The following is a 138,036-nucleotide window of genomic DNA, read 5'->3' on the forward strand; positions in this document are numbered from 1 at the left end:
GTTTAAATTAGTTTCATATGTTCATAGTAATAGAGAGCTTATATATTTTTTACAGTAAGTAACGTCTTTATTCAATTGCATTTTTTCTGCTGTTTTGTCATTTTATAAAATCATATTATAAATACATAAAAACTACAGCATGTCATACAAAAAACAAAATCAATCAAAACTGGGAACTGTTCGTCAATTTGTATTCGATTTAGTAAGAATGTTTAAACTACAGTTTTTGTTCTCTTTTATGTCTTGCATATAGGACTAAATTGTATGCTTATTCATTGGGCCATTAAATATTCGTTATTATTGTTGAAATATTCATTTGTTCTTCTTATTCTTGTTGTTGTTCTTGTTATCTTGTTTGATTAACGATTTTTGAAACGACAGTTTGTGAACTTATGAACTAGAGACAAATACAAAGGTTATCACTTGAGTATGTCTAACAAGCTACTCGGTTTCTTAATGTTTCTTCCTCTACATTCTATATGCTTTCTATATATGTAAATGTGTGAGTGTATATAGGTATGCTACGCTTTCTTTTTTATTATGGTCTATAACTAGAGTCGGTTGAGTAAATTCAACGATTTGGCAAACAGTTTTCAACTGCCTGAACATAGAGAGACGCCGTCATATGGTCAGCAGTTCAAGCTGGCAGAACGTGGGGTGCTTTGCCTAGAAACTTGAAAACTTAGCACAGGTTTTTTTTTGTTTAGTTAGTAGCTGAATACCCCTACTAAATATTCGATATACGTGAAAACTACAAACTATTGTTTAAAACTATAAGTTTGCTAAGCCACAAATAACTTTCAACATAATCGTAAACTTACATTTAATTCTATATAATATATATGTATATTTAATGTATTTTAGTTTAGTATCAAAAATGCATGGCACCCATGGGGAACAGAGTTCGTTGAGCAAATGTTCAGAGTTCCGAAAAAGACTCGAACACAACACACTACACATATATTATATATAATATATATATATATATATATATCTTTAGCTTAGACTACGTAACTAGTACAGACTATGTGACTATGTCTATGCCTTATATGCCTAGACTTTGATTACAATTTTAGCATGTTTCATATTTTCGATTCGTTTCTTTTCGTTTCGTTTCGCTTCGTTTCCCATTTCGTTCGCACTCTCTATTTCATTTTTTTTAAACATTTTTCAAATAAAAGGCAACTCATGAACATGTTTTGTTTAGTTGTTGTTTTCAACAGCTATACCCGACCTAAATCCACAGCGGCCCAATGGTGTCCACTATGATGTCCAGCACATCCTGGCGTCCCATCTCCTTGAGCGTCAGCAGCAGCGACATTATGCTGTTCGCATGCGAAATGCAACTGGAACTGTTACCGTTAGAAATGCCGCCGCCGCCAATTCCGACTTCTCCCCCGCTGCCGCGCCCACTGTTGGCGCGACACTCCCACAGATTGAGTATCTGTTCGGTGGGCGAGGGCTTGGTGGCAAAGTATGCAATATACCGATCCGTGCTCAATTTCTTGGCCAGCAGCCGCCAGTCACGCTCGTCCGCACGCGGCGGATCCAAGGCGGCGCATATCAAGCGCTTCGTGGCATGTGGCAGCTGGACAAAGTCCAGCACACAGCTCTCGTTCACATAGTTGCCCTGGCGATCTATCGAGATGGTCGTGTTCGTTGTCGAGGCCAGCTCCTCGGCCGAACCCAGGCCCAGGCCCTGTCCCTGGCCGGGCATGCTGAACGTATAAAAGTCGAGCTGCTCGCCCTGGCCAAAGTCGACGCACAGCGTCTGCTGCTCCTGGCGCCGCACACTAAACTCACAGTGCAATATGGAATTGTTGCTTAATATGTGCTGGTAGGGTATGGCATGTTCGTAGGGCGCATCTGCCGCATCGCCAGCTCCCACGTCGGCATCTCGGCAGCGCACGCGTATATTCAGATTGAGGCTGTTCAGCACGAAGCCAAAGACCTGACTCTCGCCCAGATAGCTGCCGCCTAGCTTGCACTCGACATTGGCGCATATGTCCCGGCTGTTGGGGAAATCCTTGACCACATAGATGCGCAGGCTGCAGTTGGCGCTGCTGCTGGGCGGCGTGTGCTGGCTGAAGGCGAGCAGCTTCATCTTGATCGCCGGCTGCTGGATGCGCGGCTCGGCCACGACGGCAAAGTGGCCCAGCTGCTCGGTCATAATGTAAACGGCCGTCGGCTCCAGCTGCACAAACATTGGCGTATTTATCGTCTCCTCGCCCACAGACACCGCTCGCCGCCAGCCGACATTCAGATCGTCCTGCTCGCTGTCCGCATGGTAGATGTGCACATGCCATTGCTCCGGCGCCAGCAGGCAATGCGGTATCCGGAGTATCACGGGCTTAATGAAGCCATAATTTCGGGGCGCACAGTGCAACACGCTGCTGCACAGTATGGAGCTGTCCGTGGCGCAGGCAATTCGACTGCACTCGTCGCTCAGCAGCATCAGGGAGACGTGCTTCTTCAGATGCTTGCCAATGGCCAGCTCCGGCACAAAGAGCAACAGCTCGCCGCCATACAGACGCAGCTGGCCGCCGTTGCTGCCCAGCAGCTCGTAGCTGCTGCTCTTCGAGGCGTTCAGTATGGAGAGCTTGGCATTCATGTCGAACGTGGAATTGGCTACGGAAAATTGAGAGGGAGAGAGAGTTTTGAGCGAGAGCTGGCATTAGGCTAGGCCTGAGGGTTACTTACAGGTGTCCGCTGTGGAGGAGTCGCCCGTTTCGGATAGATAATCTGCGCTCAGGTCATCTATGGGATTCGTGTAGCTGAAGGGAAGAGAAAGGGCAGAGCGAAGAGTTAGTTGAAGGATTCTGACGATGGATGAGCTATTCGATTTATGTGCTCAGTATCAAAGGATCTTCAATATTTAGGGTCTATTCCTAAAATTTCACTTAAGTGACAAGACGTTGCTTTCCATCTTTTGCGAATTTGACCAAAGACTTGTTCATCTGCTCCGAAGCCTCTTTGCATACTTAAAGGCACATAAATGTATCCAGCTGTGCATAGCAGCTATCGAACCCAATCCAAACTGTAGCGATGGTAATCCGCTTTGTGGGATTAAAGTACAAGTTTTGCAACTTACTTGGCCGCCAAGTTGGGCACATCGTAGTGATGCTCCGTGACGCCGCCGCCGCAGCCGACGCCCAGGCCGACGATGTGCTCGCCGGGCAAATAACGATGTCCGGGATTGACATAATCGTATCCCAAATTGGCTGCCTCGATGTGCATGCGCATCTCCTTCTTATCGACAACGCCGGGCATATAATCCGCATCCATAACTGCAACAACAAAAAACAGCGGCGAGGGCAACAGGAAGCGTGTCAGCACAGATTCAATTGCCGCAGTCGCAAAATGCGAAATCGACTTACCTGAGCGAGCCATGTTGTAGTGCGGATTGTGGCGAATGCCGCGGCGGGCGCAGCAGATGAGCGCGGTGCCAAAGGCAAAGCAAACGGCTGTGATGAAGGCCAGGCCCAAGTACAGTGTCCAATCGAAGTCTGTAAGGGCAGAGAGGGCAGAGAAGATGGGCGGATTGAATAAAACTGCTGATTTTTGGTTTTTAATATGTGCCTTGGCGTGAAAAGCACCACCCCAAATCCAGATTTCGCCTGCATCTGCCAATCTCAATCTTTGTCTTTTGTATTAAAAAGAATGCTCGCCCCCCCTCCCACCACAAACACACATACGCAAAAGTTGAGTCAACCAAAAACAGAAACCAAACGCGGTCGCATCCAAAAAATGTTGCCATCAATCCAAAGCAGCCATGCGTAGCCGTATCTGCCGCTTGGTCGGTCGGTCGGTCGGTCGGTCCCTCGGTCGCCCCCTCGGTCGACCGCTCGCTCACTCGGTCTGTCGGTCTGTCTGTCGCTCGGTTATTCCTTCTCTCTGTTATGGCCTGTATATGTCTGTATTTAATGTTTTATGTTTGTATGCTCAGACCCCCTTGGTCCATGGAAGCCACAGTTACTCAATGCCCCCCCCCAACAATCCGGCGTCTATTTCGCATTATTGTGCGCTACCCCCTGCTGCCGCCACCCGCACCCGCACCCGCACCGTCACCCATTCCCTTGCCCCAAGCGCCATTGTTGCTCGGCTTGTTTCCGTTGCTGTGATTGTTGTCGTCATTGTTGGTGGCGCTGGCGGTGACTGGTTGGCGCTGTGCCGGGCGCAAAGGAATCGCTGCAGCGCAAGGAATTACTCCACTGTATATGTATATATATTATGATTATTACACACTCACACACACACACACACTCAGAACGCATTATACAATGTATGAAATGAGCAATTATATTCGCTGTAAATCAGCGACAGAGCCGCTTGCAGCATCGGAAGCATCCTTCGCTTTGAATGGATCTACCCCCCCTGAAACCAAACTTTAGACTTTTTCTTGCGCTTTCGCTTTTCCATTTATTTTTTTTTTCTGCATTTTGCATGCTGATTTTTTGTAGACTCCTGCCTGAGACATCAAAAGCGTATTTGTCATGCTAAGAGATTAGAGAGGGTATAGTACTTCCCCACCCTACCCCCCGGATTGCCAGTTGCCACAATGGCCACATAATAAAGCCTCAGGACTTTGGCTACAACTGTTGCAGCAGCCCCAGGGATATTAGCCCGGGGTCCAACTGGCGCTCTGAGCCACAGCAAATGTAATAAAATGGAAAATAAGCCAAAGGCTCAAGTCAAAACCAACAAAGTGTCACTCTTCATTCGCAGAAACTTTTCAACAGCAATCAAATAACATGCAGAAAAAACGAGCAGAAATTGTCTAGTCGAAGTTGTTCGACTAGGAGAATATCCTGTGTCTCAAAATCCATTCTTAAAAAACTTCTATACTGAGAGCTTAAAGATGGAAATGTGTTCCAATTCCTAAGATCTCCCATGTTTGAACAGTAGGTGATGCTTTCTGCTGCCTGTTACACACATTTGCCCAAGTGTCCATTAAGCCCTTGTTTGTTCACATTCGATGAGCCCAGGGTATTAACGAAAAGAAACCCGTAAATGTACCAAAAATGATGTGTTGAATGGTTGCGGAACTTGCCTCTGCTGATCCTTTCAATTACACACTGTGACAGTCGCATAATTGATCCCAATGGACCCTGGCTAACCCCCCCAAAACGAACTATATTTGAGTTGGGTTCAATCGCAAATCGCACACGCACTTCTCGCCGCCCTGATTGTAAATCGTAGACCAAACAGCAGCAACAATGACATGTCGAAAGCTTCAAAGTGGTTGGGTATATTGGTTTGGGGATAAGCAGTTTGGCCAGTTGAATGATACTCTGTGCTGTCGTCGTCTTTGTCGCTTTGCCTAATTATCTGGCAAAGCGCATAAACATGGGGCGCAGATTCTTAGCTCAGGCGCCCAACGTGGGGTAGCTGCAAATTGGACTGCGATTGATTTGCGACCCTTTTTGGAAAATACTCAACGCAGTGGGGATTGAGTGGCCTTTCTAGTGGCTGGGTGGTTGATTTATTTTACCATTTTTATATTATAGAGCCGTGGTTGGGGGCGGACATGCACAAACAAAATGCACTTGGTTAATTTCCCATTGTGACAATCAGCGTTGAGTGCTCGGCTTTTGTGTGGTGGCCCGTTCGGGCTATGCTTTTGGTTTCTGGCTGTTGTGTCTGTTGTGCCCACTGTGATTGTTATTGTTGTCTAACTGTCTACTTTGTTGCCGACTGACTGGCAGACCGACCGACCCACTGGCTGTCTGTTGTTGTCATAAACACACTTACCATCCTTGCCAATCTGGCATTGCTCTCCACGGCATTCGGCCGTTTGTATGTCTTTTCCGGCGCACAATGATTTGCCATATCCTGAGCCATCAGCGTCGCCGTCGCCATCGCTGCTTGAGCTGAGTGCTGCGGCGCCCACTCCGCCAGTCAGCTGCAGCAGCTCGCCAGCCTCATCTGCCACATCGGCGGCAACTGTGGCGTGCGTCAGGCATTTTCTGCGACGCACTTGTATGCATTCCGCGGAGCAGACGCTCCACTCGCTCCACGATGACCACCGAGCAACTAAAAGGGAAAGAGAAAGAGAGAAGGAGAGAGTACAGAGTGAGGCAAGCTGTTTAGAAATCAAAAGTCATATTAACATGATTTAGCACACATTCCCGACAGCGTCAGGCCCCGCAGTCATTTATCAAAAGGCGCGCAACGTGGGAAATTGTAGGATATTCTGCGCTGTGAGTGGGCCTCGCATTACATTTTATGGCATTGCTTTAACTAATAGATGCGTCGCAATTATGGCACCTTTTACCAACCAAATGCAGCGCCCCAGAATTTATGGCACGCATCCAACCCTGGGGAGCTCTTCAGACCAAAAAAATGTTCCCAGCATATTTAAGAGCAGCAGCAAACCTCCCTCTTCCAATGTCTCGAGTAAAAGTGATTGTCATTTTAATGCTTTTCTATTTTCGCATTTTGCTTCGTTTATTTCAATTTTTTCTTTGTTTGTCGTTGGGGGCCGCCGCCAAGTCCGAAAACTAAACAAAAAGCGCAAAATGTGCATATCGTGGGTCTTGGCTGTTCGCTTGGCCTGGCTAGATGTATGCCTATGCTAAACTCATATATATATCGGCATTTGCCACTTCCTGTGCCCAAAAACCACCCCCGTCGAAAGGCGAGCTGGCAAGTTGTCCTCCTTCCCGTCAGCAGTTAAATTATGTGTGTGTATGTGTGTGAGTGAGTGACATGCCCCACTCCAGCTAACGCATCCTGCTGCTCTCCCCTGCTGCTCTATCCTGCTGCTCTGCCCTGCTGTTTGCTTCAAGGGTCGTCGCCAGACTGTTGCATGAATCAGACAGCGAAAATCGTGGTAAGTGATTTTTAAGTTGCCGTCAACAATGACGTCACTTTTGCCTTAGAGATGGGGGAGACACCCAATAGACAACCCGAACTAAGTCAGTTAGTCCGGCAACAGCTACAGCTTCACAGCTTTGCGATTGAATGAATGAGGCTGAGTGTTTTGAATGAATCGCTCCATGGTTCGTTGGAGCTGGATACGGCGTATCCGGGCCGTGCTATGGATGCTGCCTTTGGCACAGTTTAACACAATTGTTTATTGAATTGTAAAGCGTAACCGCCCGAATGCTCGAGCTCCCAAAAAAAAAAAAAACTGCAACCCTCTAGACCAATTCCAACTAACAATTTCGAGCTTGGCTCGTTAAGCATTCAACTTTAACACAATGTCATATTGAACTCTAGCCCCCGACTCCCCCACCCCCCTTTTGAAACCCAGCTCCAATGGGCAGCCCTTTTCTGTTGTTGTTGTTGTTGAATGAGATGCACATTGTCAGGCTTTCGTTTGGAACTTACTGCGCTTACTCGACGAAATGTCAAATCCATCAGCGCTCACGATTTGAGTGTCCTCTGTTGTTGTTGTTGTTGTCGTTGTCGTTGTCAGCATCAGCGTAATCACGGGCGTTGGCAGGCGGCGTGGGCGTGGCAACGGTAAGCAGCATCAGCAGCAGATGAAGCGCCATAAGGTTGACACGATTCCATGGGGATGAAAAAGTCATAAGTTGACGATGAAACGAAAAAGGAAAAAAAAAAGCGAAACCGAAGCGAAATTTAAAATTAATTTTATGACACACTTTTCATAGAAAAAGCGGCCCAACCACCCTACCAGCACCCACCCCCTCCGAGATGCCCACTTGAAAGTGTATTGCTATTGCTGCTTCAGCAGCTCCTCCCCCCTGCTCCGGCTCCATTTGCCCCGCTTGTCTGTCAACAATTGCTCATTGCTGTGCCCGCTGTGCGCCTGCCAGAATTGCTTTCTTTGTGTATGTGCGTGTGTGTGTGTGTGCGGGTGTGCGTGTGTGCGTGCACTACAATACAATGTGCAATACAATAAATTTACATGAATAAAAGTGAAGAGTCTCAAACACATGCCGCCCGTGCGTCTGTCACAAAAAGAGCGCGCCCCCAGCTCGGCCGGGTCCTGCAGTCCAATGCCAAAACCGAAATCACGTTGTGCAACAACCCCCTGTCCCCCGCCCCCACCCTCGGCGCTGCCAGCCTGCCTTCACTCTCCCCACCCAACCCCTTCAATGCCTTTGTCACCATTTAGTCAGCGACTGATGACTGGTATGCCGCCAGCAGACGCCCCCGGGTCCAACGGTGCCAACGGTTTCAACGGCGGGGTCGCCCCCTCCTGTGCACGTCCAATCTATCCCATCTATATGTGCGTATATATACAGATATATATCTGGCCATGCTTGTGGAGATATCTGTCGTCGTTTCAAAAGGCAGCTACTCCACAATAGCAGACGCAGCCGAATGCGTGTTTAAAATGAAATACTCGGCGCTCACTCAAAAATTTATTGGACTCGGGTCCAGAAATGGGTAGCACGAATATCTCGTACGGTTTGTCAACAAATTAACTGCGGGTTTTCGACATAATTATATTCTCGAAAATCCCTACTTTAGATTGCAAGAGATTTGTCTTTGATAAAATGAACGAAGGGTTCTACTTTGATACTTTCCTTTATGGAATATCTCGCACGGGTGTGAAATTAACCCTAAAATAATGCTTTTATATTTCTATGAAATAGTATCAAAGTATAATTAACTTTTTCTTTGAGCTTGGCTTAACAATAATTTAAAATTAATTGATCGAAAGAAGAACTCCTTTCCGAAATTCCTTTAACTGTTGTAGAAATTAATCTAGCTTATAATATAAAAGTCCCTTTATCTATTTTAATATCTATTTGATGAAAGCAAGAAATCCAACTAATCTCAAATATTTACTTCTTCCACAGCTTGAATTAGGTAAGTGTATAACTAACTTCGGTTTTGGCAATTTATTCTCATTTTCCTGCATTTTGTTGTTTCTTTTTTTGGAACGCCCTCTTGAACTTTTGCGGCGCAGTGCTTTGTGCTTGACTCCCTGCTAGCTCGTTGCCTGGGTGTGAAAAATGTGCGTCGTACGTCGACGTTCTTTATTTGTGTGCTGCCGGAGCGGTGGGAGGGGAATTGGGCTCACAGGGACGCAGGTGGCTGCCAACGCCCACAGGCGGTGCTGAGCTGCCATTTAAATTGACAATTTTCGTTGTTGGCCCTTCAATTACGGTTACACTTTAAAATTTACCCGGCCCAAAAACGGGCAACGCCCACAAATTTGTGGGTAACCAGAGGAAACGCTTTTGGCATACCTGGACATGCGGCACAGTCCGCTGACTTTTGTACCTGGGGGCCGGCACACTGGGCGCCCCCATTCAAGGGCATCGGGTTGGTGCAGGTGCGCGTTCGCTTGCGGCCCTGACTCGGTTTACCGCTGCATTTGCACTCGCGCCACGGGCTCCAGGCGCTCCAGCCGCCGTTAACTGTGGTTAGAATTGGGAGAGAGAGAGGGGAATTGTGAGTTTAGAAAATATGTCGTACAATCCGTAAATATGTGTGTGTGTGTACTGACCATAGACAATGAGCACAGCCGAATCGGAGACACGTTTGCCGGCCAAATTCTCGGCGCTGCAGCTGTAGTTGGCCATATGCTGCAGCGCCACCTGGCGGAAGGTGAGCGTACTGCCGCTAACCGTGATACCCGTGTCGCTGTCGCCCGTTATAAGCGCATTGTTCTTGTGCCAGCTGAGCTTCGGCTCCGGAAAGCCGCCGGGCGGCTCGCAATGCAGTTCCGCACGGCTGCCCAGCTCCAGGCGCAACGAGGTGGGCGACTGGCCAAAGGACTTGCGAATGTCTGCAATGGGGTGAAATGCGGTTAAAGTAGGGTATACACGAGTAGGGTGCATGACGCAGCTGCTGTCGGCGCGCATTTTTATACCCTTGCAGAGGGTATTATATAATTTGGTCTCGCAATATTTAACGCAGCGAAGGAGACATCTCCGACCCCATAAAGTTTATATATTCCTGATCAGTGCCTCACTTCTAAAGCTATCCTTCGGTATTCATAATTTTCACCATGCTCTCTATATTTATGCAAAATCCTCTTAAGATCGGACCACTGTATCATATAGCTGCCATAGGAACGATCCTCTTTGTTTAACAACATGTCTTAACCATGCTCGGCATTTAATATTTTCCCTGAGCTTCTTAAATACGAGCAAGTGTATTAAATCTTCGGCGTGCCGAAAAAAGCCCTTTTTTTATTGTTAAAACTAGTGATGCACGCGTGCCAGTTTTCAAACACGAGCACGTCGTGTTTAAGCGTGTCGCAAATACTCCATAAAATGTAATATTCCATTTAAGTTCAGTTAAATTGTGCACCCTATTTTCCTTCATGGGCTAAATATTGTTCGAACATAAATACTTAGACACGAGCACGATTGCAAACCCGACGAACGCTCAGCTCTGAGAGCCACCCTCTGAATACTCACATGCAATATGGACCGTGGCCGCTTGACTCTTGACCACGCCGCGCGACGACCACGCCTGGCACTCGCACTTGAAGGGGCCCTTGCCGAAATATTCATCGACAAGATCGCGATGTATGGTGGCGGTGACCTCCTCCATGTGGACGCCCGTGTGCGGATCCACGTGCTTGTCGTGCGTCGACGGCGGCGGCTGCGAACTGCCGCTGCATTTGAAGTGCAGCTGCAGGGCATGCGATGCCTTGCACTTGAGCACCGCCGGCCGATTCTTGACCACAAAAACGCTCTCCGGCTCGCTGAGGAATATGGGCAGCGTATTGCTGGCCTCCGCCGGGCTCAGTTTGCCGCCATTGAACTCCTCCAGCAAAGTGCCGGCGCCCACAACGGAAGCTGTGCCGCCGCCAGCCGCAGCTGCCGGCGCTCGGCCATCCTCGCTGCTGTTGAGTCCAGACTCCAGGTTGAGGCGTTGATGCGGCGCTGTCTGCTCGGTGACCAGCGGCTCGACGAGGTCCACATCCTCCACGGAGGCGGACATGCTGCCGTAATCGCTGCCCAAAGGCAAATCCCGACAGCCGGCCAATTTTAGCCACATTAGCTGCAGGCTGACTAAAACTATAATCACATTTCCGGCTTTGTGCAACGACGACGACGTCATGCTTCTATCTGTCTTGCGCTTGTCTCGGCTTCTCGTTAATAATTCGTTGTCAGTTTTTATCACTGCTGTCGTTGTTGTTGTCGTTGTTGTCGTTGTTGTTGTCGTGTCCTGCGTTTCCTGTACAGCAACAACTGCACCTGCTGCTGCTGTCGCTTCTTCTCCGGCTGCTGCTGCTGCTGCTGCTGTTGAGGTATGCTGGCATTAGCTGCTTTCGGTTTGGGTTTGGGTTGATGTCGCCACGGCCCGATCTGTAATGTCAGATAAGAAATACATTTAAATGGCTTTTGGTTCACGTACTTCAGTTGCATTCCATCCTCATATGTCAGACCCGAACGACTCCTAAACCACAACAATTTGCCCACTTGGCAAGCACCGAATGCCGCAGCAGTTTGTCAGAGCCACTGAAAAGTGTCCATGAATGAACTAAAGTGTTCATATCTTAAGCGAAACACACACACACACACACACACACACACACACACACAAGCACACGCATTAATAATCATTATGCCCAACGTTGAATTTTGTTACAGTCAATGCGACTGGCTAATCACCTACAGGAAATTATTGCAACAGGAAATTGTGTTTAAAAGAAACCACAATTGAATTAGGATACATATGGCATTGATATCTGTAAAGCATTAAAACGTGTATATCCATGTGGAAATAGATTTGGGAATTTCGAGATACATTGACCCAAGCATAGACAAAAATAAAAACAGAACAAGCTGGAACAAAGCGTGTCAACTGTAGAACAATTTCCGGTTTCGAAACTTAGGAATATTGTGTATGAATTAACTTAAGCGAAATTTTTAGATAAAATACCAAAAGATTGCATTTATGCATGACCAGGACTGGAGGCACATTCATTATGATTCGAACAAATTTAAGCCTAAACTGAGAAGCAAACTTTTTGATCGGATTTATTCAACTATGCCCATCGTCTAAGGCAACACCCAGACGTACCCGGCTTCTCATCTACACGCTAAACATATTTCGCTGTAATACCACGCTAAGATAATATAAGAAAGATTTGACGTATACCTGGAAACAACACACATTCTCTATAGAATGAACAAATTGAAACTTAACTGAAAAGCTTTTTGATTGGATTTATTCAAATAAGCCCAGCTAAGCATTTTTAATACTGTCACACTTCTTCAACTTCCTCTAACAACCTGTTTGCAATACTCAGAACTCAGGCAAGAAATCATTAAAGAAAAATCGTATGCACTTGAATAACAAAATTGAAATAATATTAAACGACATAAATGTGAATATCATGCAACATGATGATAAATATTAATATCATGTTACATAATAGACCTACCCCCTCCCCCCCGCCCTCCGCTCCTCTCACTCCTTTGTGTACATCCTGCAACAAACCACATTTCCGATTACCCATTGATGAAGTCAATTTTCGTCATCATCAATCAGCCGTTGGGCTATGCCAAGCGTTTGAGGTGTAGGGTATAACTATTGTCTGATTAGTTATGCAAGTCATGTGTCAAGTTCTACGAATCGCTAGTACCAAATCGAAATATTAATAACAGCTATGTATACATATACTTATGGCCAAGACCACGATAGATAGCCAGGCCGAGGCCGAGGCGAAGGCGGAGGCAGAGGCAGAGGCAGGCACTCGGTAGTCATTCAGGACGTGCTGTGTGGGAACCCACAGGCTTTTGTCTTCTGTGTGTTTGTGTGTCTTTTGTCGTCTTTTAAATGTTATTAGTTGTGTGTTGAGTCCGTTGGCTCAGGCATTAAAATGCGGCCCTCAGCTCTAGACCCACGCCCCCCTCCACGCTCAGACCTCTTTGAGTTGGAGTTTATGTGTTTGCCTTTGTAATTATGTATTAATCATGCATAAGTTTAAACTGCAGCCTACTGCACGCTCTTAACTACTGCTGGCTGCTCAACCAGCCCCCCCTCCTCCCTCTACTCACTTTAATGTCGACAAAGGCAGGCGACATACTGAAAAGTCGATATGTAAATTGTTGCGGAAACGCCGCTTGATGTAAAATTGTGATTATGATTGGGCCAAAAGGCAGTCGTGGGCCACGCGTAGCTATAAAATGTCGGATAATAAGGGAATTAAATGGAGAAATAATACATATTGGATAGGCGTCTTTTACCGCTTCCTCTCCCTTTTTATCTGCCTCTTTCTCGCCTGGTCATCATCTTCATCGTCACGAGCGTCATTTCTTTTGGTTTAAGCGCCTTTTATGCGTAATTCAATTGGATTTACAGGGTGCTTGTGGACACTTGAGTGTCTGTCAATATATGCGCCTGTACATGTGTGTGTGCGTGTATGTGAGCTGACCAGATTATAATAATAGTATTCCCTCTGGCATAACACACACACACACACACACATTTGTGTTGTTTGTGTGCATTCAATTATAGCCGAATATTGAAGTTGGTTTTGTTTTCGATTTGTCTAGACTCTTGTTTGACGAGGCCTTCAAGCCAGGCCATGTAATGTAATATATATTATATATGTATATATCTGATATTTGCTGGGCTGCTTAAATAAATTAGATTTATGCCAGCTCGTTTAAGCGTTATGTAAACAAATCCCTCTCGCATATTAACACTTATCTTTTATGATTGATTAAAATTCGTGCAAATTTGGCATGGCAAAAAATGATTATTGTTGCGAATTTATGAGCATAATAATTATCGAGGCATCGCTGGCCATTAAAATTGTCGCCAGACTGTAAAGATTAATCAAAATGTGCCACATGAAATCGTTAAATTCCAGATTCACAATTTTGCCCCGCCCCCGAATTGCCGCCTTATCGGGCAGACTTTGGCGCCTTGCTGCAGGCTTGCACATTTTGATACCCTGTAATTGAATGGGATTACTTGAGACATGGCTGAGAAGTTGCAAGAGCAGGTTTAAATATATTTATATATATATATCAGATGCAACGAAACTGTATATATATATATATATTCCATAAATGAAGTTGATGGCAAAAGACTATTCGGCAAACAATATGCAAAAGAGTCCAATTCCTAGGGTAACTGCCAGTCGAGCGCAATGCATGGCCCCTTACACATTCCTCATTGTTTAAATAGATTTTTAATGAACTGAAGTAGGCCAAATGGATTGTGTAAAGCGCTTATCAGCCGCATTTCATTCTCTTTGTGTGCACTTTATAATCGAATGGATTTTATTTATTGGAACCGCAAAAGACATAAAAAAAAGCAACGAAGTTTGCATTGATTTCGGCAAAGCGGAGCAGGCAGTCGTAGCGTCGAAACTGACAGACAGACTCTGACAGACAGGGTCTTCCGATTTATGGCCAGATTGAAAAGATTCTGCGTGTGCATATAATCAACTTATATTGTGTGTGTGTGTGTGTGTGTGTGTGTGTGTGTGCTGAGCAAGGGATGCTCGCATAGAAGAAACAGCAGCAGCAGCTTCTTCCGCCTGAACTTTTCATGATTACACTCAACTTTTTTTTGGCGGAGGAGTAAGTCGCAAGAGGCAACTGCTTTCTAGCCCGGACGGGCGACAGGAGACAGCCGTCATGCATGAATGAATGAATGAATGACTGACTGAATGAATGAAAGATTGCGTGGGATAATCGGCGTCGCATTCAATTTAATTTCACAACTATTGCGGGCTGCCGTCGAAGCCCTTCCTGCGAAATGAAAAGAAAAGAACTTTCAAAAGTTGTGCGCTCCCCCCCTTTAAGACAGAGGGGGCGTGTTGGGTGAGGGAAGGGAGGCACGCAGACAATGCGCGTAGTACAAGGCAGAAAACAAGTGAGCATTCTATAAAATAATTGATGACTGACTGACTCAGTCGTTGGCAGCAATAATTTTTATGCCTCTGCAGTACTCCAGATACACACAAGAGCACACACACGCACACACGCACACACGCACGCACGCACACACACTCGGGCGCACTAAAATCAAATGCCACTCGAAATTCAGCGGCAGTTGCTGTGCGACGCGCCTGAAGATGAAGCTAAAAGCTGAAGTGTATCTGGCAGATGCCGCTGCTTCAATTGCGTGTGACTTTTGCTGAGTGTTTGTGTGTGTGTGTGAGCGTAAGTGTATCGGTGTGTGTGTGTGTGTGTGTGTGTGCTGGAGTGTGTGTAGTTATGTTGTACAATCAGTAAACATCTGTAGCACAAATGAAATCTTCAGAACTCAAGGGACCGTGCTGCTGCTGCTGTGGCAATCGTTGCCGCATGTGGATTTCACATGTTGCGCATTTTGCCCACACACAACACACACACACACGCACAACACTCCGCTGAGCCTGCTCTCTAGATAAAGCGCAGCTATTGTGAGCTCGTTCTGCGCTTGCCTTTTAATTTCCTTTTGCTTTTTTGGGCCAGTCTTGTAATCAAACAATTAAAGATGATTTTAATTAATCTATTTATAAGCGGCACAACTCGCGCCCCTCACTCCCCGCTCTCCCTCTCTGTTGTCGCAACGCCTTCATAACTGCTCAAAAATTTATGCGACTTGACAGCGAGGGAAGGCGAGGAAGGCGAGAGGGTGGGTTTTGTCAGAGACATGACGACAACAACAAACGGCAGAAAACATCTTTAAATTAATTAAGCGTAATTGTTGTTGAATTCGAAACAAAAGTTTCACAGCCCGCGTATCTGCTGCTGGCGCATAGATACATATGTATCTACAAGATACAATACAATAGATTAGATATAGGCCCACGCCCGGACCATGTGCATGCAATAAGCAAATTATTTATTATGCCGCATCAGTTAAATAAGTGGCACAAACCGAGCAGCTGAGCAACTGATGACTCTTATCATTTGTATCTCATTAGAAAAGTTTCAATCTAGCTCAAAGTTTCCGCTGATGCTGACCAGCAGCCATTTATTCGAGAAGGGGGCAGTGCTTGCTGTAGGGTGGTGGGGGGGAGGGGGGGGATGGTATGTAGTGTGAGAGAGAAACTTATTTGGCACACACTTGGACCCTAAGCTAATTTACGATGCCCAACGCCAAACAAATCGATTGGCAAACCAACTGATGTTGCCTACACTCAATGCCAAGACCTTAACTGTGCCTTACACTAGCCTACAAATGAAATAAACAAATGCCAAAGGCAAGCCTGACTCGAGTTTAAGAAATAGCATTCAAAGAGAAAATGTGAATATGCTCCATAAACAGGAGAATGGATCGACTTTTATCGGGCTCAAAATTGCCAGGCTCTAAGTCTTCTTATTCCTGCCCACATATTTCTACCAAAAGAGATGTAGAGACCAATTTGAATAGAGTTTGACTGATATAAGTTGATTTGAACATAGCATTCACAGAGAAAGAGGGACTAAATAGACAATAATAGGTTTCATAGAAGCGAAGCTAAAAAATGGCATAGCTCTAAGTCTTATTGTTCCTGCCAATATATTTCATTGAGTCTCCCTTGCTTTCTCCTCCATTCTAGAGTTCCTTTACTTACCACTTATTTCCGCATTAGGTGCGCAGATGTAGGTGCTTTATCTTTGGTTACCTTTAACTTTTACTTCGCGTCTATCTAAAAACAACTTTCTACCCTTAATGCGCTTAACTCATGGATAGATAATGCATTAGGTAGCTCACAAATTTATCAGCGTTGCATGCTAATGCCCTCTTTCAGATAGTTTTACCAGATACATTTTCTATAGCCCACAATTTACGATGCGTATTCTTTCAGCTCATTCGGCGAGGGGCCAACAGCTACCTACTTGCGAGAGACAAAGGCCAGTTACGAGCGCATCTATTTCTATGTAGATCTTATGTATTGTGCGTATCGATGATCGACATCTAATCCAATGCTAAGTCGCAGCCGATGAACCCGACTGTCCCCTCTGCCTTTCTTGTAGGTAGCCAGTTTTTAGGAGCTCTTCTGTCTTGGGCTTTAATTCCTCGCTGCCTCGCTGCCTGCATTGTAACATGCGTTGTTCTTGGTTCTTTGGGTCTGGAATGACAATTAATCACCGCAGGAGTCAAAGATGTTCGACGGTTCATGTTCGCTCCTCCCGTTCACGTTCACGTTCCCATTCCCGTTCCCGTTTACATTCCCTCGATTGCCTATCCCATGGAGGTTGTTCCCATGCCAATGGACGCTGGCTTGTCCTTAAACCAAACCCTTGTTTGTCGAGCTAGAAACACCGAGGAGGACACAGTAGAACAACAGCTGTAAGCTGTAGGTTGCTCAAATTTGTACACAGAAATACAACCCCTAAAATTATGACTCTATATTACGTGCCTGTGTGTGTGAGTGTGTGAGTGTGCGAGTGTGTGTGTGAGCGTGTGACTTGGAAAGGGTAACAGCTCGCGTAAATTATTAAAAAAAGAACCAAGCCAAGTATCAAATACCAAAGTGTGAGTCGCGTTCAAATCATATTCATTGCATTTGTCAAAGCCTGAGAAATATTTTGAATGTCGCTGCTGGTTTTGTCACTCCGTCAGCCAGTCTGTCAGTCAGCCAGTTTGTCAGTCTGTCATTCTGTCATTCTGTCAGTCCAGTTCTGAAAGGGGATCATTATATGCCAATTGGCGATTGTTTGTTGCCCACTCGTTAGCTCGACTCGTTACACACGAGGGCGGCCGCATGAGTACCCGCTTATTCGGCTAAACAACCCAGGACATATACATTATCCAATTGCAATTACTCGAAATAAGTGCAACAATGGCTTAGGGAGTTCCTACTAATTGATTGATTTGTTTGGCACTTAACACAAATAGTTAGCTCATTTGTGACAATCCTAATGCAATTGATGTATGCATAGATTATGCAATTCATAAACGAAACTCCTTTTGTTTATGTTTAAAGATTTTGTAAATTAATAAAGACATATTTCAAATTGAAATTAGGCTGCAAGTTGTTATGAAACAGTTCTTCTTGAGCCTTAAGTTTTCTATATATATAATTAGGCAATTTTATAATTTTCCTAATCACTTTAATTACTTTCATCTCGAATTACTATTTATAATAAAAATGTTCCAAAGACAAATGTCAAGTCAACAGAAAATTTGTATCCCAGCGCTCAGTTTTTATGATCTCAATTTTATGGCCACCTTATTTGGCCCCAGTCGAAGGTGATTCATTGAGAACTTCTTTGATATCTTGGTGTCCAAATGTGGCAGCTTTTTGTGCTGGCTGTCATATTCGATATATCAGATATTTTCCAGGAGTTAACTCTATGAACAGCCCTCGTTCTTAGAGGGGTTGGTAATTGCAATACGCATTCGAATTTAAATTTGAGAGTTGAATTTGAATAACGGTTACATGCCCAAATTATAACTGTAATTGCGCGAACGTCGCCTGCGCTTGCGGCATGTAGTATGAGTTGTTGTTGTTGCTGTTGCATCTTTTATCAATGCATTAAGTGCCGCCGCGCACTCATTATGAGGGCCTCCCCCCACACCACGCCGCGCCGGCCCTCGCGCCGAGAAGAACAACAAAAATATATAACAACAACAACAAAATAAACATGCAGCAGCGAAATCATAAAATAAAACAAAAAATAAATAAAATCCAGAAGGAACAGACATCTGCGTATAGTCGCACACTGAATACCCTTACATATATATAATTTTCAAAATTAAACCCTCTAGGGTAGCTCAAGCAAACATATTAAAACATATATATCTTGATAATCCTTATAATCGATTGATCGTGCACTGTTTTATATAGCTATTTATACAAAATGTGGTACGATCCACGCAGTGCGGTGGATTTTCCGAAAAGTGTGAAACATGTTGCCAATAAAATGCGACATAGATATATTTCAATAAAAATTGTCTACTGCGCCATCTGCCAGCTTCTGTTTTGGCTGCATTACAAATGCGGATCTTTGCCATGTTACATGAGTTTAGTTTCCAGATCAACTTCAAACAGACCGACATAACTATATGCTCTACTGTTTTCGCTCAATCCAACATAGTCATGCTTAGGAGTTCGAAGATCAGCTCATTTCATGCTCTACAAAATTCGAGAAAAAATTCAAATACCCTTGGCAAGTGTACATAAAAAAAAAAAAAAAAAAACAAATATAAAAAACAAAAAATAAATAAAAATGGAAAATACACGCTGGCGTTCAAAAGGGCACGCTTTTCATAATAAACATTAGCGCGGCGACAGAGCGTCAGCCTGTCAGTCTGTCAGTCTGTCAGTCGGACGAACGGACGGAGCGATCTGTGCGACGCTGCCTCCTACTCCGCCTACTCTTGGTCTGTTGTAGTTCGCCCTCCCTGCCGTCGCCCCTTGTCCCTCGCTCCTCGCTGGTTCTCATGGTTCGCTGGCGTCCGTTCAGCACTTTTGTTTGTTTGTTTGTGAATTGGTCGTCTTTAGTTACACTTGAATACGTTTTGTGTGTCCGACTCTGTGTGCTAGTTCGTGTGTGGGTTATGGCAGTTGCCCGGCAGTCGCATTCGCACTGCACTTCACCTACTTCGCTTGCACTTTGGCGTGCGCTTAAAAATAGAATTGCATACTTAGCGGCGCAGGAAGCGGCCGCTGTCAACGGCTTTGAACCTCCAACCCCCCCTCCCACAACTCTCTACACTTAGAGAAAATTAGGTTCTTCAAGTTTAAAAGCATAGAATTCATTTGTTCCTTAGATTTTGAAAGCATTTCAAATAGTCTTTAATTAAATATGAATTTTTGTTTTTCAAAATTGATTTGTTCTTAAAATTTGAATAACATTTCGTGATTGAAAATTTGTTAAACAGAAATATTTAAAAAAAGGACTTCAATTGAGTATAAAATAAATTTGATTAGCATAGGAATAGGAATAGGATAGGATGACTCTTGCTCTTTTTAAGCTCTTAAAATCTTAAATCAATTTGATATTTGTGCAATGCTTTTCGCCGAGTGCACAGCTCGGTTGCCTTTTGTCTTGGCCACAAAACTTGCTGTCCCAAGTCCAGGCTGTGGGGCGTCTTATTATAGCTAAGCATGTCGGCTACTTACGCGTTGTTTTTGTCTTTGTTGTTGCTGTTGTTGTTGTTGTTGTTGTTGTTGTTGTTGTTGCTATTTGTTGTCTGCTGCAGTGCGGCAGCGTTGGGCGTGGATGTCAGCAGTGGCTGCTTATGAGTAAACATGTATCCAGTTACAATGTTGTATGCAAGTGTCCTGCGTATCCTTTTTGAAAGGCCTGCCCGAATTGTCCCACTCTCTCACCGTGCAAGTGTGTGTGTTTGCTTGGGACATCTGTAACCTTATCGCCTATACACTTTAGTCTCAGTTTTATACACTCGTATATTCGTTTTTTTTTTTTTGTTTGCGCTGCGTATCCTGCTTCAGTATTTCATATAGTTGCCGCCAGCTGCCTATGTGTGTGTCGGCTTATACACATACACATTTATCTATATACATATTATGCATTCAATTGAACACTTCACATAGTTGTTGCCCGTGGTGCCGCGCACACACACACACACGCTAACAACGCGCGCACGCACACCGTTTCAAATATCCTGCTGGTGCTCTCACAATATCAACATGATAACGGCAACAACAACAACAGCTCAGCATTGCGGCATTGTTATTGTTATTGTTATTGCTGTCGTTGCTGTCGGCAGCGCGCACACACACACACACACACAGAGACGCACGCACAGTTACGGCGCGTATTTGGTTCCCGCATAAAACTGTTCGATCTCTTCACGTTTTCGATCTCACGTTCTTTTCCATTCGGTATTTGGCGCGTCGCTGCGTCCGTTTGCTTTGACGTTACGAATCGGAATGAAGTTGCGCTGCTCACTTGTGGCACACCGACAACAGCAGCAGCAGCAGCCACCACAACGTAACGCGCGCACTCTCTCTCTCTTTCTTTCTCTCGCACTCTCGTGCGCTCTTTACGTAGCGCTCTCAGCGCTCAGACGTGCAGTTGGCGCAGGCAGCGGCAGCGCCAGCAGCAACAGCAGCAGCATCCCCAGTAACAGCAGCACGTTCTGTTAATGTTGTTGTTGTTGTTGTTGCTGTTATTCTTGTTGGAGCTGGCATATGTGCAGGAAGTGGAAGTGGGGAAGAGCACACGCAGCGCTGTTGCCGTTGCTCTCCCATCGCACTCTTTGGCATTGCTATTTTGTATCTTTCTCGCCTGTTTTCCTGTTTCTCCCTATGTTTCTAATTTTACACACGAAATTCCAGAGATGCTTTCATATTTTCGTTTGATGATTTATTGACTGCAGCGGCAATTAAAGGCCTTTTATTTCACTTTTTATCAACTGCATTTCATTGACATTGACGACGAGGGCGCTGCTGCTTGTGTGTTTTATTTATATTTTTGTTGTGCGCGCACCCACAAACACACACACACACACCTACGCCTACAACAGGAGACTTTTTGTCTGCCTTTTCACTTTTTGGCTTTAACAAATTTTGTTAGCGGCTTTCAAGTTGTCATTTACTTTGCGAACTTTTGTTAATATTCTTTAAATTGTTTAATAACGTTTTTTTTGTATGTTAAACACGTTTTTTTTTGCTGTTGTTCAAGGAGCGCATTCCAATGCCATCCGTCAGCAGCAGTGACTCCAATCAGAACCTGCTCCTGAAGCTTGCAGCATCCAACTGATACGACACAGAGCCTGCACAGCGTCATCTAGCGGCTGGGCTGTGCAAATACGCTGTCATAGCTGATAGCTTTTTGTGTTGTGTGTTGCAATATTTCGATATGTTTTGTGGCGGTAGTCGATATCGTCGTTAAGTGAGTAAATTTATTATGGACACCTTGCGTTAAATGTCGCCTGTCGTTAAGTGCATTAATTTAGTAGAGACTTCTACTGACTGTAGTTCGGACAACAACCGCATACAGTGCTTCTCAAATGTTCCGCGCACTCTCAAACTGTGCTGTTCATTTTTTAACATTTGGAATAATTTTTCGAACTAATTTATGAAAACGAAATGGCTGAAAAATTAAAATTAATTATTACAAATATTTCTTTTCCGCTGAAGCCCTTTTATATGGGAGACAATAGTTTTTCCAACTCTTTTCCGACTTTCCGCATTGGCGAAATAAGTTTTCTTTAATTTCTTTATAAAGAACTGATTTCAAATTTGAACTGTTTTTTTCTGATAAATCCTTTGGAAATGAATTTTCCACGAATTGGCGTGGAATTACCGAAAAGCGTGAAACATGTCTCCAAACGAATGTTTCCAAGAATTTTCCAAATAAAATACTCGGCCGCTTCTTTCTCTCCAATTTCAGTAAAAAGTGATAAAATTTAACATCGAAGACACAAAAAACATATTCCGTATATTTGATTTAAATTACATAAAAACTTAAGCCACACATTAACTAATTCTTATACATGTCGCAGAGGACCTTCTCCATGGGCGTGTTCCCGATGGTGCGCTGAAAGAAGATCGACTCGATCTTGTGCGAGTTGATCATCCGGAGCAGCGGCAGCATCAACAGCAGCCGACCGAAGCGTGCGATTTGCGCCGTGAACTGCGTCTTCGTGTGCTGCGAGAGCATCACCTGGGCGAATAAAGGGGAATGCCATTAATGCGAAACATAAAGGGGGAAATCGATTTGCGGATCTCACATGCGCCTGATCCTGCAGGTTCTCGATTTGCGCCGGATCCTTGAGGCCGCGCGTTTCGGGTCGGAAGAGCACAATCGCCTTGAGGCAAGCAAATTCAGCCGGATCGACCAGCACAGCCTTGTACTTGCAGAAGATCTCGTGCAGTGTACGCACATCGGCGGCCAGCTGTGGGAATTGCTTTGCCAATTACAGATGCTTCACTGTAGCCCAACGGACCGCCCAACACTTACCTCCTCCTTGCTGACACAGTTGTCGCCGTTGCTGGCATTGTTCTCCAGATTGTTGCAGTGCTCCGCGACAGAGAAGAGCGCACAGCCCGTGGGATCCAAGGGTATGCACCATTGTATGGCATTCAGCAGAAACAGCTCCGACCAAGACTCCTCCAGCAATATGACCTGATCCCGGAACGATAGCCGGGCAAAGCTGGGCAAGTTCTTGGCCCACTTGACGGCCATGAACAGCAGCCGGGCGCTCGTCTCATACACCGTCTCGTGCTGATGCGCATACAGATTGGGCGACATGAACTGTGGCATTATGAAACTGGAGTCCGATCTGCTGCCCGTATTCGCATGCGGCTCCTCGTCGTTGGTCACATCAATCGAATCATCTGCAAGGTAGGTCAGTGCAATTCCTTTGGAAGGATATTTCACGCCCGCTTACCATCGTTATCATTCTCCGGCGTCGGGCTGGCAGAGCTGATGGAGGATACGCTGCCGCCGGCATTGTTCTTGTCATTGGGTGCATCCGGCGCCGGGGAGCTGGGATCTATGCTGTGATTGCTGCTCGAATTGGTCGAATGGGAGACATTTCCGCTGCTGGCCAGGCCATAGCCGCCCGCCTTCTCCTTGGGCGAATGATGCAGTCCCGCGGCAGCGGCGGCAGCATTGAACATGGGAAACCCGCTCGCATGGTTCATATGATTCGTGGCCAGCTGCATGGACGAGCTGAGATGATTGTGGTGCAGCAGACGTCCCGTCGGCAAGCTGCCCAGCGCTGTGCAGTAAATAAAAATCTCATCAGTTTGTTTAACACTCAACAACACACAAGCCACAAGTTAACTTACAGGGCGGCGGCAGCAGCCCGGAGCCGTAGCAGGGCGGTGACAATAGCACGGGAGGTCTGCAAATTGGAGATGCTGAGTCTGAGCTATGCAAATGACAGGCAGAGATGGACAGAGGCAAGGGCGTAAGAGGACTTACCCGAAAACACCAACGGCTACGGCCGCTTCGCGCAGCGCTCGCCCGTGCTCCATCTCCCGCAGCGTCTCCGGCCGTATAGTGGCCGTGTTGCGTGGCTGTCGCTCATTTTGCACAGCTGTAATTGGAAAACAAAATGCGGAAGCGCACATATAAGTAAATCGCCGCACTTCTCTCAAAACAAATGGCACCGCCCCAAACCGTAATGAGGAAATGTCACAGTGACAAAATTGCTTGACGCCTCGTTTGAATTTTGCCAGCCAGCCGGTGTGGCAACACTGTTTGCGCGTGCCGACCTCTCTCTGTGCTTCTCACTCGTTGCACCGAGCCTCCGCCCCCCCCCCCCCCCCCTTCTCACGCTTAAGCCTGCGGGCGTTCATGGTAAATTGGTTTTGTGGTCACGTGCCGTTCACGCCCACAAATTGTTTTCCCATTTGTTTATGCAATTTTACCGCGACAACTCAATGGGATCGTGTAGCCCACCCAATCCCATTTTCTGATAACTGTTGCCATTTTGCATATGCCTAGCATAATTTATGCTTCAATTAGTGTCGGGAACGGGGCGTAACCATAATGAAGTGCGGCCATTGATTGAACCGTGTTATTAACAAGCGGCTGCGATTGATACGTGCCGTGAGAAAGAGGCCCAAACAACTGGTAGATAAGTTGAAGCACAGCTTTAATTTAGGTGAAATAAGAAAAGGTCTTATCGATAGTTCGTCATGCGTTCGATAAATATCGATTTTCAGCCAAGGTTTCTATATCTCGCAGTTTATTCGAGTTAAGGCCATCAAATTCATTTTAGCCAGACAATTGCCACAACTGATTGCATTATATTTTATTTTGCTGACGCTTTCACAACTTTCCGCCAGGTTTGCCCACATCAAGGTGTCCATCTTCAAGGTTGAGCAGTAGGTTGACAATAGAATAATCAAGAGAAACCCTGACAGCTAGTTAGTTACTCTCCGCTGCGCCCATCAGAGCCCGAATGCAAGTACGCTAGATATTTATAAATATGCCCAAGTCGGATGCGACCAAAAGATGAAATTGTTTATTCAACTGCTGCGAAGCTGCTTAAACAATCTGTCAAAGACAACAGCAGCAGGTAACAAATCAATTGACTGAACAATATGTAAATAAAGTGCAACCCGCAACCCCGCAATCCCCGAACCGCGTCACCCACTTTTGGGAGTTGAACGAGCAACCCCCAAAACGCGGCCTTTCCAAATATTGTGGCTGTTCATTCGCTGCTGTCGGAGTGCGTGGGAAAGGGTTAACGGGAAGATAAACTCTATTAGTACAAATAGACAGAGATATTTGCATTAGGCGCTCTGCACGTGTCGCCAGGTTTTTGAGGTCATGTTAAAGAGCAATTAAATGTGCTTCAGTTCATTAGAGCGCTGGCCAGATTATGCATATCGCTCAGTTGGACTTAATACTAGTGTGTTTATAGGGTATATCCATAAACAGCTGATGCACTGATTGATTGACTGATTGATTGATCCACAGCACAAAATGTTAGCGCTGGGCAGCTGAAATTATTTACTGTAGTCGCTTCTTTCCATTTCTCATCCAAGCAGCTAGTGTGTTTATGGGGTATATCTAAAAACAGCTATTTATTTGCACTGATTGATTGACTGACTGATTGATGTACAGCGCAAAAGTGCTAGGCAACTCTTCACAGTAGTCGCTTCTTTCCATTTCTCATCCAAGCAGCTAGTGTGTTTATGGGGTATATCTATAAACAGTTATTTATTTGCACTGATTGATTGACTGACTGATTGATGCACAGCACAAAATGTAAGCGCTAGGCAGCTGAAATTATTCACATTTATCTTTTATTGTGAAGGAAGACGGGACATTCGGACATTCGACCTGCTAATGTGGAAAATTAGTAGAAACTGAAAATAAATAATTATTTGGACTGATTGATTGAATGCTTGATTGTTGTGTTTCCACCTCATAGTGGGGTAAATTGGTGAAAAACTATTAAATGAAACTTTGGTTATGCTTCAGCCAAACAGAACAACTAGTTGTTTGTATTGATTGATTGACTGATTGTTTGACTGATTAATTGACTGATTGATTGACTGAAGATCTACCCAAATTCTTAGCTGAAATCATTCAGAGCTGGTCTCTTTACTTTCAAACTCAATAAGTAATTATTTATTTAATCTGATTCATGTAATTCCACCTGTTAGTGTGGAAAATAAGTGAAAAGCTGTGGCATGAAACCGAAATTTAGACAACCTTTGTATACTCTTTGAAATCAAGATTGATACTCGTTTTTTTGGAAACACATAACAGTAGCATGTTAGAGTTGGCTTAGTCTTTAACACTTTCTTTAGAATAAATTAAAAAAAAAAAATAACCAAACTTATTATTAAAACTTAACACAGAATGAATAATGAACTAAACGAATTCGATGCCGTGATGGAGCAGATCGGTAAATAATTTTGCATGCTTCAATTTGATTAGATGCGAAAATTGATGTCAGATGGAAATTTGATCAGGTTTTGGGAAGGTTCATTGTTACGTGATGCTCACGTTGGGCCTGCTCCAAATGTTAACGATACACGAGACCATGGGCATGGGCATCATTGCGCCGTCTGCCGTGTGCGATTTACGCATGAGTATTGTTCAGGTGTCAACAATAACGGCAGCGGCATTTTTGGGCATTATCTGCTCGTCCTATTTCTGGGGCTATATCACGGACAAGATGGGTCGTCGCTGGATTCTATTGCACACCATTTCGATTAGTAATATCTGTTCGATAATATCCATGTTTATGGTCAGCTTTACGAGCTTCTTTGTGATGCGTTTTCTGACGGGCATCTTGTGAGTAGAATTTGTTGCATACCCAATTTTTTTTTTTTTTTTTGATTTGATTTGATTTGATTTTCCCCGCTTGTTTCACATGCAGTGTGGCCGGGCCAAGCTTTGTGGCTGTCACGTATCTGAGCGAGTTTTGCAATAAACAAATTCTGGCCCGCACTGTCACCCACATGTACATGTTCACGGGCTTTGCGATGTTCTATTGCCCGTCGTGGGCTACACTGTTTCTGTCCTCCAATTTCATGGACTTTGAAATCGGTTTTGTTGGCAGGCTGACCCTTCGACCCTGGCGTGTGCTCGGCTGTATGTTTATGCTGCCCGGCGTGATCGCCTTCTTTTTACTTCTACGCATGCCGGAGAGTCCAAAGTTTCTGTTTATGGTCGGGGAAACAAAACAGGGCATGGCGGTTATGGATTGGATCAGCACCAAGAACACGGGCCGTCCGCTCAGTCCCGAGCAGGTTGAGCTGATGCTCAAATTCCAGGAATCCACGGGGGTCATGCGGCAAAAACGCTCCAATAACTTTCTGCAGCAAATGATGAACGATGCCATGCCACTGTTTCGCAAGCCCTATGTCGGCTTTTATGTGGGCAGCTGTTCCGTAATGTTTAGCCTGGGCCTGGTGTAAATTTTCTATGAATTTTCTTTCACATTTTTATGCCATTTAATGCATGACTTTTGCAGTGCGAACGGCTTCGGCATTTGGTTCACGGCAATGCGAAATCGTTCCAATATGCGTCTCGACAACAAGTCTGACATGACACTTTGTAAGATACTTTTCAGCACCGCGGCCAAGATCGAGGATAGCGAGCCGGATCTGGTTGTTGTAAGTAAATGGATTCGCTCCGATCTCTCTCTCTCTCTCTCTCTATAGTAAATAGTTTATCTGTAGGCATGCAACGATGGCTTTATGGGCTTTAACGATTCTCTCATATTGGGCCTTACCTATATTATTCTGTACAATGTTTGCTGGCTGATGCTTTTCTTTTTGCCGCGCAAGGCGTTGTTTATTGCCGCCCTGGTCATCTCGTCCTCGTGCGGCTTTGCCCTGATCTTTGTCACCGGCCGTTGGCTGCAGCTGTTTGCCTTCGTTCTATTTATCGCCCTGCCGGGCGTCGTTATCAGCCTGTTGGGCGGCGCACTTCTACAGTTTGTGCCCACGCATATGCGAGCCAAGGCCCTTTGCATTAGCCTAATGTGGTGTCGCTGGGGCGCAGTTGTCGGCACAACTATCGTTGGCATCTACATTGAGAAGAGCTGCGAGATGACCATTCTGGTGGTTGCCATCTTTCCGATGCGTAGGCTACTCTCATTAATATTCGTATTAAGCCCTAATCGTTCTTCGTTTCAGTTTCGGCTAGCATCGAGGGCTTCTTGCCTCTCTAGATGGACTATGGCCGTAGCTTCTAAATTATGGTTTTTATTAAAATTGCTTGGATTTCAACTAAATAAAGGCAGGGCAAGCCCAACGACTCGCTGCCTTCAAGCGATGCAGTCTGAAGTCTGAAGAGCAGCTGCATCAGCTTTTAGCCAATGTTATAGACGGTAAACGGCACACTTTGTTGTTTAAAAAAGTTAGTTGAATTAAATCAGCGAAACACACAGAACGCAGCTCGTTTTATTTTTTAATATTTGTTGTTATAAAAAACCCTAGTAAGGGTTTTTGCAATTCCACCTATTAGGGTGGAAAATTTGTGAGAAATTGTCGTTTGGAACTTGAATAGTTACCATCCATAAATAAATATTCATTTGCACTGAACTCTAAGCTGAAATCATTCACAGTAGTCGTCTATTGTGATGCAAGTGAGGGTTTTTGCAAATCCACCTACTAGTGTGAGCAATTCGTAGGAAATTATCGTATGGAACTTGCGATTGTTTTTCAACCAAGTGCAAAGTGTGTTTATAAAGTAAATCCATAAAAATCATTCATTTGCACTGATTGATTGATTGATGATTGATCTGCTCTGTTAGCTAAAATCATTTACATTTGAAAATTCCACCTGCTTAAGTGGAAAAATGGTGAAAAAGTGTTGTATAAAACTTTGATTGTTTCTCAGCCCTGCATCGAGTATTTTATTGTGTATATAAAATAATTTACATGCACCGATTGATTGAATGCCTGATTGATGGGATTCCACCTTTTTGGGTGGAAGATTGGTGAAAAGCTGCTCATGAAACTTTGATTGTCTCTAAGCCAAACCCATTTTCTATAGTTCTTTATAGGGAAATATATATAATATATTTATACATACCATCCTTGTTCATTCCCATTTGAAGGCACTTCTTGAGCCTGCAGGCCTGGCATTGATTCCGATGGGCCTTGTCGACAATGCAACGTCCGGTGCCCGCCTGGCAGCTGCAATCAAAAGAACATTTTTATCAAGTTAAATTTAACCCCCCGCGATAATTAAGTTAAGCGCCTGCCGACCAGATTTGTCGTGTCAAAAATTGCAACATTTGTCAACATTTGCGAAGCGTACTCGAGCATCTACAGGCTATACGAAAAGTATCTCAACAGCTGAGCGTATCTATTGGGCCTTTGTTCTGGCACTTGTGGCCTTTTAATCAAATCATGTTGTCTGTCTGCGTCTGACTGAATCATTGCCCACCCCTTCGCCTCTCTCGTACAATCTGCCCCCTCTCCCTCTGCTAAGCCGCTGCCACTTCAGCTTAGTCAGCCTGGTCGTCATCGTTCTGCATCTCTGTCGCACTCGCACAGCGCACAGTGTGCTGCATCCTTGTCGCACTCTAAGCCTGTGCCAAAACTCAAAGCACAAAATGGCAAAGGTTCTTGGCTGTGAGTTGGCTGCGTCTTCTGGCTGCCCCCTCCCTCCGTTCGCTCCAACCCAAACGAACTCCACACGCTCCTCGACAAATATTCCTCGCTTTTTATGTGTTTTGTGGCGCCGCAGCTGAAGTTTGACTAACTAACAAAGCACTTAGCTAAATGTATCTTTCAGATACACACAGTCCACACCACTTTGTGTGTGTGTGTGCACCCACTATTTGTGTATCTAATATGCAAATGCTTCGCTTTCGAAAACAAATCACGTAGATTGAAAGCGGAGCTGTGGGCTGCTTCGAGTCGTTTATTTCTCTATTGCAGACAATAAAAAAATATAAATAAATCTATTATCAGCTTGTTTTTTTATCGGCTTGGGAGAATAAAGTCCAAAATTTATGCACAATCTTTATCCGATATCCAAGTGGAGACTAGCCCCAATTTTGAAGATGAATGTTTTAATTACAATTTTTAAATAAAAAAAAAAATAATAATAAAAATGTTAACAAAATCAATATTAATATTATATTTAATGCTGCAATTTTTGTTTCTAAGTCAAGCAAAATTAAATTATTAAATAAAATAAAAGTTCCAAATAGACGCGGCCAACATTTGGGTCAAGGCTTATTCCCAAAATTGCACTCAATATTTTCATTTTTATGATGCAAATAATGTATTTGTTATATTTTGAATTTTCAGCTAGGGAAAGGTACTTTTTTGGATTCCAAATTCCAAAATTAAAGAGTTTAGCTAACAATATTCCTTATTTTGATTTCTACTTCCTGCGTTTTAGCTTCTGTTGCGTTAAGGCTAACTAACTAAAACTAAAGGTAGAATCAAGTCGAATATAATACATAACATGCGCTCTGGGAACGAGCTCAGCCTGTGGAGGAATCCAGTGCAATAGAAATATAAAGTATTTAATTATTTATGCGCACAAGTGTAAACTTTTACGCCCCGCCAAAGCGTTACGTGACAAGCGCAACAGACTTGGATTTTTAATAATTTTCAATGCAGGATTACAACTGGAAAAGTTTGGAACTGATTTCAATTGATTAGTTTACAAATTGTTGCTTATGCATTATTCACAATTTACCCAACTAATCACGACATTTGGCCAGAATTATAAAAGTCCTAAAAGGCGGCAATTGGGCAGGTTTTGTTTTATTTTCCAATTGAGAGCGGCTCCTGCAGCATGGCTTTGCGTGGAATCTTTCCGAGCATGTACACGCTGCCGGACACGGCGCCAGCTAAGTCAAGGAATGCGACGCGCTATTTGCTGCGCTGTATTTTTCTAATGGGCATCAGAACGCCGCCCAAAGGAAATCGCTTTCTTGTATACATTCTGTGGTCTTTTGTGCTCAACCTGTGCTCCACTTTCTACCAGCCTTTCGGCTTCATGGTGGGCTACATCTCTCACATAGCGGAGCTATCGCCGGGCGAGCTGCTCACCTCGCTGCAGGTGGCCGTCAATGCCTTGAGCTGTTCCATCAAAGTGGTTATTGTCTGGATGCTGTCCTAGCGCTTCGATCAGGCCAATCTCACGCTGGACGAGATGGACAAGCGAGTGCTGCAGCCCAGCGAACGCAGCAAGGTGCATCGCGCGGTGTCCATCAGCAATCGCATCCTCCTCAGCTACATGACCGTCTACATGTTCTGTGTGACGTGTCTTTTCTTGAGCGGCTTGGTCATGGGTGTGCCCATGTTCCAGAACTATTATCCCGGCCTGAACTGGCGTGCCGGACGTCTTCAGTTCTGGATTCAATCATTTCTGGAGTATTTATCCTTGTTGGGCGCTTCCTTTCAGAATGTCTGCGTAGACTGCTATCCCATTAACTACGTGCTAATATTGCGTGCCCATCTGGCCAACTTTGCGGAGAGGCTGCGGAAACTGGGCCAGGATGCGGACGAGACACCGGAGCAGCGCTACGAGAAGCTCGTCGAGTGCATTCAGGACCACAAGGTTATGCTACGGTGGGACTCAAACTTGGATTAACTGAAGATATTTCTTGTACATCGATTCGTTTTGCAGCTGCTGCGATACTTTGCGCCCTGTGATCTCTGGCACAATCTTTGTGCAGCTTCTGGTTGTGGGTCTTGTGTTGGGTCTTACCCTTATCAACATCGTGTTGTTTGCCAACTTCGGGTCCCGCATTGCGGCTCTCACATTTTTGACAGCCGTGCTGCTGGAGACAACGCCCTTCTGCATACTCTGTAACTATTTGGCGGACGACTGCCTAAAGCTGGCGGATGCTCTGTTCGAGTCCAATTGGATCTATCAGGATCAGCGTTACAAGAAAGCCTTGCTTCAGTTCTTGCAGAGGCTGCAAAAACCAATCGTTTTCATGGCCGGCAATATTTTCACCATTTCCGTGGCCACCAATCTGAATGTGAGTCTTAGCGAGGGAACCGCCAGAAAATGTGAAGATCTTTAGAAGGAATACTTCATATCTTTATTTTCCTGAGGCTACCTATGAAATCCCCTTGATATTTGTCTGATCCGAAGCTTTTAACTATTTTATTATTAAAATCTTGCAGGCTACCAAATTTTCCTTCTCCGTTTTTACGCTGGTAAAACAAATGAATATAGCTGAGAAATTGGCCAGGCCAAAGGAAGTCGAATAAAAGTATAAACAAAAATTATTGTCAGAGTTTTTAATCCAAGCAACTTGTATTTAAATGTTTAAGAACCTTATACAAAATAAGGGCGTTCGCTTATTATTACTCAAAAAAAATCGAAATCTTACAATAAACCAAAACTAGTTAGCTGCGGATTCTTCACGTGTTTTTGGCATACTGAGGTAGGATTGGTTAATGTGTCTTGAAAGTCAAAAAGTTTTTTCTTAAAGCAAGGAAGAATATTCTCTTCACTAAAAGAAATTCATTCTTGAAAACCTATTAAATTTATATTTCAATCGCAATGAGAGGGCATAGAAAGCATTTCCAAATATGTGTGAATACCCAAGCTCAAGACTGCTCACACTATTCGATATTTAATTAAACTATCGATACATTATTTCGATTTGTATCGATATATCAATTACATTTAACAGGGTTACATATGCACACTTTGTTGATAGCTTTTGTAAGCTCTCAGATTGATTTTATCGACATCGATTTTTATCGATGTAAAGAAAATGTGGCAAGTTATCGATTATTTAAAATATTATCGACCTTTAGGTAAACTAATTGGAGCAACATTTAAATAAAAGTCTCCAGTTCTTAGAGTCTCAGAAATCTTCGCATTCATATATACGACGAGCCTATATGGACTCGTCCATTTAAGCGGATCAAGAATAGTTAAGGAAATAATATTTTTGGTACAATCAATTACATGTATATCTGGGAACGAGCACAGCCTGCAGCGGGGCACAGATTATTTATTATGTATGGGAACAAAGTGTAAACTTTTACGCCCCGTCGAAGCGTTACGTGTCGAGCGCCAACAACAAACTTGACTTGGAGTAATTTTCATTGACAGGGTTATGACTGGGCAAGCGCAGTGGCATGTCCTTTTTCCTTGAATTGTTTTCAATTGAAAAGTTTTCAAATTGTTGCTCATCCATTATTCAGAATTTATAAAACTAATCAACTATATAAGCCTTAAATGGCGGCAATTGGGCAGGCTGTGTTTTATTATCCAATTGATATCAACTCCTGCTCCAAGCATGGCATTGCGTGAAATCTTTCCGAGCATGTACACGCTGCCGGATACGGCGCCAGCTCAATCAAGGAATGCGACACGCTATTTGCTGCGCTGTATTTTCCTAATGGGCATCAGAACGCCGCCTAAGGGATACCTTTTTTTCGTCTACATTCTGTGGTCCTTGGCGCTTAATCTGTGTTCCACTTTCTATCAGCCCATCGGCTTCATGACGGGCTACATCTCGCATCTCTCCGAGCTATCGCCGAGTGAGTTTCTCACCTCGTTGCAGGTGGCCTTCAATGTCTGTTCCTGTTCTATTAAGGTGATGATTATCTGGGCGCTGGTCAAACGCTTCGATCAGGCCAACCTCATACTGGATGAAATGGACAGGCGCCTGCTGCAGCCCAGCGAACGCCGAAAAGTGCATCGCGCGGTGTCCATCAGTAATCGCATCTTCTTCTGCTACATATCCGTCTATTTCATTACTGTGACGAGTACTTTTCTCAGCTCCGTAATCGTGGGCGTGCCCATGTTCCAGAACTATTATCCCGGGCTGGACTGGCGTGCCGGCCAGTTTGAGTTCTGGCTGCAATCCAGCTTGGAATATTTTACCCTGTTGGGCGCCTGCCTTCAAAATGGCTGCATGGATTGCTATCCCATTAACTACGTGCTAATATTGCGTGCCCATCTAGCCAACTTTGCGGAGAGGCTGCGGAAACTGGGCCAGGATGCGGACGAGACACCGGAGCAGCGCTACGAAAAGCTCGTCGAGTGCATTCAGGACCACAAGGTTATGCTACGGTGGGACTCAACTTGGATTAACTGAAGATATTTCTTGTACATCGATTCGTTTTACAGCTGCTGCGATACTTTGCGCCCTGTGATCTCTGGCACCATTTTTGTGCAGCTTCTGGTTGTGGGTCTCGTGTTGGGCTTCACTCTGATTAATATTGTCCTGTTTGCCAATTGGGGCTCTCGCATTGCCGCTCTTACATATATGACAGCAGTGCTGCTGCAGACAACGCCCTTCTGCATACTCTGTAACTATTTGGCGGATGATTGCTCAAAACTGGCGGATGCTCTGTTTGAGTCCAATTGGATCTATCAGGATCAGCGTTACAAGAAAGCCTTGCTTCAGTTCTTGCAGAGGTTGCAGAAGCCAATCGTTTTCATGGCCGGCAACTTTTTCACCATCTCCGTGGCAACCAATCTGAATGTGAGTTTAAATGAAATCTGTCAGATCTCATTTATCTTTTAAGCAAAGAGTTCTCTATATTTTGGCTGCACTTCTGATCCACTTAACTGTATACGAAATAATTTATGCATTTTATAAATTAAAATGAATTCATAATTCATATCCTGCAGGCTACCAAATTCTCATTCTCTGTCTTTACGCTGATTAAACAAATGAATATAGCGGAGAAGTTGGCCAGGCCAAGAGGAGTCGAATATAACTGATTAAAGGAATATATTGTTTTTTAATGTCAATTAAATGAATTGAAAAATAATTAATAATTAAAAGTAATTCGGTGAACTTAGAGCTTTCCTCGTGAAAATCGGATGGGATTTGACGGAGTTACAGGGGTGGGAAATTTTGACCTATGTCTACATAAGTATATGGGATATTTGAGGGTACGATTTTTACATGAACTTTGACCAAAATTGAGGTTGCCCCATTTTGATACAAAATTAATCTAAGGGTCAAACCGTGAAGAAAAAGCCAATCCTCGTGGAAATCGGATGGGATTTGACCGAGTTATGGGGTGGGAAATTTTGACCTATGTCTACATAAGTATATGAGATATTTGAGGGTACGATTTTTACATGAACTTTGACCAAAATTGAGGTTGCCCCATTTTGATACAAATTTAATCTATGGGTCAAACCGTGAAGAAAAAGCCAAACCTCATGAAAATCGGATGGGATTTGATCGAGTTACAGGGGTGGGAAATTTTGACCTATGTCTACATAAGTATATGAGATATTTGAAAGTACGATTTTTACATGAACTTTGACCAAAATTGAGGTTGCCCCATCTTGATACAAAATTAATCTAAGGGTCAAACCGTGAAGAAAAAGCCAATCCTCGTGGAAATCGGATGGGATTTGACCGAGTTACAGGGGTGGGAAATTTGTACCTATGTCTACATAAGTATATGAGATATTTGAGGGTACGGTTTTACATGAATTTGGACTAAAATTGAGGTTGCCCCATTTTGATACAAATTAAATCTATGGGTCAAACCGTGAAGAAAAATCCAAACCTCGTGAAAATCGGATAGGATTTGACCGAGTTACAGGGGTGGGAAATTTTGGCCTATGTCTACATAAGTATATGAGATATTTGAGGGTACCCTTATAACATGAATTTGGACTAAAATTGAGGTTGCCCCATTTTGATACAAATTTAATCTATGGGTCAAACCGTGAAGAAAAATCCAAACCTCGTGAAAATCGGATGGGATTTGACCGAGTTACAGGGGTGGGAAATTTTGGCCTATGTCTACATAAGTATATGAGATATTTGAGGGTACCCTTATAACATGAATTTGGACTAAAATTGAGGTTGCCCCATTTTGATACAAATTTAATCTATGGGTCAAACCGTGAAGAAAAAGCCAAACCTCGTCAAAATCGGATGGGATTTGACCGAGTAACAGGGGTGGGAAATTTTGACCTATGTCTACATAAGTATATGAGATATTTGAGAGTATGATTTTTACATGAACTTGGACCAAAATTGAGGTTGCCCCATTTTGATACAAAATTTATCTAAGGGTCAAACCGTGAAGAAAAAGCCAATCCGCGTGAAAATTGGATGGGATTTGACCGAGTTATGGGGTGGGAAATTTTTACCTATGTTTATATAGGGTACTAGCGATAATATCGCGGTCTTGTCCGTGGCATATGTAAACTAAATTCTCTCAAAGATCTTTAAACATGATGTTCAACAAAAAAGTTTCATCTAAACGTTTTTCACGTTTTTTCCAGACATGCAAACGGAATATTCCACGTCTTAACGTGCTCCTTCATCCCATAAGGTAAGTACTGTTAAAATGACAGCTTTTTCAGCAGTAGTTGATCATCAATCAGCCAGTCTATCAGTCAATCAATCTGTCGGTCATTCATTCAGTCGGGTCAAATAGAGATTAACTTTATCATTCTCAGTTTGTCCTTCTGATGAGGCACCGAAGTGCAACTCTTTTTCCTATAAAGAATGTTCACTTAACCAATTTCTATTGATTTCCCACACACAGTCGACTCGTACATCCAAAAGTTTTGATTGAAGGCAATTGATTATAATTGAAATTGTCTTAATGCGGCCACCAGAGAGAGAGTGAGACCGAAATATACACATACATATAAAATTCAGATTCTTGTCGGGCGGCACATTGACTTCGCTGACTATCGAGAAAACATGTCACGTAGCAGAAAAATATACTTGTTCGCCAGTCCTGGCCCGGATCCGGGTCCGAGTCCGGGTCCTGCTACGTCTGCTGCTTCAACCCTCCGCTGTGCCCCCCGCAAATTGTTGCTCTATTTGGCTGAGAGCTTCTGTTGTTTCCTTCTTTATTTTTTTTTTTTTTTTGTACTCTGCTGTGATTTGGCCTGGGCTTAGCTGCTGTCGGTGGTTGGGAAGGTTTTTCGTAAGGGTCTCTTTTTGGTCGGATGAAGGGGGAGGTGGGATGTGCTGGTGCGGGTGCTTGTGCTGGTGCGGCGGTCACATTTGGCCAAGTGTTTTGCGCTTAAGCCCTCCATATCAATCTCAGGGGACCGCAAGGATATAGAGATTTCGACATTTGTGATTTACCGAGCACCGGCTAAAGGAATATACATAACACAAATTCATAATTTTATGTTGACTCGCAAGGAATTTGTCGCCAAAGTTATTTATCTGCCGCATGGGCCAAACTATGCCCCGATTAAACGATAATTGAAAGCGAAACAGAAACAAGTATCATAAAAGAAAAACGATTATGAACGGAAATGTGCCATAAAATAAGTAGCAAAGTATAGCTGAGCTATAGTCAAAACGGGCTTCACTACGTAGAGGCAGTTACGCCCCCCCCCCCCCCCCCCCCCCCTGCGAAAAACGTCGAACCTAAAATTAAATCTGCACTTTAAATTCAATTACATTTTGTGGCGGTTTTTTTTTTTTGATAGAAAAAAAATGTGTGCACATGATGCTCGCCGGGATTTGCTGGCAAAGTCAACGCATTCAAAAGTTGACGCTCAAATCCCAAAGATTTGAATAATTGTAATAAATTTCGAAACATTTCGTAATCCGCCAGACACCGAATGCGGCACACAACCCACCACCCAGCCACTTGCTAAATGGCAAGCGACATTTAATGCAGAAGCTCGAGCTCGAGATTTGCCCAGTCCAGTCACATTTTTTTGTTTTGCTTTTCCACCTACCGATAGATGAGCTTGCGCCGAACGCTGCGCTTGAAGAAGCCGGAACAGCCATTGCAGGCCAGTATGCCGTAGTGTTTGCCGGAGCTGGTGTCGCCGCACACCACACAGATGAGGCCCAGATTCTGGCCCTTGAGTCGCGGCAGTCCTGATTGATCCCCCGATGATTGACCGCCGGCGCCGGCAGCGGCGGCGGCGACGGCCGCCTGATGATTGGAGGCGACAGCTGCTGCCGCCGCGGCAGCAGCCGCAGCCGCGCTGTGATTCCAGCTTAGGAGGCGACTCGGCGTATTGGCCGCCGGAGGCGCCACCGATTGCTGTTCATGTTGCGGCGGCGGCGGCGTATAACAGTGCAGCTCTGCGAAAAGAAAAGAAAAAAAAAAAGGATTTGCCATAAAAAATCACTTATGTAGTTCATTTAAATTAAATTGTAATTTGTCAAGAGCCGGAGCAGTGGTGGGAGGGAACGGATCTTATCCCGGCGCGACGACATTGACGCCCTGTAATCCGCAAAATATATTTACACATACAATTAGGGTGCCATTAGGCCAAACGGGCAAATGACTCGAACGATTCGCCTTGCCTCAGGGCAAGTGGGAACAATTGTTTTGCCATCACACCCTAATTTGATTGTGTAGTTGCCTGATTCCGATTCCTTGATGCACTTAACCCTCAGCGACCAGTCAGTCGTCTCCCCGGTCACATTTGTTACACTCGCCACTTGCCCGTGCGCTGGAGCGTTTCTCGATTCAGTTTGGGCTTGGCTTTTGTGCCAACTGCTTCCGACTGCGGTCTAATGCCAGCCGGATTAGCGTCATATGCTTGCATTTTCCGGCACTCATTGTTAATTTTTATGAGCTCGTTGAGATTCACTTTAGCGTATCCTTGTTGCCAGCCACAGCTACGGCTGCGGAAAGTGTTAAAGGTCCGGCTCGCCCACCCCCCGCCCCCCCAAGCTTGTGTTATGAATTTTTGAAATTTTTGGCAGCCTGACTCGCATCTAATTCAATTTATTTGATTATCTCAAATTGAATTGGGTTTTGTGCCTTCGTGCGTTCCCGTTGTGGAGTCAATTTGCGGGTTGATTTTTCCACAACTTTTCTCTTTGAAATGCCAGAATTTGATTCAATATAGTTTTCCCGAAAAAGTTCCATTTTTATTTTGACATACTTAATATCTCATGCATTCGATTATGTGCTCGTGCTTAAACCAATTGCGATTTAATTACCAAGTTGAGGGTCGCTTTGAAAAAAGGGACTAATTAATTTGCGCTTGCTTTTGACCATTTTTTTTTTTTGTAGAACATTAAGAAAGGCAAAGGCAAAGAAAAGTGTAAAACAAAAAAAAATTAATTATGTGCATTTACACAAACAATTAGTTGACGTGCGTTTCGGAATTTTGATGTGTTTTTTTCAACTAAATTCCAAAAATTTACATGCTCGCATTTTATGTACACAAATGCTTCAAGAAAGCTTTTTGCTTGTTAAATTTTCCGATATGCAAAATTTAAGTTATTTTCTTTAAGCATAAGGCTGATTTGAGTAATTCCTCAATATCTCTTATGCACACACAAATTTATTTTATATACATGATCCTTGGTTCTCTTGCAACAAAAAACTTGGCATCATTTTTTTATTAACTTTAGCTGTATCCATAAAGTTGACTGAGATTTGAAGCCGGATTTTGACAACTTATCTAAAATGGATTCGAGAGCCTTTAATTAACTTATTGTACACTACTTTACACAGTTGAGGGGCTCTTGAAATTGTTTAAAATTTGATGCATTTTTTCGAAACTGATCTAAGCTCAAGCACGGAAAAGCACACAACATTTCATCAAATAAAGTTCAGGCAGTCCAAAATGATGTACCTTGCGATCCTGAACGCGTGTCCGATAAATTTTCATCCTTATTCATAGCTAGAGCTGAATACGAATTATAAACAATAACTGAAGAAGCACTTTTGATTATTATTTAAACTTTAAACTTTGAAACTTTTGAACTTTTTGTTAGCACTTGAATTTCGCTGATGTTTTGTTTGATGATATTACAAAATGTTTGCTGGCTTGGCCAGGCATATTACACGCATTATATTTAATTATAATTATATGTATATATTTAATTGCAAAAATCAAGCGACGGCAACGCGCACAGTCCGCAATGAGAATATGTGAGTGCGAATTTAGGACGAACTAAACGGGTCACAGGCTCGTGCTGGTCCGACGGCAGCGACAGCGACAACGGCGATGATGATGTTAACGTCTCGATGTACGATTTCAGATTTATCATAAAACCATGACAGAAGCTAAACACTGATGTGTCCACTGTAGCCTGCCAGCCAACCAGCCAGTCAGCCAACCCCGAAATAGGAAAAAAGAAAAGAAAAAAAAATATATAGCATGAAATGCTGTAGATATAATCCGCGCTCGGTGAGTGGGCAGAGGTCGGCCATGTGTGTGCGTGTGACTGTATGTGTGTGTGTGTGTGGCAGAACAAAAAGCACACCACCACACCAATGCCACCCAGCAGCAGCAATAAGAGCAGAGAGCATCGAGCAGCAGCAGCGCGAAGCAAGCAGCGAGCAGCGAAAGGCAGGATAACCGCATCCACAGCCGCCCACTCTGCTTGGCATGCGGGTGGATGGAAAGCGGCAGGGGGGGAGGGGTTGGTTGCTGGCAAAAAGACTTTTAGTGGCAACTCTGGTGGCGCATTTGCTTGTTGGCTTGCTTTGATTCGTTCCTTCTTGATGCTGCGGCGACGCCGGACGTCGGCGTAGGTAAGCCAAGCCGCAATCTCAATCTCCAATAAACACCCGGGCTGCGCTCTCTGCGCTCTTGCTCTGACACACACACACACACACACACGCACAAGCAGGCAACCCTGGCCGCCATCATGACTGGCAGAGAAGAAGAAGCAGCAGCAGCAGCAGCAAATATACGCGCAATGGCAGCCTTGGAGCAGCAGCCCCCTCCCTCTCGCCCCCCCCCCCCCCCTCCCCCGCAACCTTGGCGTACCGCAGCTGACGCAGCTGCGCGGGGTGCTCTTCTTCTTCTACGCTCACATATAATCGTCTTGGGTTTTGACATTTTGTTTTTGTTTTGTAATACCTTCTGTGATGTTAGTGCTTGCTGCCCCGCACCCCCCCCCCCCCCCCCCTCCCACTCTACGCAGCTGCTGTTGCTCCTCGCCAGTTAACTGTAATTGAATTGAACGCTGGCAACTCGGCTGCGGCCTGTTTACGTTACGTTTCTTGTTCTCCTTTCTAAGTATCCCAGATTTATGGGCAAAACAATAATGGATCGTATCTGCGTTTAGGATTTTCATAAAATTCAAATCGAATCTTGTTGGATTACGTCAGCAGGATATAAAAGCTAGAGCATGGGGAAATTTTTCTGATCCTTCTAAAGTTGATCTCCGGCAGACTAATGACATGATATGCTCAAGTGCAAACAGGATAGCTATATTTTGCATTTCATAACTCAAGCATAGATATGGATATATTTTATCAGAGAATACCTCGCCAGAAGAGCTACTCAAAACGAGAAAGGCAGGAAACCTAAATCACGAATTTCATGGCGTAAACCTCGTTTTTGATATATTTAAACAAAATATAAGCTCGCTAGATAAATTGTATTAAAGGAGGGTCCTGCTTGGAAGGCCCTACATCGTAAATTTCATGGCGTAAACATTATCTTAGATATATATTTTTAAAAAAAAATACCTCGCTAGCTGAGCTACTTAAAACATCTCGCTAGATAAACTTTATTGAAGGAGAGTCCTGGTTCGCTTGCATATGGATGTTGCGTTAGCTGCGAATGCTGTTGACAGTTTGCATCCATATTCTATACGTATTATATTAGAATAACAACAATACGATATCTGTGTTTTGTTTTCCTAATTGCATGACAGCATTATTTCTGGCTCGTTGACTCTACTTTGAATGGGCAAAGCAACAGCGTGTGTATTCAATGCTCAGAAGCTGGCTGCTGCTTTAGAGAGAGACGCTGGCAAATCCAATAATCGATAAAAGTTCATCCGGCCACATCCTCTTAGCGTGTCCTTTTTTTCTTTTTTTCTTTTTTTGCTGCCAGCCTTGGCGCTTTTGTTGTTGAGGCTTTTGCTGCGCTTAATACGCCAACATTAACTTTGTAACAAATGAGATGTCGGAACACAACAGTCACCTACCCAGCTCCTACACCCTCAGCCCAGACCCACGCGAGCACTAAGCTGCGCGCTCTCTCTCTCTCGCTCTCGCTCTCTCACTCTCTTGGGCGTGGGAGGTGAAGTTTGTGCCCAGGACAAAAGTGAAACGAACGCAAAAGTCAAAGCGCTTTGCTCTGCGCTGGCCACGCCCATGCTGCTGTAGGAGGAGCGAGCGAGAGCTCGGTATCCTGTAATATCCGTGCATCAAAAATGCCCGCCAGCAGCAACAACAACAGGCTAGCCAAAGAGCGAGATAGCCAGATGGCCAGATAGGCCGGCAGTGCGAGCGAGACAAACATTGTCGAGAGGGTTGGTTCTTGACATTTGAACGGGCGACATCTCTTCTCCGCCCGGGCTACGGATACACAAGCACTTTCTATGCGTGTGAATAAGAGCTGCCTTTTATTTTCCTATTTGTTTTTTTCCTCCATTCTATTATCAAGTGCAGTGCACTTTATTTAATCAATCAAAATTCGCCAGCCGAGTCTATTTTGCAGTAAGGTTGGGTCTTAATATTGGGAATAGTTTTATAGATTTATTTTCTCTGTCAAACTGGACATGAACAAAAAAAAAAAACAGTACAATTTTATTGTTTATTTATTTATTTAGAAGACCTAGAAACAAACAAGCTTATTATAAGTTCTTTTGCAAGAAACTTCACATATTTAAGTACTCTAAAAGGTTTTTAACTCTAAACTAAATATTTTTCAAGTTATTTTTTAAATGATAAAAAAAACCAAACTTAAGTTTCTTGTCTTTTTTGTTCAGTTTTAGCTTAAGAAAAATCTTAAAAAGAGTCGCCTAACAAGTTGTTTGTCTCTTCAACTTTCCCAGTTTTTATTTGTAGATATTTTCGATAATATTAGTTGTATTTCAGACTCACAAATAAGAAGAAGACTCTTTAGACTTGTGTTCTTCATGATTTGATCAGATTTCACTGCTATGCAAAATCTGAGAAAAGTTCTTAAAAAGATTAGTTTCTTATTGTAGCTCTATTTTTAGATGCCATGTAGTTTCAAAGGTTTTGAGGACATTCTCCCTTGTCTCAAGTTTGATTTCAATATGTTCTCGAAAATAAGAATTAAAACAAAATGTGTTATAATCATAACTATGTGCACTTATCTCTTTCAAAGTATTATGAAACATAATCCAAAATGCAATCAAATAGATTTAATATAAATTACAAATTCCTCAGGCTAGTTCGACTGTATAAATTTAAAAACTTGTGTATTTCAATAGTTCTAAACAATATGCAAACGAGAACGATTTTCGCTAGAACATCCGCTTTTGGGGTATACAAGGTGCAAATGTGTAGCTGCAGATTGTATGCTTGAGTTATTGGATGCCAAAAACAGCGCATCTTTAATTTGTAAACAAATACAAATTGGAGTCAATGACACGTGCCGTTTTCAAGTAAATTCATGTATCTACATCGAGCGACGCACCAAAACCAGTTTATCGAAACGAAAGAACAATTGAAAACGCCTCGTTAAGCAATTAATATTCGCTGCTTGGTTCCCATTGTTTATCTTTTATAAGAAATTGTGTCTATGGATTTGGCATATTTACATTCATAAACAATTGAAAGTAGTCCGAGCACTCGCACCGAAGTCAAGCTGTTTGCAATCTGATTGACAGGTCAGTTGGCGGGGTGGAAAATGCACAGAACACGGCGTATAATCCTTACGGCAAACAGATGAGTACGAAAAACCAAACCGAACACGAATCAATTTTATAGAGATAATTGTAGTTATTCCCGCAACCGCTGCAAGTAAAAGTCAAGGAAAAACTCTTAAAGTTGAAACAGAATTCAGGAAGGCACAGTTACTATAACTTATATTTTGTTGAAGACTATGTTTTATGTGTATAGCAATTGGTTTTGTTCTCATTATCGGAGTGGATTTTCATATGTTTTGTTTAATTATCGTTTTGCTGTATATGCGCTTTAATTTGAATATTTTATTTACATTTTATTTTATTTACGACTTTCTCGTTTTCAAGTCAAATAACAGTTGCAATAAACAAGCATTCAACTTAATTGCTTACGTGGCTCATCATTATAATTTACAAGAAAATTTTACTTAAAACTATGTTTTGCAGTTTTTTATACTGATTTTGTATTATTTTGTTGTTGTTTTTTTTTTTTAATTTCTTTCTTGACTGTGCTTTAGTTTATTTTTATTTATTTATTATGCTCATGTTGCTTTGTTTTATTTTATGTTTATTTTTACTAGTGAGAATATTGATTGATTAGTTTTGTATACATGTATGTGTGTATATATATATCATCATAATATATATATATATATATCGACTTTTCTCTATATATATATATATAAATATTTTGTGGTTTTCAAATTTAGTTAATTTCTGTTCTGTTCGATTTTGTCGGGTGCTTTTCACTATGCGTCTTGCTGTTTTCTCTTGTTTTGTTTTTGTATAAATAAAAAATATAATAATTTTGTTTCGCTTCGAATAATACATGCCATACATTGAAATACGTTGGATTCTGATTATGATTCTCATAATTTATGATTAGACGTTAACCACGTTAGGCCCTCGTAGAGGCCATCGCCGCTTGTGGCACATGATGGCTGGACATACCAATTGCGATCTCTTATTCTAGTTAAACCTAGTTTTTCCTGGATTTCATGCGGTTTCATTGCTGCAACAAGAATAAACAACTATCGTTAACAATTCATTTGAATATTCTCAAAGCGTATTTACCATCGGCTAGATCCTGTTTATTAGCAAATATCAGTATAATGGCGTCCCGCATCTCTCTATCATTAATTATCCTATGCAGTTCAGTGCGCGCCTCATCTATTCTATCTCGATCAGCACAGTCCACAACGAATATCAGACCCTGTGTGCCTGTACCAAGTCAAATTTGGAGAGGATACATGTTAATATGAATGTTTTGCGGGCTCCATGCTGAATGCTTGCCTGTATAGTAATGCCGCCAAAGCGGTCGAATTTTGTCCTGCCCGCCAACATCCCAGACATTGAACTTGACATTCTTGTACGTCACAGTTTCCACGTTAAAACCCACCGTGGGTATCGTTGTAACCGATTGACCCAGTTTCAGTTTATAGAGGATCGCTGCGAAAACGTTTCAATATACATAAAAATTATATAAATAACGATTTAGATAAGCATTGACCACTCACTTGTTTTGCCAGCAGCGTCCAAGCCGAGCATAAGAATTCGCATTTCTTTGTTGCCGAAAATTTTTGATAATAGCTTTCCCATGATGATGTGTCATCCATTAAACGCTGGCCAAACTGAAACCAAACAAAATGCATATTAATATATGTATATATATGCATCCATCTAGATATATATTAAGCTTTACAGAAGTTGCTGGCAAATTTTATGATAATGTCATTGTAATGCTATAACTGCCACAGACTCAGGGCAAGTTATCGTATCAATTTTGTGTGTTGTGTGTGATATAAGCATGCCGCTACAAGGCGCGCACACACACGCATACACACGTACAGCATACGCACACATACAGCATAATGCGTCAACGGAAGTTAAGAGCATTATTTTGCATAATAATTCAACTTACATTGTGGTGTGTGCACAACAACAACAACAACAACAATAATAAAAAGCGACTACAACAATGTTAAGTTCAGAGAGAATTTATCGCTGCCACACACAAACACACATACACACACAGGCACGCACACATGCATACTTGTACAAACAACTCAAGTACAATTGGGCATACGCATACAGCACATAAACGAATGATCATAAATTAAACAAAAATTATCTCAATGGGCCAGCCAATTGAGCGCAGTACGCTGGCCATGCAAAGTCAGCTGCATAGCCGGCCTGGCACGTCCCGTGCTCCTGATGATCCTGGGCAGTCCAAAACGCTGTTGCCTTGTGCCTTGGCTGGGGCTGAGCGTGTGTTTGCTCGCCGAACACGTCACATACACGCCCGATTCTCGCACACACACACACTCAGAGACACGCATACACACCCAAAATTCTAGACGACGACAACCAAGTGTTGGTGAAGATTACGCTGCTCTACGTTCGACGCGCGCCTTGGCTGGGCTTTACCATTAAGCGTTAACACGTCGCGTTCGAATTGTGCATACAATGCATTTGCTTAAAAAACAAAAAACTACTAAATGTTAATAAACTATAACAACAACAAATTTTGCACTAATCTTCTCATATTTGTATGCGCTGAATGTTTTTCTTGTTTTTACAGTGTTGCCACAACCACACACACACACACACAGAGACATCACTCTTGGTGTGTACACACTGGCACTTATCGGTGTGGCAACACAGTATTTAGTGTTGGCAAATGTTGCTTAGCAGCACTGCTGCCCATAGATGGCGTAACAACAAAGAGCATTTGTCGCTTGCTCAAATGGTAACCAATTTAATTAATAATAACAAAAACGCAAACAAATAATGGAATTAAGTTAGTCACAAAGTGCACACACAATAAAACATCATGGCTGGCATATATCCCAGAGAGGCGGTGCGCGTTAAGGTCAAGGTATGTTTTTGGAACAGACACAAGCAAACACAACAATTTTCACCCAGCCCTCCCCCTCTGCACTTTCTCTTCCCCCCGCTCACACGCACACGCACACTCGCATAGAAATGCGAGGCGGCCCGACCGCCAGAATGGCGCAAATTCTCTGTGGATCCACAAATAACCACAATGGAGGTGCTCTACTCGCTGCTAGCCAAGGCTTTTGACATTAAATCCGATTTTTCAATCAAATACAAAGCCTTCGATCCAGCTGGCAATGAAATCTATTTGGCCGTGCTCTCCGACTGGGATCTGGACGCTGCATTCCTACGTATACACAATATATCTATACAGACCGCCTCGGAACCGTGCCTAATGCTACAGATCGACGTCAAACCCTTCACCTTGGTGCGTGAATGCGAAACGGATTCCACAGTCACCAGCAGATCGGGAAGCATCAGCAGCACGGCCACATTTTCGGCCAGTGTATCGCCGCTGCAGTCGCTGGGCGTCTCCCAGAAATATGTGCAGCACATGCAGACAAAATTGCCGGGTCTGATCATGAATCAAATGGAGAAAACGTTCTCCATTGTGCAGAAGGCCTTCAATTTGTCCGACGAACACATGGCCAATCTGCCGCCGCGTCCGCCCATGTGCGATGGCGAATTTCGTCTGTTCCTGGATGCGTTGGGGCAAATCCAGCGACGCGATGAGCTGCGCAAGGTCATATTTCTGGGCGGCATTGAGCCCAGTTTGCGTCGCGTCGTCTGGAAGCATCTGCTGAATGTGTATCCCAGCGGACTGCATGGCCTGGCCCTGGATGGGCATCAGCGCATGGAGTTTATGCGCCGCAAATCCGAGCAATACTATAAGCTGCGCGACACCTGGAAGGCGGCTGTGCAGCGCGGCTGTGCTGCCGGCGAGCTGGCCTATGTCACCAGCATGGTGAAGAAGGATGTGCTGCGCACGGATCGACTGCATCCGTTTTATGCGGGCAGCGATGACAACCAGAACATTGCCTCGCTCTTCAACATACTGACCACATACGCTCTGAATCACCCGGTGGTCAGCTATTGCCAGGGCATGTCGGATATTGCCTCACCGCTGCTCGTCACCATGAACGACGAGGCGCAGGCCTACATATGCTTCTGTGCGATTATGGCACGTGTGCGCGGCAATTTCATGCTCGACGGCATTGCCATGACTCAGAAATTCGCCCATCTCACGGAGGCTCTGAGCTTCTATGATCCAGAATTTTGGGAATATCTCAAGTCGCAGCAGGCGGACGATCTGCTCTTCTGCTATCGTTGGCTGCTGCTCGAGCTGAAGCGCGAGTTTCCCTTTGAGGATGCGCTGCGCATGCTGGAGGTTCAGTGGAGTTCACTGTGCTATGACAATAATAGCTCCAAGGAGCTGTCTCTCTACGAAAAGGTGCGTTTTTACACTCCGCTTGATAATAGCTCGAAAGGTAGATATTTCCTTTAACTTGAAAATGAGATGTAGCTTTGAGAATTATATGTTCACGGGCAAGGCCGGGTAATTTCTGCTTGTTAGTTATATTTCTTAGGAATCAAGCCACGATTAGCTCTGTAAAGCATGTATTTCTATATTTCTTAAAGGCTAGAAACTAGATTTTCCTGCTTAACATGTAAAGCATAGAAGTGTATAAATATGTTCACGGACAAAGCCGGGTAATTTCTGCTTTCTGCTTAGTCAGATTTCCCAACAATGAAGGCATGATTAGTTTTGGACTCGATTTGCAACTTCTACGTAATTTATATTTAAACATAATATACACGCGTTTAATATTCGTAATATATATTCGAATATTCGTAGTAATCGAACGTTTTCCGATCAAATGTGAATAACATAAAAAATATTTACGCATACCTGACAAAAAGTTGCAATTCGCATCCTCTCAAAGAACTTTTGTGCTGAGGATAAAACGCGCTGCGGATTGTTTTTAAAATCGAAAATCTTTAAAATTTAAATTTGTTGTAGGTGTTGAAAATTTCCTAATATTTCTATTGTGAAAGTTATGTCATGACCAGCTAGCTCTGTTTGTCAATAGGATCGATCCATTCTTCTCGCAATTGTAATCAGAATCATTCTTTAATATCAGGAATTTGTGCCCATAACGGAGGCATCGGCGCCAAACAGTGCCAGCACATTTTCCACATCGTACAGCGCCACGCCGACGAGTCCTTCTTATCTGCTGACCAAGCCGCGCGAGAATCCCTACACCAAGGTGTGCGCGCTGCGCAGGCAGAGTTCGTCGGCGTCGCTTAGCTCGCTGAGCTCGTCGCTGGGCGCCGCCAGCAATCATGCGCTGGATAACTCGAAGCGTTTGAATCAGAGTCTGGACGAAAATATATCGCGACATGCGGCGCGTCGTCAGCGCAGGGCATCGGCCAAGGCGCACCAAAGTCTGGACGAGTCCAAGATGTTGGCGCTCATTGAGGGCGGCATTGCGGAGCATAATGCCAAATCGGTGCTGGAGCTGTCCGCCAGCGAGGATACCGATGACGATGTCTTCGATCGAAAGGAACAGATATCAGGCTCGCCGCCACAATTTCATGAAACGAATCCGTTCAAGGAGGATGCACAGCAGCAGCCAAGCAACAACAACAACAATAATAACAATTATAATAATGTGGCCACGCCCACGCCCGCCAGGGCATTTTTGTCTTCAACATCGTCTTCCAATCTGGGCGAGGAGAAGGAGCGAGAACAGGTGCAGGGCCTGGCCAAGCTGCCGGCGAAGAACATTCTCAATGTAAGCAATAGCATTGCCAAGCAATTGGCCTCCAATGCCAGCTCGGTCAGCGAGAGCGTCAAACGCGTCGGCAGCAGCAGCGGCGGTCATTTCAAGGATCTCAAGGAGAAAATTGCGGCCAGCAGTCGCATGGCCAGCATCTCGTTCGATGGCGGCGACGATGCCGAGCGCAAGACGCCGCCCAAGCTGGTCAAGAACTTTAATGAATTTCTCAACTTTGCAGCAATCAACAAGAATCGCATCTCGGATCGCCTGGCCAATCAGCTGCAGATCAGCGAGAAGCCGCAAAAGGAGCAGCAGCAGCAGCTGACGCCGCCACAAGTCAGCAAGCCGTTGGTGCAGCTGACCAAGGGCGGACCGCTGGGCAGCTCGCTGGATGAGTCCGACTCTTCATCCATACCAGAGACTAGCTGGAGTGCCTCGACAGCGGCCACAGCCATACAGCAGGCGCAGGAACTGAGCAGCTATAGTCTGCAAATGGATCTCAATGCAGTGTCGCCGGTGCAGTCGCAGCCGCAGCAGCATCAGCAGCAGCCCGAGGAGACAACGCCCGATCAGGATCCCGATCAGGAGTACTATCCCATGACAAACGCCATCACGCGCGAGCTACGCCTAGAGTCGGAGAATCTGGATCGACAGGTATTTGGACTGCCGTTTACGGAAAAGCAAACGCCCGCTGACATTGAATACGAAAAACTGGACAAGGATACGCTAGACCTGGTAGAGGATCTAAAGGAGAATGAGATCATCACCTGCCCCGATGTCAGCGAACTACATATGCGTCGACGGCAACGTCTGGCGGCCGCCAAGAGCAACAGCGTTCAGCCGACGGAGACGCACGCGCTGAATCCCTTTATAGATGAGAGCCAGTTGCTGGACGGAGGAGTTGGAGGTGGAGCTGGAGTTGGCGGTGCCATGCGCAACAGCAGCAGCCTGCCGGAGGTGATCATGCCAATTTCAACGGAACCGAATCGCGTGGAGGCGCCGACGCTGGTGGAGATTGCAACGAATGCGGATGATGAGAGCGCCTACACACGCTCGCCACAGCGCTCCAGTTGCAGTCCGATAAACGGGATCAATAGCACAGCTGCTGCACTGCCGCCACCCGCTGAATTTGGGGGCGGCAATGCGTTCCTTATGTTTCTCTGCCTGACCCTGTTGCTGCAGCATCGCAACACAATCATCAAGTCGGCCATGGACTACAACGAGATCGCCATGCACTTTGACAAGATGGTGCGCAAGCATGATGTTACCCGGGTGCTGAATCAGGCCCGGCGCATGTACTTCGAGTATCTGCAGGCGCAGCGCAAGCAGCCAACAGCATTGGTCACCGGAGCAAAGGCAGAAACACAGAAAAACACAGAAACCACAAATTTAGACTAAGTCGGACGGAATGAGAACTGAGCGGGAGCACAGCTTGAGATTGTTGGACATATAACGACTGAGACTTCCTTTGGGATTGGTCAGCCCCAAATATATAGATATATATATATATATATATATATATATATATATTTATAGCCTAAGAAAGCCTAAGAATCAATCTTGTTAAGCGTCTAACTGTTTAAAATTAGTTAAAGCTGAGATTTTCATTGAGAAAGTTGCTCAAAATGCGCACCAAGAATTGACATTTCGTCAGAAACCAAAGCATTCTCTTTAGTTCATTTATTTATTAGCTGCCAAATCGAACAGGCCAAAAATTTTAGTTTGTTGATAAAACTTGTTTAAGTTACATTCCACACTTAAACTATATGCGCTTACAATTTTAAACTAAACTACGTACTTAATACTTGTGACTAAGCAAAACTTTTGAAAGACCCTTTAATTTGTTGATTGTAGAAACATAATATTTTCTATATTTACAGAAGCTAAGAATTTGTTTTTTTTTTTTTCGTTTTGACTCCCTCCTAATGTCCTTTGTAAAGTTAACGAGAAATGAAACTTTTAAAAATCGCTAAATAAATGCATTCCAAAACCAAAAGCAACATATTTCAGGCACGATCCAAGCCTTATAAAGTTGTTCTTGTGTATTCCTCTATAAGATTCATATTCGATCTAAGATGTCTTGAAAAGGAAAATGTTTTTTATGCATAAATTAATTTTTAAAAATTTTTGCAGATAATTGAAAGTCGAAGCCTTATTATCTCGTTTATCGTTTATATCTTAGGATATTATAAATTGTGAAAATTTATTGAAACATTGAGGCAATTAATTCGTACAAAAATATTATAAAACGCAATTCAAGTTGAACGTTAAACAGAGCACAAAACCAGAAAAAAAAAGAAAACAAATTAGAATGGGAATTCAATTTAGAAATTATATTTTCGCTTGAGACGCTCGCGTATGAGCAGGCCCTTGATGAGCTTCTTCCAGTTGCCGTAGACGCGCGCTTCGTATTTATCCTGCTCCTTGCGCGCCTGCTCCTGCTGATCCTCCTCCCAGGCGGCGGTGACCAGCTCGGCAAAGTCCTCGCAAACGACAAAGCCATCGTACATGGGATGACAGGCGCCCTGATGGAAATCGAAACCAATCACCGCATTGGCGCAATCGATGTTCAGCTTTTTGCAGACGCGCATCAGGCCAGGCACTGTTGGGACAGGGCATTAGATGAGATATGATTTAGGCTGTGAGTGGCCAACTTACGTCTGAGATGGACTGTTTTCTTGGGCAGCATGCAGGCCTTGAAGAGCTCCACATTGCCGTACGCGTTGCGCGGCACCAGCCCGTTCTCGGCGGTGGGCGGCTCGTACTCCTGCGTTTGCCAATAGCCAAAGATCTCCAGCGGCTGATCCTTGATGACAGTGCGCGTGAGCTGTTAGAAGTAATACATGTACACGCATTTTTCAGTCGGAATAGTTTCACTTGCGCAAAGATTTGCTTACCTTATCCCACTTAGGCCGTGCCTTGACAATCTTGTAGGGCTGCTCGCCCAGCTTTACGACACGCGCGCTCTTCAGCCAAATATCGCGGGAGTGCAGCACATGGACACAGTCGCGCGAGTAGACAGGCTCGCCACGTATAAAGCCCAAGGTGGGCGCATCTGCCGGATAGATGCCCTGGAATTTGAGCAGATGACGCTCCAGCGCGTACAGCGGATGATCCTTGAACTCGGATATGGACTTGGGCAGCGGCTTGTCGGAGTGTATGCGACGCAGCTGCTCATCCTCGCGTATGTCGCGCTTGGTCCGCCTGCCCAAATAGGGCGCCAGTGTCTCATCCAACCAAGCCTTCTCCACGCGCGACTTTCGCACCGTGGTCGTCCAGCTGGGACAGTACCGGGCCGTCACATCCTTAAGACTGAGATCGTCTTGGAATGCGAAAACATAGGCCAGATTGGAGGAGGCATTTCTCTACAAGCGCAAGCTGTTTAGGATTGGGAGCCGCTCAAACCGGACGTTTACTTACCCGGATGGTATCCACATCGTGAATCTTGCCCTTAAACAGATCTATGCATATCCACTGCTCCTCCACCTCGGACCATACCTCCACCCACATATCGGAGGCAGTTGTTTTGCGTTTCTCTTTGACGCCTTCATCATCGGTGGAGAGCACGCGACGATCCTTGCGCAGCTGCTGCACTGCCTTGGGCAGCACGGGCGCCTTCTTTATGGCCCTGGTGGGCGTGGAGTCGGTCGCGGAAGTGGAAGCGGATTCGCTGCCCTGGCTTTGCGATTTCTGCAGCTTCTCCAGCTTGGGTCGCTTCTTGGGCAAGGGCAAGCTATCGTCGCCGCCATCAAGCTGAGGTATGGCCAGAGCTTTAGCCTTTTGCTGGCGCGTCCGCAGCTCCCGTTTGGGTTCTTCTGTTTTGGTCAAAAACGTGGGCGATATTTTGGCCTTTGCATCCTGACTGCGACGCGGCGCTGCGTTTTTCGCTGTGGCTGCCACAGGCGCATTCTGGTCGCCCTTTAGGAACACCGGCGAGATGTGCACCTTGGGCGACTTGCTGCGTGAGCGTGTGGCACGCTGCTGATTCCGGCCGGGATTGGCATTCTCTGCATCGCTATGCATGGCATTTTTTGGCAACACCAGCTTAGGTACGACAGGTGAGCCTATCTTGGCTACCGGATACGAAACTTCCTCGCGTGCCGCCTTTTCCGTATCTGCAGATGCTTTGCGCGTGCGTCGCGCCACGGGCGTAAATTCAGGCTTCAGCTGCTCCAGCCTCGGTTTCTTGGCTGCTTCTGCAACGGGCAACTGGGGCGCACGTTTGAGTCGCCCAATCTGCGGCTTGTCCTTGGTCGGGTTGCCATTCCCCCTGCCTTGTGAGCCGCTTGGCTTGAGCTCCAACTCCGGTTCCGAGCTGCTCTCGGCGGCTTTGGCTTTGCCGTGGGCGCTGGACTTGGACCCTTCACTTAGTTTCTTGGAACTGGACTTTGCTTCTGCTTTGGTTGTAGAAACTGTTTTGGAATTAGACTTAGCGCTGGACTTGGTCGTCGATTTGGAGCTGGTGTCTTTTTTGTGCTCTTTAGTTGTCTTTTTGGCTGCTTTTGCTGGGACACTGGAGCTTGGCTTCGATTCCGCTTTAGCTGCGGGTGCGGCTGCGGGGCTGCTCTTGCTGCTGGAATCTTTGACGGTTGTTCTGGCCGTCTTTGAGCTGCTTTTGTGAGCTTTCGTCTTGCTGCTTTTGCTGTCCGATTGTTCCTCCTCATCCTCTTCAGCTTCGCTGTTAATAGTTCCGCTTTTGTTCTTCTCCTCCTGCTTCAGTTTGATGGGTATCAGATCGCTTGCCTGCGGCCGCAGCGCCATGGGCTGTAGATTGACAATCAAGCGACAATTCATGCCCATGCCGCGTGCCAGTATAATGAATATGAAGATCATGTCCTGTTTGCAGCGCGCCTCCTTGCGCTTAATCTGCGCCAGCAGCTCCTCGATAATGGCGCGCTTTGAGCCAGCCGTCGCCTTGGCGGCATACAGATCCTGACTCAGCAGCTTGATGGCCGTTTTGAACCAGGTGACAAAGGATTGCAGATACTTGAGCTCAACGCCCTTTTCCGTGGGATAGGCATTCTGGCTGGGCAGCAGCTTCAGTGCGGCCTGCATCAGGCTCCTATCCGCTAGCAGCCGATTGTACTTTAGGCTGCGCGCTATGAGGCACAACAGGCTGACCTTGTGCATCAACAGCTGGCGGTCCTTGATGTCGCGATTCATGCGACGCTTCAGCGCCAGCTCCAGTTCGTGCTGGGTTTTCTGCTCCTTGGTCAGAGTGCGCGTTGGCAGGCCCACATGAATCTCCAGATCACCAGAGACATTGGGCGTGGCGGCAGCATCCTTCTCCTGGTCGTCGCTGCTCAGCTGAGCGTCTGCAAAAGGGAAGTGGTTCGGTCAGGTTGGGGGCTTCTTCAGTTACAGTCTGTTGCTTAAGTATGTCTACGGGCAATAAAAGCAGCTACAAATTGTCGGTTTTTTTTTTTTTTTTATCGATTTAAAGTTTTATTTCATTTTGAAACGCTTTGCATTTATTTATTTCATTTGATGTGCATTTAAATTTTCAATTATTGAATTAAATACATTTAACATTCACTAAATTGCGCTAAATTATGCATTTTCTTTTTTTATTTATTTACTATACATACTAAATATTTCGTTTGTATTTTGTGAAATGAATACAATTTTGCTAAAGTAAATTCGTTTAACATCAGTTCTAATTTGTTAGCTAGTTTTTTTTTTGTTTTTGTTTTTAAATTTTATTAATATTAGTTTTTCATTGTTCTTTTTTCTTTGCGTTTTGAAACACTTGAAATTTCCATAAAGTAAGTGTATAAAGTGTGTTTAACATTTATGTTCAATTTCTTAAGTCTTGTTCTTTGGCAAATAAAACACAATGAAAATAAAATGCAGCCCGAATAAATATTCAAAACTAATTTGCTTCGGTTTCAAACGTTTTATAAAACTTCGATTTCATCATGTGCTTTGCAAATAATATTTGTGTATACTTTAAGTTCTTTAAAATGTGCAAACATTTCAACACACACGCAGATTTCTTGAAAAGTTTTTAACGTTTAACAACACTCAAACAGCTATTTTGTGTTAGTTTTCTTATTTTCGTTTGTTTGTTTTTTTTTTATTATTTATTTGTAGTGCTATTTGCAAAAGACATTGAGAAGTATGTATGTTGTTTTTTAACTGAGAAACTAGCAATTTTACCAGTGTTGGGTAGTTAGCTTGTCGTGTCAACATAGTTATTTGCAGTTGCAGTGTTGGAAAGTATAGCTTAAAGCGTGTTAAATAAAGCTTTCTAATGTGGTTTCTATGCTCTGTATATTATTTCAGTCTAAGAGACTACATGACCCAGTTTCAAATAGTTTGCACAGTTCATATAATAATTGTTAAAGAGTTTCTAAGTAATAATTTTTTTTCAAAATTTAGTTTTCTTATGGGCTATGCAGACTATTTGAACTGGGCTTAACAGTAATATACAGTTGGGTGTTAGTTAAGTTCTAGAGAGCAGTTGTAATATAATTTTTGCTCTGCTTCTGCTATGTATGTATATATTTTCGTTAAACAAATAACTACGCAGTCTCATACGGAGCCATTATGGAAGCTTTTATCATTTATTTTGTAATCAGATACGAGATTCTCTGGAATTTTTGCTAGCTAAGTTCAACAAACAAGACACCACAACCAACTTTTGATATTAAGCCCTGCTACTGCTTTATCCACAACTACAATCAACATTATATTCTTGTTTTTTTTTTTTTTTTTGGTTTTTTCTACTTGCGTTTCCTACCTGCAACTTCCTCAAAGTCAGAGTCATCGGAGTCGCCGCCAGCAGCCAGCACAGTGGACGCAGGACGCGTTTTCGTGTGCCGCTTAATGCGCGTCGACTTGGTTTTGCTGAGACGCGACGGTGCATCCAATGGCGGCGGCGGCGGCTGTGCTGCTCCGGCGCCACCAGCAGCTGTCCCAGCTAAGGAACGTCGACGTTCGCGTTGTTTGTCCGGTTCGTTAGCGTAGTTTTGGTTCTCGCCCAATGCAAGCAGTGCGTTGACATCCATGGCTGCAGCGTTGCCCTGGCTGCTGGGCAGCGGTGGGGGCGTGGCCGTGGCATTGCGCTTGGTGAGCAGCGCGGCCCGGGTACGCTCCAGGCTATTGGCATTCTCGAGCAGGTCACGAAAATCGAAGGCTTTGCCGGCATTATTATCCTCAAAGCTGCTGTCGTTGTTATCCTCGGAGCCGGAACCAGAATCGGAGAGATTTGCGATGCCCGCATTGCAATCGAATTGCGGCGCTGGCGATTTTTCTTTGCTGGCCGTAAAGAAACTGGAGCGCAGATCAATATCAGCGGGATTGACCAGATAATCCTCGACACTGGATTCGCTGCTGGAGTCAGCTTGGTTGCTTTCATTGGGCGTTTTGGCGTTTTTTGAGGCCGTCAAGCGGCTGGCAGAACCCGATGCCGTTGGCGAGTTCTGTGTGGACGATGTGGGAAATGTTTTGGGCGGCGGCCGATATTTGTTGTAGAGCTTGGAGCGCAGCGATTGGCCGCTCGGTTTGCGTTTCTTCACAGAGGCGCCCTTAATGCCGCTGGGCGGCTTTTGTTCCCTGCGGTATGGATGTTAGATTATATTGCTTCATTTTGGATTAAAAGTGATTGATTGCTTGCCTCTTTTTGGCTGCGCACGCCGAGGAGCGGCCACTGGCACTGGCTGAAGCCGCTGCGCCGCCGAGTGTCTCCTCAAATTCGCTGTCATCGTCATCGGAGGATTCGCCGCCGCGTGCATCTTTGCCCGGTTTCCATTCATCCTCTTCGCTGGCGGAAAAGCCCTCGGACAAGGATTCTTCTTCTTCGTCGGACATTGTGTGCGCCTGTGTGTGTGTGTGCGTGTGTGTGGGGGTGCTTGTTGCTCACAGGCTGCGCGTTTTACATGTGTGTGCGTGTTCTCTGTGCCACTTACAGTTATTGATTTTTACTGCGCACTTTTCGAATGCTCTTCTCTTCCTTTGCTGCTGACACAACAGTGCTTAATTGATTGCCATTCGTAACATTTAATTGTCCGTTTGATCGGATTTCATGCAAATATGCAGCCCGTTTTATTGTTCGCTATTTAAACGAATTTGTGAAATTGACATTTCCGCGCTTGGCTGGCGTTAGGCTGAGAAATAGCGATAGGCGTTTGATAAGTGGAGATCGCCGATTATTTATTCGGGTGCGTCCTATCGAATATGTACCTTCCACTGATATATCGATATATCTGCTATATCGATAGGCGCTTGCAAAACGTAAACAAAAGTGTGTTCACACACAGTTGCAAAAGAAAACAGCAAATTTAGCTGTACAGCACTTGGCAACACTGCTGTAAAATTGTTTATTTACATTCGTTTGCATGGATTCCTCGGGCCAGGAGCTGCATCCCAATTGGCGAGCTCTGACAACATTGCACGTGCCACTGAAACGCTTTGTGCGCGCAGGGGCTGCTGAGCAAGAGCGCGGCAAGACAAAGGCGGCGAAACAAACAATCGTTGGCGGCAGCGGCGCTGAAGTGCAGCAGTTCTACAGGGAAATCCTGGATACGCCGACAACAGCAAAAGCCACCAGCAAACCCACAAATAGTGACACGTCCAGACAAGCCAAAGAACAGCCACAAACGCTGCCCTACGACAGAAACAGATTCTTTCGCCTGGCCACAAGCAACAATGTGGAGCAGCTGGCCCAGATGTGCATTGCCGAGGAGCAGCAGCTAAATGCCTGCGATTCGTATGGCTGGACGGCGCTGATGATGGCTGCCTGCGAGGGCGCGGCGGATGCAGTAGCTTGGCTGCTGCAGCTGGGCGCTGATGCGGACATCGCAGACAAAAGCGGCAACACGGCCCTGCGGCTGGCCAGCAGGAAAGGCCACACGGGAATTGTGCAGCTGCTGCAGCGGGAAAGCAGCTTCAATGCAGCAGCAGCCCAGCTGGAAGAGGGGCCCAGCGACACAGCTGTTGCACCCTTCTATTGTGAGGTATGCCAAAGGGATTACAGCGAGTCCAATTGGCGCGCCCATCAGACCTCCACGGTGCATCGGTTCAACATGAAATCGCTGCCCGCCCACAGATTACAAAAGTTCAACATCCCGGCACGAAATCGTGGCCTACAGCTGATGGTTAAACAGGGCTGGGATCGTGAACACGGCCTGGGACCGAGCCAAAGCGGACGCCTCTATCCGGTGAAGACCGTGTTGCGCAAACAGCGCACCGGCCTGGGCATTGAGCAGTCCCCGGCGCGTGTCACACATTTCAGAGCCTTCGACACAAATGCCACCAAGCATCGCAATCGGAATCCCTTGCCGCCGCCGCAACAGCGACGCACACGCAACGACATGCGGCGGGAGAAGGTGCGGGAATGGAAGCGGGAGCGCCGACTGCGCAATGAATTGAGTTGACTCTGAATAAGGCTTGGATTGGATTGTTACATGTACGCTTTTTCGTTTATGATTCTATTGTTAATGGATACGAACTCAAAATATTGCAACCAGCTGCTCATTAGTAGCTATCACTGTGTATATTTAGCTTTAGATTGTGTCTAATGTCGGGACGCAACATTTGTGTGCTTGGATAGGTCAGGGCACAATGGCGGCACGTGCCTTTGTGCTGACCTTTTGCGCGCTGCCGTGCCACCTACATTTGCGTGGGCCACGTGCAGCGTGCAGGCGGAAGGGGGCGTGGGCGGAGAGGTAATGCTGTCCATGGCGAAGTTTAGCCCGGAGTTGCGAAAGCGAAAGCTGTTGCACGGCACGGCGCGCTCTCATCCTGCAGCATTCAGCTGACACCGATTCCGCTTTGCGCCTGCGCACTGCCCGCTGCCTAAACCCCTCTCAAAACCGACGGCTATGCTTGCGTGTATATGTGTGTATATATAAAAGGCAGTATTCCGAATTGTTCAACTCAGTCGCGTTCGGACTGTGACAGTGTGCAGACGTGCTCAGGACGAAACCGTTGCTCAAGCGTGCCTCTTTATTGTTGCTCCCTCCAGTGGTCTAGTTTTAAAGTAAATCACAACGTGTGCGTGTTCTAAAGTTGTGCCAGTAATTAAACGTAGCCAGAAAGTTGTGCTATGCGAAGGTCGGCAAACAGCGTGTGTTAGGTAAATTAAAAACATTGAATTATTAAACGCTATGCAGTACAATTGTCAATTAAGTGTACGCAATAAAAATGTTCGTTGAGTACATTTCAAAAAGCAACGTTTCTTCTTTTTTTTTTGCATTCCGAATTGATGTGGCAGCACTGGCTGCTACCCCAGTTTCGATCAACAGCTGTGCGCTCGTTCGGCAGCGCAAAAGCAAACGCAACGCAAAAGCGAGAAAGAAGAACACGCAAAGACAAAACGTTGGCGCTCAGAACATTAGCGTCGCATTTGTTGTGCTTATTTGTGTTTGCGGCCCCAACGTGTTCGGTTTATATTAGCGCTCGTTGCGCAGAAAATAATATTATATTTGAAATCAATTGAATACTTATTGCCAACGTCGTTTTAATACTCGTGTAGTGCTTGTAACTTGTGTTAAATTTAAGTGTATGCAGCGTAAAAAATATAAAATTATACCAAAAGTACGCAGTATGCCAGTTATTATGCAGAGCATGCAAAAACTCGACGTAATGATTAACACGATTCGCAGTGAAAGAGGCATAAACAATTCCTGGTGCATTTTGGCGTCGCTGCGCTGCTGCCATGTGATTTGCGTGAACTTGACAACAATTGAAATATGCTAATAATATGCATATGTATGCATATATACAGTTGCTTGTTATTGCAAAATATTCAATATATATTTGGTTTATGGCTTATTTATGTAGCAACTACACACACGCACACACCATTTTGTTTTTGTGTATTTGTTTGGTTTACATTTATAAATTGCTACCTTGTCTTTTTATCTCAGCGACGCGCTGCCCACCCTGCTCCTCTACGCCGCTACGCAGCGGCAGCGACAGCGACAGCAACAGCATCTGTCAGTGTGGCGGCGATCTCAGTTTTGTTTTTGCCCTCAGGCGCTCTTGCTCTCTTTCGCTCCATGAACTTTGCGCGTGCCTTTCAATTTGTTTGATCTGTCATTGCAATTCCATCTCATTCTCTCGCACTCTAAATCTGTGGCGTTCTGTTCGTTCACCCACGCGCTCTCTTTATTTGATATTCTTGCTCGCTCACGTAACGGTTTGATTATTTAGAAATTAATGCAGTGCGATAGGCAGCAATAGGAAAGGTTGCGTCGGCAACGGGGGCATTGCAATGTATTTTGTTATTATTTACCGTTTTTAAATAAGTAAATTGCGGAATTATTTTGATTGTGTATTTGGAAAATTTTAATTTATGACCACAAGCAGTGATTAGAATTAAAAAAGAACACTTTAATTATGGCAAATTAACACTGCGGTTAAATTTTAGTGTTGGCTAACATAAAAACAAATGTGTTTTTTTCATGATCACAAAACAAACGTAAATAAACTATTTAAGTGAGTGTTTTGTTTAAAGCCTAAACAACAGCAAAAAAAAAAAAAAAAAATAGCTTGCCAGTCACATGGCCTGTTTAACCGTTAGCTCTGCAAAAGCCATAAATACAAGGTTAAGAACACACGGAACAACCAAGCAAAGATCTTGCAAGCACGTCAACTAATCTCGTAAATCTTTAAAATCCTAAAACAAACAAATACCGAACAAAAAAATTAAGTTCAAAAAAGCAAATGAAACTTCTACATGTTTATTATTATGTAGCCATACCAAGTACAGTGAAGCCAGCCTTGAGCAGACCATTTTGATTGCATTGAATTAATCCCATTGGAAAAGATATACTCTTCCGAAGAAATATCTAAATATCACATAAGCATCACGTATGCTCTTTCAAATGGCCGTTCAATATTCCTGGATATCTTATTGATAAATGAAAATTAATGCTAGTAGAGCTTTCTTTTCCTGTATATACTGCAAGTGCTCAGTACCCCGAGCTAAATAATTTCGGACCGAAATCTCTTCCGGGTCACTGCCAATGGCAACTTTTGGACTTTAAATTGTCTGCTCTTCAAAAAAGTTCTTTTATGCCGAACAAAAAAAAAAAAACACTCTCAGAAAGATAAATAAATAAAATAAAAGCTGGCATAAAACAAGTCTAAATAAATAGTAATTGAATGAAAATGAAATTCTTAAAAATAAAAAGAATGAAAATTCAATGAAAATAACGAATAAACGCTCAAAAAACGGCGCGTTGTTAAATCGCATTTGGTGTGAGGTTTTTTCTTTTCGTATAAGGCAACTATTCAAATGTTGTAAAAACATGTTAGTTTGTTTATGCAATCGAAAAGGCCTAATTGCAAATGCGCAAAATAAACGATAAAAACAATTACAACAACTATAAACAAATGCTAAAAACAATAAAAACAATTGCCTTTTCAGCCTCTTCCGGCGTTCCATGCACAACAAATGCCTAGCGATTCTTAAAGGTGAGTCTCAAGAGTTCTTTAACTCGGTCTGTCTGTCCATCTATCTGTCTGTCTATCTATCTGTCTGTCTATCGGTTGGGGTTCTCTACCGCTTATAAACAGAGGAGTGTGCGTTCCATTGGCAGCGCCTAATGGCTGTGGCATAAATCTCTCACCTGCTGGAATTTTCTAATAACGCGAAAGTGTTGCACGCGGCGGCGCTCAGCGGCGCATAAAATGAGAAATTTGTAAAACTTTCAACATAAATTAAAGCATACAATTAGGCGCACACACACACACAGGGATGAACAGGAAAATAAATGTTGTCCCAGGTAAATTTACAAAAATTAAACTTGAAGTTTGTTTGCCCAAACTCAGAAAATTGTGGCTGTGGCTTTTGGTGTATAAAGTTCTTAAAGTTAAGCAGCTGTAATTAACATTAATAAAGCGCAGCTAAAATAGTTGCTAACTGGCTTAATTCTGACATTACGTGTCAGCGCGGAAAAATTCTCTTAAAAGCAAACTCATTATCAATTCGTTTAGAGTTGATTTTATCAGTTGCACTAATCAACTATTGTGAAAACTAGTTTATTAAAAGTGTTATAATTAAAAGTGCCTTTAATTAAAAAACTACACGTAATCTCTCCATTATCAGATTTTCCGCATTAATTAGCATAATCAACAAGTACATGAGCCTTGGCATAAAAAAATCCTGCAACTTGCTTTTGCAAAAAAGTTGAAGAGAAAATGAGGCTGAAAATGGTCTCTTTTCGATTTAAGCTGAAATAAACTAAACTTTAATTAATATGCCTTCATGTCAATCTCATATACATTTGATTTAGTTCAATTTCATTAGAGTGCACAATTTTTTTGGGAAAAAAAATGTCACTAAAAAATGTCACAAAAAATATTTGTTAAATATTAAATCGTTTAAGCATTTGTGCATTTAATAACATAATCCCTTTACTTACACATGTTTATCGTTTACATAAACTATTCATTTGCATTTTCTGAGAAGTAGCTAAATACTCAAAGCAATGAAAAATGCATTATTGATTCAAATTATTGAATGAGTATTCTTTGAGTTCTTCTATTCCTTGTTGAATATGAACGCATGAGTGTTGTTCAAGGTAAATGAAATATGACAGGAAATGTTTTATTAAAAATGCATGCAGCTATTGCTATTGCCTTGAGTAGCTTAAGGGTACTTTAATAAAATAACAGCAGGATGCAAACAAAAACAAATCACTCACTTTAAATTAAGCACACATATTTGGAATATTACAAAAAAAAAAAAAAACTAGCAAGAGAATTTCAGCATTAAATTCAATAAGAGTTTTATGCGAAAGGGGCGAAATGCCTTTTGAATTTTTGGCGTCAAATGTAAATAAAGTATTTATGGATATAACAAACTACAAGCTTTTACAGCCAATTTCTAGCTGGGCCAAGAACATGTTCTAATAAACGACTCTTGTATGTGATTTACTGTTGTCAAACTTTGCAGACGGCTGTATGGAAGGTCCTTGAAGGATATTTGCATAAATTAGCGGGGTACTTGTTTAGGAAAGTTCTTTGGGTGCCTTTTTGTATGCATTGTGTTGGACAATTTCTTATTGCTAGCCACCAAATCAGGCAATACAATAGCCTTAAATCAAGTACAAAGAGAAACTTTCGCTTCGGGTTGTCGCATTAGCTGTAGTACCCACCCTTTTGTACTTGGCTCTTTCAGGCCTCTTTCAATGTTTGTTTGGGATTTTAATTGCTTTAAGCAACAATTCGTACAATTTCTTTAGAACTAAATTAGTTTCAACTTTGACTTTTCACGTCAGTGTCTGCTGGCGTTGTTATTATTGCACTCGATTTAAAATTTTCCAATTTTTTGTTTTGCCAACTTAATTGGATTTCAATTAAGGCACAGCTTGCGGGGCTTCAAGGCGACAAAAGGAGTAACATGCCAACAGGCACCGTTGGCCGGCAGTTAATTATAAATTCCAAAAACTGAACTTGTCCTCTTCTAAATTCCCCAGTTGCAATCTTTTGTAAATGCTACCAAAGCGACAGACAATAGAGCATCAAAGTCGTATTTAATCAAAGTGCCCGTTTTATTAACGTGCCATTGATTTCTCTCTCTCTCTATCAATATATATAGATAGACATATTTCTATATATAAAAGACATACGTGCATAGTTTCCTGTTCGCAAGGCGCAAATATTTGATTGAGCGTGTAAAAGTGGCTTAGTGACAAGAGTCCTGTGCGCGTCCTGAGAGTCTTAGCCAAAAAAATAGCAAAAATAAAGAAGCAGACCAAGCCAAAGTCAAACTTGTGGGGGGCAACAAAGTCCATTGAAGCGCGAAATCAACTTAATGCAATAGACTAGAAGAAGCAGCAGCAGCAGCAGCAGCAGCTGAAGTATACGATTCTGCCTGTAAAAGCCGCAAGACAAACACACACACACGCACACACACTCGCACACACACCTACAAATTCACCTAAGCACTCACATATTTATAGTCAAGCCAAGCCACGTTAAGCAAACATTTGCAGCTTATGTTCTGCACATGCTACGTGTGCGTGTGTAAGTGTATCTGTGTGTGTGTGTGTTTAAGTGTGGCCAGCCCACGTCATTGTCACAAAATCTGCACGTTTATATCGTTGGCATAAACTCCAGATGGGTATAAATAATAACAGCCCACATAGTATTATAAAATATTGATGAGATCTCAATGTTGAATATTGTGAGTCTTCCTTTTTTTTTTTTGCTTTTTATAAATGTATTAATCAATGCATATTAAAAATAAAAAGGAAATCACCTGCTGCAAAAAACCTTCTACAATGACACTGGCTGAAGCTGACACCGAACACAAATTAAGAAGAAAAAAAAAAACAAATTGTAAGCCAAGCCTTCAGCTTTCGTCGAGCTTTAAGCTTGTCCTTTTTTAAATCAGTTTTTCCTAGATGACTCTCGTGCTGTTTACTAAATTTTATATAAAGTTTTCAAACTTTTCTTAAATTAATTTCTTGCCTACATTTTAGTAGAGACTAGCGCCTAGTTTAAGCATATAATTAAGTATCACGAGTAGCTTAAAGCACATTTTTTATAAAAAAAAATACTTTTTAAATCCAAAGCTTAATGAGCTGTCTTAGATTTAGTCGAGTCTAGCGCCTCACTTAATTTCATATATATTTATTAATTCAATATCTCTATAAACCCCAAAGCTTTGAAGATATTTGTTAATGGTGTTTCCTATAAACCTAAAGCTTTTAGAAGCTTTGAGAATATTTTTAAATTGAATTTCTTATGAACTTTTAAATCTAAAGCTTTTAAAAGCCTTGCGGATATTTTTAATTTCTATTTTCTGATTTGTAGCTTTATCAAGTAAGCTTTTTTCAATGTGATTATTGTCCTCGGGGCTAAAGTGATTGTGGACTAATCTTTGCAGCTTTGCAGCTTTGCGGTTGAGTCGCAGCACACACAAGTGACTGCATTCTAGCCAAGAGTGCTGCGATTCCTACACACACACGCACACACGCACATTTTCATATCGCCTCATTGCTATGCAAGCTGATAAACTGGAGACGACGACGATTTGACGACAACAAGGCGCAATAAACACAAACAGACAGACTGCGGAGGGGGCTGACAGGGCAAACACAGAAAAAGATTTTCAAGGTACACGCGTCTGAATGTCATCTAAAGTCAGTTTTTTGCTTTAGATAAAAGAAAACTTGACTGAAATAATCCGTTGTTCTTTGGGGCTCCGAGCTCTGTTAGCTCTCAGCTGCAATCACAAATATCTTAACAAATTGCGTCAGCGAATAAAACTTTTCATTTCTCTTTTACGCTGCACAATGCCTGAAAAGATACTAGAAAAATAGTTAGTTAAAGTTTGTTTACGCTGGCAACTGTCTAGGTATGAGTCGCGGTTAAATTGTTTTTAATGCCACAAAATGTGTTTATTTCATAATGCAAATTTACAGTCTGCTGAGCTTAATTGAATATTCCACAATGGGTTTTTGTAGAGCAAACGCATGTGTTGCACTAATTAATACCCTGGAACGGAAAGGGTTTCAAAAAGTTTGTTGAATTTGTTGTGAGAAGCGGACAATGCACAGCTTATTAAGTATATATACATATATATATTCTTGATCAGGCTGTCTGACATTTAAAATAAATTTAATAATCCAAATGCTAAGCTGGAATAGAAGTTGAAATATCCTCGTGCATTAACAAGAATTGCATCAATTTTATATTCTTTTCACATCTCCTCTTTGATATCTCCAGTTTTTGTTTCCTTCAATCAGGCTGGTACAAAAACGATCCGTGCTTGGTAAAAACTACTTGGAGTTCAGTTTTTGCCTGGGCAACGCAACACGGCGTATGCGCAATAAATCAAATTTATTACACACTCTGCCGACAACACAGAGGCAAATACGGAGGGCAAATTGTGATATATGCATATGCGAGCCATAAACCAAAGTTCGCTTTCGAGCCAAATGCTTAAGAGCACAATTGTATGGCCATGAATAAACACCCACAGTTGGAGTGAGTGTATTCACAATCAGCTGCTAACCGTTAACGTCAGCGATAAGAGTGGCCAAAAATAAAAACAGTTGTTCATAATGCAGTGTGCTGAGAGTTCATTTATCCCGTGCCACAATAAAAAGACAAATTGTTTAACAATGCCCACAAGGCAGACGTATCTGATGCGTTTATAAATATATGAGTGTGTGTGTGTGTGTGCGAGTGCGAGTTAAACATGATATAATCATAATTAGAATCGCACGTGCGGCCAATGTCAGGCAATGCGTTGCGGCCACTGTGCGTATGCGTAATGCGAGGCTCGGTATTTGCATATTAAGTATACGCGCTGCTGACTGCAAATAAAATGCTAATAAACCCAGCCATGTCCTTGGCCATGGCCAGTATCTGTTTTCGCAGCCAATAAATGCAAGTGCCATTAACATTGATGAACATTGGTTTCGCTTAATGAATGTCCTGCGACAAGCTGCTTGCCGTATTACGACTTTTTGCGGCCCTAAAGTCTATCATATTATTGCGCCGAGAACTTTCAATTCGTAGCTGCAATGTTGTTGTTGCTGGCCCAACCGAAAAGGGCTCCAACTGTGAGCCAACATTTTCGAGCCAGCTGCTACTGCCTGTTCCTCTGTCTGTTTGTCAGTCAGTCTGTGCCTGTATCGATTTTGAGCTGCAGCCAAGTGGCTTTTAAAGTAGGCAAATGCGTTAGACAACGTCGCTTGAAGGCCAGTGAACGGGGCCAAGCATGCATTCTGCCAACAGTTTGCTGCCCAAAAAATAAGGCTTCATTAAACCAGAAACTCAACTTGAAATATCACTAAAAAAAAAAAAGAAAAAAAAGAATGCAATTATCTGGCCATGCATACAAAATGGGTAAATACTTGCTTTACATAACGCAGCAGATGGCAGAAAAAAACAAATTATACAAACTGTTGTATTCTGCGCAATAAAACATAATAATCAAATAATAATAATTAAATATCCCTAATATATGTCTTTATTTTTTGAAGTATTTTTCATTCGAAATTGGCAAAATTGCGCAAAATTCATTTGCTTAAATTATTTGTGTCTTATTTTATGTGCATGACATTGTTGTTTACGATATTATTTGTACATATTTCTATATATCTTGTGCGACTTACTGTCTATATATTATATTCTCCAGCACATAGTGCAATAAATATTTATGCAAAGCTCTAGCAAGAGGAATTTCGAATTTTCAAGGTTTATAAAAATTCAAATTAGATATCCAACTAATATAGATATCCATTTATTTGCAATTCGGATATACAAGACTTGTTGTTAAATATCAACAGAGATTTTGTGTTCGGTAAACACAAAAAACAATAAAGAGCTAATCAACTTGTTTGGCAATATTCAAGAGTTTCAGCAACTTTTGATTACGTTTTAATCTATTTTGGCTTTACAACAGCTCACAAATGTTTACAGCTTAATCGTTGTATGGTAATGCATTACAGCAAAAAAAAGTACAAAAAACAAAAGAAAGGAAAATGTGACACGTGCGTTGATTTTGCACATTTTTATTTGAATGCTGGCAGACTTTTAAATTTTTAATGAAACACAAACATATTTTGTAATATGCTCCATCTCACACTGCGTGTCCTTCTCATTCTCTCCCTCTCTCACCCGCTCTCCCGCTCTCCCTCTCTATTTGAGTGTGCTTGTAAAACAGTTTGGAGCGTGGCACTAGGCTGGCCGTGTTGAATAGCTGCTTGTAAATGTGACTGCAAATCCTTGTGTATTGTTGGCTCACGCAAACGGGCTGCTCGCAGCATTTAACTCGCTGGCACGCCCACTTTTTAGAAATGGTCAAATTGGCTCTTTGTGTTTTCAGCCCGGCCCCGCTGGGTGCCGTTTGCCTGGGCTATTGTCGGTTTGGGCCCTCTCGTTGCCATAGCGCACAATATACATGCAATGTAAGTTGAAGTTCAGTGCTAGCTATCCTATCATATTTATGTACATGCATTTCTTTGCGTTTTCATAGTTTCTATTTGGCAACTCTTTTAATAGAGTGCAGCCCGTGTAAGCGGCTTAATGACAGCCCGGCCCGGCTTAAAGTATTAGCTGCCTGTGTACACACTTGTCACAACCAGACTGCCAGCCAAATGTGAAAATCCTCCACTCTCTCTCTCCCTCTCACACCCTGTGTTTTCCTCAACTCCCAAACAAGTCACCACAAGAAGTTTTAGCCCCGTTACGTGCTGACACAAAACTTTTTAAGTTTTTCTTTTTCGCTTGATGGCAAAAAAAAAAAAGAAGCAGCTAACACGATCTTATGCCACGTTCTCGCCTTTGACCTGCCATTGGCAGTGCAGCCAAATGGGGTCAAATGCAATTTGAAAAATTTATTTATGCACGTGCCCCAATGAACGGGCGCCAGAACAAGCCCAAACACTGGTTCATCATATTTAAATCTACTCGAATTTAAGAGCCAATAATAATATGTACATAAGTCACAAAGTTGAGCATATTTGGGCGTATAATAAAATATATAATAGTATAAAAAATATACTACATTGAGCTGCCCGATTTTGTCGGAATTAGTATATAAGTATTACAGTAATATAATTGAGCATATTTGGAAGAATAATCAAATATCTATATAAAAGTATAAAAAATATTCCCCACTAAGCTGGGTTCCCGATTTTAGTGCTTTTCTCCCTAATAAGAATGCTTCGTTTTCGTATCCTTCGTATCCTGTTCCAGCTGCTTTAGTTTTTAGTTCAGCGTATATCAGATTCGATCCAATGTTAAGTATCTGAGCCAAAATGTTCAAGTTCGTGCAGTTTGTTTGTTTCTTTTACTCTGTTTTTCGATGGAATTTTTATTTTGTTCATGTTTTTGACAACCTTCAAAAGTTGAAAACCTCAATTTTGAGCTCAGTTTTGCTTTTTGGATTTTCTCTATTTTTTTTTTTTGTGTTTATTTTAGTCTATTTTTTTGGGTGCGCTGCAGTTTCGTGCGCTCTATTACATATTTATTTGCGTGTTATTTTCGCCCCCTGTTTTTCAACTAGTATGCTAGTGTGTGTGTTTATTTGTGTGTGTGTGCTTTAATGTATATGTGCACGTATCTGTGGGGAGCTGCAGCAGCCGGAGGTCAGCTACGTATGCGTGACTTTTCATGCCACGTGATTAACTTGCATGACTCTTAATGTCCGCGCTGCGACACACACACACACACACACACACACACACACACACACACACACACACACAAACACACACCCTATACCGTTAACTGTGCGTGCGTGTGTGTGTGTGTGTATTGGTAACATGCAAATGACCATGACTTGGCCAGGGGCCAGCTCCTGTCGACCCACTGCGCCGCGTGTTTGCATGTTATAAATACTTTCAGTTTTGTTTATGGCTTTCCAGTAACAACTTGCATATTGTGCACACACACACACACACATAGACAACACACAGGCCCACGCCCACGCCCACGCCCACTTAGTTGTGCGCGACTTTGCGTGAATGCGAATTTAACGCCTTTCACCTGCGGGCTTTCAGAGTCAGCTCTTTCAGTTCCATAACTGAGATTGCAAAATTACTGAACCTTGTGTTTGCTTCTCTGTTCTGCTTCTTCTACTCTTTGCTTTAAGTTGCCACTTGTTGTGGTTGTTGTTGTTGCTGCTGCTGCTGTTGCTGTTGTTGTTGTAGTTTAACTGCTTGTTGCTGGCCTTTTATTGCGCTGCGCACGAAAGTATGCTACAAAAACGTGCAGCGTATTTGCTTAGCTGTTCAAACGCTTGACAATTGTCATATATACCCTGTAAGGTAATACCTATAGCGGGTATAAGAGTTCTGTCTCTTAACAAACTCAACATTTTGTACGACAGTGTATATATATTAGTAGAGCACTGTCGCATAATTTCTATGCATACTAAAACTCGGATTTGTGATTTATTTGTGATTTGATTACAGGGTATTACACAGCCATTCATTGACTCCTATTTAATCTTAACAAACAGCAAGCGTACATTATCTGCAGCGATAATAGATGAGGCAAACAGTGCTGCAAACGCATTGCAACAGTTTGCCCAAGGGTGGCAACCCTGGCGACACTTTGCGGTGGTTTTAGTGGCAACGTTTATCAGCAAGTGGCCAAGGGGTTCGGGGGGGGGGGGCGGCCATTAACAGTCAGCTGCCCCATTTGCAGCAACAAGAAGACTGCGCGACGCGGCGCGCATTATGCAATTGGCAGCTGAACCAATTTGCCTCCATTTGCTGTTGTCAAGTGTGTTAGTGTCTGTGTGTGTGTGTGTGTGTACGTGTGTGTGTGTGTACGTGTGTGTGTGGATATGTGCAGACCATGTGTGCATATAAATTAGCTTATTTAAGGGCGAGCTCCTTGAGAAGCAAGGCGTCGATTGATTGCTGTTAAGCATCGCGTCTCGGCAGCTTCCACAAAAGGAGTCTCACTCACACACGCACACGCACACACACACACGCACACACAAGTCAAGGGTCGAAGATGCCTGCAAATGCAGGCAAGTCAAGACTCTCGAGAGTCGCCTGCTCATATCCTTGCACATGCTCCTTTATCTAGTGCCAGCTATTCATAGAGATATTTTTTGTTGGAAGTAGCGCCAATTATGGGGCCTATTTCATGGCCATCTACGCATTACAATTCTGTTAGGAACCCATTTACTGTCCAGCTGAGCGCCCAATCAGCTCAGAGAGCGCTGCACAGAGTATCCTTTTTTTTACCCTTTTTTGCTTGCATTCAAATTGTCATCAGCAGTTTGCTTAGTTAGTATATTAGTTCCGATAAGCGTTGGGCTAATTGCATATGCCATTATGGCCATGTTTTTGGCTTTGACCAAAAAATAGCCATTAAAGCGTTCGTGTTTATAAACACAATAGAAATACACAAAAGTTGATTTTGATCGACAGACATTTCTATAAAAAGAAATTAGTAAGCGCAGAGCGTGTCCAAATAACAAATAAAAAATATAAATAATAAGAGTTTGTACTATGAACATGGAAATCGTATGCTTTCATTTATTTCAACTTCTGCTTTCGGTCTGTGCATAAAGCCCAGCTCACAGTTAATAGACTGTAGAGGGTATATAACAAGTGCAAGTGGAATTTCCCGAAACAGAGACTTGCAGGTTCATCACATAAGGCAACTACAGTTTCCTAGCTCTTCAGTCAGTTAGTCACTCAATCAGTCATTCAGTCAGTCAGTCAATCAGTCAGTCAGGATAAACAGTTTTTTATATAGAGATGAAACCCACACTAAACTGTTGCTCAGAGAACTCGAGAACCAAATACTCGTCAATATTTATTCGCTATTCACTCTGATTATTATAAACACACACAAACAGACATAGTTTGACTAGTTTTTCCCATTGCTCTTTCCACATTCACTTGCTTATCACAGTGTGTGCACACTTACGCGACTTACTGTATATGTATGCAAGTATTTATCGAGGGAGCTCCTCCTCTTCCCCGTATAAGGTTGGGATTAAGCCACCTTTTTAGTGCTTATTGCACAGGCCACTCCATTAGACTTAATCTCTGTGCATTACGAGCGCAATACGGTATTTTCTATTTTTGTTGTTGCTCTCACGTTCAAGGTGCGCGCGAAAAGTATGCAGTGCTGTTTTTTATGCCAGCTGCATGTTTGTAAAAGCAGCTGAGCAAGAGAGAGTGAGAGGGAGGCAGAAAGCGAGCGAATGAATTAGCATTATGGGCAGCCAAAAAGCCAGTGTTATAAAACACCACAAAATGACCATAAAATAATAATAATAATAATAATGAAATAAGCAAAAGCAAAACAAACGACGTGGCCCAATGGCTCATAAAGTAAACAAATTGAAGCCAACAGTCAAGTGGAAGGAGGGGTAAAGCTTAGGCAGGATATAGCAGGATATACAACATACAAATACAAACACAAATCCACCAAGTAAATTGTATACGTTTTTCACACCTTCTGCTCGACCCAACAGTTTATTATTGTGTGTGTGTGTGTGTGTGTTTGTGTGTGTGCACCAAGCACCATAAATTAGCCATAAAATGCTGCGAAAAAAATAGTTCGCCTTGACAGTGAATCCCACTTGTCGCAGCACTTTAGTTGACTTTGCTAAAAATAAACCATGTAGCGAGAGTGCCCCTAATGCCTTCCAAAGCCAATTTGGTGCTATTTGTGAAGGGGAGCAATTCCAATTCATAGCGTTTGCCAAGAACTAGGGATATGTTTGGACACATAATCAGCGAGTGGGTTGGCGATTCCAATTCAAGATATTTTTAGTTTAAATCGATTGAATTTCCTTTGTTGCTAAGTAAAAAGGGAAATAAGAAAGAGTGAGAGGGAAAGAGAGAAAGAGAGTGAGAGAGAGGAGTGAACCGAACTGTCAGAGAGAGTCTATTTCGACTCTAAGTTCCAGGTTCTATCATTAAAAAATTCTATTTTATTTATTTATTTATTAATTGTCGAGAAAATCGAATGTCTGTCGAATTATTAATGACATCAAATTATGAAAATTAAGCGCTTAAAGCCAAATTAGAATACATAATTATCGATGAGGATCAGCTAAGCCCCTCTTCACAGCTAAGAAGCAAGGTGTTAGTGGAGCAAATAGTAAAAATAATCTTAAATGACGATATTACTTAAGACAATACAATAAATAGGAAAAACGAAGAACTAAAGTAAAGAAATGTATACTAGATATATACAGAGTTGATAGTATAAAGAGATGGAGATAATTTTCATAATTTGATGTATTAAATAATTAGGAAGACATTCGTTGATGGAAATGGTATTTCACATATTTGCAAGCACTTTGTTTCTCTTTCAAAACTTTAACCTATTGCGAATTGTACGTGTCACATTCTCCACATCATGATCCAGCTTTTTTCCCAGTTAACCTTGCTTCAATCAACTTATTGAAGCAGAAGACAATTTGAACTCGTTTTAACTTTAAATCGCAGCTAGCCCAATCAGATGACAAACTCAGGCATTGCATCGTCTAATGGCCATGTTGCAACATTTTGTTAATGAACTTGCAGCAGCCACGGGGCAAATGCAATTATGGGCCAGAGCCAGGAACACTTTGAGTAGTGTGCAACAGTGAGCTGCTGATTGCCGAAATTTGAATACTCTACACTTCTCGAAGAAATAAAGTAAAAATAATGTCTGCAGTTGGCTTCAATTATATACAAAGAATTTCAGCAGCAAGCACATTTACAATATTTTTCAATTGACCCGTGCGACGCCTGGTAACTTCTTCTAGTAATATATGTAGAAAATAGTTGTATGTCATATTTGATATACTCTTTATTGGCAAGGGTAAACGTTTTTAAAGTTTGTGCATGACATTCATGTGACGCCCGGGAATTCTAAATTGTGAGGCGTGGCAGGAGAATAGGCGGACGCCTTCCAAATACGACACGACAATGTCTACTAATTGAGCACAGTTCAGAACGCGGGTGCGTGCCGCCTTTTGCACCTGCACACGCACCTGCACCCGCACCTGTGCCTCAGCCTGAACCTGAGCGTCGGTCTGTGTCTCGTTCTGTGCCTCGGTTTGTGCCTCTGCACCTGTCATTGACACTGACACGCAACACCACATGCTTCATGCTGGATGCTCCTGCTAGTTGTTGTTCTTGTTCTTCTTCTTGTTCTTAGTTCTCGCCTTGGCTCCGGCTGTTGCATACACTCTTCCATTTCGAGATGCCTTTTGTTGCTTATTAGAGGAGAATGTCTCTGCCGCATGAACGCATAAATTAAATGAGCTCGTCTTGTTGTTGTTGTTGTTGCTGCTTCAGTAAATCGCCCCTTTGCACTGGCAGCAAATGTCGATTCAGATAAAATTACGTATACGTAGGCGCACAGCAGGATAACAATCACATGTGTGTGTGTGTGTGAGTGTGTGGGCGGGTGTAAAAAGTTTTTGGCTGTTTGAGCTTCGGTGTAGCATTTGGCTTCAATTTGTCGTCGTCTGTTTCATGCTAACATTTTGTGATAAAATATATATAAAAATATAAATTCCCTTTTCGGAATTCGCGTTTGCCTGTGTGTGTGTGTGTGTGTGCGTGTTTGTGTATGGCGTGTGTGTGTGTGTGTAGGCGTGCTTCAAAAAAGATTATTTCCGAATTATGTTTGGATACACGGCACAAAAGAAAACCCAATTACAGTAAGTGAAAAATGGAAAGGAATGCTGTAAAATAGACCCTTGCTTTGGCTTGGCGAAAAACATTTAAGAATAAATTAAAATTTCAATCAAAATTCCAACTGGCCTTATTGAATCGGGTTGGATCAATCAAAACATTTGTTCCTGGGTTCTCTATTGGTTATAATATCCTATAATCGAAATGGTTAGTGACATTTATATAAACTCTCAAGGAGAGAGTTGGCAGATAGCTTGGCGAGAAATTCCTATATTTCTTCTGGGCGATATTATCATCAAAATCTTTTTCTTTCGCATCTCTCCGAACTAAAGCCTACAGCCCAATAAGCTTCATACTGCTGGCAATATGAGCGTATCAAGCTCATTAGAAGATAGTTGGAAGATAATTTGGCGATATATACAACTAATTTATACGGTGTGTATTACGAGCATCGACAAAAATGTTTATATAATGTGTATTACGAACTTGGACTAAAATTGGAAAACAGTATGTCTTTTGCCATGTTGTCAACGTGAGTCCAGCTAGAAAATTATTGATTTGTATATTTCCCCACACGAAAATCCAACACGTTAAGCACACAATTGTAAATTTATACACAAATTTATATTTGAGATAGAATACACTACAGAATGCTTACGCAGTTATTGCCACAGAAAGGTTTGCTGCTGCTGCGGCGCTGGCAGCTGGGTAACTCGCCGCTGTTTCAGCCAAATAAGGATTCCGCCGAGATGAGGAAAATTAGCCAGAATGCCGGCAAGATGAGTAAGAATACGGCAGCAGCGACACCGGCCAAAGCTTGTGAGGAAAAGGCACCGCCGCCCGCTGGGATGTTGTCCAATACGAAAACGGATTTTGGTCCGCTCACCGATTGCGATCGCATCTTTCAGAATCTGTACGGCCGGCTCGATTGGCGGCTGAAAGGCGCCTGCGCGCGCGGCGACTGGTATCGCACCGCCGATCTGCTGGAGATGGGCCCACAGTGGATTATGGACGAGGTGAAGCGCAGCGGACTGCGAGGACGCGGCGGCAGCGGCTACTATGCGGGCAGCAAATGGGAGCAGCTGCAAAAGGTGGAATCCAAGGACAAGATACTCATACTCAACTGCGCCGAGGGTGAGCCGGGCACGTGCAAGGATCGGGAAATCCTGCGCCACGAGCCGCACAAAATTATCGAGGGATGCCTGCTGGCCGGCTTTGCTATGGGCTGCGAAAAGTGCATCATCTATGTGCGGAATCGTTTCTACAATGAGGCCTGCAATCTGCAGTTCGCCCTGGCCGAGGCCTATCGCTACGGCCTGATTGGCTGCAACTCCTGCGACACGGGCATCAAATTTGAGATACACGTGCAGCGCGGCGATCGCTATCTGACGGGCGAGGAGACGGCCCTGGTGAATTGCCTGATGGGCAAGCTGGCACGTCCGCGCAAGCGCCCGCCCTATCTGCACGAGAAGGGCTATTTCGATCATCCCTCCACGGTCATCAATACGGAGTCCCTGGCCGTGGTGCCAACCATTCTGCGACGCGGCGCCAAGTGGTTCACCAGTCTGGGGCGCAACATGAATTTCGGCACCAAACTGTTCAACATCAGCGGCCATGTGCTGCATCCCTGCACCGTGGAGGAGGAGATGTCCATGCCGTTGCGCGACATTATTGAGATGCATGCCGGCGGCGTTTGCGGCGGTTGGAATAACTTGTTGGCCGTCTGGCCGGGTGGACTGTCCACCCCGCTAATTGGCCGAGCGGCCGCCGAGGAGGTGCTCATGGACTACGACGCGCTGGAGGCGAAGGGCAGCGAACTCGGCACCGGCGGCATCATAGTCGTCTGCAACGATTGCGATCCGCTGCTCGTCATGCAGCACACCATCGAGTTCTACATGAAGCAGACGTGCAAACAGTGTACACCGTGCCGCGATGGCGCCATCTGGCTGCCCGAGATCTTCAAGAACTTCACCCGAGGCGAATCTGTGCCGCACATGATGGAATTTATCGAGGTCATCAGCAAGACCATGACCGGCACGACCATCTGTGCCCTGTCCGACAGCCAGGCGAATGTGGCCCGCGGACTCATCCAGCACTTTGGGCCCTACATCGAGGAGCGCATAATTGAATATATCAACGATGATGGTTCAAGTTAAAACGGGAGCCGTGCATGTATCGCTTGTTGTTTGCCTAATAAATTGATTTTTCAATTGCATATCGATTGCGCCTCCACACCTGTTTGCTGCACATCCTTGGCCGGATTTTATTGAACTTGCTTTTGGCATTTGAGTGAGACACGTGGTCTTCCGCTCTAGCCATGTCCGGATGTCCTTACAAAATCAATGTGTCGCAAATAAACATGATTGCCAAATGGGCTGCAGCTCCTGCCACGTCCTTGTCACGTCCTTACCTGTTGCCGCAGACTTACAGCGTGTTGCTGGCCAATGAATGCGATTATTGCTGGGAGCTGGGCGCTAGTATAGGCAAACAAGAGCCGATTGTAGGACATCCTGTGCCTGCTAGAGTCTGCCCGTGCCGTAAACAAACGCTTTAAAGGCCAGGAAGAGATCTGTCAAATCTCATGAATGAGATTAAAGGGTTTAGAGCCTAGTATTTATAAAAGTATTAGGTTATTTGATTTCATATCCTGTTCCTGCTAGACTTTGCCGTGTAGAGAACACAAATTTAAAAGCCACAAGAGGAAGGTGCTTTGCTTTTAATCTCATGACTAAAAGGACTTCATCGGATCATCAATTTTGTATATCCCCAATACGAAATACGAATACGATCATTCACATAATTATCAGGGAATTATTATCAAGTAGATAAATCAACAGCCCAATCAGAACTTCTAGAGCTACATCGACTAGGCTCTGAGACTGTGAAGTTATTTTTGCCAGGGAGCTTAAAGGACACTCGCTTAGAGGCCTGCACACATTACACACACATTAATATAATCGATAGTAGATAGTTTTTAGCGCACATGCATGCCCCTTTTAGTGCACTTCCTGCACAGGATATTGAACAGGATGCGGGGTCAAAGAGAGGGGGATAGTGGGCGAGAGCAAATCAGAAATTGATGTGAGAGAGTGCGAGTGTGGAAATTGCAAAGGACACTTTGTTGACATAAACAAACACCAAAGCATTTGTCTGCGCTTGAATGATTGCACCAACACACAACGTGTGTGCCTGTGTGTGTGTGTGTGTGTGTTTGTGTGTGTGTGGGAGTGTTCCTTGTGGGCCACTGTGTATCCTTTGGCCTTTTTAGCCAGTTTCCTTTTGCCAATAATCATGTTTCGGCAGCCGTACACACGGCATAGATTTAAGTATCTGTTGTTTGCCTTTACTAATTTGCTGCTAAGCGGTTTTCGACAACAACAAAAAAAAATACCATCGACTGGGTGTGTGTGTGTGGGTGGGTGTGTGATTTGTTGTGTGGCACTTGGTGCGGCTCATTTTTCACTTGAGCTAGTGGCTGCTTGAGTCTTATCTCAATTAGGAATTCATTCATTTCAACAGCTGAGCACAGCCCTTGACAGTTGATGACATTTGGCTCCATATCGTTGAGCGCCTGTCCTGCCTTGTCCTGGCCGTCTTCTGTTTCTTGCCTCCTGTCTCCTGTCTCCTGCCTGCTGTCATTTGTGCCAAAGGAAATCTGTTAAAAATGAACGTGACGTAAATGCAGCCTTGTCTGTCATATACTTCTACACTCTGGGAAAAAACGTTGTCGTCTTACTTAAAATAAGCAACTCATAGTTAAATTCCTTTGTCAAGAACCTCTCTTAGTTCAAAAATATCTTAACTCAATACTTAATCAAGTAATCTTCCAATGGAAACGTTGTGTGTTTGTTTTTATATCAAGATTTATTCGTACTTTTCTCAAAGAAAGTCTTTTCTAAGAAAGTAAGGTTTTTCTCTGGGTGTATAATTATGCCAAGCACTTCTTTTAAATCAAGATTGATTCGTACTTTTCTCAAAGAATATTCAAGAAAGAAGAAGTTCTAATAAGCGGGCCAGGGTTTTTCTCTAAGTGCATACATACATTTCACACCTCTTTGCAGTCCTGCCTTGAGTGATTACGCCAACTACTCAACGGCAGGTTTCTAGTGCGCCAAAGCCTGCAACACTGCATTGCAAATTACCAATGAAAACCACGAGAAGCTCTCCGGCTATTTATTTTTTTTTTAAGCTGCCTTCGAGTGCGGCGGCTTTGCACGGTTCGCCGGCGGCGCTTTTGTTGCTTTGATGCGGTATTTGAGGAGCAGCTTGTTGAATGATGTGTCGCTTTTGAGCGTTGAGTTGAGTGTTCGTTAAAGCGAATTTGAATAATAGAATAGCAATATAATAGATTTTACTTTCATGTTTACATATTGTGGAGTACTCTTGTGGTCTCTAAACATTCCGCGAGTGTCCTCTTTGGGTAAGTGTAAGCGCGTGTTGGGATTTATGTAAAGAATCATTTGGCAGAATAACAAACCACATATGCCAAGCACTTTCGCTAATTAAGAAGACTCATCCTCTCTTTCTCTGTCTCCTTTTAGCCAAGTTTTGATAGCTGCTCTCTGAATATTTTACTCTGTCTCGCTTGTAAATGTCGCCCTTCTCTGCGATTTTCAAAACATTTATGTCAGTGCCAGCTGTAATGTTTCTTCAATGCTAAGTTAATATTAACTGCATTTAATCATAAATATTTTTTATACTCTACCCTGACTTTAATATCCACACATATTAAAGTTCGCTCAAGTCTTGAGTTGCAACTGCTTCAAAGAAAATGTAGCATACTTTGCAGCGCAGCTCTGGCACTAAGCTCGGAATTTGCTTAACTTGTTTGGCCCGTAAAGCGTTAAGCACATTTGCTGACTGGGCTTTGGGGCTCTCTCACATCGCCGGGCACCCAATTGCTTATTAAAGTCAAATTAGAACTTTGAGCAATCATTAGAGTAGGAAAACTCCCCCTCCCAAAAAAAAAAAAAAGAAGAGAGGCAACAAAAAAAGGCAACGAACGAAAATTTAGTTACCCAAATAACGTCGCGTACGTGTCGGCACAATATTAAAATGTCTTTTGTTCCTGCATAATATTTAATGGGGCGTTATCTCAATTTCTGTGCGTAACTGACTGCACAAAAGTTAATCACATACGTCTCCCCCCCTCCCGGCTGTTCTGCGACATATTTAAGTATTGATTTTGGCCAGATACGTCTGTCAGCAGGAGTGCGTACTCGTACGCGCACTTGTTATCCTTGACTCGCATGGCCAGCCAGGATTATAATACGCACATAATCTCAAATGAAAGCAAATGTCTTGAATTCCGCAAATTAAGGCAGCAGCAGCAGCAGCAGCAACAACTATATGGCGAGAAAAGCTGGCATTTTTCTTTGACTTTTTCGCTTCTTTAAATATCCTATGCAAAAGCTAGCTGCGGTAGTCTTAATCCACAATTAAAGTGTTTAGAAATAAATATAAACATTTGGGAAAAATACATTAGACTGGGCTTGAATCTTTGATAAATGTATATAAATTATTAAGAAAACATTTAAAAATTTATTTCACAACCTTTCATATACATTTGTTCAAAGTTTAGTCTATTGTAATGTATTTTTATATTATGCAATGTTCTTGCTCCAGAAAACTTTATGTTGCATTCTGGACAAGTTCTGAGATAGCTCTGAAGTATTTTGAAAAACTCTAAAGACTATTCAATATATTTTATATTTTCTTATATTCATTAGGAGTCAATTTTTACTTTTAATAATTAGAAGAGTCTCAAAGTTATTTTGAATCTTTCCAATTTTCTACTTGTAGGGCATTTCGGAGTCAGTCAGTCAGTCATTTTGCGTGTTATTTTTCACAGAAGTTAAAGAAGTGGACATACTGATGAACTATTTTAAAAACTTCTTAAAATTAATTATTTAATTAATTTATTATTTTCTTACATTTGATACAAGTCAATTTTGATTTTGATATTCCTAAGAAAATCAAAGTTTGCTTAAATATTTGCATTTATTTATTTGTAGGGCATTTCGGCGTCCATCAGCTTTATTATTTCATTTGCTCGCTTGAATCGAGCTAAGCTGTTGAAATTCTTGGCATAACTTTTGCTTTTTTGCTGTTTCACAAATTTCAAAGGCAGTCGAGGCAACATTTGTCGCCAGCGCCTGTTCTTGGTCTTGTGCCGACCTTGTCGCGGACTTGTTCATGTTTCACTCACACACTCGTCTCTCGCTCTCTCGCTCGCACTGCCACACCTTCTCAAATAAAGCTGTACGTGGGCAACTGGCAACTGGCGACTGGCCATGTGTCGAGAGTCCATGGAACAAGGATCAACATGGGTCCTGGCAGCTTGTTCTCAATTTGTTGTTTTACATTTTGCAATACGTACTACATTTAACAGAGACATTTGCATTTTTAATGCTCATCATTTTGTCATTATATTTCTTGGCCCTAATTGACATCTCGAATAGATTTGGGCTGGCACATTGCGTATACGCCACGTGCGCCCAATGAGCTGTGCGAACTTCAAAAGCATTTCGTTTCGAACCCTTTTAAAGGTTTATTTGATAGTCACGCTTAAAGCCAAGTTTAAACTCACTTTTTATCTCTATTTTACAGCAACTAGCAACATTTTGGCCAGCGCTCAATAGCTCCACCAATGTTGGGCAAATTCACATCGAACCATGTCCAGGTCTATCATCAATACTCGCGCACAGTCTCCGTAAAAAAGCCCGTCAAGGTGAGTCCGGCATATCCGAAATTGTTTATATATATTTATGTATGAATTTAAGTCGTCTTGTTCTTGTTGTTGTTGCTTTTGCATGGGTATTTCATGGTTCAACCCGAGTTTTTGTCTGTGCCGTTGCCTAAGTAAACACAATTAGCATAACATGCAGAAGGCCGTGCCCCTCAAGGCTTCAAATCCCATTGAAAGGCAACATAAAATCATACATATATCATTTTCAGTGGGTTCCATTTTATGTTTAAAATATTCGTAATTGGGGCTTTTGGTTTGTTTGTTTGGTTTTTGTGCATTTGTGATTTGCAGCGCGCTTTAAACAATATCTTTTTCAGTGGGTTTTTAGAGTTGCTTAAAATAACGTTTAAAAAAAAACGGAATTATTCAACACTAGCAAACAGGGTTGCATTACCAAAATATTGGAGTTTCAAACCTTGCACTAATTGTTTCCCCCAGCACGTTATGTACGCCTGCATGCCAAATCAAATAATAAATAAATATACCTTAATAATTCATAAATATACATTTTTCTTTCTCGCCCACCACCCCCCCTTTACGACCTACCACATCAACCAATACAGGCTGTTTAGCCTGCATGTTGTGCTCATTAATTAAGTAGCGAATTGCCAGGATTACGCTCTTTTCTACGCTCAACTCTCTCAGCCTCTCAGCCGCATCAGCAACAACCTGTTCATCGGCCAGTAACTACGTGAGAGCACGCGGAGTGTGGAGTGACCGCTCCGAACGTTTCGCTCTCTTTAACTCACTTTATCTCTGTGTATGTGTGTGTCTCTGTGCGTCCATAGCGGACTATGTTGAAACCGAAACGTTTGGCGAAGCAGAAGCCCAAAGCGAAACCGGTAAGCGAAAACTTACATAACCTCACAAAACTCAGACCAAATTTAAATAAACAGCTCAACCAAATTCTTAAAAACACTACACGCCGTACTCTTCGCCCCTAATCTATTAAACGTTCTTTTCTAGTAGTAATCGCTTTCCCTCTCTCTCTCTCTTCTAACTATCTACCCTAAAATGATATGACGCATATTTTCAATTATTTTCCGCTTAATATTCTCCCGCTTTCTTTCTAAGATACTTTCTTCTCTGCTAATTGCCACATTGACTGACTGCCAAACTGCTTTGTTGTGAAAGCAAATATATATAAAAAAAAAAAAACAATTCAATAGATAAAAATTAAAGAAAAGGAAATGTTTAACGCTTTGTCTTCAATTATATATAACATTTCCTTTCTCTTAATTTCTATTATACTTTTAACATTTCGTATTTGCTCTCTTTCGATTTTCAATCTGTGGTTGCCCAACTTTTTGGCACTGGCCTTGAAAACTTTGTTAATGATAATAGTTAAACATTAAATGTTAAGTAGTTAACTATTTGCGCATTTTAAAAGTAGCTTAGAATTTATGTAGTTGGCTGCCTGCCTTGTCTAGCAAATTGTTTAGTAGCTTGCTTTTACAAATAAGTGGAATTAAGTACTCTTAAAATACTATTTATACATTATAATGTTAATATTTAAAGTACGCTAATTGTTAAGCCTAAAAGTATGCTTTTCATAAGTGGACTTTATCTCTTAAGCCTCTCTCTCAGCCGCTATCAGCTGCTGGCTTATCTTACTTGTGACGTCACTGCAGCATTTGAGTAATCAGATAAGCGAACTTGGAATTTCTACAAGTTGAGGCAGCTGCAGTAAATGCTCTTTATATACATAATCATTATTATAACAGTTGCTTTGGGCTTTATGATTGTGCATTAAAAGTTTTGCCCAGCGTCCCGCTCCCACCCCTCATAAGTTAGAACTTTTTAATTAAGTTTGTTCTTCGCCTCTCGATCGCAAAGAGCGGGCATAGAAGTAAAACAAAAGTACCGCATTCGCTCGCTTCGCTCTCCACTCTCACGCTTATCTGCACTCACTGAGTTATTATCTGTGTACTTGTTGCCGTTTTTGTTGTCATACGTTCGATTCCCAGACATTCGATTTGCTATGTGTGCGTCTGTTTTTGCGATTGTGTGCGTTTATTTGCGCTTTTAATTGACACAGTTTGAGCGCTTTGTAAAAAAAAAACGTTACTCAGTGCTCGACGCGACTTCGTAGGCGCAATGTGAGTGAAGTTCTGTGAAGCGCGTGAATGACTTGTTTTTGTTGCTTCTACCATTTAATTTATTGGTTTTGTTTTGTTATACAATTCGTGCGATTTGATGTCGGCGTGGAACATCTTACAGAGTACCGTAATTTTACTGCTGCTGCAGTGCACAACAATTTTGAGTAGAAACAAACAGCTGGAAAATGTACTTTGAGACCAATTGGGTGTTTGTAAGTAAAAACCGTATTAAAGAGAAACCAATAACAATATGGCAAATTATTTGCCTATTAATTGTGTTCTTGGAATGCAGTTAATTGGCTTAAGTCTTTAAGTTAAAGTAAGTTAGATGCAGCAATTACTATATTGTTGTAGTTTTTGTTTGTATTATTGCCGCGCTATTAGTGCGAGCGATGAGCGTGTGTTAATCAGCAGCTGTTTATTGCGCTCTGGCGCTCTCTCTCTCTCTCTCTCTCTATTTCTGTGTGTTGCGCTCCCTCTCTCTGTTTTGCGGTAAATCGTATTTACGCTCGAAGTGCGTTAAAAGCGCTAACATGACTTGCACTCAATGCAGCGCTGCTGCTGCTGCTGTCAGTCGTTGCGATCCATCAGTGGAAGCTGATGCACTTCATCCAGCTTCATGCCAGCTTCTCTTTCAATTTTCCACTTTAACGACTCTGAAAGCAGCCGACAGCAGCAGAAACAACAAGCTGCTGTTAGAGGGAGACAAGAAGTTGGCAAAAGTTGAGGTTTACCGTTATGCACGACCTGAGGCATTTGATGTGGATATTAAGTGGAGTTTACGTTAGTGCGTAAGTTTTATTGAGTTGCCTTGTTGCCTTGTTGCCAAGTTGCCTTCAATATAAACTATGCGCAACACCAGGATATTCAGAGCAGCCGCCGCCTGCTAAAACCACGCCTAACCCCCCGCCCCGCCCCCGTTGCTAGGCAACTGTCAAAATGACAAATTGGCTGCCGATTTGCATTTGTTGCCGTTGTTGTTGCTGTTGTTGCTACTTGAGCCGCATGTGGAAGCAAACAGGTGAGCTAAAGATTACGCGCACTCAAGAACTAGATTTATCTGGAGCAATCGTTAAGCTAATTGCACTTGGTGTACAAGTAGCTGAAAGTTCTTGCTCTCAACAAGCTCTTCACAAATTATAACATGCTGCGAAACGAGGCCACTTTGTAGATTAAACTGGAAACAATTATGTTTCCATGGACGGAAAGCGCAACTGCTAGCATCCTTTAATAGTTAGCCATATTTAAATTTCTCATGAGCCTTTATATTTGAATTTTTATCTAAATATCTACATATTGAGTTTGTTCAAATCAAAATTATCAGCCTTTGATCAACTGCTTGTAAGCAGTGCAAAAACTTGCGTAGCTGCCAGCTTTTTGTCAGCTATTCACAATTCTTAAAAATTCAAATTAAATAAAAACTAAGGAATTCTTTAAATTTAATTTAATGATACCTTTTTTATATTTTCCACAACATCGAAACGAAATTGCATAAATCATTGTAAATAAACACGAATTATTCGGGGCAAATACACACATTTTTTTTTTTTTTTTTAAATGGGAAATTGTACAGACTGCAATTTTGACATTCGCCAAAGAATTTCAAATATTTTGACAGTCGTATTAAACAATCAATTTGAGATTCCCCGATTATTGAATGTTTCAGTTTAAGTTTCTAGCTTGACCTACTTTCGATATCTTATCAGCTGCTTTTTGCTCAAAGTCTTAGCTGAATTGTCGATGTTCTGATGTCTTATTGCGCAGCAATCGTGCTGCAGTCGAGCAGCATTAATATGCATTGGCAGCCAGTGCACAGGATGGCCAATTTAATTGGCTGCACACGGTTATATAAGAGCAACCGCACACACATACACACACATGCACGCACACACACACACATGCACGCACACACAATCGGACTCGTGTGCATTTTCCAATGGCATATTGCACATTTTCCGTCCCATTGTTGTTGTCCATTTTTGGCACGTGGCAACAACTTGCTAATTGGTTTTAGCCAATTCGGTTAACGCTCTGCCGAGCTGCGGCCGGGCTCGAATTGACAGCAAACATAATTTATTTTAATGAGCACCACCGATGCCCGATGTCCGACGCCCGATTTGCACTATAGCCCAAATGAACCGTTAAGTCAGCGCATTTCACCCAAAATGAAAATTCATCAGGGCTTAATCGGAGCGTGAAAAATCAGTTTCTCTTCTCTTAATTTATTTAAAATGTGCAATTTGTTGTTGTTCTTTGTTTTGTGCCCACTCGAAAGTTTTTCTGCCACTTTGATGCCTCGGGCGGGCGCACATAAAAATGTCAAAGCTTTTAGTTTAATGGCCAACTTCTGGTGCGGGGTTCGCGCGGGAGGTTGTTATGGGGGGACGGGGTGAGACCCTAAAAGATATTGTACTTCATTTTAAAATGGCGCCCGCGCACCTAATGTGACCGTATTCTGTGTGTGGCCACATACTTTTGATAGCCGGCGGCAAGTATGTGCGAAATACCCTGCAACTGTTAGCAGTGTGGGGTGTTTTAGTTTGCTGTGTAACAACTGAGGATGCGGCCAGTCACAAGTTAGTCTATATTGAATAAAATACCCTGCAACTATTAGCGGTGTGGGGTATATTAGTTCTTCTGTTACCCGTATAACGACTGAGGCTGCTGTAAATAACAAATTATGTAGAGTATATACAAGTTGATTTGATAATTAGTATACAGTTGCAATTCGGGAAATAGTCCTTTATCAGATATTCGTTTTTTTAATAACATAGAAATATTTCTATTGACTACCAAGTCAAGCTACACCATTGCATATGCACATGCTTACAGGGCAAACAGCTTATAGCATATGCTTAGATCTAGTTTGTTCTCTCTGTAGATTTTTGCCCTGTGGGTACTTTGGCCATAAATTAAAATTGGCATTTTGTTCTCTTTGTAAAACGAGCTGGTAAATTAATAATTGTTATGTAACATATTACATATATGTATATATGTATATATATGTATATGTATATGCATATATATGTGTATTACGTAGTGTATGTGCTGAAGTCACACGCTCTTAAATTATTTGCAATTTGTAATTCAGTTAAATTTTGTAAATTCTGCCTTTTGTCCAGGTGTTATGAAATTGAATACATTTTGTTTTAGGCAAATTTTGTGATAAATGCATTTTGTTTCGCTGGAACTGTCTGAACAATCATGTGCACAGTGTAATATGTTACAAAACAATTATTTATATGTATTGCAGTTATATTCAATTCCTAATCATATTTGGCCTAAAATATTTGTTCAATTGTTTACAACTTGATTGAATTATAAATATTGCATTAGCTGCAATTTGTCTGCGGTTAATTTGTTTGCAATTTGTGCAGCACTTGCCACCAACTGTGGCAACTGTCAACGTATTTGCATCAGTTGGTTACCTTGCGGCTGCCCAAAATCTCTGACTAACTGGGTTTGTACGTGGCCGGCAATAGAGTTGGCAATTGAAATTCTACCGGAGAGCACTCAGCACTGGGACACTAGATGCCACTGTAACTGCAACTGCATGCGGCATGTGGCACTTAGAGAAAACCACAGTCGCATTGCAACTGTGGCAATCAAATGCAAACTATTTAACAGCGGGTGGGTTAGTTTATAGACGTGGCTGGGTTACGAAAGCGACACGCCCACTCAATTTAAACTTTTGGGCAGCGGCACATGTTGCATGTTTGCGTGGGTGTGGGAAAGTCGCTTGTGTGTGTGTATGTGTGTTTGTGTTGCGGTATTTGTTTTAGCAGCTTTTGTTGAATTTTGATACCCTGTAATCTATAAACAAGCGAGGGCTTTGCACTCGGTTCTAATAAAGGCTAAAAGCAGTTGGAAAACAGTTTGCATTTGTGTGTTGCAGTTGCTAATGATTGTGGCTGTGGGCGTGGCTTAGGTACTAGATGAAAACTTGCTAAATAAGACTGGGCTTGACATTGCGCACGTATTACAAATATATATATATATATATATGAGCGTGCAGGGTATCTTAACATTGGAATATCCCGTCCAAATTCAATTGCATACTTTTAGGCTAAACTGTTGGCTAACTTTATTTATTTTCACGTATTGCTAACAATTTGCTTGAAACGCTTTTAGCCAATTGAAAAACTCTTTAAATACTATCCAAATCGAAAAATAATTATTGTAAATTTTAACTCTAGAGTTGCGTTAATACATTTATATTAGCCTAAGTTTAAGAAACAAGTCGCAAATACAGCTCCTCCGGCAAAGTGGTCTGGTAGTAAGTCGGTCAACAAAATGCGTCCCCCACCTGCAAAAAAAAAAAAACCAAAAACACAAAAATAATAATAATAATTACAGAGCGATTTACGTAGTTGACAAATAAACAAATAAATTGTAATGTAATGCTCTCGACTAATTCAAGAACAATAATATTTCTCTTCTATTTACAAATTTGCTTTGCACTCGACACGAAAAAATAAAACACACACACACACACAAAACAACCGAACTTCTAAATACTCTATAACGAGAACTATGCTTAATTTATGAATTTATAATTTTTCTTAACCCCTTTCCGAACCCCGCACACGCAAATTGGTTGCAAACTAAATTTGTAATGAAATAACACAAACAATTGAAACTTCTTTATATTTACTTTTATATTAATTATCTTGTATAATTTTTTAATTGTTTTTTTTTTTTTCACATTTATGCCACAAAAAAAATCTCAAAAAAAAAAAAATGTGTGAAACTTCATTTTTCAATAATATGTTGCACCTTTGTGTGTGTATGTGTGCGTGCAACACGAAATACGTCAAATGCAACATGACAAAAAAAAACACACACACACACACAACTTGTCAATCACGCATCAATCAAAATAATCACGTATTCGAATCTACAACAACTAAACACGCGCAAATCTTGTTGTACTTAACATTTCGAAAAATCAAACAATGTTTTGTCTCATAAAATATTAAAAACAACAAAAAAAAAAAAAAAACACACACACATTAAAGATACCATGGGGACTGAAAAAAATCTGTTGGGGTCTGATAAATATAACTGTGCCCAGGGTAAGCTATATATCCACATATCAATATCAATATCAATATCAAGTTAAACATTCTGATTTGTCAGTCTGTGCAATTGTCTAATTGTTTTATGTTGTTCGTTACAATTGTTGTGGTTGTTCAATATTGTTAATATTCTATTGTTATTATTTATTTGCTTAACTCGAATTTGTTGCGTATCAATCACAACTTTGTCTTTTCCGTTTCTGTTCAGTTCTTTTTTTTTGTAAATATTTAATTATATCTGTATAAGGTTGATGTTGAGTAATGGCTTAAGCACTTTTTTATTTTATTTTACGATTCTTTCAATTTCGGAATGAAGGATTTTCTATATTTTCGTTTAACAATTTGCATATCCTTTCAATATATTTAACTATTTTATGCTAAGCAGTTATTTAGTTTAATAAGCAACTCCCATTTAATTATTCTTATAATTACTTTTAGAATTAAACTAAATATCTGTTAAGACTAATGGCAATATTTTGAATAATTTGATGGAGATAGGGATGCGTGATAATATATTGCAGCAATTATATTGTCAAGTCATAATTTGAATGCATATTTATTTATCGAATGTAATTACAGAATAGTTCTGTTTGTTTATTTGAAAACTGAATAATATCTCATTGCCAATCGTGGCCAGTGCATTTAATTATGGCCATTAAATGTTCAAACTTAATTAGGCCACATTCGGTAGCAATAAAATAACAACATGCACACATATTTCTCTAATTAAATGCTCGGTGCTTTGATGGCGGCCTTTCTGGTTGGGCTTTGTCTTATCAATTTGGCCTAAACTTGTTCAAGTGACAAGACAAGCAAATAATTGAATATTAATTAAATGCATTTGGCGCAGACACGTTAATTATATGCAGCTCAGTTGGGCAAAGTGTTGTGTGCCTGTTTCAAATTGAAGCAAACACAAAATTTAAATGTGAACCTGCGCTTCGTAATGGCATTAACTGGATCCAACCTGGCCAGCACACACACACACACACACACACGCACAAGCCAAATTGATTTGTTGCACTCGAGTGCGTTGCAGCTACACGACGCCAAAATGCCAGAGAGCTAGAGCGTGAAGGGCTAGAGATGAGCGCGTATCGTGACACGACTCAATCAACGTGTTTGTGCTAAACAAATAAATTTTTTTCACGCATCTAATGAGAAATGCAAACACGACTTAACGCAAACATTTCTCTATCAATTTAGACATTTAGCTAGTACAGTGACATTTTTCAAAAGGAAATAATAATAATTGAGTAATAATAATAATAAAATAAAATGTATCTAATATAAAATAGCAAATCTATCTGTGTTTAAATGAGACTGGAATTTTGAATTGATTTGCCTTGTTTTATTTAATTTATATTTTTTAGTAAGAAGCATAAATAATAATATTAAATTTATTGATTTAATTTAACGATGCTGGAATTTTAAATTGATTTTTCAGTAGTTTTATTTAGTTTATATTTTTAAGACCCTCTCTAGATCTTCTGGAGCCTGGAGCCTTTAACTAGTTATAAATTTTTGCACTTATTGCTCGACTATTTTTAGCCGTGTAACGAGCGAGCCTTATCTAATTTGAGCGCTTGTTAATGCCTTTACCGTACAAAAACAAAAAAAAAAAAACCCGCAGAGTGCATACTCTCTCTCTACCCCTCTTTCTGTCTCTTTCTCTATCTGTCTCTCTCCCTCGCCGCGCAAATAGTACATTGTAAATAACTGGAGCTTTATCAAGAGATGACGCCTCTCATCTGCCTGTCCCGTTAGTTCAGCATCGAGCAGCATCAGCTGCGTTTCAGTTGAGATTCGCGCGGCACGCTGCAAACACATACAAAGAAAAAAAAAAAACAAAAACAAAAAGAAGAACTACAAAAATGCAATGGCACATAATTAACGCGCATTAGTGAAAAGCGAATGCGAGAAAAACCGAAAAAAAAAAATAATAATAATAAGCTGAAAAAGCGCAAAAATGGTTATCGATTCGCCGCACGCGACGCACAAATATTTGCGCCGCATTTCGCGAGATTTCTCCACAGTGCGACGCTTTAGCAATACGCCAGCCGTTACCCTAACCGTACCCAGCCCCGCCTCCGCCACTGCCGTCCCACTCGATCTGCCCGAGGATTTGCCCAGCACGCCGCGTGGCATACGCAAGCGGCAGCGTTTGCGGAAGCGCTCCTCCGTCTCATCGACACTATCGAAAGTTTTGATACTCAATGTGCGGGATTTGCTCAAAGCGCAGGCAAATAGCGAGTCTACAGTCGAGGTACTTCAAATAGAACCGGCCAGTCAACTGGCAATAGTCAATAGTCGCCACTCCAGCCACTAATCACAGTCCGACTTCAGCTCTTAGCCAGCTTTGGCAGTCCTAAACTGTTTATTTATATACCCTGTAGCCATTGAAAATGGTTTAAATCCTTGACAAGGTATATACATTCTTGATCAAGTGTGAATCATTCGAATACTCTAAACAAATATTTCTCAAAATCGAATACTAGCTGCAACTGCAGGTATACAGAGTATACATGAGTAGCTCATAAGATTGTATTTGTTAGAGGGTATTTCCTAGTCGGCCAACCGCCACTATATTTTCTTTCATGTGTTTTTTTTGCCAACTGTTGCATTTGTTACAAGTTTGAGAGGCTTGTGATTCCAGTTGGAGCCTGCGAATAGTTTTTTCTATTTACCCGCCAGTTTTTCCACTTGAGTTTTTCCATTTTCTTTTTTCTATTCACTTTTTTATTTTGTTCTTTGCAACTATTTTGAATGGGCTCTTAACTGCAGTTTGCGTAGTCTTGATTTGATATGCCAATCGTATTTTATTATCTGTATATAAATAGTTGTTTGTCTCCTTTGAGCAATATTTAATAGCTGTATTTACCTGATAAAAGTATGTTATAATAAAAATATTAATATTATTATATTTATATATAGTTTATAATATGACAAAGTATTTAACATTTTATGTACATTTTGAAATTACTTTTTTCCAATACACAAAATTAAGCAACTTCCAGAAATGTCAGCTACTTATTTCCTGTAAATGTATATTTTTCTATAAACTATTGCAATTTTTGTTAAGTAGCTTTTTTTTTTAATAATCTTATTTCGTTATCGATTAATTTGATGTATATTATTTCCTAATTGTAAATAATTATAATTTACATATGGTGTAGCCATTTTCTATAGACTCTTTCACTGAGCACTTGGCCCCAATCTATTTGCATATATATAAATACATATATTTACCCTCCAAAATTGGGGAACTACATTTGAATGTAATTCTCAAGTCTCTACTAGTTTTTTGTAATAAGATCTGTAAAGCTTATGGAAACATACTCTCTTTTTTTGAGTTTCAATTCTAGATTGTTCAGGCAAAAACAAAAAAGATAATAATAATAATAATATTTTTAATATGTTTAATGTGCCATAAAAAGAAAATGTTGTTTTGTTAACTGAACTAATACGATTATTGGTCTTTTGTTAATTTTTCTTTTCCTTCTATTCGATTTAATGCGAACTTGTAGCATCAGCCGCGCAGTTGGATCGAGACAAATTTTCAGAAACGCGAGTGCATCAAATTCATACCATGCCCAAAGGACGATACAAAGTAAGTGTCAAATGAAAACTTGGAAAATCTGATTGCAATTCATTTAGTAATTAAGCCAACGGAGTGCAAAAAACTACCCCCTCCCCCCCTGCTCTAAGCATCCATTTTGGCTTGAAACTTTTGACCCAGTTTTGCGTATCAAACAGCCCGTTTGATGCACCGAGGCGCAATGTATTTGTCCCACTTGCCCTGGGCTAGGGCAAGGCGGAGGGTTTGTGTATTTAGTTTCATTTTTGGCGTTGGAATTTTATTGTTTATTATTATAGCTGGCAGTTAACTGCCCGCCCCAGCCCTCTTCCAGGGCAACGCTGCCCCCAAGATGCGCTCCCTAACCAATTGAGATAAATGGGTTATATAAACTTGCCTGTCTGCCTGTCGCTGCTGCTGCTGCTGCTGCTGTTGCTGTTGCTGTTGCTTCCTCTTCTTCTTCGGCTGGCTTATTTGGGTGAAAGTTTTTGTCAGTTACGTACAGTGTGTACAGTTTATGATGGCTTTATGGCTTCGCCCGACTGACGTTCTTTATCAGACTTTAGCTGACTGCTCAAATATTTGGCAGCGCTTTTAACCCACAATCATCAGCTTTTTGCCTGGCAGCTGTTTTTGTGCCCACAGCACCCCGTCCCCCTCAGCTGGCTCTCCCACCCTGTTGCAGGCATTTAATTGTTGGCGCTGACAATTGTTGGCTAACGTACCCCCACAATCCAATGCCTGACGCAGATGCCCACTTACCTCTCCTTGTACTGGCAAAATAAATTACGCTATTTACACATGCTTCTACAATGCAATGTGTGTGTGTGTGCTAAACATTATTCATGGCTTAGCGTGCCTCAAATGGCTCGATTGGTAGGCTGGCAACACGTGTTGCATGTGCCACACACAAATGTGCAGATTTATTTGCGCCAAGCGGGGTAACAGAAGAAGGTGTAGGCCACATCCTAAAGCAATAAAATATATAGACATATATGGACTTAACAGAATATAAAGAGTATATACAGTATATAGAGTATATCAAGTATATGAAATATCGAGGGTATTAAATGGGTTAATGCTTATAAAAACATATTTATAGAATCAAGGAAAGAGTTTTATAATTGGGCCAGGTTTTGAGCTAAAAAAAAACAGATCGAATGTGTCCCTTAGTATATTGAGGCATAAAACAAGTGCCTATAAGAAATATTTAACCATATTTACATAACACATGCCCCACTTTACACATTTCTTCAGGTATTCTGCAGGCATGTGTATTCTATGAGCTGCAATTGATTTATTCATTAGGCAATTGTTGCTGAGTGATGCATATGCTTGGTTTCTATTAGTTTGTTGTAATTGAAATTTATTATTTAACTGGGCCAAAACTTCTGAGAAACTGCCAAGAGCAGTCAGGGAGAGGGAGAGGGACAGAAAGACAGAGACATAAGCTAACAGACAGTCAGACGAGTTGGCAACTTGTCTTTGCCAAAGCTATTGTTATAGCCAAACACACACTCACACACACACACACACACACACATAAGCGCGCAGCCAGACAGGCAGACAGACAAATGTGACAGCTTTGGGTATGAGTAAATAACAACAACAACAATAACAAGAACAAGGACAACAACAGCTGAGAGAGCGGCAACAGCAACAGCAACAGGAACAAGGCCACCCACAAAAGAGCCGCACATGCATAAATAACGGTTTATTTTACACGTGAGGCTTGCCATAACGTGCGTGGGTAGCATCACGCGTTCACGTTGTGAGTGTGTCGCTGCGTGTTCTACCTTGTGTCATTTATATAACGCATATATTGACAATGAATCAACATGTTCAAAAAGAAACATGAAGGCAGGACTATCTTTGGCACGCCGAAGATTTAATACCCTTGCAGAGCGAACTCCTTTATAATATCCATAATGCTATGCCCGTATCTAAGAAGCACTGGGATAATGGTCAATGCCGAGTTGAGTTAAGATGTCCTGAAAAGCAAAAAGCTATTCATACAAGAACCCACTTCTCGACCGTTCGTTTCTATGTCAGCTATATGATATAGTGGTCCGATGTTGATAGAATTTTGCATATATACGAGAAGTATAGTATAACTTATAAATGTCGAATTTGGTCAAGATGTTTTCAGAAACAAAAAAATTTTCATACAAGAACCCACTTCTCGACCGTCGTTTCTATGTCAGCTATAGGATATAGCGGTCCGATCTAGCCAGTTCTTGAGTATACACTGCATGCAACAGAAAGAGGGATTTCTGCAAAGTATATATACTTTATGGGATCGGTGATGTCTTCCTCTATGTGTTAAACATTTGATGACCAAATTATAATAGCCTCTGAAAGGGTATAACAAGGAACGTCTGCACATGACTAATTTGCTGGCGACATGGCGTATACTCAACATGGCATTAACAGTATATTAACAACTCTTTTTTATCTGCTTTTTTTTTCTCTTCCGCGAAAACCCTTTGATAGATGCTGCTGCGGCCAGGCACAGATTACACATCAGACGATAGCCGGCATCGAGAGCGGCTCGCCGGGCGATCTGTGGCTGCCCACAAAGCACACACGGCCCCAGCCCACCGATGCGTATGGCACCATTGAATTTCAAGGCGGGGCGCATCCCACCAAGGCGCAGGTGAGTTCATCGGGCCTATAAACGGAATATATTTAGCTATTAAGTGCTCTGTTGAGGCACGTGGCACATGGCATATGCCTCGAGTCTCTCGAGGCGCTGGCATCGACTTCGCTTGACTTTGGCCAATAACTTTACAACTAACACGCACACACACGCACACCCACCTTTGGTGTATATATTCCCTGCAGTATGTGCGCTTGTCATTCGATACGCGACCGGAGCTGTTGGTGCAGCTATTCACCAAGGAATGGAATCTGGAATTGCCAAAACTTTTGATCACCGTGCAGGGCGGCAAAGCCAACTTTGATTTGCAGGCAAAACTAAAAAAGGTAAGCTAAAAACTTTTCCATTCATCCACCTGCCAAGTGTTCTCTTTCACACGCTAATTGAATGGCGTCGACTTTGACCTGAACCTGGCCCCAAATTCTGATTTCCTTTCGCTCGCTCGCAGGAGATACGCAAAGGACTGCTGAAGGCGGCCAAAACAACGGGCGCCTGGATATTCACCGGCGGCACCAACACGGGTGAGTTCTTCATTTCAATTTTTACGACCAGACACTGCGACAATTTTTTATGGCCCCACTATTAAAGAGAAGTTGAATAAAAGTTAAATAAGTTCAGTCAAACGCAGCCTCTGAGCCACGACTTCAACTTGGGCAGTCACTTGAAAATTAAATAAATAAAATCCCAAGCGGAAATCGCGCAGCCAACTGATTGCACACACTTTCTCCCACAACTGAGCGACACCAACTACCCTAACAAAAACCGGGAACTAAGCAGTTGCCAAGGCACTTGCCAACATGACGCAACTGTATTGGATATCAAATTATTTCAAAGATATCTATTTCAGTGCGATAATAGGTTTTGCCAGCCCCAGCTCACAGCTCTAAATATCGAATTATCAAGCTGGTAATTAAAAATGTGTCCAATGTGTTGCATAATAAAAAGAAGCGCAGCATATATCCCAACCTATACTTCTTGATATAGATGGCTTTTGCTTATTGTTTAAAGTTGAGCGTCGAGTTATATAGAAAGAGACAGATATTCACATTTGGCTACTGCTAAGACTTACAAAGAGCAGAACTCTTGTTAGGGCATATTAGATTCGTTGTGCCGCACACAAACTTGTGCTCAATATTGTCCTTTTTGTCGGTTTTCTTTTGTGCTGGAGCTGTTATTAAATTTTAGACACGCTGCTTCGGTGCCACCCCCAACCCTACAGCTATCATACTCGCACTTACATACATCTAGAAGTGTATATATATTTATATAGGAAAAATAAAACTAAAGCCAAAGTCAAAGTCAAGGTACTTGAGTTACAAAAACACAAAAAATGTATGGACAAAAAAGTAACACAAAAACTTATTTATTTTGGACATTGTTGTGGTTGCTTCTGTCACCAACTCTCCTCTTGTTGTTGTTGTTGTTGTTATTTTTGGCATTGTCTTTTTTTCAGGCGTCACGAAGCAAGTGGGCGACGCCTTGCTCCTGGAGGGACAACAGCGCACCGGACGCGTGGTCAGCATCGGCATCGCTCCGTGGGGCATTGTGGAGCGCAATCATGAGCTGTTGGGCCACAATCGTGAGGTGCCCTGCCACAGTATTAGCTCACCGAGGTGGGTATAGAGCACAACTTAATGCATATTTGATAAGGCCACAAGTCCCATTAAAGGTCCTGTTGTGGCACCTGTTGCAGCTGCTTTTACAGGTGTTGCATGCTCCTTTAAATATTGATGACCGCCATCTGCCATCTGCTTTTGTTGCCAATAATAAAGCATGTATTTGTCTTTTTAACGTTTCCAGATCGAAATTGGCCGTCCTGAACAATCGGCATGCGTATTTCCTGCTCGTCGACAATGGCACTCAGGCCAAATACGGCGCTGAATTGATATTGCGCCGCAAACTGGAGAAATTTATTTCGAATTTAAAGCTGCATCCATGTAAGTTCTACGAGTCAAGTCGAAAAAAAAGCAATCAGTTAAGTTGGCTTCCAGTTCTGGCAACAAGAGCACAGAATTGTGGCTTTGAAGCTCACACAGATTCCATAGAAAGCTGAGCATTGTGCACAGCTCAGTTTACATTCATTGCCATTGTTTGTGAACAGAAATTGCATCCAGCCAGCGCCTTTAATCTGATTTGGGTTTGCAATGACAATAGTTGAAAGTGGTACGAAAGGCACAGGATTTATCCTGTCGAACATGTAAAGCTGGCTAAATGCTGACTAAGCCTGAAAGCTTAAATGTGCTTTGAACGTTTTTCGAGTTTATTATAAGTGGCAAGATTACGAACATAATAGCTGCAAACTGCGATCAGTTAGAAACTTTAATGTGCTTTTCAACTTTCTTTTTCATGAAAGGACAAAAGCTTACGCTACAATAAAGTTTTGAATAAGTGGAAGAGGGAGAGGAAGAGAGAATTAGAGCAGAATAGGTTATAAAAATAAACAATTTTTGCTTGAAGCTTAAAGCTTTAATGTGCTTTTAATGTTGCTCCCGCAGTGACAAAAAAAAATCGTAATAAATTTGATTTTAATGATTTAATTTGACAGAAAAGTAGCGAACTGTAGACTAGAAACTTTAATATGCTTTTCGAGCTTGCGCAAATGTGAGAAAGAGTTTTAAAAATTATGCAAAAGTTCTGCATGAAGCTTAAAGCTTAAATGTTCTTTTTAAATTATTTTTTTATGAAACGGAACCAATTTGTTGATTTCATATTTCATAACTTTCAGCTGGTGTCATTAGGCCTTCAAAGCCTTAAAGTTGAATTTGTATTTGCGTTCAACTGTGCAAGGCATAAGTATAAAAATACGGGTGCGTTCTTGTGGCCTTTTGTCGACTATTATCATAATGATGTTTTATTTATATTATGTCAGTTATAACTCTTGTGATTGAAGGCGGCAGTTGTAATGCATAAATCAACCTTAGGTCAGGCGAGGTCTGGTCGGGTCAGCTGAGCTCAGGTGTGCTTAGCCCGCTGCGAATTATAACATTGAGTTGCACCTTTTGTTTTATCTTTAGCATAATTTATTTAAGCGTCGCTCTGTTATTTGCTCCTCCCGTTTCAGTCACACATTCCAGTACGCCCGTCGTCTGTCTGGTGATTGAGGGCGGCACAAACACAATACGTGCTGTCCTGGAATACGTGACGGACTCGCCGCCCGTTCCGGTTGTTGTTTGCGATGGTTCCGGGCGTGCCGCCGATCTGCTGGCCTTTGTGCACAAGTAAGTTTTTGGGCCTGCCATCCGACTGATTGTCGAGACGCAATTAATAAGCCAGCCGCACTTGCTGTAAATTTAATCAGGCTCCCGCTCCCGTGCCCCTTTCCACTTTCCACTTCCCTGCCCATTTCTGCCTCTCGGGTCCTTACTTATTTTATTTGCGGTGCTGCTGTCGTTCGCTGATATTGTTATTAGTGGCTGTTGCTGGCTTCAAGTTCATTAAGTACACGACATTTAGCAAATTGCATATTTAAATTCGGAGCCGAGTCGAAGACAAAATGTAGGCCACAATATAACGTATACGCCGCGTAGCCCACTTTCTATTTGTTTTGACAAACTTTTTGTGTGCGGCGGACTTCTTTAGTTGACTGTTGTTATTTACCTACCAATTTGTTGTCTCCCTTTGCACTGCTCCATTTAATTTAATGTGTTTAATTAGACGCCGCAATTGCGGTGGTGACAGCAGCAACAGTCGCAGCCACAAGTCTTCTGCCCTTTAATTCAATATGTAACTTTGTCTTTAACCTTTTTTTTTTTGTGCATATGGTGTAGGTATGCGTCCGATGGCGAGGAGCAACCTGTGCTGGAGTCCATGCGTGAGTATCTCATTGGCACCATACAAAAAACCTTTGAAGTTGGCGTGGATCAGGCCGAGAAACTTTACCAGGAGTTGCTTCAGTGCACGCGCAACAAGAATTTGGTAAGTTGCGGGGATTGGCTGGCGTGGGCGTTGGTCAACTCTTAATAAATGTTATGCATTTGTATACCCTGTAAAAATTGGCACATGATAAAAAGCCATATTTCAACAGATGAGATATGGAAAAGGTTTCTGCGTATCTTAAGTCTGCGACCTTGCATGATAGTTAATGTAATTAAGTATACGAATAGCTATTTATGAAAATGTATATATCAAAATACATTTATGGTTACGAACAAGCCTTCTTCTGCCTGTTACATTATTGTAAGCAAAACCTTAATACCCTTCTTGCCACTTTCAATAGGTTCAGGGTATAAAAAGCTGGAATACTTGGTACACATATTTAACTATTTGCATATTTATATGCATACATTTATATATATATATGTATGCTTTTACGTGTGTCTCTCTTCTTCTACCTTCTACCTGGCAATGTACAGGTGTATTTGGCAAATGCCTTGGCAACGCAAGATTTCTGTTCAGCTTATGGCAATATTGTATTAAATTGTTTGGTCTGACATAAACAAGAGAAATGAAATATTGACATAACTATTTTTCGTAGATATTTAAATGTCTCCATTTGTATTGAATCAAAAGCTGGCCCCGAGCAGGCTAAATGACTGTGCATTTAAATGTGCTTAGTGACCCATTATTAAGTTTATTATATTTTAAGCAAAGTTTATTTAGTTTAAACAAGCATAAAAAATGATTAATTACATTGCGAAGCCTTTCAAAGGGCAGCTGCCTGGGAATTGGTTATCGGGCACTCTCGCAATTAAAAGCGCATAAAATACACAGAAAAAGTGAAAGAGGGGGAAACATTAACTTGAGATTTAAATTTGTGTTCAACTTTTCAATCACTTAAGTCTTTTGCGCGCACCGATTTAAATATTTAATTAGTCGAGTGAAGGGAGTGCCCCTATTGGCCCAGTTGAACATGAATTAAGTGCAAAAATAATTAGCCTACGTAATTCAATTGAATGTTTAATGAATTTTAAATCACCGTCGCACCTTAAATTTTCCGCTATTTGTAGACTTAGGGAATTTTGTCGTTATTAAGATTTTAATTGGTTTTCAAATAGACTGCGCCCCGCTCCGCCCAAGGCTTCCCCGCGCCAGGGTTTGCATTAACCATTACTCGAGGCTTATTTTTATGTTGGGTTTTTTTTTTATTTTTTTGTTCCCTCCAAACAGATTACTGTGTTTCGCATACAGGAAAAGCCCGAAGGCGAGGCACAGGAGCTGGATCAGACCATACTCACGGCACTCTTCAAATCACAGCACCTCAGTCCGCCGGAACAGCTTAGCCTGGCATTGACATGGAACCGTGTGGACATCGCGCGCAGCGAGATATTTGTCTATGGCCAGGAATGGCCCAATGGTAGGCACAGCACGAGTACATAAATATATGTACAAGATATAAACTGGCATATATTTAGCATTTATTCAGACTCTGCATAATTTGCAATACAATTTTTATTGCCCGCAGGCGCTTTGGACGAGGCCATGATGCAGGCACTCGAACATGATAGAATCGATTTTGTCAAATTACTTTTGGAGAACGGCGTCTCAATGAAGAAATTTTTAACAATACCCCGCCTTGAGGAGCTCTACAACACAAAACACGGTCCAGCCAATACCTTGGGGTGAGTTCCCATTCTGGGGCAGCAACATATTTTTTTTTTTGGTCAGAAAATTGTTTGTCCATGAAAATGCCAACTCCTATGCATTGCTCAATTTTCTTTCAGTTTTTTTTAACTTATTTTTTTATTTTTATTTGTTTTCATTCCCGATTCCAGCTACATATTGCGCGATGTCCGCCCGCATATACCCAAGGGCTACATCTACACACTCCACGACATTGGTCTTGTCATCAATAAACTAATGGGCGGCGCCTATCGGTGAGTACCCACAAAGTAGGGCATACTAAAGCGTATTTAAATTCAAAGTTTCACATATAAGTCTTCCATAACTTGGTCAAAATTTACTGGTTTACCTTTGACCTGTCGTTGAAGTAATTACTTGAACTCCAGATTATTTCTGCAGCTTTTCTATCGAGTCTGGAATTGTTGCTTAGCTTTCGTTTAAAGTTCTTTATTCAACGCGTACAGAGTATTTGCTAGTCGAATTATTTAATTTGTTGTCATAAAATTTAATGCGTGTTATCCAAACCGAAAGTTAAACACTCTAGGCAAGAGTTTAGGCCCATCAAATCAAGCATCTCGAGTAATTGTAGCCAAAAAATTGGTAGAGACAAAGTTTTGTGCGGGCTGAAATTTCAGAGCTGCTCGTAAATTTTGGGAAAATCAACCAAAAAGGTCGTGACAAACTTGATGCCAAAGTTATAATGATCATCTTTCAGGCAAAGTACATATAAAACGCTCGACAATTAAACGTAAAGGCAACAAAATGGACGAGTTGTCAGTGGGCGGCCAGTTCGGTGAAAGAATCCTTTTCAGTGAAAGAATCCTTTCAGGCTGGACTCGAGCAGTGGGAGTTCAGGATTTGTGTGCAGTGTGGACCCTGCAAATTAGTTTATCACTGCAGAGCTTTCAGTTTATGTCTGTGTTTTTAATACTGACCCGGCCCATAAAAATTGTGGCCAATGGATGCGCCGCATCGCGGCCGGGGGGTCGTGTCTGACGCCTTTAACTTGTTGCCGGATTAAATTTGATGAGCTCCGAACGTTCGCCAAATTTGTTTATAAAATTGTAATAAGTATGCACAACTTGCAGCGCTTGTTTCAGGGCGTCTCAACTACTGACAAAAGGCAGGAAAAAAAGTAAAATTTAAACTAAGAATAAAAGCGGAAAGTCAAAGTAAAAGAAAGGAGAGCGAAAAGCAGCCGCCAAAAGGCGCCTATAATTATTTCTCGTTAACATTTTGGCCAGCGAGGCGCAAAATGCTGCGGCTTAAATTTAGTTAACGCGGCTTTTACGGTCGCTTTCTGTGTGAATTTAATATATATTTTAAAGGACCCCTTTTGACTCCTGCGGTTGGGTTATTACGAATATGTGGTGCGTCCTGCCTGCATTGAGGTTTTTATGATGGGCAAATTGAGATATTACTTCTCCTTCTTTTATCGATTACCTCGAATTCTGCTTATCATTTGCAAATATATTAAATTTGTTTTTAATTAAACTTAAACGTAACTAAATGAAATTTAATGAAGATATCTGCAAAGTGTATTTAATTTTCGGCCATTTATATATTAACTTTTCTGCTTTTGTACTCATTGTGTGAGTTGCCCCAAAAATTGTTTGAGGTTTCAATAGGCAGCCAAAGCATGGCAAATGTATCAATCAAGTAATTTAATTAAAAGCCAAAAGATACTTGTTCAGGTTTTCTAAGGGACCGCAAAAAAAAAACGAAGCGGAGCCCAAAGTTAAGGGTTGTGCATTTTCAAGCGCTGTTTCTGAAGTTTCCATTTAAGCAAGAAATTAATTTTGATTTTCTGTTAAATAAATACCAAATTAACGTAAATAAGTTGCCTGCTCTAAGACATATTTATACGCCAGTTTTTAGCCGCTTGGCAAGAGATATCCTTCAGCTAGATAAACTACTTAATTTAACACTAGCCTGGCGTGCCTCTCTTTTGTCCTTTGGCTATTGTGCTTTCAATCAAAGGTCGCAAGTTATCTGACAAATGCCCATCTAAATGCTGTTCAGTCTCTCAACTCTCAACTCTGAACTGAAAAACTGGCATCAAAACTGTTGTTTAGATTAAATTACGGTTCTTGTTTTGGCCTTTTCTCACTTGGCTGCCCAGGGCAAGCCAAATACCTTTGGGGCGTGGCTCTGCCTGTGTGTGTGTGTGTGTGTGTGTGCGTGTGTATCTGTTTGCCATTCAGTTCAGCTGCTGTTGCCACTCGAAACCATTGTCTAGACATTTGAATGCTGCCATCATCAACAGCAGCAACAGGCAGGCAAACAGGCAATCATCTATCAAAAACTTAGCCCGAAAGAGCTGCCAATTTGTGCGTAATTAAAAGCGTTTAAGTTTTTCATTTTCATTTGCGCTTAGCATAAAATTTGAATTGATTTTCCAATCGTCGCACGTTTATGCGCCATAAATTATTTACGGCAACAATTTTTTTTATGCCCGCCTTAATTGTTTGCCCGTAAAACAGCAGCTGCTTAAAGAGCATCCAAAAACAATATTAAAGCAACAAAACAGCTCAAATAAATGCTCGGTAATTTTCATTTTCAAGTATAACAAGAGGTCATGTTTGTAACCTAATATGCCTGCAATTTAGTTACTTATTTGTCTTTGATTTTGTTTTTAATATTTTCACTTTGCAATTTCAAAATTATATATTGGTCGAACTGAAAGCCCGGTTACACAAAGATGCCATTAGGCATGTCATTTCCTTTTAATACGGCTAAAATATCCTCTAACAAAGTAAATAGACTGTAAATTGAGAAAGATACAGATACAGCTGCAAATGTACAGCTACAGATACAGTTTACCAGAAAGTGACAAATATTCAATTGGAAAACAAAAATGCAATTACTATTTGTGAGTTTTGGGCCAGGACTGAAATCACTTAAGCCGCCAACGCCTGGCAGGGAGTTGGCCAACAAAGGGATAAGCGCCCAGCCCAGAGCTTAGCAAACAGAATGAATGAAAAAAAAGTAATACCAACAAACAAACAAACAAATCCAAAAGGGCAAGCACAGAGACAGACATTTTTCTACGGATATTATTATTATTATTCTCTCTATATTCTCTCTGGCTGCTTGGCCAAATATATTTGGCTGAAATGCAAATTTGGCAGCTGAAAAATGACTTTTACTTGAAGAAACAAACGCAATTCAGGACTATTTATTTCCTGCAGATCCTATTATACGCGTCGCAAGTTCCGGCCCATCTATGCGAAGGTGATGAACAGCTATGCAAATGCCTGCCGCAAGTCGTCCTCGTATCAATATCAGCGCTATGCGGGCGCCAATTCGCTGAGCCTGGTCACCGGGCTGCTGCCATTTACCACCGAAATGGCCCTGTTTGAGTTCCCGTTCAATGAGCTGCTGGTGCGTGTACATTGAATGAATTTCAGGCCGATTTTGGGACTATTTTGTTGGCCTTTTCACAGATCTGGGCCGTGTTAACCAAGCGGCAGCAAATGGCGCTGCTCATGTGGACGCACGGCGAGGAGGCGCTGGCCAAATCCTTGGTCGCCTGCAAGCTGTACAAAGCAATGGCACACGAGGCGGCTGAGGATGATTTGGATACCGAAATCTACGAGGAGCTGCGCTCCTATGCCAAAGAGTTTGAGAGCAAAGGTAAGTGCGGTGCCAAGCCACTCCACATTACGCCTCACGCCTCGCATAAATTGGATAGTTAATTGTGGTTAAGCTTTTCATTTAATTAAGTTGTTGCGCTTGTCAATCACGCCCAACTCGTCTAATTAACGAGCCTGACTCTGGCGCTTGACTAATTGCCTTTTGTCTGCCCTTTTGTCTTGTATTGTGGTTTTTTCTCCTTTACGTTTTGTCGCTGGGGCAGGCAACAAGCTGTTGGACTTTAGCTATCGCCAGGACGCGGAAAAGGCACAACGCCTGCTCACCTGCGAGCTGCACTCGTGGTCCAATCAGAGCTGCCTCTCGCTGGCCGTCGCTGCCAATCATCGCGCCCTGCTTGCCCATCCCTGCAGCCAGGTCATACTGGCGGATCTCTGGATGGGCGGATTGCGTACACGCAAGAATACCAATTTTAAGGCAAGTACTAGAAGAAAAAAATGTTATATTTTAAGAGTTTTTGTTGTATTTTTGTTGGGAGTTTTTTTAAATTATATTTTTGTGCATCCACATTATTCAATTGCAGGTGATTTTAGGCTTGATAATGCCATTCTATATAAGGCAATTGGACTTCAAATCGAAAGAGGAGCTACAACAAATGCCGCAGACCGAGGAGGAGCATTTGGAGAATCAAAATCTGGACAACGATGATTCCGATCGATCACAGCCCGATGCCGAGGTAAGTTCCAGATTAGGCAAACGTTCTTGTATTTGTTTAATTTGTTAAAAAGCCTTTGTTTCAATTTTAGTTTGTGTTTTTTATTGAGTTTTCTTTTGTTAACTTTATGCGTGCCAGTTTTTTAATTATATTAATTCAAGTTTCAGCTAAGCTAAATACTAATTAATTAATTACTCTTATTAACAGATACAAATTAATTACTCTTATAACTCTATATATATACATATATATTTAACTATATATCGTGCTATCATACCTAACGAAATGCCCTACCAAATACCATCTACCTACTCTATTTGTTTTAGAACGCCCTTTTAAAAGCCAAAAGATCCATTTCCTTGAGATATAGGATGGGCGCGGGCAGTAATAATCGCGACAAGGTAGTAAAAATCAACAGATAAAAAACACAAACAACAAAATATACCAACATTATTTCAAGCATTTCCTGTTCAAGACTCTATGTCTATATAACTTACTATATATAAATATATATGTTTTTCAATGTATTTGTTATTTCATGTATTTGCTATCGAATTGTCTGTCTGTCGGTCTGTTACGTTCGCTCTCTCTCTTTCTCTCTTTCTTTTTGTCTCTCTCTATCTCTGTTTAATTCTTTATGTGTCTTGTATATTCTATGTACTCTTTGTATTCTGTCTATATAAACTATGTATTTTTTCTACATTACTCAAATTTATGGCATCTAATTTGTAACGCATTATGTGTTTAGCTGATTTTTATTGATTTCTATGCCCAGTCCAACGTAATTTTACCATTCGTGGGTTATTTTTAGTAAGGCCTTAGGAATCGTTAGCCTTAAGCTAATAGAAAACGTGTCCTAGCCGTTTGAAGTTTCTTTCTGGTTTAGGTTAGATTGCTCAAGGATTAAAGTGTGGAATAATTTACTTGATTTAGGTATGCCATAGAGTCTAACTTACCTTATGTGTATAACTGTGTGCTCTTAACGCATCAACAAATTATAACAGTATAACAGTTAAACAGTATCAAAGTATAGAAATGTAAGCCTTTGGCAGTAGATGAGCATCCGAAAACAGTATAAAAATATATTAGTTTAATTGAATAAAAGTATACAAACTTAACACTTTAGCGCACAAGCTAAGTTTTAACGAGTATAACAGTAAAATATATGTATAACTGTATAACAGTTTGCCATTAAAGTTGTGCAACGTCCCTTAGGTATACAAAAAGTCGTGCAGTTACTTGACTTATGGTCTATCTATACATATTCACCTAACTTATGCAGTCTCCTCCCTCTCTCTCCCTCTCTTTCTCCGTTCTCTGTTCTCTATCTCTTTTTTTTATAACACATTTAATCTGCGGTAATACGCTGAAAAGTGCAAACTAATACCAGTTGAAAAGCAATCGCCATCATTTCACAGTCCTGCTAACTCGACAGATGTAAGTTTTTAGCAGAGCCACGCCTCCTCTTACGCCCATTTGCAATATTTATTTTAAAAAGTAACAAATATTTGCTTGTTCGATATGCCCGTTCGGGTTAAAAATATTAAGTGCGAATAGCCATTAGCAGACTTAGCAGAATCCTTTGTGGCCAGTGTCCCATGGCTTAAGGCTTAATTTAAAGTTCAATTAAGTAATAACCGTTATGAGCACAAGCACACACACCATACACCACACCCTATAAAAACACACACACGAACACAGAGAGACACACAGCTATTAACAATGCATATGTATATGTGCGAACTGCTATAGATATGTCAAGCTGTTTGCCTATATGTTGTGCTCGCAGCTCTCAAGAGCAAGCTCTGCAGTTGTTCAAATATTGTTTTTCACTTACACACACACACACACACACACAGTACACCCACACACATACAGGCACACACATGCCCGTTTGTATAGAAGCAATGGAAAATCCTTTAATCAGAAAATCAAATTAAAATCTATTGAACTTGTGCGCACAGCAATAAAGTTGTTAGGCTAATCACATCGAGTGTTGCCATTGATTAAAATTTAATTCGTATTACCTCCCTCCCCCTCCGCACTCCACAACAACCCGCATAAGGGTATTGTGTGTCGAGGTTACTTTTACGTTAACACTCGTAGTTAGTACAAACACACAGCCCTGTACAAATACAATTTGTGGCCTGCATTTGAATACCAATTTTTTAGTTTGATTTCCGTTTTGACACAAATATCTTTGAAATTTTTCATTTTGAAATTTTCCATGCTAAGTATTCATTACATCTGCTCGTACAAAGCAAAAATCGTAAATCGTCAATTGTTATCTTTTAAAATAAATAAATATATATATATACATATATGCGAAACGTGTGCCCCTTCCCCTTCAACCCGTTGCAGGCTCTATTGGCGGATACTTATTCGGTGCGCGATACAAAAGTACACGAAAATGGCAAAGTGAGTAAATTCACAACTACCCACGAATACACTCACACTCATACACAGACACTCAGTTATACTCATTCATTTCATTTGTGGAACTTTTTAATTGAATGCGCTCAAAATATACTTATATATTTATTCCCACCAAAAAAAAAAAAAAAAAAAAAAACAATTCAAATACTTTTCGTATACATTTTTACTTGTGTGACCATCATGTACGTCTAGCACATAATTGAATATATACTTAAATTAAGATGAAATAGAACAGTTGATAAATGTATATATACATATATATATATATATATATATATATATATATATATATATACTATACTTAATAGAACACATTGTATGACATGCGCCGTTACGCATACGTCCCGTAGACCAAACTTCAAAGCCCTCTTTTAGCTGAGCAAGTGCTGTCCCCAAGGTGTTTGACTAACAACATGCGATTAACTGAAACATTAACTTTGATTTACATTTTGATTTTTAGTTAAACCACATTCACATGCATTCAATTTGTTTTACCTGCCTAACAAGTACTGCCCGTTAAGTACTCGTTCGAATTTTACAGGTTAATCTCACTGCTGGAGCGGAAGAAGCACCCTCCAAAGTTAGTGTTGAATACCCCTAGTACTCGCTTAACTCGTTTAACTAGTAGTCAATTTTACTTACTTAACCTTTTAACTTTCTCTTCGATCAATCAAATCAAAGTTGGCTTACGTATATTTCATTTGCATCAAAGTAGTTGATTAATTAAGAGAACTTTTAGTGCATGTTTCAAACGCTTTTGGCGTCGCTTACAATTAATTGGCGCGTAAATAAATTAGAAATCAAACCACACGCCGTTACATTCACATTGCACACGCAATTTTAATTAGTTAACTCAGTTTTACTAAACATACATAAATATATATATATATACCATATCCTATGTAGGTAGCTTCACCGCGCCAAACTCTGCGTATACGTAATATGCATGCGTATACGCCGCGTGCACATGTACATACATCTAGATACTACATGCATATGCTATCTGTCGCGCACTTTGTATTTTCTAATGTTGATAATTGAATTAAACTCAATTTCAAACTAACTTCACATGCATTCCACTCGTTGCACTCTGAACTCGGCGACAAACTAAAGTTTATATATATATATCTATTTTTTTTCTGTATAAATTTGTTGGCATTTTTCGGGGGTCACAGGTCTCGCTGACAGACTCGGATCCATCGCAGTTTCGGGAATTCTTTCACCTTTCCGAATTCACCAACGAGATTAAACAGCATCAGCCGCTGCGCCTAAAGAAGAAGTTCTACGAATTTTATACGGCGCCCATCACCAAATTCTGGGCCGATTCGGTAAGTGCAAAGACTTTTTCTTAATTATTAGCTAACGGAAATTAGCAGCTAGTGCTTAATTTCCGCTCACGCTCTCGCAATTGACAGCCCTAACGCTAACTTGTATGGATAAGTATAAAGAAAGGTATTTCTTATTTAATTCCCTGTACCTGTGCAAATGGTTGGACAGGGATTTATCCCCTGTGCAAAGATAAAAAGTCGGAAGCATCTTTGACCTTAATAGAGAGTACATTATTTCTGATCTGTCTGTCCCTATGAACATGACATTGCCAAAAGAATTTGCAAATTGGAGTATTTGAAAATGAAAGTTATTAATTAGAACTTTCGCACTTCTTGGCTGCTTGCAGGGTACCATCCAGTCGTGCAGTATTCGCTTTTCTTCCCTTTTTAATGTAATTATATTTGCTATATTTTTTTTTTGCAGATTGCGTACATGTTCTTTCTGATAATGTTCTCGTTCACGGTGCTGGTTAAAATGGGTCCCATGCCCCGCTGGCAGGAATGGTATTCGATAGCCTACATAACGACATTGGGTTTCGAGAAGGTGCGCGAAATCATATCCTCCGAGCCGGTGGCCATTACGTAAGTAGTTCACAAAGTGAATTCAACTTGGCTGTGTGTTTAATTGCATTTAATTTAATGATTATAAATGAGTCTCACATTGGCGCATACTTTATGCCTCTGTGCATTTTGATTACTTGCCGTCTTCCTGTCGATATCCTGTGTGCTTCTCCTTCTGAGTTTATTCACACTTGATTTACGGCCTTTCGATTTCTGTGGAGCCCTTCATTAATGCGATTCTGTTGCGGTCTTTTTTTCTCTGTTGTTGCAGGCACAAATTCTCCGTGTGGGCGTGGAACATGTGGAATCCTTGCGACGGTGCTGCCATAATACTCTTTCTTATCGGCCTGTCCTTTCGCTTTCGCCCCAATACCATGGACATTGGGCGTGTCATTTACTGCGTGGACAGCATCTACTGGTATCTGCGCATATTGAACATTCTCGGAGTCAACAAGTACCTGGGTAAGTCGCCAGCTCTATTGATATATATATAAGTATATTTATCCTTTACTTTTGCGCACAGGTCCTTTGGTCACCATGATGGGCAAAATGGTTAAGAATATGATATATTTCGTGGTGCTCTTGGCTGTGGTTCTTATGAGTTTCGGCGTCAGTCGCCAGGCCATACTCTATCCCAACAATGAGCCCACCTGGCGGCTCATCAGAGAGGTAAGCACAGCTAGCAATTTGTCTATGAAATGACAAAATATACACACATTTGTATTTATGTACGTGTCTGTGTGCGTGTGTGTGAATAATTAATGCCGGTAAACAAACCAAGTACACTTGCAGAGGGAACAATATATATGTGAACTGATCAAATATAATATATATTCCTGATCAAACGCTAAATCCCCATTCTACATAGCCAGGCTCGTCTGTTTTTTATTCCTTTCCTTGTCTAAACTTGACATTAATTTGTCTTTTAATTCCTGTCAATTAGTTCCCATGCCAAAACTAAACGGATCGTCTAACTATATCATATAATTACGAGCTCCTATATGTACAAAAAAAAACACATTTTGTATTCAATTTTATGTTCGATCCAGGCAAATTTCTTGTTTTCTTTGAATAAATGTGAACCTTATTGTTTATCTACCTTGTCTACCTTAGTTAAGATCGGTTTCTTTCAAAGCACAGATATCCCCGATCTGCAAGGGTATTATAGGTCTCGGCAGGCCGAAGAAAATTGTACTTTTACGTTGATTAAAAACATGTACCATATATGCAATTTTACAGTCGTGTAAATAATAATTCTGTAGCTCAAACAAAAAAGCTGCTCATATTTTGTGCTCATGCTGATTAATTGTGTCTGTATGTGTGCGTGTGTGTGTGTGTGTGCCTTCAACAAATATTAACATTTATGAACGTATATATGTATGGATATATGCTCTATGTACACTGACAATTTCCATTGCAGCGCTTGAATTGTGTATTTTTGAAAGAAACGGAGTACATGCATTTACTTTTATAAAAAAAAAAAAACAAAAACAAAAAAGCAAGCAAAACGTTTTTTAAAACTCAATTACTTGTAGCTAAATACTGGTATTTAAGTAGAATTCGCAGCGAGCTCTATATATATATTTTAGTTATACATTTTTTTGGTTTTCTACTAAGTAGTTTTCATGCTCAAACGATACTCGATACTCGAAACTCGCTATTTGATACTCGATACTCAATTGACTAACTGCTATTTTCTCCATTGTGTCTTGTATTGTATTTTTCTATCTTTTGTTCTTTGGCGCGACATTCGAACTCAAAAAAAAATAAATAAATAAAAATACGCACCATTCACTATTCACTTTTCTTTATTCACCTACTCACTATTTACTTGTAAACCATTCACAACATTTCTCGTCGCATTCGCATTCGCATTCGCATTCGCCTTGGTTTTGTATTTGCCACGACATGGCCAGGTTATCGCTGGCTCAATCGTAGCGCCCGGATTTCAAGGGGCTCTCGGTCATAATAGTCGTTCCCACAATACGCGTCTCTCGGGCTTCGGATCTAACGCATTTGCTGCACATTATCGCAACCAAGCAGCAGCAGCAGCAACGGCAGCGGCAATGGCGGCAGCAGCAGCGGCTACAACAACAACAACAACAACAACAAGCACAACCAGGATGCCGCCCAGCGCAGAGCCGCCCACTGTGACGCCCACAACAACAACACTTAACCCCGAACTGCCCAGTCTTTTGAGCGGAAATCTCACAAATGTACAACAACAAAATTGGTTTGCTATTTAGAAAAAACAAAAACAAAAACAAAAACAAAAAAAGCCTGTGTGTAGCATTGATCCTAGCTGGCGTCCCTGCTGTGTGTTTGTGATAATTATGAAATATATATATATATATATATATGACATATGGCAAGCTGTCTATATAGTTGTTGTTGTTGTGCCTCAAACATTTTCTTTTATTGTGCAAAAGAGTATTTTTGTCTTAATTGGTTTCTTATCAATTTCTTGCTTATATTTCATTAAATATCGATGTTGTTGCAAGTAAACCCCAAAAACCCCAAATTGAATTACCCAAACTCTCTTTGATCTCTCTCTCTCCCTTACTCTCTCTCTCTCTCTCACACACTCTTTCTCTACTGTGTCTTAGTGCCAACGGGTTGGTTCTTTGGCTCCTCGTACAGAGTCTTATATCGTTTCCTGCTCGCCGACTACGTTGTCTTTATCCTTTGTCTTTTCTTTTCTCTCATATGCTCATTTAATTTATATGACTTATATGCCATTTTATTAATTAAGTTTTATTAATTAATTATAGTGCATGTTTTGCAACTATTCTATAGCAAAATTCAAGTACTTGCATCTGAGAAGTAAATGTGTGTACTCAGTTTCCAGTTGTTTGGCCTATATGCTCGCATATTTATTCATCATTTCTGTCTTTCAGTTTCAATTGCATTTCAAGATCTTTTTGTAATACCTATTAATATTATTAACACTAAGTATATATATGTATATGCATAAATATATTCATTTTTGCATGCGAAATACTTTCGCTGTTTGAACAATGTCACAAGGAACAAGGTTCTTCCCTTCCCCAACCTGCATTGCTGTCATTCGCGAAATTTCATTCAACAGCCAGGCTGCTGTAGTAATACTTTTGTGATACACTGTAAACACTTTTCGCAGCAATTTGCATGCAATATGCAAATGTTTAACGCAGTCAAAGTGTATTTGGCTCAAATAATGTCCTGACGCAGCTTAAATGCGTTTTTATTTCGTGTCGCTGGGTTGAAAATGTGCCTGAGCTGCTGCTAAGGTCTATGCCAAAGGAATTTTAAATAGTTTAATTTGCATCCAAATCAATGGAAATAGATGGAAATAAGATCAAGATACAGATACAGGTGCAGAAAAAAAACATACTATAAACACGCAAACCCAAATAAGTTAAAGCGAACGGATGGGATACAGATACAGAAATGCAGATTAACATCAAACACAGATAGAACATGAATTTAAGATAAATCCAGTTTAAGATTTTGACAAAAATCAGTTTCGGCTCTCGCTCTTACTCTGGCGCGGACCTTATTAATGAAAATTCGAATCTCTGCTGGAAAAATAGAGATTGAAGCTATGTTATTTCAATTTCAATTAAACGGCAGCCAGCTGTGTATTTTATAAATACCAAACTGTCTACGCTTAATTATTTGAAATCTATCACAAATGCTCATCCATCCAGCCCCTCCCCACTCTTGTGACAAGACCTGCTCCATGCCCCGCAGTTAAATCGCAGAGCCATTAACCCGGCAAATGCTAATGAAATGGTGGCAGGCATTTAATGAACTCAACTAACTACAGTAGCATGCTGGCTAAACTAAATGAAAATGCTCAGTACATATATACAACACACACACACACACACAGACACACACACTCACACACACACACACTTACATATATATCCCATAGCAACTATCTGTGTCGATGTGTAAAACTTGCATTAATGTTGACCCAGTCGGGGCAAGCGTTCGGTTTAAGCCCGAAATTGAATTACGCTTGGCCAACGTTTTTTGTTGCTACCCAGCAGCTGGCTCCGTTTTTACTGCTCTTTATTTTTTTTTCTTAATTATTATTTTTTGTTTCAATTCAACAGGTCACCTATCAGCCGTACTTCATGCTGTATGGCGAGGTCTTTGCCGATGACATCGATCCGCCCTGCGGCGAGGATCCGCGTCAGCCCGCCTGCGTTACAGGTGAGTGCTGCCCTACATATATATATAAACTGTATTTGTAAACTTAACGTCATTTGCAGGCCATTGGGTGACGCCTATAACGATGTCCATGTACCTATTGATTGCCAACATCCTGTTAATCAATCTGCTCATTGCCGTTTTCAATAACATATTCAACGAGGTCAATTCGGTTTCACACCAGGTGAGTTAATTAATTGCAGCCGCTTTACTATTAAATATATTTTTGTATACAATGGCTGCACACAGGTGCTTTCTTGACTGATTAATTGATTTTAGAACTCAACTGATTAGTAAAAGATTGCCTAAAGTTGGGCAAAGACCTCAACTGATTAGTAAGAGACTTTATACCTGTGGGCAGCCCTAGCTGACTTAGACTTTCAAATACCTGAAGCATGCATTTTTAATATTGACATTGATATTAATTTTGTTTGCCTGCAGGTATGGATGTTCCAGCGCTTCACTGTCGTCATGGAGTATCAGCAGAAGCCGGTGCTGCCGCCGCCCTTCATCGCCTTCTGCCATTTCTATTCGCTGCTCAAGTATTGCGTACGCAAAGCGAAAGGTGAGCCCGGCATGAGCAAGTTTAGCTTTGTTCCCTGTGAGTGAAATAACCAGAGCGTGCGCTCCTTTGTCGACCCCTAGAACGAGAATAATGTAAAAAATCTCTATATCTCTCTATATATATTTTGCCTGCTGCCGCATTGCTGCATCTCGTCGTTGTCGTCGTCGTGCTCGTCCACAACTTTTGTGTCCAAATGTGATTTCAATATATTTGCGTATTGTTCACATCTATGCTGCTTCTTCTGCTTATAATTCTTGTTGGCATTCGATTAATTCAATTGTTTGCTTGCGCCTCTCTTTCCATAGGATTGGAGGTGCAGCGGGACAATGGCCTCAAGCTATTTCTCGAAAAGGACGATCTGGAGCGGCTGTACGACTTCGAGGAGGAGTGCGTCGAGGGCTTCTTTCATGAACAGGAAATCATATTGAATCAGTCGACCGACGAGCGCGTCAAGAACACAACGGAGCGCGTCGAGACCATGTCACAGAAAATCGAGGACATCAATCAAAAGGAGAACATTCAAACAGCCACTGTGCAGGTGTGTATACACACACACACACACTTCAGTTTTTAGTTGTTTGATTATTATTTTTTTTTTTTTTGTTATGCAAATGCACAATTTTCATTTTGGCACATTGATTTGGGTTTTATGCGCAGTGACAGGCAGCCGCAACTGCAGCTTAAATTGAAAATGTCCATAAATGTCGAGTAATACGAGGGTTGTCTCTTTTTTAGTTTGTCGGCTCAATTAAAATCTCTTATTGTTTTCTCGATAAATGTATTTCTAACTAAACAAATCCCGATTACTTGATAGCATGACTAACTGCCATGTCGGGTTCTTTCCTCATCGTAAAATCGTATTGCTAGAAAATGCCGAATATTCCCAAAAATAAATAGAAAGGCGACCCTCGCCGGCGAACCAGTTGCCCATTTGTATGCTGCTTGGGCATATGGCTTAAAGTTTTCCGTTAGTTTTTATTGCAATTGTGACATTGTTGTCATTCTGTGTGTTGCAGAACATTGAATTCCGTTTGCGCAAAATGGAGGAATCATCGGAGCAAATACTGTCGCACCTGGGCGTCATACATCGCTTCATGTCCGCACATACTGCTGGCAACGAGGAGCTGCGTGGCTCCGTGATGAACATTCCGGGTGAAATGCATCGCATGCGCACCATCTCCATGTCCGACAATGAGGGGGGCAGTGGCAGCGGAGGAGGCGGCGGCGGAGGTCCAGGCGGAGGAGGAGGAGGAGGAGGAGGCGGAGGCGGAATCGTTACATCGTTGGGTCTGGGACCCACGCTTACTTTAAATTCGCTGCAGGTGCGTTGCGGTTGAATGAATGTGTTTTATTTCACCTTTAACCTATTGTTGGTTCTATCTTTCCCCACCGAAGGTGAACAATCGACGTCGCTTCAATCGTTCGCTGACCGAGGTGCGACCAGATGCGTACATCTTGGATGAGGGCACACACTTTGAGGTGGTGCCGCTGCCCGAGGAGCCCGACGAGGTGGTCAAGTCGCGTGAGGCGCTCAACGAGCAGGTGGTACGCAAGGCCTCGATGCAATCGGAACCCGACTCCGATATTTATTTGCCATTGTCGCAGCGCCCGTCCACCTGTGAGACGGTCAAGCGTACACCGTATGTGACGGTGCGCCAGGATACGGGCGCCAGCACCGAGAGCAAGGATACCCTAACGCCGATGGGCACCATGGATGACGATCAGACCCTTGTCGGCGGCGACAATTCCGATGATGCGGCGCCGGACATGAACTTTGAGGGTAATGCGAATTGCCTTAAGCAAACGCCTGGCAACTAATCCACTTCCGCTTACGCTTACGCTTCCACGTTACGTAACGTTACGTTACGTTACATTTTCACTACTGTTTCTTCCGTTTTGAGTTTTGTTTCTGTGTTTCTGTTCCGCCAGCCTGTGTTTCAATAACAACAAAACCAATATTCTTCCCGCCTTCTTCGCATACAGCTGCCAGGCATCGGGCGCTGCGCCAGCGCACCGTCTCGCTCTGTCGCCGCAACTCGGAGACGTATTCGCTAACCGCCGCGGACATCAATCGTTCGCACATCAGCCTCAATCAGCTGACGACGCTCTCACGCCGCCAGCTGAGCCTCACCCAGTCCGAGCCGGACAGCGACAAGGACGTGCCCCCAGTGCCACAGACGGGTATGTTTCCCATAGACGTAGACAATAAGCGTTAGACTAGTGCAGCAGCTGCAAGTAAATGCGCTCCGAAATTCTGCTAACCAAAACCCAACTCATGGCAATTCCTAACCCCAAACCTAACTAAACCTTAACCTTAATCCGACCAAACCAAGCTATCAAATTGGCCACATATTTAGCTTTAACCAGCCCATATAATAATAATACTGTTGTTGTTGATGTTCTTGTTGATGTCGTAGTACATATACAGTGAAAGCTCTCTAGCGCGGACTGACAGCTTTCACTGTACTCGCCTCTCGTTAACTCTCGCCACACACTCTTTCTTTCTTTCTCTCTCTCTCTGTCTGTCTCTCTAATTTGATCTCTGACGCATTCTCAACCTAACCTCGAACTCTAGGTAAATCAGTTTTGCATGCGAAACCCTCCAGAAATATATTGCTGAAACTGCACAGTGAATATACATCCATAACGGACGAACTGGAGAACGTCTGCCATTTGATTGCCTCGCCGACCGTCTCGCTGCAGAGCAACAAAGGTAAGTTGGCGTTGCTCCCATCCCCATCCCCAACCACCACCTATCCAAGCGTATCTGATTGGCCGTACCATCGAATTAAAAGCGGAATCTGAATCTGAAACTCCAAATTGTAATCTGTGTATAGCTAACCGGGCGTATGCGTAATATTCATTTGCCTTGTGCTTGCCGCCAAACAAACCAAACCAAACCAAACAAAACGCCTGCGCCTGCCTTCATTCTTTATTCTTTTGTCTTCCGTCAATTAATTCTTATAATTCGAATATTCACAGCCTCCTTGGATCGGCCCAAGACGGAAATGTCGCGCGCCGAGGCCGCTGCGCTGCAAGAGAAGAAGCATCTAAAGGAATGCGAAGAGAACGATTATAGAATACTGGAGGGTCTCTTCGAGGCACGCGGCTCCATCGATGCCAGCGTGCAGGCCTATGAGGTAAGCTCTACGCTCAATTCCCGGTCAGGCCATGCTCATCATTAACTCTGCCTTCCTTTACAGATTGGCGTCTCTGTGGACTATAGCCATCGCTATCCGCTGCGCCGGGAGACGGCCATTGAGCTGTCGCCCTCTAAGCCCGCCGCCGAGGGCGGACCAATTGGCGGGACCACAGCCGGCGACAGCAGCGATACTAGCGGCGCGGGCAGCAGTCATGCGGCGAATAGTGGCTTCCAGCTTAAACACGAGCGGCCCTGGCAGCGCAACTCGTCCATGGAGCAGCAGGCCTACCAGTCGCCGCTGGTGCCAACACGTGCCACCAGCGATTTCCTGAATGCGCCGTACGACAGCAGCGGGCGGCTGTTTAAGAAGTCCAGCGAAAGCTTGCAAAAGAACTCCAGCACGGACACGGACTACTCGGCGCATCCGTACCGCTTCATCAAGCAGAGCTCAAATGAGACGAACACTTCGCTAACTGGCTCCTACAACGTGGACACGCCCTCGTTGACGGCGGAGCCATCCCTGGATGCCGGCGATTCGCAATCGGCGACGGGCATTAGCATGAGCGTTGGCCCTGCTATCGGCGCTGCGACGGCGCGTTACCAGCCAAAGCGCACCGCGTCCGTTGGCGCTGCCGATGGCAGACGCTTGCGTGACGATAGCTCCAGTTCCCTGGATTTGAGCGTGGCGCCAGTAATGATGCAGGCAGCGCCAGCAGTGCCAACGCGTACCATGCAGCTGAAGAAACAGTTTAGCATGGACCAGGGCAAGCCGCTAACGCCGCAGATGAGCACCGAACCGGGTGCAGCGGAGGCAGCGGCTGGTGCCGGAATCTCGACAGCTGCAGTTGCCGGCGTTGCGTTGCCCTCGCAGGTTGGCGCCAAACTGATTTCAACGCTGAAGCCGCCCTACACCAGCAAGCTGGGCATGAATGTTCTCAAGGAGAGCAGCTCCAGCACAGAGGAGTCGCGGGACGGTGAACCCACGACCTCCACGACCTCCTCCTCCGCCAAGAGCAGCAATGTGGGGCTGTCCATTCCACAGATAAGCACACACCTGGTGCAGGACGAGATTGCCAAGCTGTCCTCGAACATCAAGAGCAGCACCGAATCGGAAAAGGATCCGCCGTATAACGAGACAATGTGTTAACCACCTATGTAAATATATAGATATATATATATACATGTTATATGTGTGTGTATGTATGTGTATGTATGTGTACTCGTTAATGTTGTTTAGCGTAGGCCATTGATAAATGTATCTGTATCTGCATCTGTATCTGTATATGTATCTGTAAGCGTAACAGTATCTGTTAGTTGTACGAGTATGTGAATCCACCTTGTGCTCAAAAACGTTGGTAGTCAACGAAAAAACAATTATTATATTGCGGATTATTCCATACGAATATATAAATATATTTATATATCCGATTCATGTCGAAAGATAGAGCGCATATCAAGTATATATATATATATTTACGATCGCCCTGGTGGAATGCAACGCAATTTAAATTTTTGACAATACATAGCACACAGATTCGTCTGTATTTTTATAAAATGTATTTATTTACAAGTTGTCCGTTTTTATTGTTGTTATTTAATATACAAAAAAAAAAAAAAAAAAAACAACAAAGAACAGCAAAAAGAAAAATTAACAAAAAAATAGCAAATCAAAATGCATGCATTTCACATACGACTCAAACGCATATTATATACATGTATATCTGTTTTTACCACTCTTCAGCATACATAAATGTCGTATACTCTATCTAACTGTTACCAAGTAAAACAATATGTTTACAATGTCTAGTTATAGTTCCAGAAACATATGAAATGTAACTTGCAATTTCACATATCCTACAACAAACTACAAACTTATCAAAAAAGCAAACACTAAAACTCAAAAATCTATATAGTTATAAAACTTAGAGCAAAACTTATTGTACTTACGCTTTGCCTATATAAGTATCTGTACTGTTATGTATGTAATAGTGTTGATTAACCAACTAATTAATATATATTAACTGCTTGTATCTGTATGTGTGCTAATATTTGGTTAGTTAGTTCATTTTACTTATTTATATGTGTGTGTGCGCGCAACTGTGTGTATGTTTAGCTAAATAGTCTAGTGAAAAACAATTTGTATATACATACGGCATAGAAAGATATTTTTTCAAAAACAAAACCAACCCAACCAAAACTTGTTAACCTTTTCCTTCTTGTTAAATGCGTTGTTCATTATTAGTTGGTAACATTATGGCATTTTATTAGTGTTAAAAAATGAAAACAATGTACTTATTGATTTTAAGAAAATAAATTTAATTATGCATCCATACATCTCACTATTTGACCGAATTGGTAAAACAAATATGAATGCTTTTTCTTTCAGCCGGTCCCCAGCAACAGCTACATCACCATCGATGGTAACTAGTTGACCCATATATCCTTGGTTAAACCATACCATTGATATAGTCCTGGTGAACCTAAAGGACCCAATTCCCAGTATGCCCGCTATCGGGCTTTATTTAGCAGAGATATCACGTTTATTTTTTTGAAATAAATGACTGTGATGCTATGGTTATATGCTTCTCCACGACTTAACCCTCCGTTTTTCATCGCAATCGGGCTTTATTTGGCCTCGGCCAAATAAAGCCCGATTACGGTCAAAAAGGGAAGGGCTACTCGGGGAGGTTCATAGAAACCGCCAAGATTTTTTTTAGAGCGGCGGAGATATGACGTTTCAAAACGACATAACTTCGCCGTTGATCATGGCGAGATTATGTCGTGAATATCGTGTCCACAATTACACGAACTTTTTTGGAAAAGTTTAAATAGTCATCTCTCGGCCAAATAAAGCCCGATTTCGGTCAAAAAGGGAAGGGCTACTCGAGGAGGTCCATAGAAACCGCCAAGATCAACGGCGAAGTTATGTCGCTTTGAAACGTCATATCTCCGCCGCTCTAAAAAAATCTTGGAGATATGACGTTTCAAAGCGACATAACTTCGCCGTTGATCTTAGCGGTTTCTACGGACCTCCCCGAGTAGCCCTTCCCTTTTTGACCGTAATCGTGCTTTATTTGGCCGAGATATGACCATTTAAAGTTTTCCAAAAAAGTTCGTGTAGTTGTGGACACGATATTCACGACATAATCTCGCCATGATCAACGGCGAAGTTATTTCGCTTTGAAACGTCATATCTCCGCCGCTCTAAAAAAATCTTGGAGATATGACGTTTCAAAGCGACATAACTTCGCCGTTGATCTTGGCGGTTTCTATGGACCTCCCCGAGTAGCCCTTCCCTTTTTGACCGTAATCGGGCTTTATTTGGCCGAGATATGACCATTTAAAGTTTTCCAAAAAAGTTCGTGTAGTTGTGGACACGATATTCACGACATAATCTCGCCATGATCAACGGCGAAGTTATGTCGCTTTGAAACGTCATATCTCCGCCGCTCTAAAAAAAATCTTGGCGGTTTCTATGACCTCCCCGAGTAGCACTTCCATTTTTGACCGTAATCGGGCTTTATTTGGCCGAGATATGACCATTTAAAGTTTTCCAAAAAAGTTCGTGTAGTTGTGGACACGATATTCACGACATAATCTCGCCATGATCAACGGGGAAGTTATGTCGCTTTGAAACGTCATATCTCCGCCGCTCTAAAAAAAAATCTTGGCGGTTTCTATGGACCTCCCCGAGTAGCACTTCCATTTTTTAACGTAATCGGGCTTTATTTGGCCGAGATATGACCATTTAAAGTTTTCCAAAAAAGTTCGTGTAGTTGTGGACACGATATTCACGACATAATCTCGCCATGATCAACGGCGAAGTTATGTCGCTTTGAAACGTCATATCTCCGCCGCTCTAAAAAAATCTTGGAGATATGACGTTTCAAAGCGACATAACTTCGCCGTTGATCTTAGCGGTTTCTACGGACCTCCCCGAGTAGCCCTTCCCTTTTTGACCGTAATCGTGCTTTATTTGGCCGAGATATGACCATTTAAAGTTTTCCAAAAAAGTTCGTGTAGTTGTGGACACGATATTCACGACATAATCTCGCCATGATCAACGGGGAAGTTATGTCGCTTTGAAACGTCATATCTCCGCCGCTCTAAAAAAAAATCTTGGCGGTTTCTATGGACCTCCCCGAGTAGCACTTCCATTTTTTAACGTAATCGGGCTTTATTTGGCCGAGATATGACCATTTAAAGTTTTCCAAAAAAGTTCGTGTAGTTGTGGACACGATATTCACGACATAATCTCGCCATGATCAACGGCGAAGTTATGTCGCTTTGAAACGTCATATCTCCGCCGCTCTTAAAATATCTTGGATATATGATCTTGGCGGTTTCTATGGACCTCCCCGAGTAGCCCTTCCCTTTTTGACCGTAATCCGGCTTTATTTGGCCGAGATATGACCATTTAAAGTTTTCCAAAAAAGTTCGTGTAGTTGTGGACACGATATTCACGACATAATCTCGCCATGATCAACGGCGAAGTTATGTCGCTTTGAAACGTCATATCTCCGCCGCTCTAAAAAAATCTTAGAGATATGACGTTTCAAAACGACATAACTTCGCCGTTGATCTTGGCGGTTTCTATGGACCTCCCCGAGTATCCCTTCCATTTTTGACCGTAATCGGGCTTTATTTGGCCGAGATATGACCATTTAAAGTTTTCCAAAAACGTTCGTGTAGTTGTGGACACGACATTCACGACATAATCTTGCCATGATCATCTTGGAGATATGACGTTTCGAAGCGACATAACTTCGCCGTTGATCTTGGCGGTTTCTATGGGCCTCCCCGAGTAGCCCTTCCCTTTTTCACCGTAATCGGGCTTTATTTGGCCGAGATATGACCATTTAAAGTTTTCCAAAAAAGTTCGTGTAGTTGTGGACACGATATTCACGACATAATCTCGCCATGATCAACGGCGAAGTTATGTCGCTTTGAAACGTCATATCTCCGCCGCTCTAAAAAAATCTTGGAGATATGACGTTTCAAAGCGACATAACTTCGCCGTTGATCTTGGCGGTTTCTATGGACCTCCCCGAGTAGCCCTTCCCTTTTTGACCGTAATCGGGCTTTATTTGGCCGAGATATGACCATTTAAAGTTTTCCAAAAAAGTTCGTGTAGTTCTGGACACGATATTCACGACATAATCTCGCCATGATCAACGGCGAAGTTATGTCGCTTTGAAACGTCATATCTCCGCCGCTCTCAAAAAAATCTTGGCGGTTTCTATGGACCTCCCCGAGTAGCACTTCCATTGTTGACCGTAATCGGGCTTTATTTGGCCGAGATATGACCATTTAAAGTTTTCCAAAAAAGTTCGTGTAGTTCTGGACACGATATTCACGACATAATCTCGCCATGATCAACGGCGAAGTTATGTCGCTTTGAAACGTCATATCTCCGCCGCTCTAAAAAAATCTTGGATATATGATCTTGGCGGTTTCTATGGACCTCCCCGAGTAGCCCTTCCCTTTTTGACCGTAATCGGGCTTTATTTGCCCGAGATATGACCATTAAAAGCTTTCCACAAAAGTTCGTGTAGTTGTGGACACGATATTCACGACATAATCTCGCCATGATCAACGGCGAAGTTATGTCGCTTTGAAACGTCATATCTCCGCCGCTCTAAAAAAAATCTTGGCGGTTTCTATGGACCTCCCCGAGTAGCACTTCCATTGTTGACCGTAATCGGGCTTTATTTGGCCGAGATATGACCATTTAAAGTTTTCCAAAAAAGTTCGTGTAGTTGTGGACACGATATTCACGACATAATCTCGCAATGATCAACGGCGAAGTTATGTCGCTTTGAAACGTCATATCTCCGCCGCTCTAAAAAAAAAATCTTGGCGGTTTCTATGGACCTCCCCGAGTAGCACTTCCATTTTTTAACGTAATCGGGCTTTATTTGGCCGAGATATGACCATTTAAAGTTTTCCAAAAAAGTTCGTGTAGTTGTGGACACGATATTCACGACATAATCTCGCCATGATCAACGGCGAAGTTATGTCGCTTTTAAACGTCATATCTCCGCCGCTCTAAAAAAATCTTGGAGATATGACGTTTCAAAGCGACATAACTTCGCCGTTGATCTTGGCGGTTTCTATGGACCTCCACGAGTAGCCCTTCCATTTTTGACCGTAATCGGGCTTTATTTGGCCGAGATATGACCATTTAAAGTTTTCCAAAAAAGTTCGTGTAGTTGTGGACACGATATTCACGACATAATCTCGCCATGATCAACGGCGAAGTTATGTCGCTTTGAAACGTCATATCTCCGCCGCTCTAAAAAAATATTGGAGATATGACGTTTCAAAGCGACATAACTTCGCCGTTGATCTTTGCGGTTTCTATGGACCTCCCCGAGTAGCCCTTCCCATTTTGACCGTAATCGGGCTTTATTTGGCCGAGATATGACCATTTAAAGTTTTCCAAAAAAGTTCGTGTAGTTGTGGACACGATATTCACGACATAATCTCGCCATGATCAACGGCGAAGTTATGTCGCTTTGAAACGTCATATCTCCGCCGCTCTAAAAAAAATCTTGGCGGTTTCTATGGACCTCCCCGAGTAGCACTTCCATTTTTAACGTAATCGGGCTTTATTTGGCCGAGATATGACCATTTAAAGTTTTCCAAAAAAGTTCGTGTAGTTGTGGACACGATATTCACGACATAATCTCGCCATGATCAACTGCGAAGTTATGTCGCTTTGAAACGTCATATCTCCGCCGCTCTAAAAAAATCTTGGATATATGATCTTGGCGGTTTCTATGGACCTCCCCGAGTAGCCCTTCCCTTTTTGACCGTAATCGGGCTTTATTTGGCCGAGATATGACCATTTAAAGTTTTCCAAAAAAGTTCGTGTAGTTGTGGACACGATATTCACGACATAATCTCGCCATGATCAACGGCGAAGTTATGTCGCTTTGAAACGTCATATCTCCGCCGCTCTAAAAAAATCTTGGAGATATGACGTTTCAAAGCGACATAACTTCGCCGTTGATCTTGGCGGTTTCTATGGACCTCCCCGAGTAGCCCTTCCCTTTTTGACCGTAATCGGGCTTTATTTGGCCGAGATATGACCATTTAAAGTTTTCCAAAAAAGTTCGTGTAGTTGTGGACACGATATTCACGACATAATCTCGCCATGATCAACGGCGAAGTTATGTCGCTTTGAAACGTCATATCTCCGCCGCTCTAAAAAAAATCTTGGCGGTTTCTATGGACCTCGCCGAGTAGCACTTCCATTTTTGACCGTAATCGGGCTTTATTTGGCCTAGATATGACCATTTAAAGTTTTCCAAAAAAGTTCGTGTAGTTGTGGACACGATATTCACGACATAATCTCGCCATGATCAACGGCGAAGTTATGTCGCTTTGAAACGTCATATCTCCGCCGCTCTCAAAAAAATCTTGGCGGTTTCTATGGACCTCCCCGAGTAGCACTTCCATTGTTGACCGTAATCGGGCTTTATTTGGCCGAGATATGACCATTTAAAGTTTTCCAAAAAAGTTCGTGTAGTTGTGGACACGATATTCACGACATAATCTCGCCATGATCAACGGCGAAGCTATGTCGCTTTTAAACGTCATATCTCCGCCGCTCTAAAAAAATCTTGGAGATATGACGTTTCAAAGCGACATAACTTCGCCGTTGATCTTGGCGGTTTCTATGGACCTCCCCGAGTAGCCCTTCCATTTTTGACCGTAATCGGGCTTTATTTGGCCGAGATATGACCATTTAAAGTTTTCCAAAAAAGTTCGTGTAGTTGTGGACACGATATTCACGACATAATCTCGCCATGATCAACGGCGAAGTTATGTCGTTTTGAAACGTCATATCTCCGCCGCTCTAAAAAAATCTTGGATATATGATCTTGGCGGTTTCTATGGACCTCCCCGAGTAGCACTTCCATTGTTGACCGTAATCGGGCTTTATTTGGCCGAGATATGACCATTTAAGGTTTTCCAAAAAAGTTCGTGCAGTTGTGGACACGATATTCACGACATAATCTCGCCATGATCAACGGCGAAGTTATGTCGCTTTGAAACGTCATATCTCCGCCGCTCTAAAAAAATCTTGGAGATATGACGTTTCAAAGCGACATAGCTTCGCCGTTGATCTTGGCGGTTTCTATGGACCTCCCCGAGTAGCCCTTCCCTTTTTGACCATAATCGAGCTTTATTTGGCCGAGATATGATCATTTAAAGTTTTCCAAAAAAGTTCGTGTAGTTGTGGACACGGTATTCACGACATAATCTCGCCATGATCAACGGCGAAGTTATGTCGCTTTAAAACGTCATATCCCAGCCGCTCTAAAAAAAATCTTGGCGGTTTCTATGGACCTCCCCGAGTAGCACTTCCATTTTTTAACGTAATCGGGCTTTATTTGGCCGAGATATGACCATTTAAAGTTTTCCAAAAAAGTTCGTGTAGTTGTGGACACGATATTCACGACATAATCTCGCCATGATCAACGGCGAAGTTATGTCGCTTTGAAACGTCATATCTCCGCCGCTCTAAAAAAATTTTGGAGATATGGCGTTTCAAAGCGACATAACTTCGCCGTTGATCTTGGCGGTTTCTATGGACCTCCCCGAGTAGCCCTTCCATTTTTGACCGTAATCGGGCTTTATTTGGCCGAGATATGACCATTTAAAGTTTTCCAAAAACGTTCGTGTAGTTGTGGACACGACATTCACAACATAATCTTGCCATGATCAACGGCGAAGTTATGTCGCTTTGAAACGTCATATCTCCGCCGCTCTAAAAAAATCTTGGAGATATGACGTTTCAAAGCGACATAACTTCGCCGTTGATCTTCGTGTAGTTGTGGACACGATATTCACGACATAATCTCGCCATGATCAACGGCGAAGTTATGTCGCTTTGAAACGTCATATCTCCGCCGCTCTAAAAAAATCTTGGAGATATGACGTTTCAAAGCGACATAACTTCGCCGTTGATCTTGGCGGTTTCTATGGACCTCCCCGAGTAGCACTTCCATTTTTGACCGTAATCGGGCTTTATTTGGCCGAGATATGACCATTTAAAGTTTTCCAAAAAAGTTCGTGTAGTTGTGGACACGATATTCACGACATAATCTTGCCATGATCAACGGCGAAGTTATGTCGCTTTGAAACGTCATATCTCCGCCGCTCTAAAAAAATCTTGGAGATATGACGTTTCAAAGCGACATAACTTCGCCGTTGATCTTGGCGGTTTCTATGGACCTCCCCGAGTAGCACTTCCATTTTTGACCGTAATCGGGCTTTATTTGGCCGAGATATGACCATTTAAAGTTTTCCAAAAAAGTTCGTGTAGTTGTGGACACGATATTCACGACATAATCTCGCCATGATCAACGGCGAAGTTATGTCGCTTTGAAACGTCATATCTCCGCCGCTCTAAAAAAAATCTTGGCGGTTTCTATGGACCTCCCCGAGTATCACTTCCATTTTTTAACGTTATCGGGCTTTATTTGGCCGAGATATGACCATTTAAAGTTTTCCAAAAAAGTTCGTGTAGTTGTGGACACGATATTCACGACATAATCTCGCCATGATCAACGGCGAAGTTATGTCGCTTTGAAACGTCATATCTCCGCCGCTCTAAAAAAATCTTGGAGATATGACGTTTCAAAGCGACATAACTTCGCCGTTGATCTTGGGGGTTTCTATGGACCTCCCCGAGTAGCCCTTCCATTTTTGACCGTAATCGGGCTTTGTTTGGCCGAGATATGACCATTTAAAATTTTCCAAAAACGTTCGTGTAGTTGTGGACACGACATTCACGACATAATCTTGCCATGATCAACGGCGAAGTTATGTCGCTTTGAAACGTCATATCTCCGCCGCTCTAAAAAAATCTTGGAGATATGACGTTTCAAAGCGACATAACTTCGCCGTTGATCTTGGCGGTTTCTATGGACCTCCCCGAGTAGCACTTCCATTTTTGACCGTAATCGGGCTTTATTTGGCCGAGATATGACCATTTAAAGTTTTCCAAAAAAGTTCGTGTAGTTGTGGACACGATATTCACGACATAATCTCGCCATGATCAACGGCGAAGTTATGTCGCTTTGAAACGTCATATCTCCGCCGCTCTCAAAAAAATCTTGGCGGTTTCTATGGACCTCCCCGAGTAGCCCTTCCCTTATTGACCGTAATCGGGCTTTATTTGGCCGAGATATGACCATTTAAAGTTTTCCAAAAAAGTTCGTGTAGTTGTGGACACGATATTCACGACATAATCTCGCCATGATCAACGGCGAAGTTATGTCGCTTTGAAACGTCATATCTCCGCCGCTCTCAAAAAAATCTTGGCGGTTTCTATGGACCTCCCCGAGTAGCCCTTCCCTTATTGACCGTAATCGGGCTTTATTTGGCCGAGATATGACCATTTAAAGTTTTCCAAAAAAGTTCGTGTAGTTGTGGACACGATATTCACGACATAATCTCGCCATGATCAACGGCGAAGTTATGTCGCTTTGAAACGTCATATCTCCGCCGCTCTAAAAAAATCTTGGATATATGATCTTGGCGGTTTCTATGGACCTCCCCGAGTAGCCCTTCCCTTTTTGACCGTAATCGGGCTTTATTTGGCCGAGATATGACCATTTAAAGTTTTCCAAAAATGTTCGTGTAGTTGTGGACACGATATTCACAACATAATCTCGCCATGATCAACGGCGAAGTTATGTCGCTTTGAAACGTCATATCTCCGCCGCTCTCAAAAAAATCTTGGCGGTTTCTATGGACCTCCCTGAGTAGCACTTCCATTGTTGACCGTAATCGGGCTTTATTTGGCCGAGATATGACCATTTAAGGTTTTCCAAAAAAGTTCGTGTAGTTGTGGACACGATATTCACGACATAATCTCGCCATGATCAACGGCGAAGTTATGTCGCTTTGAAACGACATATCTCCGCCGCTCTAAAAAAATCTTGGAGATATGACGTTTCAAAGCGACATAGCTTCGCCGTTGATCTTGGCGGTTTCCATGGACCTCCCCGAGTAGCCCTTCCCTTTTTGACCATAATCGAGCTTTATTTGGCCGAGATATGACCATTTAAAGTTTTCCAAAAAAGTTCGTGTAGTTGTGGACACGACATTCACGACATAATCTCGCCATGATCAACGGCGAAGTTATGTCGCTTTGAAACGTCATATCTCCGCCGCTCTAAAAAAAATCTTGGAGATATGACGTTTCAAAGCGACATAACTTCGCCGTTGATCTTGGCGCTTTCTATGGACCTCCCCGAGTAGCCCTTCCCATTTTGACCGTAATCGGGCTTTATTTGGCCGAGATATGACCATTTAAAGTTTTCCAAAAAAGTTCGTGTAGTTGTGGACAAGATATTCCTGACATAACTTCGCCGTTGATCTTGGCGGTTTCAATGGACCTCCCCGAGTAGCCCTTACCTTTTTGACCGTAATCGGGCTTTATTTGGCCGAGATATGACCATTTAAAGTTTTCCCAAAAAGTTCGTGTAGTTGTGGACACGATATTCACGACATAATCTCGCCATGATCAACGGCGAAGTTATGTCGCTTTGAAACGTCATATCTCCGCCGCTCTAAAATAAATCTTGGCGGTTTCTATGGACCTCCCCGAGTAGCCCTTCCCTTTTTTCCCGTAATCGGGCTTTATTTGGCCGAGATATGACCATTTAAAGTTTTCTAAAAAAGTTCGTGTAGTTGTGGACACGACATTCACGACATAATCTCGCCATGATCAACAGCGAAGTTATGTCGCTTTGAAACGTCATATCTCCGCCGCTCTAAAAAAATCTTGGAGATATGACGTTTCAAAGCGAATAACTTCGCCGTTGATCTTGGCGGTTTCTATGGACCTCCCCGAGTAGCCCTTCCCTTTTTGACCGTAATCGGGCTTTATTTGGCCGAGATATGACCATTTAAAGTTTTCCAAGAAAGTTCGTGTAGTTGTGGACACGATATTCACGACATGACTTCGCCGTTGATCATGGTGGTTTCTATGAACCTCCCCGAGTAACCCTTCCCTTTTTGACCGTAATCGGGCTTTATTTGGCCGAGATATGACCATTTAAAGTTTTCCAAAAAAGTTCGTTTAGTTGTGGACACGATATTCACGACCTAATCTCGCCATGATCAGCAGCGAAGTTATGTCGCTGTGAAACGTCATATCTCCGCAGCTCTAAAAAAAATCTTGGAAACGTCATATCTCCGCCGCTCTAAAATAAATCTTGGCGGTTTCTATGGACCTCCCCGAGTAGCCCTTCCCTTTTTTCCCGTAATCGGGCTTTATTTGGCCGAGATATGACCATTTAAAGTTTTCTAAAAATGTTCGTGTAGTTGTGGACACGACATTCACGACATAATCTCGCCATGATCAACAGCGAAGTTATGTCGCTTTGAAACGTCATATCTCCGCCGCTCTAAAAAAATCTTGGAGATATGACGTTTCAAAGCGACATATCTTCGCCGTTGATCTTGGCGGTTTCTATGGACCTCCCCGAGTAGCCCTTTCCTTTTTGACCGTAATCGGGCTTTATTTGGCCGAGATATGACCATTTAAAGTTTTCCAAAAAAATTCGTGTAGTTGTGGACACGATATTCACGACATAATCTCGCCATGATCAACGGCGAAGTTATGTCGCTTTGACACGTCATATCTCCGCCGCTCTAAAAAAATCTTGGAGATATGACGTTTCAAAGCGACATAACTTCGCCGTTGATCTTGGCGGTTTCTATGGACCTCCCCGAGTAGCCCTTTCCTTTTTGACCGTAATCGGGCTTTATTTGGCCGAGATATGACCATTTAAAGGTTTCCAAAAAAGTTCGTGTAGTTGTGGACACGATATTCATGACATAATCTCGCCATGATCAACGGCGAAGTTATGTCGCTTTGAAACGTCATATCTCCGCCGCTCTAAAAAAAATCTTGGCGGTTTCTATGGACCTCCCCGAGTAGCACTTCCATTTTTTACCGTAATCGGGCTTTATTTGGCCGAGATATGACCATTTAAAGTTTTCCAAAAAAGTTCGTGTAGTTGTGGACACGATATTCACGACATAACTTCGCCGTTGATCTTGGCGGTTTCTATGGACCTCCCCGAGTAGCCCTTCCCTTTTTGACCGTAATCGAGCTTTATTTGGCCGAGATATGACCATTTAAAGTTTTCCAAAAAAGTTCGTGTAGTTGTGGACACGATATATACGACATAATCTCGCCATGATCAACGGAGAAGTTATGTCGCTTTGATCAACGGCGAAGTTATGTCGCTTTGAAACGTCATATCTCCGCCGCTCTAAAAAAATCTTGGAGATATGACGTTTCTAAGCGACATATCTTCGTCGTTGATCTTGGCGGTTTCTATGGACCTCGCCGAGTAGCCCTTCCCTTTTTGACCGAAATCGGGCTTTATTTGGCCGAGATATGACCATTTAAAGTTTTCCAAAAAAGTTCATGTAGTTGTGGACACGATATTCACGACATAATCTCGCCAAGATCAAGGGCGAAGTTATGTCGCTTTGAAACGTCATATCTTCGCCGCTCTAAAAAAATCTTGGAGATATGACGTTTCAAAGCGACATAACTTCGCCGTTGATCTTGGCGGTTTCTATGGACCTTCCCGAGTAGCCCTTCCTTTTTTGACCGAAATCGGGCTTTATTTGGCCGAGATATGACCATTTAAAATTTTCCAAAAAAGTTCGTGTAGTTGTGGACACGATATTCACGACATAATCTCGCCAAGATCGACGGCGAAGTTATGTCGCTTTGAAACGTCATATCTTCGCCGCTCTAAAAAAAATCTTGGAGATATGACGTTTCAAAGCGACATAACTTCGCCGTTATCATGGCGGTTTCTATGGACCTCGCCGAGTAGCCCTTCCCTTTTTGACCGAAATCGGGCTTTATTTGGCCGAGATATGACCATTTAAAGTTTTCCTAAAAAGTTTGTGTAGTTGTGGACACGATATTCACGACATAATCTCGCCATGATCAACGGCGAAGTTATGTCGCTTTAAAACGTCATATCTCCGCCGCTCTAAAAAAAATCTTGGAGATATGACGTTTCAAAGCGACATAACTTCGCCGTTGATCTTGGCGGTTTCTATGGACCTCCCCGAGTACCCCTTCCCTTTTTGACCGTAATCGGGCTTTATTTGGCCGAGATATGACCATTTAAAGTTTTTCCAAAAAATTCGTGTGGTTGTGTGACATAGAAGTAACGCAAAGCATTGCATACTTTCGAGCTGTTCACATTTTAAACTATTCACAATAACACATTGCAGAAAAATTTTATTAAATATTAAAATGGGTATAACTCGGGTAAATACAGTCTGATTTAGGAATGATATGCCTCTTTCTACTCGTACGGATGATCAATTAAATACGATTTTCTTCGAAAAATTACTTTTTCTGAAAACTGATGGCATTCTGTTGTATGGACCTCTGCGACTTAGCCACCCAATCAATAAACTCTTTGTATAACTTAGAGCAAAAATTTATTTAATACTTTTCTCACTTAAATTTAAACTAGGATGAATTATTGCGTACAATATATTTAGTGTGGTGTGTGTTTTATCTTCTCTCTACATATTTGTGCGTTTATTTTTTACATTGTATACAAAAATTTAAGTCTTTTATCGAAGCCATCGAAGCTTAAAAACTAAACAAATATGTTTATTAGCAATATTTTATAAATATTTACAAATAATGGCAAAATGGCTTGACTCGGCGCACCTAGCGCAGCTCTACATAAATAACATTTCATTTCAAGCTATTATCAAAAATTCTAACAAAATCCACAAGAACATTTGATGCTTCGCGGCCTACAAGTTACACTAGGTTTTAGTTATAAATATATATCCATATACATATATATATATATATATATATATAGCTTTCTTCTTGAAGAGCACATTTCCCACTGTAGATCTGTTAAACTGTTGATCCACTTATCCAGTTCGTTTATCCTTTTCGCTTTTTTGGTATTGGCCAACTGTTCAGTTGGAATCGATGTTTGTTTCTTTTTTAGAATGTGATGTACTTGTCTATAGCTTAGCAACGAGGATCACAATATTGAGCTTAGTTATTGCCACTGTTAAGGTTCTCCGCCTCGGGCTCCACGGGGCCCTGATTCGCCAGAATGGCCATCTCGTCCTTCTCCTTGCGTTTAAAGAAGCCCGCCTGCAAGAAGAAAAGAATGCGTTGTTCATCAATCATCGTTTGCATGCGATTGTTGAGGTACTCACCTTGTACATGGCATACGTGATGGCTGCCAGCAGTAGAAGACCACCGAGTACGGCCAAAATAATAGCCCAGATGGGCAAGCTGGATTCTAGATGCTTTGATATGACATTCGGTTCAATTTTGCGTCGAATGGACAGCGAGCTGCCTGTGGGATCGCCCTCCTTGCGCACATTCAGATCAATGAGGACGACAAAGAACTCCCAGGGATCGATAAGGATGGCGTTCACCTCGTTCAAATCGATGCTGTAGCGCAAGTTCAGATTGATTGGCTTCTCCGGCTTGAAATTGTAGACGCGCATCACGGCGCGCAAACAGACGGTCATCTCGGGATCCCGACAATTGAACACAATGGTGCGATTAACCGGCAGCTTGTCCTTGAAGTCTTCGCTGAGCAGATCGTGCGCCTTGAAGTTCACGATTCGCTCATATTGCTCCCGACTGGCAGTCAAGGCTTTGAGATCGCGTCGCTTGCGCGTCATGGATGCCGTGGCCACAGCATCCGAGTCCAATACCTGCCAGCTTTCCTGCAACATATGCTCGTTGCTGCTGCTGACCTCATAGTGCTCCCCATTCTGATTAACCACCACGCGCTCCGTGTGCTGGCCACGACGCGTTGTCGAGATCTCAATGGGATTCATAATGATCTGCGTGTTATTCTGGTCAAGCAGCTCAATGGACACCAGCTGGGAGTCGTATGTGGCCTGCATGCTCAGATTGCCCACATTGATGATGGGCAATGTGGCCGTCGAGCCGGCGATCTTGTAGGCAACGGGTATATGGAAGACCAACTCGAGGCCATCCACAGTGCTAGGCCCATTGCTCTTGATCTCATAGTTGTTGACCACCAGCGCGGAGTTCTTATAGTGTTCCAAGTCAATTGCTGCATTGCTCTGGCCACTGAAAAAATCAATAGGATTGGGATGAGCACACATATTAAACGAGTTGTATCACAACTTACCCAGAGGCGTCGATTTCCGTGTACTCCTTGAGCGCAATCAGCGTGTTCAGCTTATTGTCGTGGAGATTTTGCTCCAGGCCCGTGCTGAATACTTCGGCGCTGATGGTCAGGGCGCTGCCCGTCAGGCTGCTCACATCGAAGCTAATCGTAATGCTGTCCCTGTCGCCCTTGCCCAAGGGTCGTCCATGGTTCAGATCGCAGACCATCACAGCCTCGCTCACCCTGCAATTGCCCGGGATTTGGGCGAAATTCAAGCGACTCGAGCTGGTCACATTCAGCTGCGGCAAGTAGGCTGTCTCTCCCTCGTTGGTCACCTCGTAGTTCAGGCGCAGCGTCTTGTCGCTGCCCAGTATATAGCTGGAGCTGTAAGGATAAAAAACGAATCATTATAACTTCAGTTTTTTTTTTTTTTTTTGTCAAAAGTTGTTTTTCTTAGTTACCTCACATCCTTGGCGCTCAGCTTCAGGTCGGCAATGCACACGTCGGTGGCACAGCCCGTGCTGAAGATGATCTTCTCAGTGTAGACCTTGGCATCCTCGGGATCCACAGCTACACAAGTCTCACAGAATTCTGTAGAGAATTAAATTGAGAGAAAATACCAGTTAAAGTAATGAAAGGCCTTCATCTCGCTCCACATACCTTCCGAGTCTGGCACCTTCTTGGTCAGCTCGTAGTGCATCTTTAATTCGATGGGCTGGAATATATCCTTCTCGCTGTAGCGCACCTCGCAGTCGAAGACGCGACACTGCTGCGTGGTGCCCGCCGTGGCATTGAAGCTCAGCTCGCTGGAATGCGTCTGGGTGAATGTCGCACGCTTCAGCTGGGCATCGATCACAATCCGTATGGCCATCTCCTGCTGCTGGGCAGAGCTCAACTTGGCCGTCGTCGAGAGTCCGTAGCAGGCCGTGATTTGCACTCGGTTCTGCTCCGGCTTGATCTCGCGATTTTGCGAGCGGACGCTAGCCAACAGCTTGACCACCGGATAGGCGCGATACAGGAACACGGCCTCCGCATTGGGCGCGCCCACAGCAAAATCATTAAAGCCATTCGCATCGATGTCCGAGCCCCGGGACAGACCATGCCCGAACATGTGCTGGCCGTACTTGGACGGCTGCTGCTGCGGCGAGTCCAAGCGCTGGCTGGGCTGTGACCGCAGACCCTGCTCGGCACCCAGATATATAAACACAGAGCCATTGCCGGCAAACGGTGCACCGACGGCAATGTCTGCAAAAGGAGAGGACATTAGTGAAAGTAAAGATAGGAATATATCTTAACGAGGAGGAAAGACTCGAAGTTGAGAAACAAAAATAGTTTTACTTTTATATTCCCGAGTTTTTCTGTATTTAAAAGATATCGTTTATGTTTTACTGATATTTGATAAATTTTTCTTGAAGAAATTTTAAATGCCGGCCAAAAATAAACATGCCAATTTTTAAGCAAATCTGAGAGATATGGCTATATCTTCTTTCACATTTTGCCATAGAATTAAAATACCATTTGCAATATATATAACTACTTTATGCTCAAGTGTTTCTATTTAATTGCTGCGTGGTGTATTCGCTTTATTTATCTATATGAAATACAATAGTAGTAGCAGGTACTCCATGCTCAGGGCCACGCCCCTGCGGCCAGAGGGGCAAAGATTGCGAAAATATTGCAAAAATATTTACATTGTAAGCACAGGAGCCGTAAATTGTATTGCAGCAAGAGAAGGGGGAGGGGAACTGGGACAAGGGTGGACAACTTACCGTTGTAGCCGTCGTGATTAATGTCGCCCAGCCGGGTCAGCGTGGTGCCAAAACGTGCCTTGGCCGTGACGGGCAGCGGACAGGGCAGCAGATTAACCTCGAAATTAAACTGGAATCGATAGCAATAAAATTAGTCAGCACCAGGAAGAAGAAGAAGAAGAAGCAGAGCGAGGCTTACTCACCCGTCCCTTGTTGAGGAAGACGTAAATGGCGCCATTATCGTGCGACTCCTCGAGGGAATGCTGCGGCGCCGAGATGATCACATCGGTGAGATTGTCCCCGTTGAGATCCTCGGCGAGTACCGCATAGCCAAAGTATTCGCCGAACTGTTCGCCGCGAAAGACATGATACTTCTCGATGGTCTTGCCGCGCACATCGTAGATGTAGCCCTCGCCGGACTGCTCGTTGGCCTGCGGCGCGGTGGCCACATAGAGCAGCCTCTTCAGATCGGTGCTGTCGAAGTGGCCGGAGCCGACGGCATAGCCGAAGTACGAGTCGTCCGGCTGGCCCCAGCGATCCGGATTGGGTATGTCCGTCTCGTAGGTAACTTCCGGCGCGTACTCTAAATAGTCGCCGCTGCCACGAATCTGGCGTCGCTTCTGGTTGCTCGTGTCGCGGCGACTTGCCGAGGGATCATCCACAAGGGAAACCTTGCGATAGCGTATGACCGAGCCGCGCCACGTGAAGATGCCCGGCGCGCCGATGAGGAACTGCTCGTTGTCATCCGAGACATGGGCGCTGAGTCCCTGCTCGGCCAGTATATAGAAGTAATATCTGTGATCGTTGTTCTCCTTCACCTGGTCGTCCTTCAGTCGCAACGGTGAGATCTTGGTCACATTCTGCGGCTGATCGGCGAGCGTATCGGCCACCCAGTAGCATATGCCGTGCATATGATAATCCTTTGACGATGGCGCTATAAATCTGGGCGCGCACACCAACAGCTTATCCTCGTCCCGCGTCCCGCCGTCCATGGAGCCACCCAGCCACTGATAGTCGCGACGCTCCGAGTCCCATGTGTACTCGTTGTTCTCCGTGTTCCGATTGCCGTGGCTATCGAAGACATATGGACTGCAGGTGCCGTTAACAAGGGAGCACTTGTAGATGGCGCCCGTCTCGTTGACCGCGCGCTGCGCCTCCAGCGTTGACTGGGCCTGCGGTGCGCCCACAATTACGCTATAAGAGAGTAGGGGTAAGGGGGAGGGCATCATTAGCACCACTCATAAACCGCAGAACCAATTGAGACCAATTGCCTAGACCTAGTCATCCTCTCAGCAATTGGAATTTGTTAAATACAGTTATGAGTTCTCAATACATTCATTCATTCTGTACAAACATAGGCTCTTCTTTATTTGCCATTGGACATTATTTCGAAACGGTGACCAATCTGATAAAGACTCGTTATTATCAGCGAGCATAGCTGGCGTATACTTGATAAACGACAATTCATTTATCGCTTGAAATTGAGAAATGGGTGTGGGAAACGGGGAAAAAAAAATTCATACCCAAGGCAACATCATTCAACTTCTTGAGGAATACTTAGAAATACCTTGACTTGAAGCGGAAAATCGGACGAGAAAGTTAAACTGGGATAAAGGCGCTATAAAGTGGACCTCTTAGCTCCAGCTGGTGGCCATTCAAATTAACATTTGCTTACATGAGTATAGCAGCTCTTAAAAAACTATAAATAATGCGAGTAAATAATGTACTTTGCCTTAAATATATATGTATGTAATTAGTGCTAGCATAAGTCTTGGCAACTGCTGTCAGCTTTAATTGGCATTTTTGCCATAATGCTAGACCACTTAACAAACACACACCCACACACACACACACACCTGCACACAATGCCACATACAGGTAATCTTATCAAAGAAAATCGACTAAAAGCAAAGCTGATAAACAGCACAACAAATTGGCATTGACTAACTTTTTAGCTAGAAACACACAAAGAACAGAATACTCAATTGCCAGAAATTGAATATGCCTCATTGAGTTATATATATTTATATATAAGAATGTATATACCCATAGCTATGTCTGGTCGGAAGGGTATCAGCGTACGTGCAATGCGAATGCTTTAATATTTGCATAACCTCAGCTTTTCGTTTGGACAGAAAAAAATGTGTTTCGGCCCATGTTTGATATACCCCGCCCCTCAGCAATGCACTCACAGCTCTAATAAAAACGACATAGAGTCCGTATTCCGTTAAATAAAAAAATAAAATAAAATAAAAAAATTCCAAGCCTCGAAAGAAATGAACATGATCTCTAGAATAGAGTAATAGATTTTTGTTACAAGTCCCGTATTTGGCCTAAGAATGTTGCATTTCCGTTAAATAATTTCGAACTAGGTTGATATTTCTCTGAGTGTACTAGGCCCGCGCTGGAGTTGGGTGAACTTCAGCCCCACCCCACCTGGCAGACCTTGTCGATTGATAGCGGCAACAAATATGACTTCATCATTTGCACAACTTAATAAGTTGTGTTTCATTTTTCTCTTTTTCATTCACTTTTTTTTTTTTTTTTGTGGGCCCCAACAACAACACACTTCATCTGGCAACTGGCACCCCGCTACCCGGCGATTCAATTTCGATTTCGATGAATCATCGAAAACTCCAACCTGTTTGCCCTAACGGACGCCTAGAGCGAACGAGCGAGCGAGCGAGCGAGAGAAGACGCGCCCCGAGCTTTAAGTTTCGAATCGGATCGGATCTTGTGGAACGGCACACTTACCCGTGCGGTCGCAGAGAGATGCTATAACCGAAATATGACGCACGCACTTTCGGCATTGCCGTGGCGAACTGTGGATCTCTGATCTGTTTGTTGGGGCGCGGGGACAAATTGTAGGCGCAGGCGCTGCCAGCGAGGCAGACGGCCAGCAGCGACAGGAGCAAGCGACCTTGCCGAGCCATGTTCACGGCGTTACCCTTAATAAATAAAATAAATCAATCAACTGAGGTAAAGCCGTTACACTATAAATTCTGATTTGATATTATCACAAATGTCAAACGGCGACAACACTCGCACAACGCACGACGTGGTGCAACAAACAATTGCAAATGCTTTGCCGCTCGCGACCGTCTCGAGCCAATGTCTGGACTCAACTGAAAAGCTGCGCGCGCTCTCTTCGACATGCAGCCGCAGCGGACAGGTAACTTTTTGAGAGTGCGCAGCGCTGCTCGAATTTACTCACTCGCTCTCTCTCGCTCTCTCTGTCTCGCTCGGCTTTCCACTCAAAACGTGAGCAGCTTACTCACTTTACCGTTGTTTGCAGTCGGCTGGACGACAGTGGGAGTGAGAAGTGTGCTTTAAAAAGCTGCGTTTATGTTTATTATCTTATTTCCATATTTGGCTGGAGTCAACTTGTTTGGCCTTCCCGTATAAAATGCAATTTCATAGTGTACTGAAAGCAACAACAACAACAACAACAGTTACACAGTTAACAGCTGAATGCAACTAGCTGAGCGTAGCTGATAACAAAACAGATTCAAAATAAACTAAATTAAACCGGTTAATCAGCTTTTATAAATAACTAAAAAAAAAAAAACGAAATATTAACTTTAAGCAGAAACTTTTTTTTATTGCCACTGGAACGCAGATTATAAGAGGAGCATAAAAACACATCGCAGATAAAATTCAGAGACTATTTCTTTCTGTGCATCTATTGCTTAGTCAGCAGCAAGGGGTAAAGGAGGGGGGGTGAGGGGTTGGTTCATGAATCACAATTGTGCATCTATGCAATGCCTAGGCAATCAATTTTTATTTCTTGCCCTTTGTTGCACGCTCTACAATTGTATATCCACAAATCGTAATTAAATTGTCAGGTAACAAGCACATGTCACTTAGCTACTTGTTTCAAATTTAC

General features: G+C 42.4%; 11 protein-coding genes and 1 pseudogene across 42 annotated transcripts in view; 7 read left to right on the forward strand and 5 right to left on the reverse strand.

Moving 5' to 3' along the window:
• Positions 1–643: 643 nt before the first annotated feature.
• On the reverse strand, positions 644–21,527 carry unc-5. The gene is made up of 10 exons (XM_002059871.4): positions 19,946–21,527; positions 10,350–11,246; positions 9,431–9,712; positions 9,171–9,341; positions 7,333–7,386; positions 5,752–6,033; positions 3,378–3,506; positions 3,092–3,287; positions 2,701–2,774; positions 644–2,628 (listed from the first exon to the last, which is right to left on the reverse strand). Exons 2-10 carry the CDS (start codon positions 10,996–10,998, stop codon positions 1,235–1,237), a joined length of 3,231 nt encoding a protein of 1,076 aa, XP_002059907.1. The 5' UTR covers positions 10,999–11,246; positions 19,946–21,527; the 3' UTR covers positions 644–1,234.
• Positions 21,528–22,213: 686 nt separating this feature from the next.
• On the reverse strand, positions 22,214–39,315 carry Hr51 (Hormone receptor 51). Its single transcript, XM_002059873.3, has 9 exons — positions 39,270–39,315; positions 37,404–37,758; positions 28,809–28,912; positions 23,724–23,838; positions 23,588–23,643; positions 23,185–23,517; positions 22,755–23,131; positions 22,525–22,689; positions 22,214–22,457 (listed from the first exon to the last, which is right to left on the reverse strand). Exons 1-9 carry the CDS (start codon positions 39,313–39,315, stop codon positions 22,275–22,277), a joined length of 1,734 nt encoding a protein of 577 aa, XP_002059909.1. The 3' UTR covers positions 22,214–22,274.
• On the forward strand, positions 26,043–28,163 carry LOC6636381 (synaptic vesicle glycoprotein 2A). 2 transcript variants are annotated; one of them, XM_002059874.4, is made up of 6 exons: positions 26,043–26,166; positions 26,234–26,558; positions 26,644–27,180; positions 27,241–27,382; positions 27,449–27,854; positions 27,908–28,163. In XM_002059874.4, the coding sequence occupies exons 1-6, from the start codon at positions 26,121–26,123 to the stop codon at positions 27,940–27,942; spliced, it is 1,491 nt and encodes a 496-aa protein (XP_002059910.2). In that variant the 5' UTR covers positions 26,043–26,120; the 3' UTR covers positions 27,943–28,163. The 2 variants fall into 2 exon arrangements, with proteins under 2 accessions (XP_002059910.2, XP_015023937.1); XM_015168451.2 differs by having other exon boundaries at positions 26,075–26,166; positions 26,218–26,558.
• LOC6636382 (odorant receptor 42a-like) lies at positions 30,534–31,963 on the forward strand (annotated as a pseudogene).
• Positions 32,041–34,451, forward strand: LOC6636383 (odorant receptor 42a). Of its 3 annotated transcripts, none has more exons than XM_070210397.1 (4): positions 32,041–32,139; positions 33,274–33,785; positions 33,843–34,200; positions 34,350–34,451. In XM_070210397.1, exons 2-4 carry the CDS (start codon positions 33,310–33,312, stop codon positions 34,440–34,442), a joined length of 927 nt encoding a protein of 308 aa, XP_070066498.1. In that variant the 5' UTR covers positions 32,041–32,139; positions 33,274–33,309; the 3' UTR covers positions 34,443–34,451. The 3 variants fall into 3 exon arrangements, with proteins under 3 accessions (XP_070066498.1, XP_070066499.1, XP_032292047.2); XM_070210398.1 differs by having other exon boundaries at positions 33,307–33,785; XM_032436156.2 differs by lacking the exon at positions 32,041–32,139 and having other exon boundaries at positions 32,497–33,785.
• Positions 39,316–43,098: 3,783 nt separating the features above from the next.
• Arf6 (ADP-ribosylation factor 6) lies at positions 43,099–48,149 on the reverse strand. 2 transcript variants are annotated; one of them, XM_015168382.3, is made up of 5 exons: positions 48,002–48,149; positions 44,772–44,885; positions 44,548–44,703; positions 44,329–44,475; positions 43,099–44,266 (listed from the first exon to the last, which is right to left on the reverse strand). In XM_015168382.3, the coding sequence occupies exons 2-5, from the start codon at positions 44,851–44,853 to the stop codon at positions 44,124–44,126; spliced, it is 528 nt and encodes a 175-aa protein (XP_015023868.1). In that variant the 5' UTR covers positions 44,854–44,885; positions 48,002–48,149; the 3' UTR covers positions 43,099–44,123. The 2 variants fall into 2 exon arrangements, with proteins under 2 accessions (XP_015023868.1, XP_002059913.1); XM_002059877.4 differs by lacking the exon at positions 48,002–48,149 and adding an exon at positions 45,600–45,831.
• Positions 45,936–50,303, forward strand: LOC6636465 (uncharacterized). Its single transcript, XM_002059878.4, has 3 exons — positions 45,936–46,132; positions 46,238–47,542; positions 48,234–50,303. The coding sequence occupies exons 1-3, from the start codon at positions 46,088–46,090 to the stop codon at positions 50,268–50,270; spliced, it is 3,387 nt and encodes a 1,128-aa protein (XP_002059914.1). The 5' UTR covers positions 45,936–46,087; the 3' UTR covers positions 50,271–50,303.
• Positions 50,304–51,035: 732 nt separating this feature from the next.
• Positions 51,036–57,004, reverse strand: Xpc (DNA repair protein complementing XP-C cells homolog). Its single transcript, XM_002059879.4, has 6 exons — positions 56,491–57,004; positions 55,615–56,429; positions 52,293–54,187; positions 51,770–52,237; positions 51,531–51,699; positions 51,036–51,474 (listed from the first exon to the last, which is right to left on the reverse strand). The coding sequence occupies exons 1-6, from the start codon at positions 56,682–56,684 to the stop codon at positions 51,197–51,199; spliced, it is 3,819 nt and encodes a 1,272-aa protein (XP_002059915.2). The 5' UTR covers positions 56,685–57,004; the 3' UTR covers positions 51,036–51,196.
• An 87-nt stretch (positions 57,005–57,091) lies between these two features.
• Positions 57,092–58,278, forward strand: LOC6636467 (G patch domain and ankyrin repeat-containing protein 1 homolog). Its single transcript, XM_002059880.4, has one exon. It carries the CDS (start codon positions 57,212–57,214, stop codon positions 58,247–58,249), a length of 1,038 nt encoding a protein of 345 aa, XP_002059916.1. The 5' UTR covers positions 57,092–57,211; the 3' UTR covers positions 58,250–58,278.
• A 226-nt stretch (positions 58,279–58,504) lies between these two features.
• On the forward strand, positions 58,505–118,544 carry Trpm (transient receptor potential cation channel, subfamily M). Of its 27 annotated transcripts, none has more exons than XM_070210227.1 (36): positions 58,505–58,950; positions 61,249–61,295; positions 80,561–80,681; positions 91,404–91,486; positions 93,947–94,109; positions 94,298–94,438; positions 94,561–94,633; positions 95,566–95,725; positions 95,913–96,049; positions 97,174–97,330; positions 97,880–98,027; positions 99,219–99,405; positions 99,514–99,670; positions 99,824–99,925; positions 102,863–103,055; positions 103,118–103,307; positions 103,531–103,742; positions 103,849–104,001; positions 104,307–104,381; positions 105,355–105,417; positions 106,342–106,398; positions 106,958–106,996; positions 107,592–107,744; positions 108,169–108,326; positions 108,577–108,767; positions 108,829–108,974; positions 112,409–112,508; positions 112,568–112,689; positions 112,947–113,070; positions 113,376–113,608; positions 114,087–114,392; positions 114,466–114,850; positions 115,000–115,251; positions 115,646–115,783; positions 116,053–116,210; positions 116,274–118,544. In XM_070210227.1, exons 3-36 carry the CDS (start codon positions 80,601–80,603, stop codon positions 117,357–117,359), a joined length of 6,123 nt encoding a protein of 2,040 aa, XP_070066328.1. In that variant the 5' UTR covers positions 58,505–58,950; positions 61,249–61,295; positions 80,561–80,600; the 3' UTR covers positions 117,360–118,544. The 27 variants fall into 27 exon arrangements, with proteins under 27 accessions (XP_070066328.1, XP_070066330.1, XP_070066327.1 ...); XM_070210226.1 differs by lacking the exon at positions 58,505–58,950 and adding an exon at positions 59,215–59,411; XM_070210225.1 differs by lacking the exons at positions 58,505–58,950; positions 61,249–61,295 and adding exons at positions 81,263–81,541; positions 87,817–87,873 and having other exon boundaries at positions 80,555–80,681.
• ND-51L2 (NADH dehydrogenase (ubiquinone) 51 kDa subunit-like 2) lies at positions 74,496–76,166 on the forward strand. The gene has a single exon (XM_002059882.4). The coding sequence runs from the start codon at positions 74,602–74,604 to the stop codon at positions 76,105–76,107; it is 1,506 nt and encodes a 501-aa protein (XP_002059918.1). The 5' UTR covers positions 74,496–74,601; the 3' UTR covers positions 76,108–76,166.
• Positions 118,545–130,694: 12,150 nt separating the features above from the next.
• scb (scab) overlaps positions 130,695–138,036 on the reverse strand; it is a 12,768-nt gene continuing 5,426 nt past the window's right edge. The window contains exons 1-8 of one of the 2 annotated variants that reach the window (XM_015168381.3): positions 136,905–137,265; positions 134,354–135,344; positions 134,172–134,280; positions 133,063–133,647; positions 132,864–132,993; positions 132,424–132,786; positions 131,468–132,362; positions 130,695–131,402 (exon numbers count right to left, since the gene is read on the reverse strand). In XM_015168381.3, the coding sequence (XP_015023867.1) occupies positions 131,301–131,402; positions 131,468–132,362; positions 132,424–132,786; positions 132,864–132,993; positions 133,063–133,647; positions 134,172–134,280; positions 134,354–135,344; positions 136,905–137,083 (3,354 nt within the window). In that variant the 5' untranslated portion in view covers positions 137,084–137,265 and the 3' untranslated portion in view covers positions 130,695–131,300. Of the gene's footprint in view, positions 131,403–131,467; positions 132,363–132,423; positions 132,787–132,863; positions 132,994–133,062; positions 133,648–134,171; positions 134,281–134,353; positions 135,345–136,904; positions 137,266–138,036 lie in introns of those variants that run through there. The other variant, XM_002059885.4, reaches the window with a different exon arrangement.

This window comes from Drosophila virilis, chromosome 5, assembly GCF_030788295.1.
Source record: "Drosophila virilis strain 15010-1051.87 chromosome 5, Dvir_AGI_RSII-ME, whole genome shotgun sequence".
Lineage (NCBI taxonomy): Eukaryota > Metazoa > Arthropoda > Insecta > Diptera > Drosophilidae > Drosophila > Drosophila virilis.

Coding starts and splice junctions, on each gene's coding strand:
- LOC6636467 (XM_002059880.4), top strand. CDS start 57,212: ATGGATTCCTCGGGCCAGGAGCTGCATCCCAATTGGCGAGCTCTGACA.
- LOC6636465 (XM_002059878.4), top strand. CDS start 46,088: ATGGCTGGCATATATCCCAGAGAGGCGGTGCGCGTTAAGGTCAAG. Junction 46,133..46,237: donor CGGTGCGCGTTAAGGTCAAG/GTATGTTTTTGG, acceptor ACACTCGCATAG/AAATGCGAGGCGGCCCGACC. Junction 47,543..48,233: donor AGCTGTCTCTCTACGAAAAG/GTGCGTTTTTAC, acceptor CTTTAATATCAG/GAATTTGTGCCCATAACGGA.
- LOC6636381 (XM_002059874.4), top strand. CDS start 26,121: ATGAATAATGAACTAAACGAATTCGATGCCGTGATGGAGCAGATCG. Junction 26,559..26,643: donor CGTTTTCTGACGGGCATCTT/GTGAGTAGAATT, acceptor TTTCACATGCAG/TGTGGCCGGGCCAAGCTTTG. Junction 27,181..27,240: donor ATGTTTAGCCTGGGCCTGGT/GTAAATTTTCTA, acceptor TGACTTTTGCAG/TGCGAACGGCTTCGGCATTT.
- Xpc (XM_002059879.4), bottom strand. CDS start 56,684: ATGTCCGACGAAGAAGAAGAATCCTTGTCCGAGGGCTTTTCCGCCAGC. Junction 56,430..56,490: donor GCGTGCGCAGCCAAAAAGAG/GCAAGCAATCAA, acceptor TCCATACCGCAG/GGAACAAAAGCCGCCCAGCG. Junction 51,700..51,769: donor CACGGCCTAAGTGGGATAAG/GTAAGCAAATCT, acceptor TACTTCTAACAG/CTCACGCGCACTGTCATCAA.
- ND-51L2 (XM_002059882.4), top strand. CDS start 74,602: ATGCTTACGCAGTTATTGCCACAGAAAGGTTTGCTGCTGCTGCGGCGC.
- Trpm (XM_070210222.1), top strand. CDS start 89,846: ATGGTTATCGATTCGCCGCACGCGACGCACAAATATTTGCGCCGCATT. Junction 103,308..103,530: donor CAAAGAGTTTGAGAGCAAAG/GTAAGTGCGGTG, acceptor TCGCTGGGGCAG/GCAACAAGCTGTTGGACTTT. Junction 108,327..108,576: donor TCCGAGCCGGTGGCCATTAC/GTAAGTAGTTCA, acceptor CTGTTGTTGCAG/GCACAAATTCTCCGTGTGGG.
- Arf6 (XM_015168382.3), bottom strand. CDS start 44,853: ATGGGAAAGCTATTATCAAAAATTTTCGGCAACAAAGAAATGCGAATT. Junction 44,704..44,771: donor GGACGCTGCTGGCAAAACAA/GTGAGTGGTCAA, acceptor ACGTTTTCGCAG/CGATCCTCTATAAACTGAAA. Junction 44,267..44,328: donor TAAACAGGATCTAGCCGATG/GTAAATACGCTT, acceptor TTCTTGTTGCAG/CAATGAAACCGCATGAAATC.
- LOC6636383 (XM_032436156.2), top strand. CDS start 33,007: ATGGCATTGCGTGAAATCTTTCCGAGCATGTACACGCTGCCGGATACG. Junction 33,786..33,842: donor GACCACAAGGTTATGCTACG/GTGGGACTCAAC, acceptor TTCGTTTTACAG/CTGCTGCGATACTTTGCGCC. Junction 34,201..34,349: donor CCGTGGCAACCAATCTGAAT/GTGAGTTTAAAT, acceptor CATATCCTGCAG/GCTACCAAATTCTCATTCTC.
- unc-5 (XM_002059871.4), bottom strand. CDS start 10,998: ATGACGTCGTCGTCGTTGCACAAAGCCGGAAATGTGATTATAGTTTTA. Junction 9,713..10,349: donor GGCCACGGTCCATATTGCAT/GTGAGTATTCAG, acceptor ACCCCATTGCAG/ACATTCGCAAGTCCTTTGGC. Junction 2,629..2,700: donor CTCCTCCACAGCGGACACCT/GTAAGTAACCCT, acceptor AATTTTCCGTAG/CCAATTCCACGTTCGACATG.
- Hr51 (XM_002059873.3), bottom strand. CDS start 39,315: ATGAATAAGGATGAAAATTTATCGGACACGCGTTCAGGATCGCAAG. Junction 23,132..23,184: donor GCCGGAGAATGATAACGATG/GTAAGCGGGCGT, acceptor CCTACCTTGCAG/ATGATTCGATTGATGTGACC. Junction 22,458..22,524: donor ACCTGCAGGATCAGGCGCAT/GTGAGATCCGCA, acceptor TTATTCGCCCAG/GTGATGCTCTCGCAGCACAC.